We start from the raw sequence: 144,179 nt of genomic DNA, 5'->3' as shown, positions 1-144,179 counted from the left end.
TTCTGTGATACCAAAATCACATGGTATAAGAAATGTTCATTTCTCTCAAAGAAATTTATACTGTCTAGAGAAAAAAAGTCAGATACCCACTGTATATTGCATTCCTAAAAACAATTCAATATAGGGTATAAGAAGGCAATGAATAAATATGATCTTAAAAATGAATAAAGGAATGCATTTCTATTACTATAAATAAATTTCATAATATCGAGCATACATTAAGCTGAAAAGGATGCATATCTTAGAAGAAAGTAAACCATATCGTAAGAATGTTTGAACATTTCAACCCATTTAGATATCTTAGTTTTGTTTCCCATAAATGCCTTATAATAGGATATGGATATTAAACTAATTTTGCTCAACTATGGCTTTCTTAATCCTTTCTAATATTTGGTTGAACTTTTTGAACTTGTACAAATTTGCCTGGAAGCATGATTTGCATTTTAAAATAAATGGGTGCCAGATTTGGTTGGGTTTATGCCTTAATTTAAAAAAATGTTTTAACATATTTATAAAATAAAAAAAAAGTATCAGCACAATCTGACAAACACAATATCGCTCCATTTTAAGTTTACATTAAGTCTACTGCAGTGATATTCTCTACTTCCTCATGTGGTAAATCATTTCAAATGCAACATTTAATATAAATGGTATAACTGATGAACATGGGTGCAAAAGTCCTGAACAAAATACTAGCAAACAGAATCCAGCAGCACATTAAAAGGGTCATACACCATGATCAAGTGGGGTTTATCCCAGGGATGCAAGGATTCTTCAATATATGCAAATCAATCAATGTGATATACCACATTAACAAATTAAGGAATAAAACCATATAATCATCTCAATAGATGCAGAAAAAGCTTTTGTCAAAATTCAATAGCCATTTATAATAAAAACTCTCCAGAAAGTGGGCATAGAGAGAACATATCTCAACATAATAAAGGCCATATATGACAGACCCACAGCAAGCATCATACTCAATGGTGAAAAACTGAAAGCATTTCCTCTAAGATCAGGAACAGGACAACGATGTCTACTCTTGCCACTATTATTCAACATAGTTTTGGAAGTCCTAGCCACAGCAATCAGAGAAGAAAAGGGAACAAAAGGAATACAAATTGGAAAAGAGGGTGTAAAACTGTCACTGTTTGCAGATGACATGATATTACACATAGAGAATCCTAAAGATGCCACCAGAAAACTACTAGAACTAATCAATGAATTGCATAAGGCTGCAGGATACAAAATTAATGCACAGAAATCTCTGGCATTCCTATACACCAACAACGAAAAATTAGAAAGAGAAATTAAGGAAACACTCCCATTTACCATTGCAACAAAAAAAATAAAATACCTAGGAATAAACCTGCCTAAGGAGGCGAAAGACTTGTACTCACAAAACTATAAAACACTGATGAAAGAAATCAAAGATGACATAAACAGATGGAGAAATATACCATGTTCTTGGATTGGAAGAGCCAATATCGTGAAAATGACTATACTACCCAAAGCAATCTACAGATTCAGTGCAAGTCCTATCAAACTACAAATGGCATTCTTCACAGAATTAGAATAAAAAATTTTACAATTCGTATGGAAACACAAAAGACTCCGAATAGCCAAAGCAATCTTGAGAAAGAAAAATGAAGTTGGAGGAATCAGGCTACCCAACTTCAAACTATACCACAAAGCTACAGTAATCAAGACAGGATTGTACTGGCACAAAAGCAGAAATATAGATCAGTTTTACAAGATAGAATGTCCAGAGATAAACCCAAGCACATATCGTCACCTAATTTACGACAAAGGAGGCAAGAACATACAATGGAGATAAGACAGCCTCTTCAATAAGTGGTGCTGGGAAACCATAAACCAGACAAAAAGACAACCCTCAGAATGGGGGAAAATATTTGCAAATGAAACAACAGACAAAGGATTAATCTCCAAAATATACAAGCAGCTCATGCAGCTCAATATTAAAAAAACAAATAATCCAGTTAAAAAATGGGTGGAAGACCTAAATAGACATTTCACCAAGGAAGACATACAGATGGCCAAGAGGCACATGAAAAGATGCTCAACATCACTAATTATTAGAGAAATGCAAATCAAAACTACAATGAGGTATCACCTCACGCAGGTCAGAATGGCCATTATCAAAAAATCTAGGGCTTCCCTGGTGGCGCAGTGGTTGAGAGTCCGCCTGCTGATGCAGGGGACACGGGTTCGTGCCCCAGTCCGGGAAGATCCCGCATGCCACGGAGTGGCTAGGCCCGTGAGCCATGGCTGCTGAGCCTGCGCGTCTGGAGCCTGTGCTCTGCAACGGGAGAGGCCACATCAGTAAGAGGCCTGCGTACCGCAAAAAAAACCACAAAAAACTAGAAACAATAAATCCTGGAAAGGGTGTGGTGAAAAGGGAACCCTCCTGCACTGCTGGTGGGAATGTAAATTGATACAACCACTATGGAACACAGTATGGAGATTCCTTAAAAAACTAAAAATGGAACTACCATATGACCCAGTCATCCCACTACTGGGCATATACCCTGAGAAAACCGTAATTCAAAAAGAGTCATGTACCAAAATGTTCATTGCAGCTCTATTTACAATAGCCAGGACATGGAAGCAACCTAAGTGTCCATCAACAGATGAATGGATAAAGAAGAAGTGGCACATATACATATATATACAATGGAATATTACTCAGCCATAAAAAGAAACGAAATTGAGTTATTTGTAGTGAGGTGGATGGACCTAGAGTCTGTCATACAGAGTGAAGTAAGTCAGAAAGAAGAAAACATATACTGTATGCTAACACATATATATAGAATCTAAAAGAAAATAAAAATGGTACTGATGAACCTAGTTGCAGGGCAGTAATAAAGAGATAAGACATAGAAAATGGACTTGAGGACATGGGGTGAGATGGCGAAGCTGGGGTGAAGTGAGAGGAGCGTAGACATACATACACTACCGAATGTAAAATAGTTGGCTGGTGGGAAGCAGCAGCATAGCACAGGGAAATCGGCTCGGTGCTTTGCAATGACCTAGAGGGGTGGGATAGGGAGGATGGGAGGGAGGCTCAAGAGGGAGGGGATATGGGGACATGTGTGTGCATATGGCTGATTTGCTTTGTTCTGCAACAGAAACTAACACAGTATTGTGAAGTAATTATACTCCAATAAAGAACTATTAAAATATATATATAAATGGTATAAATATGGAAAGTTATTGTATGGATAGATTGCTTTATTTGGTTTTATGTGTGCTCATTTGATCAATTTGCATTTTTTGATTATACAAAGTATTCTATAAACCCTAACATTCTTAGCAATGGATTTTAACTAACATTAATTATTAAAGAGTGGCCTGATTTTCAAAATGAAAATTACAACTGTACTTGTCAATTTTTTGATGTAGTATCAGGAAGGGTATTATACTTTCACCATGTTTCCATGCCTTCTGTACTTCCAGCATCTGTGTGTAGACAGAACACGTTTGGCTGCTTTAGTACAACAATGGGTTAAGATGCCTACAGTAGGTCATTTAAATATGTATGGAGATCTTGGCTACAAATAACCACTGCAAAAGCACTAGGTGGTATTGTTAATAAATCTATCCTTCAGAGGGATACAGGACTTGGCAACAAATTTATAACAATATCCCCCCCCCACTCCTATCCCTGGGTGATTATTAATCACCTAATTTGTTTTCATTAAATATCATTTACAAGGTTTTATTTCTAACGGACAATATGTATTCCTACCAGAGAGACTTCTATGTATTTCCAGCAATGCATATGGAGACTTGTGTTGGGTATATGAGAAGACATGTTTATTTTCTAACTCTGACTTAAAAGCTGGTAACAAAGCTGGATTTTATAATATCAATCTTTTACTACTGTATTGTCCAGATAAATAATATCTCCATGTTGTACTATCTACAAACATCTGTGTATAAAATTTGTGCAGTGTCCAGTTTTAGGCAGTTGCAGTGTTGGGAATGAGATCATTCCCAAGGTATGGGAGGTAAAGAGACTTGAGAATGCCAGGGCTGAGGAGTAGGGTGAAATTTAAGATAGGATGGTCAAGAATACTTGAGCAGAGTTGGAACAGTTGAGAACATTTGACTTGCAGATATTTGGAGAAACAGTGTTCTAGGCAGAGGGAACAGCCACTGCAAAGTCACTACTGAGGGTAAAGCATGTCGAGGGTATTTGAGGCAAGAAGGAAGCCAGCATGGCAGGATCTGAATGAGCAAAGGGGATAGACAAGGGAGAATTGTACATAAGCTTGTGCAGTGTGTTAAGGGGTGGAGAGCAGATCATGGAAGACTTTGTAGGCTATTTTATGGAATCTGACTCTACTGCGAATGAAATGGGGAGCCATCTCAGTTTTTTAAGCATGGGAGTGACAGGATCTGACTTCCATTCTCAAAGTATTATTTTGGCTACTATTAGAAATGAAGTGAAGAGTGACAAGGCCAGAATTAGGTCAACCAGCTAAGAGGCAATGGGAATAATATAGGCAAGGGATAGATGGTGGTTTACATAAGGGAGGTGGAAGGAGAGAAGATAGAAGTAGTCAGTTTCTGGATGTATTTTGAAGGTTTAATGTTTTAATTTGGTTTAATTCATTTAATTTGTTCTTATAAGAATTCAACTAGAGGTGACAGTTAAAATAGTCATGTAATGCTAAAGCACTTACTCAAAACATTGCATTTACTGTTCCTTTCAGGTATATTTGTATTATCTCGCACACGGATGGTGAATTGCTTGAGTATAGGGTGCAAATTTCATGTATCACATGTATCACTCTGCCTTAACTGTACAGAGTACTTAGTAAATATTCTTGGGTTAGTTTTCTTAAATGAAGATTTGAGAAAGTTTTCTGAAAATTTCCAGTTTTGTTTAGTTATCTTGTCTATTAAGTATTCTGTGATCAAAAACTTATGAGATCTAACATGTTTTATGAAAATAAATGCTGATTATTATTTTAATAAAATAGCATGATGACAAATGTTAATTCACTTAATGTTTTCATCAATTATGATGTTATTGCGGCAAGAGAATTTAATATTCTTTACATTCTTGATGCAAATATTCAATCAAAAAAAAAAAAAGAGACTACCAGTGAAAAAAAGAAGGAAAGAGTGAAATTTAGTTTAAGCCTAAATCTGCCCCATGAAAGAGATGAGAATTTAAGTTAATGGGATATTCCTGGGAACAGTGAACACAGTGTGCTTTGATACAGTTTTTTTCATAAAGACATGAAAATTAGTACAATAAATATAATTACCTTTGGTCTCTTAAAGTTTATGTCAATCTTTAGTATAAAATAGAAATATCCAATAACCTCTATAATTTAAGCTATAGTGAAACAAACCAGGTAATATAGCTTCCAAATCTGAAAACAAATTGAAAATATGTACCCTGTTTTTATTTTCTATAGAGGGCAATATGTATTTCAACTGGGGGAATACACATTGTCCTAAAGTAAAAAAAAAAAAATTCAACACGGCTTCCCTGGCGGCGCAGTGGTTGAGAGTCCGCCTGCTAATGTAGGGGACACAGGTTCATGCCCTGGTCCGGGAAGATCCAACATGCCGCGGAGCGGCTAGGCCCGTGAACCATGGCTGCTGAGCCTGCGTGTCCCGAGCCTGTGCTCCTCAATGGGAGGGGAGAGGCCGCAACAGTGAGAGGCCCGCGTACCGCAAAAAAAAAAAAAAAAAAAAAAAAAATTCAACACAAATTATGACTTAAGTTTATAAAGTGAAAATTCATTTAATTATGTTAAGCTTAATTTTTCTCTTTCGTTAATGTTAAGCTTAATTTTTCTCTTTTTTTATTTTGATCTAAAGTCCATAATATTAGTGAAGATACATAATCCAAGAAATTGAAATGGGTAAGGAATCATGCAGAAAGTACTTTGACATAACATATCTAATTGATAGAGAAGCAAAGAATCTTGCTTGCATTATTGAGATAACCACACTTTGCCTGTATAAAGCTCAGACTACAGACACCTTTACATTAATATTTAAATTTCAATGTAATGGAAACCAGAGTTTTTCTGCTAAAAAAATAAGCACATTAGCAACTATACATGATAGATTGAAGATATTTAGGACATAGGGCAAAATGATTAGTGATAAATTTTTGCAGAACTTCATGCAACATTAGTCCAGTTTAAATATACTTTTGAAGCATTTGCTCTTCCAAAATCTGAGTTTGTTAGATAATTTTATAATATTTTTCTTCTAAAAGGATCACCTTTAGTAGCCTCTATAAAATTGACAATAAGGTGCATCTACAAAACTATTTCCTTGTGGCTTTTCTTATTTGTTTGTTTTTGGCCTGCCAAAATTTGAAAGCAAAAAATTAAAAAATTAAAAAAATTAAAAATAAAAATTAAAAAACAGAAGTTTTGTAGATAAAGATATTTTAATCTTTGACTATTTCACTGTCTTGTGGAAAATAATTCTAGTGGAACTATGTGGAGATTTTTCAAAATTCTTGACTCTCTCAGAAATAAATAATATAAAGATTTAGAAATAAATTCTGAAACACCCATTGATTCCAGTTTATTATGAAAAGTGTTTAATGCAAATCTACATCTGGGAGCAAGCCAATTCATTACGCTTATATGATCCTTTAACTATAATAATACCTTTATTATATAACTATAATAATACCTTTAATAATAACCATATAATACCTTTAACTATAATAATACTTTTATTTGAGAATAGGTCAGTTTAGTTGCAGGATGACCACTTTTGCCAGGCAACCTTTCCTTGTAACTTCCCATCTTCACTGAGAATGAAAATCATCCACAAGAGAAATCCTCAGAAATCTGGGTCTGTACTTCTTCTCTAATTGCATAGAACATCTTTCATGCCTGCAGATATTTTTACATCTAAGACAGCCTGTAGTTCTGCTTGCCAACATGAAACTTGTTTCACAAATTTTTCAGCAGCTGGTATGATAATGAGCCAGTTTTAATGCAAATTAGTGATCGTCCTAATCAATTTTTAACTACAAAATTAAAATTTAAAATTTTTTGAGTAAATTATTTTTAAATGGTGAAATGCCTTATCAAATTTATTTATTTAGCTCACTTCCCATTATATTAAAGAACTATATTTAAGAACTATTTTTATGAAGCAGAAAAAGCTTTCTGCTAGAATGATAGTTTTTAATTATGTGCTATATTGAAAGGTACATTTTACTTTTTAAACTAATATTATTACAAAATAATACATTTTTACTAATTAAATATAGTGAGGTTGGCATATTTTTGCACTACCACTTTAAATGCAATATATTTAATCATTTCTTTGGAAAGACAAAGTACCACAAAATAAAAATGCCACTTTTGATGCTGCAGCTAATTATTCCTTCTAATTGCCTAAGCCAAGCTTTTGCAAACCACAAATTAAGCAACTATTAAATGTATCCAGTTATTTACAGAGCGCCAGTTACTTTATTTTTATTCCATGAATGACTGTTCTTTTGAAAGCAAAGGGTAATTCTTATTACTGATGGGTTTATTGGTCTATATATTTATGTGTATATGTACCTACTTTCCCAATTTTATACCCTGGAGTATAGTAATCATCCTTAAGAATGAAGAGAAAAATGTACTCAACCTTTAGCATAAGGTTTAAAACAGGGAATAAAGTATATTATATTTACTTTTTATCTGAACAGTATACATTTTCCTGTAAAACACAATTGGTTGTACCTTTCAATTCAGTTATTTCTAAAGCAATCAGAGATAACTTTTGACTTTAAAAATGGAAAGATAAAGCAAGATTTACTTATGATTTAATACATAGACATTTCAAATATGCATTGAGCATATTATAAAACACCAATATTCTAAGTTAAAGTATATAGGAACATTTTATTACCATCAATTAAAATAATTTAAAAAATCCTTAATATGCAAAGATGAGCATGAATTTGATATTTTAGATAGATATTACTTTTTTCTAATCTGCACTTAGATGTTGTGGACTTGGATATGGAGTAATATATAGCTTGCTGCAGAGCAGATGTGTTACAGTTGAAAAATCAAAACAAATAATTATTTTACTAATGACACTGTCATTTTTTTTCCTTTTATTCCCAGAAGGTCCACTTCTTGTCTAAATGCCTCTTTCTCAGCTCTCTGAAGTCCAGAATTTAGAAAAGTGCCTAGCACAAGCTAGATTCTCAATATATATTTACTGCTTAAATGAATGAGAATGAGAATGGTTTCTTTCCTTGTCATTGTACTAACAATGTATTCTTTATTTTTCATTGACCTTTAATTTCATTTATGTTGTTCGGTTGTATAGAAATGTATATATATATACATTTATACATATGTATATATATATATTTTTATATATTTCCAGCTTTCTTGAGACCCTGATGAACATAGATGCAAAAATTCTCAACAAAATACTAGCAAACTGAATCCAATGGTACCTTTAAAAAATCATACATCATAATTAAGACTGATTTATCCCTGAGATGCAAGGATGTTTCAAAATACCAAATCAATAAATGTGATACACTACATTAACAGAATTAAGAATAAAAAACATACAATTATCTCAATAGATGCAGAAAAAGCATATGACAAAATTTGACATCATTCATAATAAAAACTCTCAATAAATTAGGTACAGAAGAAATATACCTCAACATAATAAAGACCATATATGACAAACCAACAGCTCACATCATATTTAATGGTAAAAAGAGGAATCTTTTTATCTAAGGTAAGAAACAAGGTAAAGATGCCTTCTTTTACCACTCCTATTCAATATGGTACTGGAAGTTCAGGTCAAAGCAATCAGGCAAGAAAAATAAATATAAAGCATCCAAATGAGAAAGGAAGAAGTTCAACTGTCTCTGTTTTCAGATGAAATAATCTTATGTAGAAAACCCTAAAGATTCCACCAAAAATATATTAGAACTAATAAATGAGTTTAGTAACATTGCAGGAAACAAAATTAATATACAAAAATCAGTTGCATTCATACATACTATCAACAAACTATCCAAAAAAGAAATTTAAAAAAATCCCATTTACAACAGCATCAAAAATAATAAAATACTTAAGAATAAACGTAATCAAAGAAGTGAAAGGTCTGTACACTGAAAACTATGAGACATTGATGAAAGAAATTGAAGAAGGCATAAATAAATGAAAAGGTATTCTGTGTTCATGGATTGAAATTAATCTTGTTAAAATGTCCATTCTACACAATGCATCCTTTATAACTTATTGCTACCTCTTTTCTGGAACTTAGGAAAATTGATACAGAATCCTAGTTTAAAAGCTACCCACCTCCCTGCAAACATTTTTTGGAGAAAAAAAGGTCAATGCTCAGCAAGCCTATAGTCCCAGCCCAGGCACAATGATATTCACTTTCTACAGCAAGACTTAATACAAATGGAATGACTAATAAATTGCCTTCTTCATTATTGATGACTCAGGGACTGGGTGAGGCTGTGCCTGCACATAAAAGGTACTTAAAACATGCCATTGGGCAAGACTGGAATTGTCAAAGACTGAGAAGATGAGGTACCTGGGGGACAGCTAGGTATGGAAATGTATAGGTGTGAAACTCAAAAAAGAGAAGTCTAGTTACAGAAAATATTTTAGATTGCTTAAGTGCTTGGGTTTTATAGATTATTGTTCATGATATTTAGTCCTTTCCCCAACATTATGGGAGAAATAAACATCCCTGCCTCATTATATGGGGCTTGGCCAAGTGACTTGCTTTGACTGATAGAATGTGGGCAGTTGTGATAATGTGCCAGTTCTAATTCTGTCCTTAAGAGGCATCAAGTTTCTGTTGGCCCTTTTGCCATGAAAAGAACATGCCTTGGAAGTTAATGGTCCAAGGCAGGTGAGAGACATGTGGAGCAGCCCTGAATGAAGCTTAGAACCAATAGAGCCAGGCCAGTTTAGATAAGGTGATTCCTGACCACTCTATAGATATGTGATGAGGATAGTAATCATAGTTTTAAGCCATTGAGCTTGGGAATGATTTGGTTTTACATCATTTTTGTGACAGTAACTTACTTATTCAGCGCCCCTCACTTTATTCTTGAATTAGTACTATCTTCCAATCGAATCTCCCTAGGACCTCCAATTTATTCCTGTCATGCTATTATTTCACATTGTGACTTTTATCATACCTTTCATAATCAGAGATTGACAGAGCTGTGCAGGGAGGTGGAGAGGGACCATTAAATGGTGGTCCCCAGTGTTATCAAATATAAAGAGAATCTAAATGATGAAAAAAAAAGCAGAACTTAATTTAATATAAAAATCCACTTAGCTGTGCTGGAAATATAATGCTCAGATATTACTCACAAGAGAAGCATGTGCAAATAACTAAGAGATTACAATGTGACAATTAGACTCAGGGTAAGGTTGTATGGAAGTAATGGAAGAGAAAGATTGCTGGTAGGGCTTTTCTAAGACTGTAGATTCTCTTCTGATTCACTCTGAATTCTCGTGTTTTACACACATCTCTAAATGCTTTATTGGCATAACATTATAATAACATATTATTAAATATGATTGTACACTGCTTTCCCTTGAAAGATATGCTATTATATCTCCCTCCAACTTTAAGTTCTGCAAATTAGTTTGGCTTAAATACAAAAAAGCACCAATATGTATGCATTATTAAATTTCAAAAGCCCTGAAATCAATGTTTAAATCCCTAAATATTGTTACTTTCAAAGGAAATCTGAACTTCTTGGCTATATTTCCTACAACAAACAAAACTATTCTAAGAAATTATTTGACAGAACTTATAAATATAATTAAGACGTGGCATACCAACTTAGAATTAAAATAGCCCTATGTTTGTTTAAGTAGTCTAAGGTCTTTTCTATATAAAAGCCAAGAACACAAATTCTGTTACATTTAGAACTTTGTACTTGATATTATAACAGAAGTACTGGGTTCCCTAGAAAGTGTGCCTTCAAAAACGTTCTGCTTCCAGCTTCGTAACCCTAACTTGATTGTCTTTTAACTTCCCTATTGTGGTTAAAAGCAATAGAAATCCCCCAATTATTCAGGCTTTGACTACTGTTAAGTTCTTACTCTCTTTCAGGAAGATAAATTCAATTAACTAAAAAATCCTTTGGAATTGTCTTTTCAGTGTTTCTCGAAGATGTCCTTTCCTTTCCTGACATCGTGCTGTCTCAAAACTTTAGCACATCTTCTTAAAACACCACAAAGATCACTGAGGTGTTTGAACATGCTTAGTATTCAGCAAATGTTTACTGTAGAGAATGAATCAATGAATGAACGAATGATTTCTTCCTCCCTCCCCAAACTCCTATGAGTTACCATCTTTTATGGCATTAAGCCATAAATCTTTATCATTGTGATCAAGCAGATCTCCAGGACATAACTTAATTACCTTCGAAATCTCATCAAACACATGCTTCAATTCCCTCTCATAAATAAACTTCACGAGTGTACGCTTTGCTTTCTTTATCGGAAATATTTTTCCCTCCATTTTCTATGTGGAAAATCCTATTTTTCCTGCAAGTCCCATTTCAACTGTACAGCACAGTAGTTAAGAGCACAGACTTTGACACCAGATCCCTTTGAAAAATGTTATTCAGTTTCCTATAAAACTAAGTATATGCCTACTATGTGGTGCAGAAATACTATTCCTAAAAATTTACCCAAGAGAAATGAAAAGATACGTCAATAAAAATAAATGTGAAAGAATGTTTATAGCAAATGTATTCGTAATAGTCAAAACTAGAAATAGCCTAAGTATCTATCAGTAGGAGTATAGATAATGATTGTATACTTATATTCATACAAAAGAATACTCTTCAGTAATAAAAAGAAATGAACTACTCCTCTAACATGGATGAATTTTAAAAGTATTATTCTGAGTGAAAGAAGTCTTAATAAAAGAGTACTACTGTATGATTTAATTCGTATAAAGTTTTAGAGAAGTAAAAACTGATGTATGCTGGAGAAAATAGAACAATGGTTGCCTTGGAGGGGTGATATAGGTATTACCTGGGAAGAGGCAATTTTCTGGAGTGATGTTTTCTGGTAACGTTTTTTTTTTTTGCGGTACACGGGCCTCTCACTGTTGTGGCCTCTCCCGTTGCGGAGCACAGGCTCCGGACGCGCAGGCTCAGCGGCCATGGCTCACGGGCCCAGCCGCTCCGTGGCATGTGGGATCTTCCCGGACCGGGGCACGAACCCGTGTCCCCTGCATCGACAGGCAGACTCTCAACCACTGCGCCACCAGGGAAGCCCTCTGGTAACGTTTTGTACCTTGGCAGGTGGTTGGGTTACACAGTTGTTTCAAAACTCATCAAATGATATATCTAAGACTTGTTAATTTTATTTTATGTAAATTTTACCTCAAAAGAAAAAAAAAGAACTATAAATATACATTGAATTCTAATGAATTATATGTATGCTGAAGTGTTTAGGGGGAAAATGCACGGATGTATAAAATTTGTTTTGAAATGCTTCAATAAAATAAGATGGATTTATGACAAGTAGAATGGTGGAAAGGTGTTGATCTGTGATAAAACAAGGGTAGTAAAATGTTAATGGTTGAATCTAAATGGTGAGTATATAAGCATTCACTAGAAAATTCCTGAAACTTTTCTGTATGTTTGAAATTTTTCATAACAAGTACTGGAAAAAATTTTAACTACTAGTTTTAGAAACCATAGATTATCTTACTCAAATTAATTACTACTCTGCTATTTGCAAGATGGTAATTTTATAAATCCCCATTCCATGTACATTCAATATTTGGCCTTTTACTATAAGAAAGATCTTTTTCTTCTTTCATATTTATTGCTTTATTTATTATGAGTATGGACATATGTATCCTTATTCTATTTACTGTTATACTATATTACTACATTACTGTCATTCTTAATTTTCAAGTTTGAAATTCCCCATATTTAGCAAATTGGAAAACTTTCAAGCTAGCTGTTTCCTTTTGCTATGTCCCTATCTCTTTTTGATCACTTCTGGCACAAGATATTTCCAAGCTCATCTTGTATTTTCTTTGTCTCAGACCTAGGTTTAGCCATTTCAGAAACACTGATTCTTTTCAGTGCAGAATGATATTTAGAAACTGAGACCTTACTTCTAGATGTGCTCATTGCTATGTGTGTCTTTGCTTCTAGGCCCTTTCAGTGGAATTTCATATGTATATATATTTAAATTATACATTTTTAAAATGAGCTAATTCTGATACTTCCAATTTCACTGCAACATTAGGGCGTTCTCTTTACATTTTTTAACTTCTTTCACTTCCAACACTGCATATTTGTATCACCCAACCCAACCAGTGAAGACTCTGCCTCCCAAAAACATCAATATATTACACATAGCTCAAATCCTGCCATATGCTATCCATGTATAGAGTATTCTCAAGGGAAGATTCCTGGGTAGATAATGATGTGAACACAGGCAATTAACTCCTCCTTTTTGAATCCCACTGCAATTATCAAAGGGAATCTCAAAGAGGGAGTTTCTGGATATGAATTGAAACTAAAGAAAGATGCTTTTAAAAAAAACTCAAGAATTTTAACTAGATATAATGAAGGGAGACACAAAGAATATTCTCTCTTTGAAAATGTTGTATCACTTCAAAATAATAAAGGTATACCTTTTTAGAACATCTTAAATACACTCTAATTTGTAGAGCAAGGAGTAAAGTCCTCAATGAACAGGGATAGAGCTTATCACTCTCTTTTTTTTTTAACACTGTGAAACAGTACAAATTTGAAAGCAGCTGGACTGGAAGTCATACAGAAAACAGACAGCAACTTTCAGAAAGCTGAGGAGCCACTGGGGAAAATCTCTAACACTGAGGAGCAACAATAGGACAGAGGCTGAATACAGCATCACTTTGTAACTAGTGAGGTCCTTTTCTTATTCAAAAAAGGGGGAAATATTAATTGAGCATTAATCTAAAAAGCTAGAAATAGAAAAACAAAGCAAATTGATACATGCAGAAGACTATAAGAGTTGAAACCAAATTTAGCAAATTAAGAAATAGAAAAAAATCAGCAGAATATATAAATAAGTTTAAGGGCTGGGTCTTTCACAAAGTAAACCATTCTCCATGTCTGAAAAACAGTTTTAAATATGATTGTTTGGTTTGATTCATATTCTTGCCCTTTCACTTTGCTTTGAAAATGTTCTGCATAGGATCTGCTCCTTCAGTCTGGCTTCTGGAATGAGAAGCTACATGAAACATGCTTGTTATGATACAAGTCTAACTAATAGGGAAATTGACACAAGTGGGTTCTGTCATTTAAAAAAAACCGCCATCAACAACAGCAACACAAAACTAACACATACGGCATTAGCTTGGGATCAGATAGTGGATGAAGAGTAAAATGTTAGTAGAGACTGGAAAATGGCAACCGACATTATACAGTGGTGAAATATTTGATAAAACTGTCACCTGAAATCATTTAAAAAACAGATACTGAATCTAATGAACCTGTGGTTCTGGGAGAGGTTTTTTTTAAATAGAATGTTATTAGTATGTGTTTGTTGGTATTAGCTGCATTTTATAAGGGGTGTGCCAAGGAGGAGATGAGTTAGGAGAAGGCTGGCTCATTTTCAAGAAGAGACAAAAAGAAAAGAAAAAAAGCTCAGAAATTCCAGAACTTGCAGGATTTAGAGATATATTATTTTCCCTTCTCTAATTGGTAAATGGGAGCAACAAAACAAAAAAATGTTTTGAGCAACTTCAGTGAACAAAGTGAGGGCATGGCCACCACATCTTTTGTTTTAAACTCAGATTTAATTAATTTGCCAGTCCCCCATCAGATCCTTTAAGTTGGACAACATATCTCTGGGGAAAGAGACCAAAAGCATAATCTCACAGGTATCTGATAAGCTCAAAGTACCTATGATTAAATCTAAAGAAAAGGCATGTCTTGAAAAGAATTGTGCATGTGCCTATTAATACACAGAATGGATTGATAGCAAATAATTTTTTAAGTACCACCAGTCTGATTAAACTGACAAACTGTTTTAGGCACCAAAATTTCCATTTCATATGTGGCCAAGGGTGATACTGAAAAAGGAAACATTAATTAAAGAGTGGGGGGACTCAGAAGCCATGGAGAACAAATGACAAGGGCATTACTTTTAAGGAGAACTATGGCCTCTAACTAACATTTCCTCACTGAGCACATGAACACATTACAAGTTAGCTCAGTGAGATTTCAGAAGTGCTTTGGACGACTGACTGCTCTGAATGGCATTGTTTATTATAGTTGTCTTCTTCCTATTCCACCATTATACATTGGATTTGTGTTGTGGGCATGTGTGGAAGGTTGGGTTCCCACCTCTCCTCCTCCAGATCTTCAGATCAAGAAGAACCACACCTGGGTCTGATTTGTTTTGGACAATGAAAAGTAAATGATGTGACACACACCACATCTAAACAGAAGTTTTATTTTCAATTGCGTTGGCCTCCTGTCTTCCCTTTTTCTACCAGAATAGGTGTGTTCCATATAAGGTTTGCTCCTTCAGGCAAGGTCCCAGAATGAGAAGACACATGGAACAAAGTCAAACAGAGTCAAGTAGACTGGAGCAAACTGCAATTGCTGAAGTGTATTATGAGTGAGAAATAAAGGCTGTTGTGAGCAACTGAGATTATTGGATGGTTAGTTGTGCAGCAAGGCTGTTTATTACAAGCATAGCTAGAAAACAGATTTTTAAAGTATTCTATAAATACAGCTTTAGTATGCACAACCCTGGTTTAAAATTTTGTTAAAATAAAAAATAGTCTCTGAAAAAAATTTTTTTCCAAAGCAAATAAAGATGAAGAAGAAAGCCTAGACAGGAAGAATTTTTAAAAGCTCTTGGAAATAATGTGAAAGAACTACCTCTGAAAGATTATTGGGCCCGGATAGCTTTACAAGCTAATTCATTTCAATCTTTCAAAGAAGAGATATGTCCAAGGAGATATATTCATACTAGCCAAAAATTTAGTAAAATATGAAATCTTCCCAATTCATTTTGTATAATCAGTGTAACCATAATAATAAATGTAATGAAAATATCACACATACACAAAGGAACTCATAAAAAATTCAGTTATGGATAGGAATGCTATGCGCTGGATTGGCTGTTTTCAATATGCTATCATGACTGCTTCCTTGTAAGGGTGAGCACTGCATTTCCAAGAATCTCTTTCCTTGTAGATTCTTAGAGTTTGCCAATAAGAGGGACATGTATGTAATTTGGAAGACAGAGTAAAATGGAAGTCACAACTCTCAGAAGGTCACACAGCTAATGCAGTGGTTTCTTGGAATTCCCTGTGAGCTTGGGACTCTCTACCTGTTATATTGCTTGAGACTGAGGTTGTTAGTAGTTTGCTACTACAGCTGTACTTACAGAGTAAATTATAATCTTGAAGCAATTTACAAACTAAAATATAATCGTAGTTGTTCAAACCCAAAAGCTAGAAAAAAAAACAAGTAGAAGAAATATATAAATAATGTGGGAAAAGAAACTTCACAAAAAAGCAAAAAGTACATCGCCAACAATATCAAAAGTTGATTCTTTGAAAGGACTAGTAGACAAATGTTTAGCAAAACTGATTAGAAAAGAGAGAGAAAAGGTTGAAACACACAATATTATGGAGAAGTACTTATATCTACAAGTATAATCTAAATTTTTAAATTAAAAATAATACTAACAAACTTATTGCAACACACTAAAAAATTAGAAAAATTTAAAAGAAATGAATTACCAAAATTTACTCAATAAGAAACAGTTAACTTAGGAGAATGATGACACTGAGATGGCAACGTAAGTCATTCCTGACTTCACTTACCCTTACAAGAAGAACAACTAACATCTATTCAAGAACAAGACACCACTGAAAGAATCCTAGGGTAAGAGAGTGAGGCTGAAGTAACCCCCCACCCCCAGAGACGAAGACAGACTGCATTACAAGGGTAACAGAAGCAGTTACATGTTGACTGCACTTCCCCTCCCCCAGGACAGCACAGCATCACACAGAGAGGTCTTCCCTGAGCCACTGGTTCATCCAGTGGAAGAAGAGAATCCAGGAGGTACAAGCAGCTCCCCCCCTCCCCATTGTGGGTCACTTTGCAGAAGCCCCTACTCTGACCTCACACTAAGAATTTGCAGGGCTCAGTCGCTGGGAATCTGACAGTGACAAAGAAGGCTTACAAAAACCATCACGGGGATCTTGGCAGACTGAGTTCATACCTGCAGTGCCCAAGTAGTAATTCCAACCAGTGGCTTTGCTCATCTGCAGAACTAATCAGGGGTATGCTCTGGAGGAACTCAGTGGGGTGCAGATCTACCTGATTTGGATCCTCAAACAAGGAGTTTTGTCAGACCCAGAACCTGGTTCGCTCACCCCCAGGCAAGGTGCTGAGTCACAATCCCATCCCCTCTGGAGAGCGCTTCCCAGTCCCATCTGACCAGAAGGACTGGTGACAACTCCTGGAAGCTGTGTGGCCCAGCGGCACTCAAGCCAAGAGGTGGGTGGACAAAGCTAATCACCCGAAAAGGAAAGGCAGTGCTAGACGTGTAGGCTTTCAGTGTACGCTTAGGCGGGGGATTCATTTGTAGCCAAAGCTGAGGGTACCTTCTGGCCCCTCTAAACTGGAGAAACTGTTTAGGGAATTGTGTAGCCTGCAGTGGCCCTCCCACTCCTACCCAGGCAAGGGGGCCAAGAAACAGCCTCACCCACTGTGGAGAGTATCTTCTGGCCCCATCTGAGAGAAAGGCTGGTGAAAACACCTGAAAGCTGTGCAGCCCAGCAGTGCTCAAGATAAGAGAAGAGCAGACAGAGCTGACAGTTTGCGGAACAATGCTAGTGGCCCTGTTTGGCCAGGGAGCTTGAGGGGTGGGTTGGCTTGACTAAAGACAACAGAGAGCATTACCAGTTTTAGAGACGCTTCTCCAACTGTGCCTCAGCAGGGCACCTAATTCATAGCCCCACTCATCTCTGAATGTAGCCTTCAGCCTGTCCAACCAGGGAAGCCATATAGCCCATTCGATAGCCCTACATACAGTGGCGCTTGAAAGAGAACACAGCCAGTGGCTTCCCCCATCTGCAGAGCAAAACCGGTGGCCTCACTGGACCAGGGAATTCAATGCAACCTCAGGCCTGATTCAGGTCCTGAAACAGTAAGCTGTACAGACCCTGTGATGCATAACTCACAACTCTCATTTAAAAAAAAAATGAGTGTGGCTAAAATAACCATAAATACAATAACTTTTTATTAGTTACACAATTAAAAAACAATAAAAAATGTAAATTGTAACAGCAATAACCTAAAATGTGAAGAGGAAACCAACTAAAAGTGTAAAGTGTACAAATTCTATTGAAGTTAAATTGTTATCATTTTAAAACAGGGCATTAAAAGTTTAAGATATTTTATGTAAACCTCACGGTAACCCCATGGGAAAATCCTGTAGTAAGCACATAAAAGAAGTCAAAGCATATTAATTATGGTTGAGTAATATATGATGCTATATTACTCAACCATAAAAAACTGAAATTTTGCCATTTGCAACAACATGGATAGACCTTGAAGGCATTATGCTAAGTGCAATAAATCAGACAGAGAAAGACTGTATGACCTCACTTGTATGTGGGATCTAAAAACAAAAACCAAAACCCAACACATGGAAAAAGAGATCAGACTTGTGCTTATCAGAGGCAAGTGTGCTGCAGGGAGTTGGAGGAAGGTGGTCACATGGTACAAACTTGGAGTTAGAAGACAAATAAGCACTAGGGAATGTAAGGTACAACATGATGACTACACCTAACACTGCTGTATGAGATATAGAAAAGTTGTTAGGAGAGTAAATCCTAAGAGTGCTCACCACAAGGAGAATTCTTTTCTTTTACTCTTTTCTTTTTATTGTTATCTATATGAGAAGATGGATGTTAGCTGAACCTATTGTGGTAATCATTTCACAATATATGTAAATGAAACCATCATGCTGTATGCCTTAAACTTATACAGAGATATATGCCAATAATTTCTCAATACAATTGGAAAAACTTTAAAAATGCATATAGTGTCAACAAAAGAGTTAACTTAAATAGACAAACAGAAAAATTGAATTAATAATAAAGTATCTCTATCTACCATCCCCTTCCTAATTTTCTCAATGTCCCAGGCAAGTAGTAAACTGTTTTTATCTTATAAAAGAGTATTTGAGAGACTAGAATAGGAGTGTAAACTATGGATCATTTTATGATGCTAGAATAACCTTGAGAAACAATTTTGTGAGGGGAATATAAACAAATCACAGATAAATTATTTTATGTATTTAGATTAAAAAAACTCTAAATAAAATATGAAAAAGTTGGATCCATCAATTTATACAGAGAATAATATTATATCATAGTCAAGAAAAAATTTATACCAGGAATGCAAGCATGGATAAACAACAGAAAATCTATGAGTATAAATTTTATATAACAATTTAAAGTTTAAAAAACATAAGCTTGACTTTATAAAGTAATACGGGCATTTGATATATCTGGGTCTCCTCTCTTTTCCTCAAACATGCCAGGTGAACTTCTCTTAGTGTCTTTTCACTGACTGACTCCTCTGCCTGGAACACACCCACCTCCCAACATTCACAATGCGAACACCTGCAAGTCCTTCAAGTGCTTGCTCCAGAAAACTCCAGTGAGGCCTATCCTGACCACTCTACTTAAAACTGAAATCGACTCTCCTTCCCCTGACCCTCTGAACTCCCTTAGCCTGGTTTAGGTTCTCTTTTTTATTATATAGCACTTACTTTCTAACATACCATATGATTTAATTATTTATTATGTTTATTGTGAATTGTTTGCCTTCCTTCTTCCCATCCCACTAAAGTTTAAATTCTATGACAGCAGAGATCTTTGTCTGTTTTGGTTACTGATGTATTTCAAGCACCTAGAACTGTGCCTGCTATTTAGTATGTGCTCAATAAATATTTGTTGAATGAAATAATTCATGATTCAAAAACTTAGTAATGAAAAGGAATTGCTTTAACATAACAAATAGTATTTGTCCAAAAAACCACTTCAATGTACAGAATAATTTTAACTTATCCCACATTATTCAGCTGTATCAGTTGAAGGAAAATTGAAATACTTGTGCCCTGAGTCCCCCAAGTGCCTCCTTTCTGCTACTTCAGTCACCCTTGCTCCCTTCATGGAACCCTGGCTTTCTCTATGATCAATTTCCTTTGGTCAGTGCCAATTATAGATTACTATTTACATAAAATTAAATATTTTAATATCACCATTATTTGAATCAAACATGAAAGAAAATGTAGGTGAATGAAATCACCCAGGGAGAATATGGAAAGAAAAAAGATATAAGGACCAAGGACAGAACCCTAAAGCCATTAACATTTATAAAGAAGATGGATAAGGGGTTGCTAAGACTTCAGAAGAAAACTGTAGGCATTTACTTTTATAAAAGACAACCACTGATTGCATCCTAGAAGGCCTATAGGTGCCCTAAGTACTTAACTATCATCTTAATTTAATAGAATCCCAGTATCAACCTAGTTTTCTTGAGTCGTTCTGGTTATGCTTCAATGAGAAAAGCAGTCATTTGTAACATTTTATAAAACAACAACACTAATAAAAACAAACAAAACTATATATTTGTATATTGTATGTATATATAGACATATATAGAGAGAGAGGAAGAGAGAGCGAGACAAGGAAAGGAAACTTTGTAAGAATACATATAAAATAGTTAACAATATTTAACTATTAAATATTAGCTTGTAGAATTGACAGAAAGGCAAAGAAACTTAAACACAGGGACTTTAACTTTTTAACTTCTTACCATGTACAAGTTCATACTTTGACATTTATTCAATGAGTAGGTATCACTGTTGTATTAAAATAATAATTTAGAATTTAGATTAGATTATGGAGTCTATGGAACTTGAATAAATCGGTAATGAGATTTTGAAATGAATCAAAGAAAAAGCAGAAAAGGCATGACATGCAAAACAAATACTATAAAACATTTTGTCTTTACGTCTCTACATAGCTGTAGACCCAGATTAATGCTTGGGCACAGTACCTGACATATATGTCAACTGAAGAAAAATGCACAACCTAAAAATTGTGAGTTATGTTTTATTCAGGGACCATACAGAGCACTATAGCCTGGGAGACACCTCTCAGATAGAAGAACTGTTTCAAAGGGGTAAGGAAGGAGCCATAAAATGGAGGAGTTTTTGCTGAAAAAAAACCATGTAGTCAAACATCAAAAGATTACTGCTAATCACAAAATACAGACATCTCAAGTGAATGATTTTAGTGCTTTTCTAAGTATGGGAGGATGCAGGAGTCTGGGATCATTGAAATTATTCCTCAGATATGCATCTTAACTACTAGAGCCAGTATCTAGCACAGAATGTTTCCAGTTTTTCTCCATCCTGAATTCCCCTCAGGGTGCACCACTTGGGGAGCTGCTGCAGTGGCTGATGGCTTGATGGTGGGTAACATGTTGTTTATTGTATTAGCAGGCAATATTCTTTGTTTACTAAAATGGCAGGTGATGTTCTTTGTCCACATATATAAAGTATTTTAGAAGCATAATCTATTATTATATAAAAGAAATTTATAATTAAAAAGTAACTTAAGGGACTTCCCTGGCGGTCCAGTGGTTAAGACTGGGCACTTCCACTGCAGGGGACGTGGGAACTAAGATACCACATGCTGCGTGGCTCAGCCAAAAAATTTTAAAAAGTTATCACTTTTGTTCGTATTTTCACATATCAGAGCCATTATGGCTTTATCTACAAAATGCAGAAACACTGGCAGATTTGATCCTTGTCTACTGTTTTGAATGCTTCGCTATCTTAGTCAATTGTTTAAAAATTTGATTTGATTGCTTTGACATCTATCTATTCAGTTAACCCATTGTCTGCTTATACAGAGATCAGACAACATGGTTAATTGCCTTGCTTTTACCTCTCAGTCCTTCATCAGTCATGAATATACAGGATCAACAGAATATTCACTAGGTATTTTGGGATTGCGCAGACTTTATTTTAGAAACATTTTGAGACTATGTATCAAATAACATTTGTTTATATAACATAACATTTGGTATGGAGGGTGATATAATAAAAATTTTTACTGGAATGAAAAATAGAATCTCCACAATATGCTGAATATTATGGTGTCGGGAAGCAGAATTTGCCACCCTAAAACAGGTCTCTTTGTCATATTAGTGAATTTAAGCTGTCTAAAAATAATTTTTTTCCCCCTGAGAAACAGCAGACATGGAAAGGGCTCTAAAAACCACTAGGAGTTGCCCTTTTGTAGGAAACATTTACATTTATGAGGGACATCTCCATTTGTATGTGTGTCTCCGGCTCTGTCTATGGAAGAGGAAGATGACCAAATCTCTAGAAACTCTTATCAGTGGAGAAGGCAAAGACTTAAATATGCATCACAATCACCCTTGTTTACGTGCTTTTCCTGGTCACCTCCCATAATGACTCTCAGCATCATCAACATCCTCTTTTGCCTTTAACTGAGGATGGTACTTAAGGTGAGGGCTTGGGCCATTTTGGTAAGTTACTCAGTTTTCCTGGGTCTCGCTCATGTATACATGTTATTAAAATTTGTTCGATTTTCTCTTGTTAATCGATCTCATGTCAATTTAATTATTAGACCAGCCAGAAGAACCTAGAAGGGTAGAGAAAAATTTCTTCCTCCCCAACAATAGGAAAATGAATTAATATAATCTCATGATGTGAATTGATTTCAATATTTTCCTTTGAATTATTTCCACTTGTATAATGAAGAACTTTACTTTCTCAGACTATCCTTGGGAGTGAAATTTCTGGATCTTATGAGAGCTGCATCCTTTGCACTGTCTTGTGGGACACCTCTTACATACTTAGTTAAGCCATAAAAAGGCTTATTGGTTTGAGTTGCTATTAAGATCCTACTCATCAATGGCCAGACAATGCATGGGATCCTTTGAACTGGAAAGACTTCTAAATTATTAAAATTTTAATTAAATGATTAATTAAACAACTGTTCCTGTGTTAATTGGCATGCAGAAGTGCCAAAAGGCAGAATTTTGAACATGAATTAATATTATCTCATGATGTGAAATGATTTCAATATTTTCCTTTAGCATCATGCATTTAAACCTTTTTAAAAGAATCTTTGAATTGTTTTTCTGAACTCTGGGCGTTTTTGCATAATACTGTCATTTTGAGGGATTTGGTTTTAAAAAATACTATGGTAGAAAGTCTTGGCAAGTCAAGATTCCTCCCACCACACACACCCCACACACACTTAAGGGAACACTCACTTACTTTCTCTTTCAGCCCTTCTATTACTTTTTTTTTTTAAATGAGAAGTATAATGTTGATTGCTTAAAAGTAGGTGTCAAATTCAGAAGGTGATTTAGATACAGGCAGGTATTTATTTACTGTATCTAACAGATGCCTCCTGACTGTGTGAATTTAGACAACCAAAGCCTCAGGTTTTTCTTCTGCAGTGTACCTACCTCATAGGGTTGGTGTAAGCGTTAAGAAAAATCAAGCATATGGATTATTCCACACATTGCAAAGGCACATACTCAGCATCACATCAATACTTGTTGATATGTAAGTACACATCAGTACAGTGTGGGCATAAGGATGGGTCTACCTTTACCTGTAGGGAGAAATCTTCTTCCAAGTTCTGCTCTTCCCTTCTGTGTGCTGCCTCCTCCCGCTGCACCAACACCACCACATGGTGGCCATTTTCCTACCGTGTGACAGAGAAAACACTCAATAATTGCTAGCTAAAAGATGTTAGCAGTTGAACAGTCAATCTTTGAAAGATTTGGTTGTTAAAAATTTTAAACGGTACTGTTCACCTCCATGACTGGAATTACCCAGGATCTCCTTTTAGGACCTTTGCAACCCTCCTCCACTTCTTATCTTCTAAGGTGCCTAGTCCTGGTGGTAATTCTACACTTTCCATCTGTTAAAATCTATACATCCATTAAAGGCTTACAAAAATGCATAGAGAAAAAAAAAAAAAGCCAGCCAGATCTGGGTTTAAATCTCCATTCTGCCATTGAATGTCACTGTGTGACTGTTTGCAATTTTTTTCCTTTTCTGTTCTTTTTTTAAAAATTTTTAACTTAATTTAATTTTTACTTATTTATTTTTGGTTGCACTGCATCTTTGTTGCTGCGCATGGACTTTCTCTAGTTGCATGTAGTGGAGGCTACTCTTCGTTGCAGTGCCATGGCTTCTCATTGCAGTGGCTTCTCTTGTTGCAGAGCACCGGTACTAGGCGTGGGGGTTCAGTAGTTGTGGTAGGCGGGCTCGGTAGTTGTGGCGTATGGACTTAGTTGCTCTGCATCATATGGGATCTTCCCGGACCAGGGCTTGAACCCATGTCCCCTGCATCAGCAGGCGGATTCTTAACCACTGCACCACCAGGGAAGTCCTGCATTTTTTTTTTCTGGGTATCACCTCTATCTAATCTCTAACTTAGGAAAATCACATCATTGATTAGTTGATAAGATTAAATAAACGATTTTAAAGCCCCAGGTGCTTAGGGGGAAACTCAGTAGCTACTTTATCTTATTTTTCCTCATTGGCATCAAGACATAAATTGTATCGATCATTTTTGAGGGCATTACTCCACAAATATTTGTCACTTGTACATTTGTACATGCATTTGAGACAGGTGTTAAACATCAGTGAAAAAGTGTGAGGGGGGAATACTGGTAGGCCAGAAGGCCTTCCTGGTACTACTATAAACAATTCCTGCAAGCATACAGAAAACTTGGTTTCCTACAGATAAGCCTAATCCTGATTATGGAGGACAGAGCTCTACTTATTTTCTTAAATTCTCCTCAGTTGTTATTGCTATTATTTGTACTATGTTTCAATTTCAATATATATAAAATGATATATATTAACATAAATATTTGCCTGTCACAAATATGTGAAGTAAAAGTAAATTAGACAAGATGTTCTGTAAGACTTTTATTGTAACTGTTTTTAGCTTTTCCTGTGGGGCATCTATCAGACTATTTATTTACCCATGCCAGGAGAAGGGCATCCAGAGGATTAAATCTAATTTAATTTTTTCTTAAAAACATTTTTTTTTAAGGTGGGTTTGGAAGAGACTGAGAAAAAGCTCTCTTGGCTGCATTAAAAGCTGGGGATTAGTAGCAATGTTCTGACCTGAAATTTAGGTCTTGTGATTTCTTTCCAGGAGATTTTTCACTGCATGAAAAACCTGTCTGCAATGGCCTTATTATTTAATTCAGTCTTAATTGGATACAAACCGTCAAAATCTGAGGGATTGTTGAAAGGCCTAAAAGTGCACAAAGGTATTTTTTTAATGGTAATATCAATCATCTAGAAGTGAAAATGTCCTTCACCAAGTCACTAAACCTTTCTGCTATAATATATTTTACGTTCATTTTGCATTTCTTTTAAAGTTTCAGGGACATAAAATTTAATCTCTAGAGCATATGCCCTGTTTGGGGGAAGATTCAGCCATTTTCAAAAGTAGGCTAAGCTTTTGTGCTCCGTGATGTATATTTTAAGGAATTCTCCACGTGGCTTAATGAGTATGTCTTCATTGCTACAAGAGGTGAGTCAGGCTTCATTTTGTAATAAGACCCCTTGGAGACGAGTGGGATGCTAAGGGACCAACATAGGGTGAGGACTGGCTCCTTAAAAGAGCCTTTCATCATTTGGCCAGAATCACTGAGCGCTATCAGGCCACCGTTTGATGGAGAAGCAAATGCCCAGAGTGCTTTCCTTTTGCGAGAGATGTAAATGGCAGGCTGAGAAAGAAAGCTAGGGAAGAGTGTTCTTTGGGTCATTCACTGCTTCCAGTTCGGTCCCCCGACGTTCGGAAAATATTCAAAGGGTGTAAGGTAGGACCATTTCTATTGTTATCCCTTCTGGGACAAAGGCGGGGTGGCAGTGGTGGGGGCGGGCAAGTGATGCCCATCCTTTCGGTTGCGTAGGTTGGGGGAGTACGGGATGGCGCGGGGGGATTTGTTTTGTTTTGCTCTGAAGCCGGCTTCCCGGAGTCCCTCCCGTCCCCCGCCGGGAGAGCAGGGAGGACGCAGCGAGGCAACCGCAGCGGCCTCTGCGTCAAGTGGCGGCGGGGCGGGGAGGTGCGGCGCCGGGCCTGGAGACCTGGCTCACGTCCCCCAGGCGCCCGCAGCCTCCCCTCCCCCGCAGCCTGTTGGCGGCCGCAGCTCTGGCGGGCCGGGCACGTGGGCGCCTCCGTCACACCCTCACTCACACACTGACACACACCCGCGCGCGCACGCACCCGCGCGCCTGCATCTCGTGCTCTTCGCCTGGCGGACACACAGGCGCTCAGGAGTAGTCCCCTGCCAGCCCGCAGGGCAGAGACCCCCTGCACCCTGCCCCAGGGCCCGCCCGCCCTCAGCAGCTGCGTCTCTGCAGACAGCTCCCCGCGGCCTCGGTCAGTCACCTGGACCCGACCCCTTGGCCACTGCTGCTACTGTCGGGACGTGGACACAGCAAGAGGCGCCGGCCAAGACACCCTGACGGTGAGGACACGCTTCTACCGCTAAGGACACGGTGTAGGTAGGGTGGGGCTCACCGTGAGGCACCCTGGAGCTCGGGGCCGGGGAAGGGAGCGGAATTGATGGATGGATCCCGGGAAGGGCTCAGGCTGTGTCCGGGGGTGAGGGGAGGTAGGGCGGCTCCAGAGCCCCAGGAGGGCGAAGCTGGGCTCAGCGGGCGACCCTTCGGGCTCTGCGTCCTGCACCTGTGCACAATCGGGGGGCCTAGAAGCGGTGTGTAACGGGTAGCACATGGGTCGAAACGTGCCGCCATCCTTCTTCCTTCCTGCCGAGACCACAGCATCCCCGAAAGACTAGTCGTTTCCAAGTCCAGTCAGGGTTGGCCGAAGGGCGGGGTCCGCCTGAGGCAAGTCGGAAAGTTGCCAGGGTCGGGACGGAGCGAGACGCTTCCGGGGCTCTCGGTGAGTTGGAAGCTGATCCTCGTACAGGTTAGGGTGGGGCGGGGAGAGGAGCCAACCTCATTCCTCGTTCGCTTCTGGTTGCTTTTGCAACTGCCGAAGGCGACTGCCCAAGGCGGTGTGTTTTCACGTGACCCCAGTTCCCTTTTGCCTGAGGTATCCTGCGTTAAATTGTCCTGAAGTGGGCCTTTCTCCCGCACAAAGCACGCGGCTCTCGGAGAAAGCACAGCCTGTGTGTTTCTGCGCATCCAGGGATTTGAGGATATGGTGGTGAGGGTGTTGGCGCCGGGATTTTAAGGAGATGATGGGAGACCGTTTCTACGTTTCATGAACTCGGCTCGTTTGTGCGTGGCCTGGGTAGAGGACCGTTTTGAGTATAGGGGTAGAGTTTCAGTCAGTAACAAGCCTTATAAATACGAATGGATTAAAAACGCTCGAGCTGTCCTGGGGACAGTTATGACCTACCCGGTCTCAGAGGCCGCAGTGGCTGGAATGCATTTCCGTTAAGCGGAAAAGCGGCGTTTGCCGCTCGTTCGCGGAGAGGGAAGCCCACAGGTTCGCGCTCTCCCGTGCTGAGCTCTTCTTTCCGCTTTCCGTTCTCTTCCCTAGCGGGGAAACAGTGGAGTAAGAAGGGGCGGGGTCCGCACTCGGGCGCCGTGACGTCAGCAGTGTTTGGGTGCTTATGCAAATGAACTGCGACCGTTTCCCCTAGGCCGGCCGTTTCCCCTCCAGGTCTTAAAGGTAGACCCAGTCTCAGTCTGCACTGTATGTTTGGTCCACTGCCCAGAAACACAAGAGGACCGAAGCGTTTGCGTTCTGTGCTACATTTGGGCTTCTCGTCTCCCCGTTTTTAAAGCTGTTTTATACCTGTCATTGCCTGGTTGCTTTCCCGAAACACAGGGAACAATGTGTTTGCTTTAAGAAATATCATTCTCTGACGAACAACCCCGTGAAGAGCTCCTTACCCCACCCAGCCTCAGTTCTGCAAGAATGCTGCTGAGATACACTGCTGCTTCTGTCTTCAACGCATAGTATTGGATTTGACTTGTAGTAGGTATTTAATAAATACTTGATGATGGACCGAAGAGTGTGTGTATTTCTCTCATTAAATTCGGAGTATTCAACCATCAAAATTGTCTATTTTATTTTTGCGAAAATGAGTGGGCTTTGTGTCTTACATGACCAGCGATCCATGTATATTTGTTAGCTTAAAATATATTATCAATATATTACTGAATTCATTGACCATTTTCCTCCAAATGAAAAGAAAATTCAGTATATTCTTTTTTTGCAGAAAGATAGGAATTAATGTTGTTGTGAAAGGAAGAGAATGTCATTTGTTGACAAGTTTTCTTTTTCTGATTGCACGTTATATATTTGATTCAAGAATTACTTTATATTCCAATATATGTAACTCAAGATATTGTATTTTAATGGCGTTAAGAAAGATGTTCACATATGTTTTTAGGAAATAAGTGCTCTGTTATCCAATTAATAAAGTAAATAAGAAATACTATCTCAAATTACATAAACTGGGTGGCTTATAATGAACAGAAATGTATTTCTCACACTTCTGGAGGCTGGTCCAAGATCAAGGTGCCAGCAGATTCCGTGTCTGGTGGGAGCCTGCTTCCTGGTTCATAGAGGGTGCTTTCTAACTGTGTTCTCACGTGGTCAAAGGGGCTAGTTAGTTCTCTAGCATCTCATATTAACCCCCCAAAGCCTCAACTTCTAATACAATCACTTTGGGGTTAGAATTTCAACATATATGGGATGGGGGGAGGACACAAACATTCAAACCATAGCAAATAGTAAAGAATTTTTAAATTGGATCATAGCTGTTTGAGATACCAATAATCAGGTGAGATGCTTAGTTGTCAGTAGTTGAAATTTTAAAATAAGTTAGAATAATTACTAAGGCCTAAACTTGATAAGCGTTAGTTTACCCAGTGATCACAGTTCAAATTTTATTTTGTACATGTTAGAAAATATGCTTGTCCTGTCATGACAAAACTTTTGTTTTAATTGGTAAAAATTTTGCATTCCTTTGAACTCTGGGGTTATTATCCAGGTAATTAAAAAATCACTGACTTAGAATGATAGACCTGAAAGAGACTGTTGGTGATCAAAAGCACGGAAAGCTTTTACTTCTCAATTTACTTCTCAACTTCCTTTGGAGAGTGTGTTAACCCCTTTATTACTGCATACATATGCATGATTGGCTGTAATAATATATTCCTATGCAGAGTCGATTTTACAATAGATTCTGAGCAGATTGCATTATTAACAAAAATCCATGGGTGTAGTCTGATGCGTGAAAACATTCAAGGTTACATAGCAGGCATCTTTAGATTTATTTCCAGTTTGCCCTATAACTTAAAACAAGTCCTAACTACTCTTCTGGATATATTGAGTAAATAATTTTTTTAATAAACAAATTTATCTGCTTATACATTAACTTTGACCAGTAATGATTGTCTCATATTTCTTGGTGAACAGCAAGCCCTAGAGACTGGGCTACAGGGTGGTATTAAATGCACGGTACCACTTGATATAGGAGAGAGCTGTTTCCAGTCTCGAAGTTCAGTTTATTTCCTTGAGATTGACGCGCTAAGGTATCCTTTCACATAAGATTAATTGATTGTTATCTTTGAACAGAATGCTTAACCTGGGAGCTTTTTCACCTATCAGATTGGCAAAGACCAAAAATATTACTCACTGATAAAGACGCAGACGACGTAGAGAATGGACTTGAGGACGGGGAGAGGGAAGGGTAAGCTGGGAGGAAGTGAGAGAGTGGCATGGACATATATACATTACCAAATGTAAAATAGATAGCTAGTGGGAAGCAGCTGCATAGCACAGGGAGATCAGTTCAGTGCTTTGTGTCCATCTAGAGGGGTGGAATAGGGAGGGTGGGAGGGAGATGCAAGAGAGAAGGGATATGGGGATATATGTATACATATAGCTGGTTCACTTTGTTATGTAGCAGCAATTAACACGACATTGTAAAGCAATTATACTCCAATAAAGATGTTAAAAAAATATATTGCTCACTGTATTGAAGAAGGCAGAGGGAACCAGGCACTTTCATACTTTGCTTGTGGTAGTACAAATTGAGACAGCTTTGATAAAGGGTCATTTGTCAATATTTACCAAAATTATAAAAGCACATAACTTTTGATCAAGCAGTTCCGCTTCTAGGAATTTATTCTACAGATATGTAAATGTCAGATATACAAAATGAGTTGCTTGAACACTGAAGCAAAGTGTCAGAAATGACTGATATATGACATACTCATACAATCATTTTAAAAAACACAGTAATGTATGACATACCCATACGATCATTTAAAAAAACACAATAAACTATTGTATTGAGAGCAAAAGGTTTTAAAGATTTTTAAAGTGAAAAACCAAGATGCAGAATTATGTATCATATAGTATATAGTAACAGTGGTGTAAAAAGAAAAAGGCTGGGAAGGTGGAAAGAAAACACATATTAGCCTGAACATACATATTAGCTTGAATATATACTAAATATCTGTGGAGGACTTTGGTGACTTATAGAGAGATAGGGGTGGGATTAGATGTGCTGGGGAAAAAGAGTGGGAAGATATTTTTCACTCTATACCCACCATATTACTGTATTATTTATTCTAAATATAAATTTAAACATATTCTAAAGTGAAAACAGTAGTATATAAAAAGTACTCTTGGGAGAACAGTAGCCAGGCATCAGATGCCATCAAATGAGTAAGGTATAAAAGTCAATGGAGGGGCTTCCCTGGTGGAGCAGTGGTTGAGAGTCCGCCTGCCAATGTAGGGGACACGGGTTCGTGCCCCGGTCTGGGAAGATCCCACATGCCGCGGAGCGGCTGGGCCCGTGAGCCATGGCCACTGAGCCTATGCGTACAGAGCCTGTGCTCCGCAACGGGAGAGGCCACAACAGTGAGAGGCCCACGTACCGAAAAAAAAAAAAAAAGTCAATGGATCTTTTGGGTCCATGATTTTTGTAGTTTCTGAATTTATAGGAAAGTTTCCTACATTGAATATTCTTAGTAATAAAATTGTATTAGAGCAGCAGATGAGATTTAGTGGATTCACTAAAATTAACTGGTTATATCAGCATAAAAATGCACATTTTTTTAGTGAGTTGACTAAGGTTTTTTTTAAAAAAAATTTGAGATGGTTATAGATTCATATGAAGTTGTTAAGAAATAATTATATAAGATAATATATAATTATAAGAAATAACACAGAGAGTTCTTGCATGCCCTCTATGCAGTTTTCGGCAAGTGAAACCTTTTGCAAATCTATACTATGACATCATAATCAGAATATTGACAGTGATAAAGCAAAGTTACAGAGTTCCATCACTATAAGGATTCCTGTGTGGCCCTTTCATAAGCACAACCACTTCAGTCCTGTCCCCAACCTCTCCTTAAATCGTGGTGACCACTAACCTATTATTCATGTTTGTTGTTTTGTCTTTTCAAGAATGTTATGTAAGTAGAATCATATAATGTGCAACCTTTTGGAATTGGCTTTTTCCACTCAGCATAATTGTCTATAGATTAATCTAAGCTGTTGTGTGTATTAGTGGTTTGTTTTTATTTCTGAGTAGTACTCCATGGTATGGATTTACCAGAGTCTGTTTAACCATTCACCCATCGAATGACACCTGAGTTCTTTCCAGTTTAGGGTTGTTATGAATAAAGCTGCTATAGAAACTTGTTTACAGGTTTTATGGAAGCTAAATTTTCATTTCTACAGAATAAATGCCCAGGAGGGCAATTGCTGGATTATATGGTAGTTGCATGTTTTGTTTTCTGGAGAGCTGTACCATTTTACATTCTCACCAGCAATGTATGAATGATCCAGTTTTCTCCATATCCTTGCCAGAATTTGGTTGTCTTTCTATTTTAGCCATCCCAATAAGTATGTAGTGACATCGCATTGTAGTTTTAGTTACCATTGCTAATGGCTGATAATGTCAGACCTCATTTCATGTGCTCATTTGCCATCCAGACATCATATTCAGTGAAATGTCCTTTTATGTCCTTTGTCCATTTTCTAAATTATTTTTAATTGATGATGTTTATGAGTTCTTATAGATCCTAAATACTGTTCTTTTTTTCTTGGGGTTGTGGTCTGCAAATGTTTTCTCCCAGTCTTTAGCTTATTTTTTTCATCCACTTAATAGGTTCTTTCACAGAGCAAATTTTTAAATTTTGAAGTCCATTTTACCAATTTTTGCTTTGATGGATTCTGCTTTTGGTTTCATGTCTAAGAATTCTTTGCTTAGCTCTAGATCTCAAAATTTTTTCTGATGATTTCTTTTTAAAAGGTTTATAGTTTGATGTTTTACATTTAAGTCCGTGATTCATTTTGAGTTGTTTTTGTATAAGGTATGAAATTTAGGTCCAGGCTATATTTGCTTGGGAATGCCCAATTGTTCCAGAGCTATTTGTTGAAAGGGCTATCCTTTCTCTACTGAAATTGCTTTTGCACCTTTGTCAAAAATCAGTTGGATGTATTTGTGTGGACCTACTTATGGGTACTCTCTTCTGTTTCATTGATCTATTTGTCTGTCCTTCTGTCAACCTCACACAGTCTTTATCACTGTAGCTATATAAGTCTTCAAATAAGGTAGAAAGATTCCTCCTACTTCATTCTTCCATTTTGAAATTGTTGTAGCTATCTTAGTTTTTTGACATTTTATATAAATTTAGAATAATCTATATCTACAAAAATTTTTGCTGGGATTTTATAGGAATTGCCTTAAACCTGTATACCAATTTAGGGAGAATTGACATATTTACTGTGTTGAGTCTTTCAGTCCGTGAACATGGTATGTCTGTCCATATATTTAGATCTTCTTAGATTTCTTTCATCAGTTGAAGTATTCAATATAAAAGTACTGTTCATATTTTGTAGATTCCTTGGTATTTTCAATATAGACAATCAGGATGTCTGCACATATGGAAAATTTTCTTTCTTCCTTTCCAATCTATATGCCTTATATTTCCTTTTCTTGCCTTACTGCACTGGCTAGAACTTCCAGTACTACACTGAATGTGAATAGATATTCTTGTCTTGTTCCTGAGCTTCAGGGAAAATATTACATTATTCGTTTTTGAATATTGAACAAGCCTGTGTACCTAGAATAAGACCCACTTGGTCATGGGGTACAATTCTTATTATATAGCACTGAATTCTGTTTTCTAATATTGTGTTAAGGAAGTTTTTGTCTTTATTCACAAAAGATATAGATATATAGTTTTTTGTTTGTTTTATTCTGGTACTATCTTTGTATGGTTTTGGATTCAGAGTAATACTGACTTAATAAAATGAACTGCGAAGTGTTCTATCATCTTCTATTGTCTGGAAGAGATTGTGCAGAGTTGGTGTTAATTGTTTCTTAAATGTTAGGTGGGATTCTCCAGTGAAACCATCTGGGCCTGGAGATTTCTTTTGTGAGAGTTTTAAAATAATGCATTCATGTTTCTAAATAGTTATATGGATATTAAATGACCTGTTTTATGTTGGGTAAATTGTGGTAGTTTGTGTTTTTCAAGGAATTAGCCTATTTCAACTAAGTTGTCAAGATTTACGTGTGTAGAGTTTTTGCTAGTATTTCTTTATGGTCATTTTGATGTCTGCAGGTTTTCTTATAATCCTTGTTTCATTTCTGATATATAAAATGATATACAAAAGCATAAAATCGACCTTATGGAGCTTTACATTAGGGTAACTAAACATGTCTTTCAAGGCTAATATTTATCTTGTGGTTACAAGAGAATCACTGCATGGATTTAGAAACCTAAACCACACCTTTTTTTACACAGGTCTAGCCCCACTGTGAATGGTTCCTTGGACAATATTTCAAATTTAATTAACTATTTTTACTTTCAGTTAAATTCAGTGACTATTCAATTTCTCTCCCCCATTAGGCAGTTAGTACATATGCTACATAACAAACTATCCATTTTTTGTTTTTTTTTTTTAGTAGGTTTGAAACAATGTTATATTGAAGCATTCACCCTCTGTTACCTTCCTGGGATTGTAGTGACTTTAAACAATAATGATTTATTATTTTTCATTATCCTCTGTGTTGGTTGGGCTCAGCTAGGTGCTTCATCTGTTCTAGTTGATATTCCTAGTTGATATTACCTGGCTATTCAACTGGGGCTAGAATGTCAACATCTTTGTTCTTGTTCCTGTGGGTTTAGCTCAGATGGCTGGTGCAATTGGTGGCTGATAGAGTGTCTCTCTCACTTTCCATGTGGGATTTCTAACAGGGCAGGTGGACATATTTTATATTGTGTCTGGCTTCCAAAAGAGTCAAAGCAGAAACTGCCAGGCTTCCTGAGGCCTAGTGACATTTGCATAGTGTCACTTCTGCATTCTAATGGTCAAAGAAGTTCAAGGCCAGCCCAGAATTAAAAGAAGGGGAAATAGACTCCATCTTATTAATGAGATGAGTAACAGGGATAATACAGCATTGGGAAGAATTGTTAACATTTGTGTTTGCTATCTATTATAGGAAACATCTGAGAGAGATCATACTTGACATTCTATGATGATGACAATGAAGCATGTTGAATGCTTTCAAATTCATTTTTTCCATAAGGCATGATAATACAAATACATAAATAAGTGTAATACAATAGAATGTGCCTGCAGGAGGCTAATAATAGCTCCTGAAGATTTGTCTACTTCTTAATTCCTGGCACTTGTGACTGTTACCTTAGTTGGAAAAAGACTTGTTGCAGAAATTATCTTCAGATGAAGAGGTTATCCTAGAATGTCCAGATGGGCCCTATATGCCATGCCATCTCAGATGCCCTTATATGAAAGAGGCAGAGGAGATTAGACACACATAGAAGAGGAGGAGGCAATGTGACTATGGAGGTATGGACTGGAGTGATGTGGCTATGAGTGAAGGAACACCGGCAGCCCCAGAAGCTAGAAGAGGCGAAGAACAGACTTTCCCCTAGGGCCTCCTGAGGAACTTCAGACCTGACAACACCTTGATTTTGGTTCACTGAAACAGATTTCAAATCTCTGGCTTCCAGAGCTTTGAAAGATTAGATTTCTGTTGCTTCAAGCCACTAAATCTGAATTTGTTACAGAACCCTCAGGAAATGAATACAGTGCCTAAATCTGAGGTGTTCTCAATAAAATTTTAAATGTTTAAAAGACTTTTTGTATATTTTCAAAATGTTTAAAAGGCCTTTTGAAAGACTTAGTTAAATAAAATTTAAGATCTGTCCTTGGTTTATAGAAGTCAACAAAAATACATTTCAATTTCTGGGAATTGCTGTATAATTATAATTAACTTTGAAATAATTGCAAGCTCACAAGAAGGTGCAAAGGGAGGTCCTGTGTAACCTTCACTTAGCCTCCCCCACTTTATAATCTTATATAAAAATACAGTACAATATCAAAACCAGCATATTGATATTGGTACAATTCATAGAGCTTTTCCAGATTATGCAGTCATTTTTTCTGTATGTGTGTGTATGTATGTATTGTTCTTTGCAATTTTATCACATGTATAGCCTCATGCAACCCTTATCACAATGAAGATACTAAATGGTAACCATCTCACAAGATTCTCCTGTGCTACCTTTTTATAGCACACCCACCTGTCCTTCTGTACCATAACTCCTAGCAACCACTGTTCTGTGGTTCATCTATGTCATTATCTAATTTCACAAATGTAATATAAATGGAATCATGAAATATGTATCCTTTTCAAACTGGCTTTCTCTCCCCCATTTAGCATCATTCCCTTAAAGTTTATCCAGGTTGTTGCATGTATCAATGGTTCTTTCCTTTTTATGGCTGATATTGCATGATATGGACATACTCCGGTTTGTTTAACCATTCACCCATTGAAGGACGTTTGGGTAGTTCTCAGTTTGGGGCTATTATGAATAAAGCTTTTATGAACATTTATGTACAAGTTTCTGCTTGAAAATAAGTTTTTATTTCTCTGGGATATATGCCTAAGAGTGCAAAATGATGGTCACAATGGTAACTCTATTATTAGTGTTAAAAGTAACTGCCAACTACTTTTTAGAGTGGCTATACTATTTTACATTTCTATCAGCAATATATGATTGATCTAGTTTCTTCACATCCTCACCAACTTTTGGTGTCATTATTTATTTATTTATTTATTTATCTATTTATTTTAGCCATTCTGATATATGTGTTATAGTCCACATTTTAGGGCAAAACGTATGTTACCAAGTGTAAGTTGTGACTTTGTATTTCACTTGTAAAAATGTTCTCCTCCTTTTGATTGATTCTGTGATTTTTTTTTGTTATCTTTTTGCTTAATGCAGACATTTTATATAAAGAGATATAATTTGCAAAATAAATGCTTAGGTGGTATTCTATATGGTTGAAAATCTTTTGTATTATTTGTTAAAATCATTATTTCATTATGTTACCAAATTTTGTCTTTTTCTATGGCGATTATTTCATATCTACAAACTTCTTAACATGTGCCTTTTTTTTCTTGGGTATTTCAATATGGTTCAACATTTTATTTTCGTTCAAATAGTCTTTACTTTTTACCTTATACATTAGAATATGAAAAAATATATTTCATTTGAATTCACAATGAATTTCAGATTCAATGTTCAGAATTGGTTCATATTTAAAGAAAACTTTATTCAGTAAAATTTGAATTTGTCCAAGTCAGGGAGATAATTTACTGTTGTTCTAGTTCTTTATTATAGAATATTAAGATTGTGGAAAATGCTAGTAATTAGCCAGCACAGGCATGTCTGTTTGAGTCATCTCTCATATCTAAGATGCAAGTGCCTGCCTGCTATTTTACGGTTTTGCATATTTTCACTGGAAACATTTATTAATGTCTAATATAACATAATTTCAAAAGATGTTGTAACAATAGTAGTTTAAAAGTCTGGAAAGATGGAGTAAGAACTCTTAATTCTATAGTGAATTATTTCTATTTTGAGTTAACTCTATAGTGAAATTTTTAGCAAGAATAATCAAGACAAAAGCAGAGAAAACACCTATTACCAATAGCAGGGATAAAAAATGAGATAAGACTAAAATTCCTGCAGGTGTTAAAAAACACTAGGGACTATTATGAATCACTTTGTGCCAATAAATTTGACAATTTAGATGATATAAATTCCTTGAAAAGCACAACTTACCAAAACTAACACAGCAAGAAAAAGAAAACCTAAGTAGCTGTATATCAATAAAATAAATTGAATTTTTAATTGAAGGTATTCCATAAAAGAAAACTCCAGGCCCAGATGGCTTTATTGGTGAATGCTGCCAAACATTTTAGGAAGAAATAAAACCAATCCTACATATAGTCTCTCAGAAAATAAAAGAGAGGCCATTTCAGAACTCTATTAAGGAGTCCACCAAAACCAGAGAAGTAAAATATAAGAAAAAAAATTTTACAGATCCATGTTCCCATGAATATAGTTGAAAAAAATCCTTACCAAAATATTAGCAAATAAATTCAGTGATATATTAAAAGGGTAATACATCTAGAGTAAGTGGGGTTTATCCCATAATAAAAGATACAAAATCAATCAATCAATATAATACTCTATATTAACAGATTAAGAAGTTATGTGATTATCTTAATAAAAGCAGGAAATTATGTGACAAAATTCAACAGGTATTCATGATTCAAAAAAAAAATCACTGAACTAGGAATAAAAGAAACTTCTAAACAGATAAAAGGACCTGATGAAAAAATCCATAACTAACATTGTACCTAACAGTAAAATATTGAGTACTTCCCCACTAACATTGGGGCATAGATGAAGAAATCTGCTCTTAACACTTCTGTTCAAAATTTTGGTGGATGTCCTAGCCAGAAAATAACTCAAGAAAAAGAAATTAAAGGCAAACAATTAGAGAAAGCTAAACTATCTTTATTTACCAATGACATATTGTCTATATAAAAATCCTAAGGAATCTTTAAAAATAACAACTTGATTTAGCATTGTTGCAGGGTATATAGCTTGTATTTAAAAAAATCACTTTTTTCTGGAGAGAAATTAAAGCAGATACAAATAAATGGAAAGATATACCAAGTTCATAGATTGGAAAACTCAATTTTTTAAGATGTGAGTGCTCCACAAATGGGTCTATAGAATCAATGTAATCCCATTCAAAATTCCAGCAGACTGTTTTATTTTGGGTAGAAACTGACAAGCTGATTTCAAAATTTATGTGGAGAGGCAATGAAACAATCTTAAGAAAGGAAAAACACATTAAAAATGGTTAGGCTTGAGAACCACAAGTTAAAATTTTATTATGTTGATTTTAAAAGGTTTTGAATCTAGCTTTAAGTGTTTAAAATAGATTTTTTTTTCTGGAAAGTTACTCATGAAGATATTAAAGCAATACAAAAATGGGAGAATGAGAAAAATATAAAGATAAGTCCAAATTTAAATAATGTAACATTTTCAACATTTTTAATGTATGTAACTCCCTATATAGAATAGATAAATGGGAAGACACCAATTGTTTTATATTTATAATAGGTTTACATTTATAATAGGTGTATAATAAGATTCTTTGCAAGCTGCAGAAACTGATGCTGGCTATGAGGAAAAAAAAAAGAAATATTGGCAGGGTTGCAAGGACTCAAAGAAACAATGGGGTGCTTGGCAATAAGATGGAAAAGGGCAAGAATGAAAACAGTTCTGAAAACTGGATCCAGGATCCATGACTATGGTAGTAGTTACAGCCTGGGCATAATCCCTTTGGAATTAAATGAGATGCCAACTTTTTGATCTCTTTGTTCTTCTCCTCAAGGTTCAAAATCCAGGGAGAGGAAATCTAACTGGACAAATGCAGATTATTCTCAAAAATGGTGGCAGTATTTCTCTCTTCCCTCTACTCATACCTTTAGCAAATTGACTTTGTTGTTCCTTCCATCAAAACATGGAGTTTATTTACTCTTGGGTCATCTGGACTTAGCTGTGTGATTTGCTTTGGTCAGTGAGACATCAGCAAATGTGACACAAACAGGCTTTACTAGCACTTGTGTGTTGGGCTTACCCCTTTGGGCTAGAGTTGGAACTCTAAGCTTATAATGTGAACAAGCTGGAGCTAGCATTTTGGAGAGACTATGTGTAGGAGGACCAAAGTGCTCTGGCTGATAGGCTGTCCCTGCCAGAATGTGATTTGAGACCCTCTTAGGCCATCCTCCTCCACTCGAGTTGACAGGTGACTGCAGAGCAGAAGTGACCCAAGTCAAGAGAAGCAAAACAACTGACCATTTAAGCGTAGCTCAAATTGCTAATCCACAAAATCATGAGCAAATACAGTTTTTGTTTGCTAAGCTATTAAATTTTGAGGTATTTTATTATGCAGAGATAGAAAACTGGTTTTATAAAAAAGTGGTGTTAAGACACCTGAAACATGTAGCATTGGCTCTGGACTCACATTATCCTTAATTGAATGAAGTTGTAATATAATACAAATATAAGAGGGCGATAATCATAGTAAAAAGAAAACATATATTGAGTACTCTCAATGTGTTTGCGTTTATCCAAGCACTTTATTATTAGATAACTAAGTAATTTAGCCACGGTCATAAAACCATAAGTGATAGAGTTTGGATTTGAACTCAGTCTGTCTCTAGAACCTAGATATAAATGTTTGGCACCATGGCCTTCCCTGGTGGCACAGTGATTAAGAATCCACCTGCCAATGCAGGGGACATGGGTTCGAGCTCTAGTCCGGTAAGATCCCACATGCCGCGGAGCAACTAAGTCCGTGGGCCACAACTACTGAGCCTGCGCTCTACAGCCTGCGAACCACAACTACTGAGCCCACGTGCCACAACTATTGAAGCCCACGCACCTAGAGCCCATGCTCCGCAACAAGAGAAGCCACCGCATTGAGAAGCCAGTGCACTGCAACAAAGAGTAGCCCCTGCTCGCCACGACTAGAGAAAGCCCGCGCGCAGCAATGAAGACCCAATGCAGCCAAAAAAATAAATAAATAAGTTAATGTTTGGCACCAACACATATCTTTTCACAGCAATAAATATTAATTCCTACAAGATCTCATTAAAAGTAAATAAGAAGGATTATACAAAAACATGAAGAAGTGGGGTCATTATCCTTTTTTGGACTATGAGTTTCATATTTAGACAATATCCTAAATTGATACTGTCAATTTAATCCTCATTACAGTTTAATCCTCATCTTTCTGCAATGAAAGATAAGAACGTTCTCATACCTTTCTTTCTCCCGTTTAAATTCCTGATTTTGTTAGGTTATTTTTGAATTTTAATTTATATTTTTCTCCTCAACATAATTCTTATAGATTTTGAACCTTATTTCCTTGTTTAAATTAATGTTCACTTCTGTCGTTTAACATGGGTCTCAGTCTCGATTGGCTAAATTTCATGATCATGTAGCCTGTCCCTTTCTCCCCATTAGGGCTCATCAGATCTTTTATGGATGAGAATATTTGCGACATTTATAATTGGAATACAAAGTACTTGAGTATAAAAACTGAAGATCAACTATTTTTTTCTCTTAGTTTTTATAGAGGTGATTGAATATCCTGGGCTTATTTCTCCTTTCTACTTCTGCTTGAAATCCCTAGGAATCTCCATACTAGTAATTTCTCAGTGTTGACCGTTCTACATTATTATTATTATTAAATAATACAAGTCTTAGCAAAAGTCTGCTATTGTATCTTTTAGTATTTTGTGTTTTATTCTATTCTGTTTCCTGATATATATTCTACATTTATCTTTTGCTTTTGTTCCCCTCTCAACTACTACCCCTCCATCTCCCTGTTTCTATGTAAAACTTTTTCATTCTTAGCAATTAATCTCATAATTACTCATAATCTCATAGTTACTTACTAAATAATCTCCTTTTTGAATGGGGAGATGTCTATCTTGTCACACCATGTAATAAAAAAATTAGTGCCGTGCAAATGAAACATAGATGGAGTGATCTGGGGCACTCTGCATCTTCAATTCAGATTTAATCTCTGGAACAGTGGTTGTCAAATTTTTTCAATAGTAAATATTTTAGGCTTTGCAATCCATACAAAGTGATTCAGTTGTTGCAGCACAAAATTAACCATAGGAGATATGTAAATGTGTGGCCATGACTATGTTCCAATAAAATTTTATTTACAAAATCAGACCGTGGGTTGTATTAGATTCATGGGCAGTATTTTCTTGACCCCTGCTCTCACCTGTTACTCCGTTGTAGACAGGAGGCCCTTATCAGTTAGTGATGAGGACAGCTAACGCAACTCCTAGGTACAGGTGAAGAGCAATATGATAGCTTGTTGCCAACTTTACTCTCCCAGGAGTGGATGGTGATAACTTGGCAGGGACTGTGCAGTTAATTGATTCTGATTATCCTACTGCCCATGTGACCAGTAGAATATGAAAAATTTATCACCCACTACTTCACATCCTCCCTGGACATTCCTGCTTCGTGGTAACAGTAATACACTTTTGGCAATAGTCAATTACACATTTAAATCTTTGTTTATGGCATACTTTTACGGGCTAAGCTCTTCAGGCAAGCTTTTGGCATTCCTAAAAAATTTCTCTTTCAGAAAAGTTGGATCTTGAAAATTTTGAAATTAATTTGGCTTTCAAATTGTCTCATATACTAGGTTTTTACAAATCCACTCAGAAACTGAATTTATATCTTTTGGCTATATGCAGCAGCTATATAAGAAAGATATGCCTCTGACTCAGTAAATATAGGGACTTGGGGTAAAAGGCAAAAAACAACCAAACGTGTAATAATGTAAAATACTTGTAGTTATTATACAATATTATTCTGTCATACTTCAGTTCATTTATTTGACAGACAAATTTAAACATTGAGAATGTGAGATTGGTAAGATAATGTCATTCTCCAAGTAGAGCTTATGGCCTATTGAAGAAGAGATATACATTTTCCCCCAAGACTTACGTGTTATTGTGGAAACTTCAATGTTAACTGCAACCCCACCCAATATTTTCCTATAGCCATCCCAGACAGGAGCAGGAGGTGGGAGAAACAAAGTGAGATAAGAGAATGTAAATTATTTTACTTGTGATATTATTAATGTACTATCACTTCTTTTTTTTTTTGCTTATAATAGAAAAGGAACTCTAAATGCATGCAAATACATATTTAGCATCACTTTTTAAGTTTTAAATTTTGTAAAGGTTGCCTAAGATTATTGCATTATAAATCTGTATATGTAGTTAAGTATACTTTAGGCATTTAAAATAGAAAGTTGCATTTAAATTTTGTTTCCATTAGACATTGATTTTTTTTTTCCATAAGAATGTGAACTTTGGGTAGTCTGACAGGAATTTTTAAACTAAACTATGCCAAAAGATATCCTATGTATGATTATTCATTGGATATGTAAAAAATATGCAACAGTGGCCAAAGATGTTATTTTTAATTTTTTTCCTGCAAAGACTAGAAATCTGTAGAAGAAATACAACAATTTTGAGATAATTAATTTAAGGGAGACTCATGAATAACACTGTCTTTTAAATTTTTTCTTCATGAAATGGTGGGTGATTTTACTGTAATAATATCTTTAAACTTCAATACATTCCTTACCTTTCTATTTGCATGGAAAAAAGCAAAAGGAGTAACAGACCAATGTCTATTGAGGAAACTAAGTTAAGAGTCATATAACTATGAGAAGTTACACAACTAAGTAAAAGAGCTATGGCATAACTCCAAGCTTGTCAGATTAAAACAAATGCTCTTATCCATGTATCAGTAAAGTTATTATGCAAACAGTTTATCATTAGATGATCCAAAAAATGTAGACCTTTAGATAATTCATGTCTCACAAATCACAATTTCTTATATGTCAGGTTGTTTTCTCCCAGCAAAAACTATTTGGAAAATTAGCTTATTTCAGTTTTTCAGTGGTTATATTTATTCATCTATTCAACTAATAATTACTGAGCTCTAGGGGGAAATAGTACAAATTAAACATACATAATCCCTAACTGCATGAAACTATTTCTGTATCCAACCCGTGTTGGCCTCTTCAAAATAGTCACCATGAGAAGTTTTTCAGTTATTCCAGAGATATGTCTATTATTCAGAATATTTTGGGAATGCTTCTCTTTCAGAATTTCCTTCACAGTCTTCCTGTTAATCCTCACCAGATCTTAATGAGTGTATTTTCTTAGAGTATATATTTTAATTTTGGAAACAATGAAACACATACAAACCTAAAAATGATGAATAGTTATATGGTTAAGTTAAAGAATTTTTCTTTTCATTGCGTTACCCAGCACCCTGTCTGTTTCATTAAGATTATAAGATAAAGTATGACAGACTCTTTCTCTGACTTTTAATGTAAATCTAACAGCAGTTCCATCAAAGAATTCCATTTTTTTTCTAGCAGTGAATGATAGAATTCTTGGGATATCATTTTTAAAGCTTCCTGATCCAATTTTGAGGAGAAGCTCTCATATGTTTAGTCACTTTTTAAAATAGACAACTTCATACTGGACACAATGGCTATTATCAAAAAGTCTACAAATAATAAATGTTGCAGACGATGTGGAAAAAAAGGGAACCCTTGTACTCTGTTGGTGGGAATGTAAATTAGTGCAGCCACTGTAGAAAACAGTATTGACGTTCCTTAAAAAAACTAAAAATAGAGCTTACATATGATCCAGTAATTCTACTCCTGGGTATATATCCAGAAAAATGGAAAACTCTACTTTGACAAGATACATGAACCCAATGTTCAAAGCAGTACTATTTACAGTAGCCAAGACATGGAAGAAACCCAAGTGCCCATCAACAGACAACTGGCTTAAGAAGACGTGGTATACACACACGCACACACACACACACACACACACACTATATTACTCAGCTATAAAAAGGAATGAAATATTGCCATTTGCAGCAACATGGATGGACCTAGAGAATATTATGCTTAGTGAAGTAAGCCAGACAAAGACAAACACCAAATGATATGACTTATATGTGGAATCTGAAAAATAATACAAATGAATACAGAAGAGAAACAAACTCACAAACACAGAAAACAAACTTATGGTTACCAAAGGGGAGTTGGGGAGGGACAAATTAGGCATATGGGATTAACAAACTACTATACATAAAATAGATAAGCAATCAGGATTTACTGTATAGCACAGGGAATTACACCCAATATCTTATAATAACCCATAATGGAATATAATCTGCAAAAACAAAACAAAGCAAACAACTGTGCTGTACACCTAAAACTAAAGCAATATTGTAAATCAGCTCTACTTCAATTAAAAAAAAGAATAGTCTCATTGGTTCGTAGATATGCCTTGTGTACTTACTTGGTCTGTATCTGAACAGAGAAAGGAGATGAGATATAATGCAAACAGAAATGGAGAAAGGGGAAAATGCCAAGCTGATGGCAGTGTTGTTCTTGAGTTGTTTGAGAGAATGTACACACAAATATCACAAATTTTTACCACTTCCTGAATCTGTTTATGTTTTTCCTTATGTTTGTTGTGGCCCACTCCATTTCTGCTCAACTCTAAGTTCACTTGTATCCAACGTCCCTGGCCTCTCCTATTGTAAGGATGTTGGGTCATTTACATTGTGCAGCGTAGTGCAGTTATTTGGGATGCACCTTTCTCTATAGTAGATACAAGCTCGTTAAAAGCAGATATTGTATGTTTCATTAATGCTTGTGTCTGATGGGATTCAGGGTAGGTTGCCACAAGATGTGCCACTCCAGCATGCAGATTACTTTGAGCTGAAAAAATGAAAGCCCAAAAGACTCAGGAAGAACCTTTGAATTCCTCCCTTACTGCCTAAAAGAATTTAAGATAGGAGGCCTGTCCCAGGAAGGAGCTATCACCACTGATAACTAGAGTCAAGTATTAGGTGTGGTAGACAGGAAGGAACCTAGCCAAGCCCATTTGATCAAAGTCCTCTCTGCGTCCTATTGTCTTTGGATGACCCGCAAACATTTGTTTACCAAACAACTCCTTTTATCTTCCTTTGAATTATTTTACTTCCCCTTAAAACCTCAGATTCCTACCTCCTTCTTAGTCCAGAATAATATATATATATCTCACCTTGCCTTGTTGTCTTTGGAATTCTTCATATTTATGTGGATTTGCTGTACGAAAATAATAAACTTTTTTTCTCCTGTGAATCTGTCTTATGTCATTTTAATCACCAACCAAAAGAACTAAGAGGGGAAAGAGGAGAAATTTCCCCGCCCCCAATATATCCCTTAATGTCTTTTCCCTTAATGTCAAATGAATAAATAGATGAACATGCCAACAGATGAAATTCTGTATAAGACAAATTTACAGGGATGGCATGCAATTGTGTATATAATTCTATAAGCAATAAAATAAGGGATGTACTTTAGTCAGAGAGGGGAAAAAGGAAGAATTAAGAAAAAGGGTCTCAAAATTCTACTTACTTACGAATGAACCGAGTCAACATTATGCAGTGGGGTATATCTGAGATCAAAGTAGATTTTTGCAAGAAGGAAGAAGTTAGCTAAAAGAAAATGTGTGTGAAGCCCTTGTGTACTTTACAATTCTTATACTTCTGGAAATAATAAGCTCTGAAAGGTCAAGGACAGTCATATGTTTTACACTCTGTAGAAAGAGTTTGCATCTTAAAAATTAATAAGAAAGGGTCTTTGGTATTTTAAATATTTTTCCTTATTAAATATTATTGTTTTTCAACTTAAAATTTTGCAGGTACCCACAGAATATTGGACATAGAGATCCAGGATCCATAAGACTTTATCACCTTGAATCAAAGATTCCTTTGATATCCTCCTCCATCTTTTATTCCTATCAACTAACATATTTTTAAAAAGGATTAACAAACTTACCAAAAGGGAATTAAAAAAAATACCACTGCCCGCACTTTCCAATGCCTAAGAATAGCAAGGTGGTAAAAAGAGAATTAGACGATGAGGTTATTGAGTCTGTCAAAGACCTTCTTTCCAATGAAGACTCAGCTGATGATGCCTTTAAGAAAAGTGAACTAATTGTTGACGTCCAAGAAGAGAAAGACACAGATGTTGAAGAAGGATCTGAAGTCGAAGATGAAAGACCAGCTTGGAACAGTAAACTACAATACATCCTGGCCCAGGTTGGATTTTCTGTAGGATTAGGGAACGTGTGGAGATTCCCATACCTCTGTCAGAAGAATGGGGGTGGTAAGTTTCTGTTTTCCGCTTTTTTTTTGAGTGATACATTGCTGAGCAAATTGCAGTTGATTATGTCAAATAGCCCCTGTTGTTGCTGTAGTTTCACTATTTTAGAAACTATGAATTCCACTGTAAAACTAGGGAGACACTTTTGCTGGAAGTAATTTCAGCTCTGAATTTCAGCTCTGTTTTCAGATTAGGTTTCCATAGGAGCAGATGGCTTGCTATGAACACTCAAGGATTGCTTAAGGTCATAAATTCTCAAATTCTTTCTGTGGATGCTATTAACATCTCTAAATTACTGACTTCTCTAACCAGTGTTCCATCCCTTGTGCCTATCAGTTATTCACTTTGGAGAAAAGTCCTCAAGTTTTTGATATGAGACGATATTGGTGAACAAGACAAGAGAGAATTTTCTGTCCACAATTTATTAACTCTGAATGTTAAGGTGTTTCCCTCTTCAAAAAAGCAAAAATTTCATATAATTTAGAATGATTATAGTCTTCAAATGCTGACCAGAACTTTGTATATCCTAGTAGGAGGAATTTAACCAGATAATTAATATAATGCCAGATAGTCTTCATCCTCAGATATTAGCATCCTTACGATGATAATTACCATTCCTAATTTTAAACATATTATCTAGATCAACATGATATTTAGCTTTTTGTATTTGTGCATATAATTACCAGGTGTTATTTAGTGAAAACTGTCTTAAAATCAAGAAAATAAAACCATATACAAGAGAGTACATTGTTCATGTAGGATACAAGCTCAAAAGTACACCGAAGTCAAACTGAACATTAAGTTAACAACATTTGGGTTATTACATTAAAATAACTTTAATATTAAGCTTTACTTTCTTTATCATTACTATCTTTACCATATACATATATGGAAGCTGTTCAAACAAGTGTGATTAAACACTAAATATTCTGTAAGCAGCATTTCAGCACATAAAGGAAAGACTGAATATTTTGGTCTTTGATTCCAGTTTGTGATAGTTCTGCTGACTGGAAAAAAACATGGTTTTATTTTATTTTTGATGTAGTTACAACCTATATATCAGATGAAATAATAAAACCATTCATATATGAAATGGTTTCTTTTCAGTCACTAATAGATAAAAAGCTAAGGTGTCATGGTGACAAAATATGTTTAAGGTCTTGCTGAGTTAATTCAACCAGGGACAAAACTACAGGTTTGGGGAAAAGTAGCCTGTCTGACAAATCTGCCAGAGAGGTAAGAATCAGTACATGAAGCTGGTGATGCACTACCCATCACTCCACTGAAACAGCAAGCTCCACTAGCTAGTCTTTAACAGCACAGATGAATTATTTATTAAATCAGCTACAAGCAGCTATGTACTGCCCTGCTTTCTGTTTCTCACAAATCATCCCCATTTGCAAGACTGGCAAAAGATGAATTCTGATTTTCAGACCTTTCACCTTATGAGCCTAACTGGCAATACTATTAAGGAAGACCGCTATCTTGGCTGAAAACTCAGGTTGCTTTCCATTTAATACAGTATTTGTCTTGGTGGAGAGCTCTAAAGGATTTCATAGTAATCAGTTGTTAGCAAAAATGGCTCCTCCTCTTTACTTTCTTTCATATATAAAGAGAGTCAAGATGCCCTTCCTAGTATTGTTTCCTCTCTTCTAATTACAAATGCTAGAGAGTGACATTATAAAACACCAATGGGCTTTATCGTTTCAAGATGGCTGTTGGAGTTCAAAAGGCAGTACTCAGCGTGCAGTATGGCATTGAGCTGTCTAGGTATTTGACTGTTTAGTCAAACAGTCTCAGGTTACCTAAATCTTATTCATCATTTGAGGCACTTTATGAATAACAGAATAAAAAGTGATAGACCAATATAAGTTGATTTGTCTGAAGATATTACTGAAAGCACAATGGTTAAGCTTAATAAGTGTTATAATGTAGAAGCTACCAGCTCAAATTTTGAAGTCAGTTTGACTATAAAGCCTGGCTCTTTCCCACATTATCCAGGTGACCATTCACAGGTTAACTTATTTCTTCTGGCTGAATTCCCACACCTGTAAAATGAGGAAAATACTGGTACTTGCCCCATTGGATTCTTGTGAGGAATAAATGAGTAACTACATGTAACATGGATAGAAATGTGCCTGGCAAATAGTAAATTCTCAGTTGTAGTTTAGCTATGACTATTTTTGTTATGGAGGCTCGTGTTAGAGAAATTTGAGTTAGAAGAAGAGGCCAGGTATCTAATAGTGTGTCATGAACACATAACGGAGGAAATGCTCCCAATGAGTCCAGTCTTAATTCATTCTCTCTTTTCCTCCTAGTCATTCACACACACATAAACCAATTCACACCCCAGGATTTGAGACGTGTTAAAATTCACTTTCGGTCCTTCAGGAAACATGTTCAGGTCATTAGTGCCTGAATGTTATTAATCATTTTAGAATTTGAATTTTGATAATTCTGTTTTATAATCTCATGCCTCGATGCTTTACATTGCATACCTCTTTGTAGATCAACTCATGTCTCAAAGACTGAAAATCAGCTGTAAGAGAGTAGAGATTTTCTACCAACCACCATGTTAAGGGAAAATTTTTTTTTTAATTCAATTTGTTTTTTAAAAAAACATTTATTTATTTATTTATTTGTCTGCACTGGGTCTTAGTTGCGGCACGCGGGATCTTTAGTTGTGGCATTCGATCTCTTAGTTGCGGCATTCGATCTCTTAGTTGCGGCATATGGGATCTAGTTCCCTGGCCAGGGATCGAACCCGGGCCCCCTGCACTGGGAGCGTGTAGTCTTAGCCACTGGACCACCAGGGAAGTCCTGGGAAATTCTTGTATATCGTAATTATTTCAGAGATATATAGATACTGAGATAAATGATTTGAAAATAAAATCATTAATATTTACTTCTTCAGCAGAATAGGTACCATAACAATTCGAATAGTTTCCAAAATCTATTCAATACCATTAAACACATTTTTTAAATGAGAAAATATAATAAATGGCCTCCACTTTATAAAGGGAATTAGTACCATCGATTACATGACCCACTTGGCAGTATCTGGTTGGACAAAACTCCAGACAGGAAATTTGAATGTAGCAAGTCCATTTTAGAAGTCATTTAATGAATAATTTGCATATGTATTCTCATGTAGAAATGAGTACAGGTTTCACATTTGACTTTATCAATTAACAGAGTCTAATATTAACATTGTCAAGCTGTTCAGTACATTTTAAAGTCACTAATCATGTGTCTTAAATTGAAATTTAGCTGTAAAATAATATATATATTTTTCAAGTATGAAAACTTTACTACAAGGAAAATAGCACATATATTTTACAATAGCTATTAAATAGCTCAGTTTAGTCAGTCCTCCCTACCCCTTAACAGAAGTTTGGAAAGCAAAAAATTACTTGTTTCCTGAAGTGAACTTTTTATATGACATATATATATATGGGAAAAAATGACATTTGTCTGTGGCAGAAGTTCCTTTTCCTTTTTTTTTTTCTCTTTCAGTCTAAGCAGCCATTTCTTCTTCCCTGTTGTTAGTTAGGAAGAGTCAGTTTTAATACCATAACATCTCACTCATTTTGATTTATCAGATTTGAAATGCATGATTTAGATGAGTTTGAATAAAATTTAATAAATGACTTCATTAACGTTGTATGAATAAGATTTCCAGGAGTTTGTGAAACCTATTTGAGAAAATAATTAATTTTAAGGAAGCAATTATTTTTACAAAAAATAAAGCTGGTTTACCATTTCAATAAAATGAAACTAAAACTATTCATTGGTATCCTTACTTTTTTCATAATTATTTTTTATCAGAAACTCTTTGTAGCAGTCAAATTCAAGTTTCAAATATCAGAAAGCTTAAAGTAATGAAATTGCATTTTCTTTAAAGTCCTTTGTAGTTATACTATATGGAAGTTTAAATATCATCTTTCATGAGATAATCAGAATTAGTGTATTCTCTCCTGTGACTGCTGAAAATATAATCTATTTTATTTGTTCTTGTTTCTGTAGGTGCCTATCTTTTGCCATACTTAATACTGCTTCTGGTAATAGGTATTCCCCTTTTTTTCCTGGAACTTTCTGTGGGTCAAAGAATTCGGCGAGGAAGCATTGGTGTGTGGAATTACATAAGCCCTAAACTGGGAGGGATTGGATTTGCAAGTTGTGTAGTAAGTTTCCTGGTATGGTATATGCCTTATAATTTTTACAGAGTTTGTAATTATATAGTTTGAATTTAAATGAAACCTTTGAGTGTGTATTTCTACTCAACTCTTTAATCATGTTTTAAAAAAACACTACTGGAGCTTGCACTAATACACAAAACAAGCTGTAAATTTAAATGTAGTTCAATCTTGTTAACGCATGTTCTTAAGGTCTATGAGAGTCATCGTTTTAGAAAAGATAATGTTTTTCAAATAAAAATAAAATAAGGAGTTTTTTTTTTAAGTATTAAACGGGTTTTATGCATTTCATCTCATTGTTTCAAAGGAAGGGGCATGAGAAGTTTAATATAATCACACTATTTTATTTTGCAGGTATGCTTTTTTGTGGCTCTCTACTACAATGTCATCATTGGCTGGAGTTTGTTTTATTTTTCTCAGTCTTTTCAGCAACCTCTACCTTGGGATCAGTGTCCTTTGGTGAAAAATGCTTCACACACTTGTAAGACATGTACCATGTAGTGTTTTTGTATCTAAAGATCATACAGTTGGTAAAGGCAGGAGCTTTCAAGATTCTTTTTTTTAAATAATGTGGAAAAATCTTTCAAAATTGTTACTATAACAAACTTTCCTTGACATACTCAGAAAGATAGATGTCTGGCATCATTTAATTTATCTAGCTCTTTCCAAGTAATTTTATTGTGCCCCATGATGTTAGGGTAAACAATTATAAGCCTTCAATTGTAAATTTTGACAATATTTTATTCTGTATATCTTTATTGATGCCTTACAGTTTCATTAAAATAAAAACGAGGACAAAAAGAGTTTAGATTGAAGGAATTGTTTTTATGTCTTGGGTTGTTTTTCTATGGTTTTCTTATCATTTATTTTTATATCCTAGAATATAAAGAACAATTCCCTAGTGCTGTCCAGTAAATATAGAATGCAACTCACATATGTAGTCTAAGATGTCCTAGTAGCCATATTTACAGAAAGTAAAAAGGGACAGGTGAAATATTTTATTTAATCCAATATATCCAAAATATTAACATTCTAACATATAATATAAAAATTAGTTATGTAATAATTTACACTGTTTTTCTCATACTGAGTCTCTAAAAGCCCCTTTGTACTTTATATTTACAGCACTAGTCACTCTAAACCAGCTCCATTTCAAAAGTCACACATGGCTAGAAGCTAGCATTTTTGACAGCTCTGCCCCCAGGAAGTCAATCAGATAATTCTGGGGGCAGAAGGGGCTATAAACCTGATACATTTTAATCACCTTGATAAAAATCTCACATATTCCTATTTTAGAAATGTGTAATAACAAATGTCAAAGAGGATTCATGTCTGTTGACTTTTTCACATTTTTGCACAGTTGAGGTTTCATTGTGGATTTAAATGCTTCTGTAGAATAGTAGTACTTTTCTAGGAAAAGTTAAGAATTGATTTACAGGCTTACTGGGGGGGAAAATGGCCTCATTATTCTTTATAGTCTGAAATGACTGTGTTACCTTTCTTTCTACAGTTGTAGAGCCAGAATGCGAAAAAAGTTCTGCCACTACCTATTATTGGTACAGAGAAGCACTGAATATTTCCAGTTCCATTTCTGAAAGTGGGGGCTTAAACTGGAAGATGACCATCTGCTTGCTGGCTGCCTGGGTTGTGGTGTGCTTGGCTATGATCAAAGGCATTCAGTCTTCTGGAAAAGTTAGTATGTTAGAGCCCCTCCTGCTTCTGCTAATCACCTCATCACCATTCCTGGGAACTATCTCCCCCACCCACTATAAACCCGTGTGGGCAAACTGCAAGTAGCACTTTACTCTCTCGGCAGTTAATTAAAGATTGGTAAAAAGTGGTGCTTTGAAAAACGTATTTAAATCAAGGAAAGGACATAAATAAAGATATAAGTGTTTTATAATGAAATCTAAAGTCGTTTATAATCTTTCCCTATTTTATCAAGATCTGTTTTGAGCTTTTTTGTCAATACTTAAAAGTCCTTTCTCGTTGCTGGTATTCAGCTGACCTTAATGTTTTTAGTTCTCTGATTAGTTCCAATCATGGAAACTGGGAAAAGTGGTAGAATAAAGGATTTGTTTATTTGTGTTATATCATTCATTTTTCTCTACTACAGGTGCTCTAGGGAAAAGTTGCATAAAAGATTTTAAAATAGTCTAGTGTGGAGTGTTTCTTAAAGATATGAACATCAGGTAGTTATGATATATCTCAACAAGGAACTCAGAGTAATATAAAAGACTAAAGGGCATGCCTGCCAGGGCAAATGGAAAATTTTATAAGGCTGTGCTTGAGAAAGACAGTAAGTGAATTCTAGATACCCCAGGAAGTCAATCAGATAATTTTTTAAAAGGATGCGTTAGGAAAGTAATTGTTATTCACTATTTTGCTTCCATATTACATTTTTTCCCATTATTATTGCCATTGTTTTAAAGCTCTCTACTTCTTTTGTTTGGACCATAGCAAGAATTAATTTTGGTTCATCTTCTCTCTGCCCTTTAACAACCCATCTCTACTGTTTTTTCTTTCCAAAGCATAGCTCTGATCATATATCTTTCCAGGCTAACATATTGCCACTTACCAACATATACTAGTAAGAGTGGGAATAGTAGTAGTAGTAGCAGCAGCAGTAGTAGTGGTAATAAATGATGATGATGGAGATGATTCTGATAATGATGAGAACAAGAACAATAACAGAAGGCAAAATTTATTACCTCTTTACTCTGTTCTAGGCACTGTGATAAATGCTATATATGCTTTATCTCAATTAAATCTTAAAAAAAAAAAAGAAAACAAAAACCAACTCTAAGAAGTAATTGCTACTCTCAGACCTGCTTTACAGATAAAAGAACAAGTTTGAAAAACAGGTAACTTGCCCAAAGAATCACAGTTAGTAAATGCTAGTACTTGGATCAAACCCAGCTCTGTCTAAATCTAAAGCCCACGTTATTTAATTGCAACACTATAACGTCTCTCACTGTGGTATATTTTTTCCCACAAAAAGTGAACTCTTTTAGGCGAAGTCTGTCAAATTCATCTTTGCTTCCTGTTACTTCATATTTAATTAGAAATGTTTGACAATTCTTTTAAACTTGTTAATCACAGCTGATTTTACATTTACCTTCCTGATGGAACTTCTATACCATTTTTCCTTTGTAGAAATGAATGTGGTAGATAACACCATATTCTGTGAATGTTAGTGTATTCTGTGATTAAGTAAGTTCAATTAATTGGTTCCATTTGGTGTGTCTTCTACTATGTCAGAGCCCCATTACAGTCAAGTTATAAATAAAGGACTAGATTCCTAAGCCAAATCTAACCACATTTATGTGCTTCCTAAGGTGATGTCATTTGATAGAACGAGAACCAACTATGGTCAGCCAGAGAAGTCCAAAAATCCCTCTGCTCAAGTCTTACCACCACATTTTATTTCTTCTTTGTCTGAGTATGTGTCTTATCATTTAAAGAACTATTCATCCTTTTCTTATCACAACATTGGGGATGTTTTTCTTATGTCGTGTAATATAACTTTATCTGGAAAAATTTAATACAATTTATAGACTACATGTAGTTTATTATTTCAACAAGAAGGCTTCAGGGAGAGGGTAGCTTTTCAGCAGACTTTGAAGAAAAAATTTAGTAGGCACAGATGGGGAGAAAGCTGTAAGTAATATGAACAAAGTTATGAAAGTCTAAATTGTGACAATTCCTCATTCTGAGGCAATGAGCTAAATATAATAAGAAATTTATTAGGAATAAATGTAAAGCTGTGTTTGCCTGCCAAACAAAAATGCTTCCAAATAAACAATCACACAAATGCAGTGTAGAGATATATGGTTTAAGGGTAATGAAGTTTAAGGGTAGTATGTGAAAAAAAAAAAACTTAGAGAATTTAGCAGCTGAAAGAAAAGTCAACTTGTGATATCCCTAGCCAACACACACACACACACACACACACACACACACACACACAAACAATGCTAATTTGAAACTGCATGAATTAAGACAGGAGTATGACAGTGTCATTCTCCTTTAGGTCAGGTAGGCACATGCCAGTTGAACCACACCTGTAATACTGGATTTTACTGAAATCTTTACTACTTTGTTATGGAAAAGAGCCATCTCAGCTTTGTGATCACAGTCTTCCAATAGTTGAATAAAAAGAGGAATAAGCCTTATTCTGTGTGATCACAGAGAACAGGACCATGATCAAATATTTGGAATTATGCAGAGTGGCGGGGTGGTGGTAAATCTTCAAGGAAAGGAAGACCTTTAAGGAATCAAGCCTGGTAACAATGAAATCAGTTGCACAGTGGTAGAGAGCTCAGCACTACTGGAGGTGGTCCAACAGAGGTGGACCAAAATCTCCCTTTGTTGGAGCCTCTATGCAAGGGATGCCTGCCCCCAGGGGAAAGATAGAAATGAGAATCTCCAGGCTTTCTTCTAACTCTAATATTTTCTACTAGTACTACTTTGCCATTAGTACTGCTACTGTGCTAAGTAAGTACTCTGCATACATTAGCTTGTTTAATCTTTCTAGCAGCAAGATGATTTGCATGTTCTTCTCCCCAATTTACTGCAAAGTTAAGCTTAGGGAAAATAAATAATTGGCCAGAATTAAACAACTGATAAGTGGCAGAGTTAGAACTAGGCTATGAAATCCTCAAAGAGAATGACTCTTTCTGAAGGTATGTTTAAAATAAACATTTGAATATGTAAGAGAGAAAAACAACTAAATGATTTCATATATTTTCTTTTTTTTAATAGTTGAGTAGAATGAAAATATTTTCATGCAACATTTTGATTGATAAACTTATGTCTCTTACTGAATGTACTTACTGTGAAAGGCATGTCAGTTTTTAAGGCCCAGGGAGTCTTAAAATCAGCCAGAGAAACATATTTCATTGTTTCACTTCCAAGTTCTTAAGAATAATACTTAAGGGTCATTCATCTACTCACTGCACATATTTATTGAGCACCTACTATGTGCCAGGCACTGATGTAGCTCAGGAGGTACAGTGGTGAACAAGGCAGACAAAATACCTGTCTTCATGGAATGTCCATTCTAGTGGCAGAGGCAGACAATAAACAAATCATAAAATAATATCAGGTAGCAATGCAAAATATAAAATAAGGAGAAAGTGTTTGGGGTAGCATTGTACATATAGTCAGGTAGAATTTAAACTATTTTCAATAATATTATTCAACTGACAATTTTATTATTATGAGACCCATATGATTAAATAAAATGAATTTGTGTTTAAAAGCACAACATGGATACCTCTGTAAAATGCTGACCTAAGACACATCTTTAAATCTCAGAATTTAATGATTAAATATTTGTCCTTTACCTGCTCACAGAAGAAAAAAATTCAGGTGTGAACACTACCTATTACTACTTAAGTTTTTAAGTGTTTAAAATCTTGACTGTTACTTTTCTCCATGTTGCATCCAACATGAAATTTTCCTGTTCCTTTTTGGACGAAGCTATCCTTATCTTATCAGAGTCTTATCACTGAAGCCAGATGAGTATTAAGAACTCAAATATGTGTTGAATTAATAAATGAAATTTGAAATGTCTCACCATATAATTAGTACCTAATTTTTAAAATACTGTAAAATAAAGATGAGGGTTTTTTGTTTCTTTTTTTTTTTTTTAGGGAATGTGTACAGAAAGGAAAACTTCCTATGAATTCTCTCTTAATGTACAATATTTTTGAGTATCTAAGAATGTGCAAAGGTTAATAGGCCACCATCTTTATCCTCATGGAACCCATAATTTAATGGGTGAGACAAATAATGACAGCAGAATAAATGCAGTAAGATGTACAAATAAAAAGTGTATGAGAGTATAGAGCATAGAGGCAGCCACTGAAATTAACCTGGAGTTGGGGGAGGGCTTCACAAAGCAGGTAACTTTTGGGCTAGAGTTTGACAGTTGAAGAAGAGTTCACCAGAAACTTCAGAGAGAGGACATTGGAGGCATGGAAAACAGCATGTGCAAAGCCCAAAGTTTGCTGAGTAACCCCGTGTGACTTTTACATGCAATTTGTGCAGCTTGTGGGAAATGAGGCTGGAAATGTAAGTTGACTGCAGGTATTAAAGTATCTGTAGACACTGGTAAAATGACTGGCTGTTACTTAACAAACGGTGTGAAATATTTGAAGATTTTTAGCAGTTCATTACACCATCAGATCCTTAGAAAGATCTTTCTGGTAGCAGTGTGGGTGATGAATTTCAGGGATGTAGAGGAGAGCTGGCAGGGAAAAATCGAGAGGCAAAATGAGAAGGAAGCTAATAGTGAAAAGTGACACGTCACTGAGGATGAAAACGAAGGGACAGATGAAATTTGGAGTCAATTGGACTTGTTGGTCAGTTGTTATGGGATGTGGGGAAGAGAACCATATTCAGGTGTGTTAGAGTTGTTTAGCCTGGGCAAATACACATACAGGAAGAATCATTTCTTCCTTTAGCTTCTAATTTGAAATTATATTAAAAATATACTGAGGGTACACTGTATTTATTGGAAAAAATCATGATCAAACTATCCAGATTATTTTAGTGTGCAGCCTTCATTTTCATTTTTAAAATAAATGCATTAATGGAAGTCCTTTAAGTCATTTATAAGGCAGCAAATTTGAGTTCTGTTAAAAAAAAAACAAAAAAAGCAATTGTGCAAAGGTGAATCCATGCTTCTGGTTAGCCCCAAGATTTGTGAAGAAGAATCATAAAAGGAATAGCTGTAATCAAGTGAGATCAAGGCTACTTGAATAGATATATGGTAGACCCACAAATTTAAAGAATGCTAAAAGTAGGCAGAAAGAATGAAAAAGATGTACTCCATCTAAAAGCATTCTGATAAGAAATCAAGAAATGTGGATGAATGGATGAAATTTAAAAATTATACCATTTTTATAAATAAAAATTTTAAAAATTATACCATTTTGAAATGATCAAAAATTATATTTCTTTACAACTAATTAAAATATAATTATTTTTAGAAAAAATATGGGTTTCTAATTATGCTGAGATTTTATTTGTAATATTAATTTTTTTTCTTAGAATGCTTAATACAATTATAAGGTATACAGAACAGTAGAAGAGGGGCAAATTATTGTGTTGACTTGCCTATTGTTTGTCTACAGTTACTATAGGATTCCATATCTCTAACCTGCCTGAGCCATCCTCTGCTATGGCAGTTTTTTTCTCCATTCTTCCTACCCTTCCTCCATTCCTTCCTCCTCAGATAAGTATTATATACGTACTATGTGTTAGGAACTCTGTTAGGTATTTGAGATTTGGTAGTGAACAGGAGAGAAGAAGTCCTTGCCCTCACAGAGCTTATATTCCAGTAGGGGAGATTGAAAATTAACAAATAAACAAGATAAGTTCAACAGTGTTAAATGCTGTCAAGACAAAACAAAATAATATTGAAGGTTCATGGGGCATAGAGGAGGGCAGATGGAGGTATACTGGATGAGAAAAAGGCATCACCTTATTCTGGGTGTTCCAGGTAGTCTTGAGAAAATGAAGATAAGACGTAAAATAACAGAGAGGAGCGAGTCTCGGACAGATGAGGGAGATGAATACCTCAGACTGAGGGCACAGCCTGCTCTGGCCCTGAAGCTAAAGAGCTTGGTTTTCCTCGGGGCTGAAGCTCAGCTGGGGGAAGAGTGGCGGGGCAGGCAGGTAGGCAGCCTAGTCTAAGGCTTTGCAGGACAGAGGGAGAAATTCGCCTTTTACTCCAACTGCATTAGAGATCCCTGGAGTGGGTTAAGCAGGGAATGAGATAACCTGAGTGGTAGCTTGGAAACTAGAATATTACAAATAGTGCAGAACTACTTCTGGATGTTTGACTTTAGCAAATGGATGGGTGGTGGGAGATGGAGTTGGGTGGGGACAGCTTTGGGGGAAAATCGGGAAAGTTTTGGATACCACATGGAGATGTCAAGGAGGCAGTACGTGTCTGGTTAGGACAACTGCTTTTCTATGATAAACATTTGCTTAACTTTAATGATGAAACTTCTGAAGTAGAACACAAAATCTCTACACTATTATTCAAGTTCTGTAGGAACTTTAACAGGACCACTCTCTACTCCAGAAGCTTTATAGAATTATAATGGAACTTTGCTTAATTAAAAACAAACAAAAAAAGGACTTTTTTTTTTTGCTACCTCAAACAATAAAGTAGAAATTTGTTAACGAGTTAGTGTCCATTCATTTCTCTTAAATATTGCTTGTTTTGTGAACTGTAAGGAATCAACACTATTCAAATTACACCATACCTATGGGCTATTTAAAAGGGGTTTCAATAAGGAAAATTTTCTTATTTTTTGTTATATCTCAAATAGAATCTTAACTAGTCACATTGAATCAAGGCTATGAAGCCACTCTGATATGATGGCTATGCAAGGTATTAAAAGTATTATTTATCATATTATAAAAAGTGCCACTTTCACGGTATAGAACAGAACACATAATCTTAACTATGAAGAAGAAAATAGTCGTTAGGATGTCTCACTTTTTTTTAATCTTTCTTACTTTGCAGATCATGTATTTTAGTTCTCTGTTCCCGTATGTGGTACTTATATGCTTCCTAATCAGAGCACTCCTTTTAAATGGTTCAATTGATGGCATCCGTCACATGTTTACCCCTGAGGTATGTACTGTATTTCTAGTTAAGGCTTATGATCACAAAAGCCTCATGTTTATTGTTAAAATGTTCCCACAGTTAGATTTAAGGGATAATTGTTCTAACCTATGTGCACTAGACTATTAAATTATAGCTGTTATGTTAACCAGCCTAGTAAAACCGGAGCTTTTGGACATCTATAATTATATCCATCTCTCTCCAATTTTAAAGGCCCCATTAGTGAGTTTCACTATTTAAACTTCAAAAATTCCTATTTTATAATAAATTAACTTCCCATTTTTACACTGGTATATTTTAGAACTTTTCAGTCTTTACTCTTCCTCTTCTATTTCAGTGGTTCTTAACCTTTTGACATGGACCCCTTTGAAAAAAACCTGATAATCGAATCTTCTTACCAGAGCAAATAATGAACATATTAATTTGCTTAGTGTCTCAGGAGGTTGACAGATCACCTAAAATCCATGGACCCAGGTTAAGAACCCTATTGCCCTCTAAATCCTGTCTCAGAGAAATTCAAGGTTCCTTACTTTGTTTCGTTTTGCAGTTTTGTATTTTCTAGAATAGTACTTAACATTAGTGCATTTGGGAAGTTCTGTAACTTTTATAAATGCGTATGCATTTTAGGAAAATTCTCATTAGTTTCCTAAAAGGCTCGGAACTTAGACTCCGTTGTTTAACTTACAGCTGACTTGATTAATCCTTGTGGACTTGTTATATTGATTTGACAGGAAAAATCAAGTTTGAGGTGTATATATATTTTGGTTTTACACTGATATTACACTTCACATTAGTTTGCTAACTCTATCATAGGCAGACAACGAGTTATAAAAACACAATTTCAAAATTAGCTCAGAAATTGGAAGTTGTCTGAATGATGACTGTGCAGCCAAGCATGGTGCTGAGAGATGTGGGCAGAAGATTTTAGCCTCCTTGGAATTGTCACTCCTGGCAGCTGCCTTGATACTGTGTCACAGAGGCTGTGTTCTTTGTGTATCTGGTTCCAACGTGGTGTTCATTCTCAAGTAGCAAAAATGTTGACACTGTGATCTGGTTTTCTCGAATAGTTCTAAAGTTCTGTTTATCATTTAGGGTTGTTGGAACTCCTCAGTGAATAATTACTTCAGATTTATGAATTTCAGCTACATTAGAATTTAAATCAGCTTCAGATGGGCCATACTTAGTGACCAAAATATTTATATTTGCAATATCAAAAAAAAAAAGTTCTCTGAGTTAAAAACAACTAGCTTCGTTGTGAATTCCTGGAATATCACCTTTCTCTGTGTTGGCAATTGTTTGTGACATAATTCTAAATATTTAATTTAAATAGATACTTTAGACTCTAAATACTTTGATATGATGCTTTTACATGGTCCCCGTATTTAAAACTGCAGCACTGTTAACATTTTAAACCAGAACTGGAGATAACTATTTTAGAGTTAATTATTTCTTCAGCTCGCTTTTCATGGACTGTTGATAAGATTCTGTATTAGGCCACTGTAGGATGATAGTTAATATAATAACGATAAGACGTTGTCAATAACTTTTTAATTTACATTATTTATGTAAGGGAGAAAGTACCTAAGCACACGAAATATTCCCAGTGAATGGAGATTTAATTCCTGAATTGGAAATAATCAGAATGTCTTTATTACATAGGTGTTGTCTGCCATCTAGTGGACAAAGTAGAGATAGACAGTTGAATGTATTTTACTAGATGGGTATCAACCGTAGAATGGTAATGTAGCAGCAATAGTCAATAAACAGTATGCATATTTTAGTTAATTGCAAATAAATTATAAATATAATCATGATTATGTTTCATGATAACATTGCATAAATTTCAGTAATAATCACTAAAATTAATTGAACAACATATCCTAATGTTTGAGAGCTTATGCATTTTGAAATCTACCTGTGTTCTATGTCAACTCTACCCCAGAAGTGCTGTGTAACCTGAGGCAGGTTACTTAACTCTTCTAAGATGCAGATAATATTAGCCACAATTTCATTGATTGTTGTGAATATTAAATGAGATCATCCATATAAAGTGCTTATCAGTGTGCCTGCCACTATAGTCCATATGTTAGCAATTATTGAGGACTTCGAGGGCGGCAGGCAATGTCATAAGTAGTACATGTCTTGTTACTCTCATCTTTCAGTTGAGAAAGCTTGAACTCAGAGTGGACAGGCCACCTGCCCTAGGTTGCACTATTTTTAGATCGTTAAATGGCAGAATCAGGATCTGAAAGTGTCTATGTAACTCATGTTCTTAACCACATTTGGCATTGTTCCCAATAAAGGCAATTTCACTGCAATGGTGAAAAGAGATAAAATACCAATTTAAACACTACTGCTACTGAAATCAGACTTAACTGTTTATTGAGGTCTGTGCCAGGTATGGCTAATATTAATAGTTCCATTTAAAAGGTTTGGTTATATACAGTGATAATTGTTTAAGAAGTGAAGCACAGTTACTTGAAATATATGTTCAGCACAGATTCCAAACTTTAGAACTTTGGATCTGAAAAGGTCTTAGCGATGATATGGTTGAATTTCTTCTGTTTTCAAAGAAAAGGCCTTCAGGAAACTACTCAATGAATGAATAATACGTATCTGAATACGCAAAGTACAAATAGTTCAGCTCTACCCAGCTTATAATTATTATCTGCTTTGGCTGTTAGACTTCAGAAAACACAAAACTTAGGGTATTTGTTAAATAATTATTTAACTTTTATGGCTAACTGATTTATTTTGCTTTGGAAAGAAAACAAAGACATAAATAAGAATAAGTGAAGATAGTTCATTTCTCTCTCAAATACTCCTCTGATGATTTGTCTTAATATTTAAAAATTCCCATACAAGTATTTTCTCCGTGTATTTAAGTAACATCTCCGTCTAAAGTTTCAATAGTCTGTAGCCTTTCTTATTCATATTCCTTGTATTATTCCTAAGTGAAAAATTTGTTCTTTCTACTTAAGAACAGACTATCCCCCTGTTTTAAATAATCTTTGGGTGCATAAGTGTCATTATGATATATTTAAACAATAGAACCGATTCCTTGTAGATTATTCTGAAATTTTTTTGCAGCTGACTTATATTCTGTTTAATTTTAAACAGCTTGAAATAATGCTGGAGCCCAAGGTCTGGAGAGAAGCTGCAGCTCAGGTGTTCTTTGCCTTAGGTCTGGGATTTGGTGGCGTCATTGCCTTTTCAAGCTACAACAAGAGAGACAACAACTGCCACTTTGATGCCGTCCTGGTGTCCTTCATCAATTTTTTTACTTCTATCCTGGCAACATTGGTGGTGTTTGCAGTTCTGGGCTTCAAAGCAAATGTCATAAATGAGAAATGCATTGCAGAGTATGGTTGTTGATTTCCTTTAGCTTTTGATGGCATAATTATATTAAAATATCTCCTTCCCAAACCCATGTGTTCATTAATGTTGTTTTCCTTTTCAGAAATTTGGAAATGGTCATCAAACTTGTGAAAATGGGCAACATTAGTCAAGATATTATTCCCCATCATATCAACTTTTCAGCTGTTACTGCGGAAGATTATCACTTAGTTTATGACATCATTCAAAAAGTGAAAGAAGAAGAGTTTCCTTCTCTTCATCTCAATTCCTGTCAAATTGAAGATGAGCTAAATAAAGTTAGTAGGCTATGTTTATGCGATAAAATAATTCTTATTAACTTAAAATATGCAGTACCCAGAAGACTTCTTTTAGGAAAATAATCTTTAAAATACCTGCGGAAGATCATGCTGTTTCAAAATTCACATTCTTTATTTCAGAGAACACATTTTCTTAAATCAAAAATGTTTGTTTTACTTTGAAAAGCAGTTTCACTGATTAAGCCACAAAAATTTAAAATATGGATATAAATTAGGTGATTTTCATCCCAGAAAATGAAATTAGTCTGGTACCTTTCCTGGTATAATATTTAATACAAAACTTGAATTGCAATTATCATTTACATATTGTATGGTTGTTTGGACACATGAATGATATTTGCTCATCTTAATAACTGTGTTCAATAAGTCATGATTAAGTCCTTTTTCCAGCCACTGTCATACATTTTAATAAACACAACATAGGTGAACATGAATAAATAGCCTTGCATTAATTGTCACCCTCTCTTTACATTGGCAAAAAGGAAAATATAATGGAGAAATTGGCTGTTAATCACTTGCTTTAAGATAGCTAACTGTACTTGAGACTAAACATAAAGAATCACGTGCAGGAAATTATGGATGAAGCCATCATTAACATAAAATCTTGATTTCTGTAAGGAAAGATTTAATTACTAACTTACTCTTAAAGTTCTTTTAAAATTTTGGTCTACCTGCTGTTTTTATGAGATAACACGGTCACCTTGAATTTTGTTTAGAGGCACAGTTTCTTAGGAGACAACATGGTATCAGCGTGTTTATCTCCAGTAACTCCCATGCATTATTCAGAGTTCTCCTGCCCTTTGCAACTGATGTATATAGCCAGCACTTCATATTGCTCTGTATTAACGTGGCTGTTTTGTATATCTTACAGGCTGTTCAGGGGACTGGCTTAGCTTTTATTGCCTTTACAGAAGCAATGACACATTTCCCTGCATCTCCCTTCTGGTCAGTGATGTTCTTCCTCATGCTGGTAAATCTAGGGCTTGGCAGCATGTTTGGAACCATTGAAGGGATCATCACACCCATTGTGGACACATTCAAAGTGAGGAAAGAAATTCTCACTGGTTAGTTTTTATGTATTTGACTTTCCATTGAACTGATGTGGTGGGCTGTTTTACCCTTGGTGAGAGATCAGAGATGGAAATAGGAAAAGTGTTTATTATTAATGTCTACTTATTAATAATACTAGTATTTGTTATTTAGGGATTTATTTATATAATATGCAAATGACATATTTAATACAGATTCTATTAATTATTAGTGATCATTTACTCCATTACTCTTTATTAGTAATAATGTCATTATCATGAATTACTGGCGCTAGAACAAAGTCACAGAATGTTCATGTATAATTTTGTATTCAACTCAGATAATTATAAAAATAGTAGTTCAGGTCATTGGATTTTCCAAAAGTGCATAGCTGAAATTGATAAACCTAAACTGAGTTCTCATATAAAAGAGCAATTGTAGCCTGATAGAAGTTAATACATCTAGGTAGGAAAGACAATAACACAATTTATCAATATTGATGGTTGTTAAAAGTCCAATCTACAAGTAGTTATTAAAGTACTGGTTGTGTGTTGCATGGTCCTCACATTTGAGGGATATCAAGGATATAAGAGAAATTACAACAGAGATACAGAGATATAGGACAGCCTCTCCTCTAAAAAGAATAGGACTGATAATTAAAATCAAGGTGGGTAGATAAGACTTGTACCATGTAATATACTGATAGCATGATAGGGACTTTACCTGTTCTACGAATGAAGACGCAGCAGAGGGAACTGTCAGAGAAAGGCATGGAAATTGAATTCGAAAGGGGAGGGGTCTTCTCAGGGGTCAGAGGATAGTGTTCATAAACATAGCCAAGTAGAGACAAAGGAAGCAGCGAGGAAGCCAGCCAGACCAGAGTGCAGCAACAGTGTTGGTAAGTGATGCAATAATTAATTGGAAAAAATACATAGATGATCTTAAATGCTGGGCAGTGGTACACAAGCTCCCCAAGGCTCTGTTTTTAGCTCTGAAAGATTTAGTAATAATTTATGTGTAAATAACTCTCAAATACATATATATCTTTATCACTCACCGTCCTGCTAAGTGTGTGTGTATAAAACAATTTCAGCAGTTTGTGAGGTATTTACATCTAAATATCTTTGATTCAGCTGAACATAAATGAGAAATGTCTCTGTCTTTTCCTGAAAGGCAGTCTCTACTTCTGCAGTTTCTATTTATTTGAAGGCTATCAATACCCTGCCTGACATGCAGACTAAGTAACAGTCATCTTTGCTGCTTTCCTCGTCTTTGCCCCATATCCCAACCCTCCTGTGGTAAGAGGGTTTGCAAAATTAAAGGGAAAACAACAGTGTAGAGGGAGAAACACACATGTGAGTATTTGGTAACTCCCAGTGGAAGACCTTTAGGTCAGAGTAAAGAGGAATATACTCTCTACCCCTGTTACCTGTATTCTGGGATCATACTTCTACTTTGAGTCATGTTTTATATACTTAGATGAAATGTTCCCCCATCACCTTTGTCAGATGTTTTCATCTCCTCTGATAGGACAGTAGGACTTAGATAAGTGACTTACTCATTATCTGTTCCTCTCACATCGTCAGCAAAACTCTCAGTGTCTTTAACACCTGGAATACACTTTCTTCCTATCTACCTTATACTATAATGTAATTAGGAGAAAGTGAGAGGGACACAGGCTGTGGTTCAAATCCAAGCTCTGTTAGTTACTTGGATCCTGAGACTTTGAGTACAATTTGCTGTGACAAGCATTCAAATATTTCAATATGCATTAGACTCCAAGTGAATGCTACTTTTCTTTTTCTACATGGTATGTTTATATATAATATTCACTTATGTACGATGTAACTCATACCACTAGCATAGCGCTTACAAGATGGAGGAAATGGCTTAATTTAACCCATACTTATTGAGATTTTTAGGGAAGCCCCATCAGATGGAACCCCCAGGATGTCTTTTCTCCCCTTCTGAACTGCCCTTACCTGCTCCACTTCTTTCACTTTTACTCACCTCTGCTAAAAGCTGTTTGAGAAAGAGAACACAGTCATCTTTTATTTTTGAGGTCTTCTCTACCAACGTGCAAGAGAGAATAAAGAGTCTAACAAAAATATGGGAATATCATATGGATTCCAGAATTCTAACTTTCTATATTAAGGGTAGCTGGTTAGAAGTTTCTGCATCTTTCTTCAGTACTGCTGCAGAAACTCGTTTTAGATGGTTCTTCTTAGTTACCTGGAGAATCAGGTTGCCCAACCCTGTCACAGATGTATTCCCAACTAATCTGTTTGGGCACTATCAGGACAGAGATATGGATTGCTGCTAAGGCAAGGTCTCATCAGATTTTTTTCAGTTATGCTTTAACAATAACCATATTTCAATCAGATAGAAAAATACATGTTATCATAGTCTTATTATAAGCTACATTAATCTCATTATTAATTTCAAAATTCAGTATTGCTTCCAAAACTATAAAACATTCTTAAAAGTAGAAATGACCCACAAACATTTGCTGCCTGGAAAGGTCACTTTGCTGTTAATAATGAGAAGAAGGGTATGGAGATTTATACTTCTAATATATCCTCAGTTTTGCCTTATTTGTTATCTGTGTTTAGTAAACACGTTTCCACAGGCTCGAGATGAGTTGAGTTACTGTCTTACAATGAATTCATATTAAATCTGGGGCTAAATCCAGGTAAGTAATTCCCAATATGTTATATTCCATGGTATCAGGAAAGGTATCCTATTTGTATCATTGACAACTTATAAAAGTGGAAACAAAATCATTGTTTGCATATAATAACTTATAATGAAGTTTAAAAGACTTGACTCTGAGTAGGGCTTAATTTTGTTATTTATTCCTTTGGTCCAGTTATCTGTTGTCTTCTGGCATTTTGTATTGGCCTGATGTTTGTGCAGCGCTCTGGGAATTACTTTGTTACAATGTTTGATGATTATTCTGCTACGCTGCCTCTGCTAATTGTAGTCATTTTGGAGAATATTGCTGTATCCTTTGTTTATGGCATAGATAAGTAAGTATATTCTCTCTTATGCATTCATTTTTCATCTCTCTCTTGGAAAGACCAATTGTTATTATATATCTCATTTAGAAGAGGAGGGAAGTGACTAGAGGGAAAAATTCCTCGCCACAAAAATCAAATCTTTTGCAGGCTCCTCTTCATTCAATAATTTTAATGAAGTATATCCCCTTATTAGGTGATTAGATAGAATGTTGTAGATGGTAATGTAGTTTAGGATTTTGGAGCTTTGATTTAATTCTGGCTATCAGATAGGAACTTCCAAGGTTTAGAGCATGTTGGCAAAGTTCCAAGAACCTTGTTAAGTTGTTTTGAGCTATTGTTACAGATAAGAAAATGCGGGCTTCGTGAGACACCAAGTGACTTGCTCGTCACACACCTGAACAGAGGCAGACCTGGGATTCATAGCCATTTTTGCTTAACTCTAAAGACTATACTTCTAATTACGTTGCTAACCTGTTTTACAAGAGGAATTTTATTTTGTTATGCTATAAAATGCCTTATTTTATCATGTTACACAATGTTTTATGTAGCAGGCCAATTTTGGGAAGTGGCATATATATATGATGCTCCAGGATATATATGCCATTTGCTGTACATAAACTTCTTATTTATGTGGAGTCATGACTTCATGAGATGCTTAAACCTTTGAATTATATACCTGATCGGTTTGAAAAGTATATATACTTGGCATGAAATGAAGCATTAGAGTAGCCTCAGAATAAAAAAAGTTTCTGGAGGCCTTGTCCAATATTTTTTAAAGTTGTGGTCTTTAGTTAACATATATGGATTAACTAAAGGTAATAAGACCATCAAGCTTATTAGAGGTCTCTGTGAAGTAGGAATAAGTTAATTGAGGACCAGAGTCCTCTTAAACAACATAAAGAACTTTATTGGTATTGAGTGAGCTTTGCGACAAAACTTAAAGAATGTTTTTATTACTGGCAAAAGCTCCAGGCAAGGAAAGATAGGGGAACTTACATTTAACGATCATGTACTATATAGCAATAGTAGTAATAGCTGTATGACACGCATTTAATGTTAGTCATTATAACAATCTGTGATAACTAATATTACCCATATCCTAGATGGAAAATTGGCCCTACTTGTACAGGAGGACGCAGTATGTTAGTTGCAGAGCCAGGACTTTAATTTCAAAACCAGATATTTCTACACTCTACCAAGCTACCCCCAACTCCTAACCTGCACTGTGTTGGAATTTGACATTGTTATTGGACTGATCTATGGATCAATAAGATCATAATTTAGATTTCCATTTAGACAGTTCAACATTTACAATAGGCAGAGTAGTAAATATTTCTTTTTAGTAGTTCCTAAATAATAATCATTATAACAACAGGAAGAAGAATACTATTAATAATACTTGCATCTATAAATTTCTGCTGTATGTGAGGTAGTGTGCTCTGCATATGTTGTCTATGAGTCTAACAATAATCCTCCAAGACAGGTATTATCTTTTTCGAAAATGCCAAAAATTAAGCTCAGAAGGACTAAGATATACATTAAAAGATGATGGAGCTATGATTCGCAACCAGGTCTGTTGGTTTCTAAAGCTCATATCTTGTCCTACGAGCAGAATTAGAATTCTCCTGTCTAAAATGCTCTCATTTATTTACTTTCCCCTCCTTTAAATGTCGTAGCAACCTTATATTCTTCCTGTTCACCTTCAACAGTGTCATGAGCTCAGCTCTTCTCTGTCTTCTGCCACATTTACCTACATTTCCAGACACAGAGTTGAGAGAAAGAAGGCTTTCAAAACCTAAACCTTTGAGACAGTAAATTCAAATGCAGAAAAAGAAATATTGGAGCATAGCAAGTTAGGGATTAGGAAGAAATATGAACGAGAGGAAACGAGAAGGAAGATCCTGTAAAGCTGAAAGTGATGGCTGCATAGATTGTATTTTCCTGAGTCTCCTTTTAAAAATGAAAGAGAAAAAGAATGACTAGAAAGCAGAACTAAATACCCATAAACACGGGCAAGAAGATATTCCTGTGAACCCTCAAATACGAAAGGTTGGGGCAAACCACTGGCAGCCACAGGACCTGTGTGATATCACTTCCGTGTGGGAGATGGTAGACGATATGCAGCTGGGCTTCTGACAGCTCTCCAGTCACCCCCAGGTCCTCCCTGCAATGTGTGGCAGGCTGATCGGAAGACAGTGAGCTAAACTGGGAGAAATTCTATAGGATATTTGCCCACATTTTGCGGAGTGCAGAGGGACCAAAATACAGTAAGATCATCAGTGCTGGAGAAATCTGGTCTCTAAAAACTCTTGAAATGAATAACCCAAAGTTCTCTTCCAAGATAAAGCTCTTCACTGAAGAAAAAGTGGTGGGAGCAAAACCTGAGTTGAGTAGGAGAGAGGTAGTAGGGTCCATGGAAAAGAAAGTCCAGGTCAGTATGAGGAGGAGAGCAGAGGTAAACAGAACTGAGAAATTCTGAGGCCACCTTTTTTGATTACTTTGCAAAAACAGAGAGGAAAGGCCCATCCCTCCCTCCTAAAACACACAGGAAAATTCATTTCACTTAACTGTGGCCAAATCTTAAGAAAAGTTTCTTTTTTTAAAAAAAAAGAGTAAAATCTTTTTTTTTAAAAAAGAGTAAAATCTCTGCAGACAACAAAAGCACACATGCAAAATAGATGGAAAACTAACAATACTTCAAAATGAGGTGAAATAAATGTTTAAAAATGATAGAAGCCACCAAAGAAGAGCAGAAATCAGTTATTTTAAAATTGAGAATTATAATAATTAGAGAAAAGGGAGATTTGAAAACAGAGGTGATAGAACTCAGGAAATAATTGTAAATAAAAGAAAAACACTTAAGAAATGAAGATCAAATTAAAAAGAAAACAAAAATGATAAGCACAGTGCCTAATTTCAGAAGAATTAGAAGCTAGAAAGGAGGGATGCTTTTGAAAATCAAGGAGAAATAACAAAGGATTTAAGAGAAATAAATAAACACAGTAGTTAAGCAAAGATGATTCAGCATATGTACAATGAAGGCCTCTAAAAACAGTAGCCAGAACAAATGCTAAAAACTATAATTGAAGAAACTTGCCTGAAATAATTAATTTGAATGTTGAAAGGGCAAACAATATACTTGGAGAAATAGACATAAAGGCCAACACGAGGACATAGCCTAGCTAACATAGCCTTGTTACTACAAGACAAAGAAAAAGGGCATCCAGGCAAAAATAATACAAAACAAAACACAGCAAAGAAGATTATTTATAAGAGAAAAATCTAATAGTTAACAAAATTTTTGTAACAATATTATGTAGTTAGACATATGTATGATTCTCAAGGAAAAAACGTAAGCCACAGATTTTAAAGTCAGCTGAACTGACATTCAGGTATAGTGACCACAGACAAACAATTAGAAACATGCAAGAAATTAGGAAATATAGTTACTACGATCTCTTTTTGAAGAATCTACGAGAGAACTAGGTTTAGACAACCAAGAAGTCTGCAGAAACATTAATACAAGGGCTGGTGGGTGGGCAGTAAATATTTATCTCGGCATAAACATTAAGGGATGTAGACTAGTATGAAATGGCTACATGTTCCTGACAGTGTTAACATCATACAATTAAAAAGGGTGAATTTTACTTCAGGTAAAAAGTACCTCAATAACCTGACTCTTAAAAAAAAAACCATGTTAAGTCTAATCATTACTAGGTCTAAGTGTTAATTCATGGGAAATAGGAGGATCAAATGCTCTTGTGAAGCAAAACTGTGGGAATGCAATCAGCCAAATACAGACTGTGGGACAAAGTGACCAGCTGATTCAACAAAAAAATCAGTGGAAACGATGAAGACATGTATGAGGAACTTAGAGATGAAAAATGGTCTGAGAAACACATACATCAACTGCAATGTATGGACCTTCTTTCAGTTGAAAAAACAGACTACAAAAAGAAATGAGAGGTCAGATACTATAAACACCAATTGGATTGGATGATATTACATATGGCTAATTAAAAAAAAAAGAAACAAGGAAATTTTAATGTATTGCAAATATTGTGTTCATAGAGTGGAAATGATCAGTTGGAGGAGACTTTCCAGTAATTGACTTACGGGGACTTTCTCCAAATGAAAATTACAGTAAACTGGTTCCATTTTACTTTATAAATGTTCTTAATTTTATAAGTCATCTTCCAATATGACTTTTAGACTCAGTGTAAAATGTCATAGGGTATCATGGTTAACCCCCGTCAAACCATTGATATCATGCATATTTTAAAGGACATGTAATTTACCATATTTTAATATAGCTATATTAACTCGAGGAATAATTAAATTCCTTCGTTCTATTTAGGTTTATGGAAGACTTAAAGGATATGCTGGGCTTTGCTCCCAACAGATATTACTACTATATGTGGAAATATATTTCTCCTCTAATGCTATTATCACTGCTAATTGCTAGCATTGTGAATATGGGATTAAGTCCTCCTGGCTATAACGCATGGATTGAAGATAAGGTAAAATGCAAAATAAGGAAGGTAGATAAAAATATACATAAAATGTCATTTTAGAGGTTTTTGTTTTTTGCTTTTTTCACAGTATAGTTTGCGGTTAAATGAATGGTGTTGCTTTTATGTGAGGATCTTGAGATTTTTATGTTCTTTTGGCCCCAAATATGTATGATTTTTTTATATGTTGTGGACTTTCTTAGTACATGAAAAGTACTGACTTGGTCCTCATTAAAGTAATTTTATTCATGTCACCATAGATGAACCAATTGGGCCTTTGACTTTAGAAAACATATTGATCAAACCACCAGAAATATTTTTTCCTGTATAAATTTACTAACTTATATCTGAGATACTCTAACAATGAAACTGTTCATTAGCCATGTATACATAATTTAAGTAAATACTGAAGTAAAGTTTCGCTATAACTGTTTTATATTAGCCACGACTATTTCAATTTCTGTTGTCATGTTGCTGTAGCTACATAGTAATGCAATCTTAAAGTACATATTAGCAGTTAGAAAATCAGAATGCTTATTTTTCAGATACCTCTGACCTTTATCCTATGGTCAGTAATTCTATATAATAACAACTAAATTCAAGACTATTCTAAACAAATAAGTCTGTTATCCCTTACCAAAACCCTTGGGGCCAGATGTAGTTCAAAATTTAATTTCAGATTTTAGAAAGATAATGTGGCACATGTAACAGGTAACTATTGCTTAGTAACATATGACCCCCAAACTTAATGACTGAAAGCAATGATGATTTATTATTTCTTAGGGTTCTGTGGATGAGCTGGATGATTCTTCTTTCGGTCTTGTGTGAGCTAACTCATACAGTTGATTAAACTTGGAGACCTGGGCTCTATGTGAGCTTTCATTCTTGGTTTCTTCCAGGCATTATAGACTCAGGGTAGCATTCTAAGACACAAAGGCAGAAACAGCAAGGCCTTTAAGGCTTTGCCCTGGAAATTGCTTACTGTCACTTCCACAGCAATTCATTAGTCAAAATCATAAGACTAGCCCAGATTCTTTTCTTATAAACCTGAGACAAATATATATTTTTTCATGTCCCTGCAGAGAAAGAGACTATTAATAATTATTTTTTGGCTTTAACAGGCAACAGAGGAATTTCTGAGCTACCCAACGTGGGGAATGGTTGTCTGTATCTCTCTGATGGTCCTGGCAATACTGCCTGTCCCAATTGTCTTCATCATTCGTCGCTGCAACCTTATAGACGATAGTTCTGGTAATTTAGCATCTGTGACCTATAAGAGAGGACGGGTTCTGAAGGAGCCTATAAACTTAGAGGGAGATGATGCAAGCCTCATTCATGGAAAGATATCAAGCGAGATGTCCTCTCCAAATTTTGGTAAAAATATTTATAGAAAACAGAGTGGATCACCAACTCTGGATACTGCTCCCAATGGACGATATGGAATAGGGTACTTGATGGCAGATATGCCAGATATGCCAGAATCTGACTTGTAGCTGGGAGGCAAAAATCAGTGGGATTTTATTTGGTTCATTTTTGTCAATGAACATTGGCTCTACTAAGAGAAGCGTTAGACTTCGCTTATCAGAGGGCGATCTCAGGTGCTCCATGGCTGTGATCTTTAATCCTAGCAGTGTATGTAAATTCAACATGAGCATTCCTTTGGATTCTCTGGTTTACATTTGCACAGAAAGAGCCACAGACACAGTGTACAATAACTGAGGTCCATGTTGGTCAGAATTTTCAAAAATACCTTTGGTGTTTTTTTCAAGGATTCCTATCTCTAAAAACCACAGGTGTTACCTCAGTTTCTAATAATTTCTGGAGGTCATGGTATGGGCAACTCAAAAATGGTATACTTCAAAATTTATAAGTTTGCCTTCAGGGTAACCCCCAGGGTTACAATGACCAGTTCTGTAAGTTGGTGCCACTCAGCACACTTCCATGAACATATTGTGTAGATAGGCTGTACTTATTTTGGTAGCATTGATACCTTCTTAGGCAATTAGTTGAAGAAAACTGCAAAGTATTTTCTTATGTAATAGCTGTATAGAGCAATAGTATCAAAGAATAAGAAGGCACTAATGCTGGGATGAAAGGTGAGGTTCTGAGGTGACTAGGGATCATGTGTGTGATGGCTGTATATTTTGTGTAAAATATATGTGTGAAAATGATCTAAGAATGAGTCACTCAGCACTCTCAAGAATTATGCAGATTTCGCATTTTTTTATGCGTGTGCCTAAAAACCTACTTGATATTTATTGCGGTTTCAAGATTACTCATAGTATATTTGTAAAATATACTTGCAATGTATATAGATGTATATTAGTACTCTAAGTACTGATTTGAAAACTTGAAGCAAGATGGCATTTTATTTCATATCTTTCTGTTTTGCTTCTGTTTTCTGCAAATATAAATCCTTTTTTAAGTGATTGTTAAAACTGTATGGCATTACATTTTAAGCTACAAATAAACAAGTTAAAAAATGATGTTTGTTTTTCTCATTGACTTTTCTTGTGCCACCTGAACTAGATCATCTTGCACTTCTGTCAGCACTTAGGCAGTTCATAATAATTAATCGTCACATTCCAAGAAGGATTAATAAACTGATTCATAGAGTTACCACCACTTTAGAGACAAAGGAAAAAGATAGTATTATGGTTAAAGTGTGTTCTAATGTAGTCCCAGAATTCTTGGAAAAATACTTATCGTCTCCCAGGAAACCGTGTGTACTGCTTGCTGGGTAAGTACTGTCTCTGAAGTGTAAAAAATTATGATTTCTATGAAACTGTTCTATATATGACATTGGATGAAGCAGAACTCCACTGAGTGCCACCTAGTTAAAAAGCTTTCATTTAACTGTCCTACCACTATATCGGCCACACTTTAAAAATAATGGTGGATAAAGCAGCACAATAGGAGAAGTAGTATACACTCTGTATCCATTGATTATTTTTGGCCAAATATTCTTCATCTGCTATGGACGTTTAAACAGACTGCATCACAGCATTTAAAATATAATTCCACTGGTGACTAAAACTTTCAGGTTTATTTTTTGCATCTTCACTAATATTATATTTTGTAGTACTTTAAAGTTTAAGAATATTTTATAGATAGGCAATATATGCACATTATACAAACTCAAAAATTATCCCAATCCAGTGTAAATTAAATTTTCCTTTCAAAATTTCTCCTAGCCACCCATTTCCCATCCTTGAAGGCAACCACGATTACCAGTTTAATATGTCTTTATAAAGATGTTCCATGTATACACATTACATAATGACAGCATTTGGTATTCTCTCCTCAATCTTACTTATTTTGAGAAATAATTGATTTTGGACTATGTTTCACTTGAAGGCACATAAATCTGCCTCTTTATTCCAGAAGTTGAGGTAATATAATTTTTGTTTATTTTCGCATTGAAGCAGTATTTTCTTCCATAAGCTACTCAATGTTAGAAAGTTTGTAGCAAATATTTACTTACTTTACCTGCCAGCTTTTAGCTTAACATGATAATACATTGCCAAATAGCACCATCCCTCTACACTCCCTCTCTTGCCATGAGGGCTGTTAATTTACAGTCTGGATACCTGCCTCGCACTAGGGAATAGGTCTTCTCCCTTCCATTCACGGAGTAATACGAAGAATACAGGAATTGTCTGAGATGGAAGAGAACCTGAACAGCTTCTAATGCGCCCATGTAGCAGATGAGGAAACTAAGGCCACAGAAGTGAAAGGGAATGAACAATCTTTCCTTTCTGCTTTTTTCAGTCAGTTCTTCAGCTGTTCATTCATTTATTCACCCATTCTTTCGGCATCTATTCACCAAGAATCTGCCTTATTCTTAGCACTTACCCCAGACACTACTGTAATTAAGGCGTAAACTATTCATCTTTTCCCAACTTTCTCACATTTGTCTGGGAGTGCCCTTACCTGCTTTTTCCCAGGCAGTGTAGTATTTAATCAATAAACAGTAGTATGAAGTATCCTTCTCCATACTCCAAAATTTGAGGCTATTTGCTTTTGTATTACTTTCCAGTATTTCTGTAAACTCTGCCCTAAACTTGCACCTAGACATAACATAACCAAAGGCTGTCTATCTTCAAGTGGAAAGCAGTCTGGGGAGTGTGACAGGAGGGCTAGTAAAGTGTTCAGAGTGGAATAAAAGGAAGAGGGAGAAAATGTACTCACTTTTAGGTGTTAGAGTCATAATGAGGAAGTCTAATATCTTGGTGAAACGACGTCTTAGGGTATATGTTATGAAAGTATATTTTCATTTCCATATGTTTGTGTTTATGTGCATTATTTTAGGAAGCAGTTATTTTTTTCATTGGCTCTTCAAATGGGTCTGTGATTCCAGAATGTTTAAAATCAAGACATAGTGCTTCTTAACAACAATTATGAATTTGAGTCACTTGTGACCTTATTTCTAACTTAATGAATCTGAATCCTTTTAGCATTGGAAGCAGGACATGAGTATTTCTTTTAAAACTTATTCTAATGTGCATTCTTGGTTAGAAACTATGAGTATGAAGAAGATTAAGAGGAAATCAAGTAAAATATGAATTCTAATTGTCTTTAATCAAACAGAATAAAAACTAAAGTTCAGTATCTGTGATATCTAGCGAGGAAAATAATTTGGTAGATAGAATTTGGAATTCATAATTTAAAAAAAATTCCTTAAAAAGTAAAATATCTTTATCCCTTTGACATTTTTTCTGGTCACTGTGTTTTCTGAACACTTCCAAAAGAGATACATATCTACTATTCATTCAACTGAATATGAATAAAATCAATATCAATTATAGCCATTACATAGATTTTTCCATAAATTTTAGTTGTAGGTTTTTTGAGATAAAAAGTTTTGACAAAAAGGGAAAAAACTCTAGGTAAATATTGGAACTATTAAAAATAACATTTCCTCTAAGCTATCCATTACTGAGTATAGAATATTTTTACCTTCATAAGTTAGGACTGATGTAAAATGTTTCATATGTTATTTTGCCTCAAATGACTGACTGTAAAATGGCTGATCTTCTAGTTGTACTAATATAATTCTCATCTAAAACATTGCCTTAAGAATGTCTATCATGTGGTGTTAAAAAGAGAAAAGGAACTGGGACAGTATCTTGTCCTAAATCCAAAGCCCTTTGCATTCTACTATTACTTTAAAACATCACAGTCATTCCCAGCACCACCATCAACACACACATACACACACACAAACACACACCACCACCACCACCAAAACAACAAAAAAAAAACAAAAACACTTGATCTATATGAATAGCAAAAGAAACATGCCCTGTGGTGCCTATGCAATACTGTATTTGGTGCCATGTAAGTAAAAGAAACCATGCCTTGTAGATTAATGATGATATCTCATCTGCTATTCCTTTTCTATTTATTAACTTTTCAGGGGATAGTCAACTGCATAGTAAGGAAGATAAAGGTTCTTTAGAAGAGATTGATATTTACATTTCTGAGAATATAATTTACTCAGGAAAAAGCCATTAAAAGAGTTGCAACAATAGTCATTTCACTGTTCTTTAAAGGAATGCTTATAAAAAGCAAACAAAGCAGAACACTATATAGCACTGTACTCCAATCTGAAAAGATTGAATAAACCTTGACATTTTCAAGCATGGTAGCAATGTGGCATTCATTTGATCTGGTCATCACTGGCATTTACCCACATTATTGATGAGGTCAGCAGAATTCAAAGATGCAGATGCCTGGCTTATATTCATTCCCCCAGAATACTCTCTGTCTCTTTTGTCAGGAATATGCCTGTTTTCCCCTTCATTTTAAAGCTTTGCTTGAATCTAAGTAAATATTAAAAGTACCAATAGGGGATCATTTGAGATCAGTTATATCAATATCTGGTAGGATTGAACAAACAAGATATTTTCTCTGAGCAAGAGGAGATCTGGATGGCCCAATCTCTCTGCTAAATAAATCAATTAGAAGTTTGTTCACTATATACTTTCTTTTTTTCTTTTATTTTGGTAAAATGTTTATTCTCTTAAATCCAATACATTCACAGAGTGTTAACACTTTAAACATTTATCATTTCCACCAGCTGCAGCATTATCTAAGTAAACCAAAATAAGCACTTTTATCATAGATGTAGTCAGTGATTATTAATACTTTTTTTAAAGGACCTAAACATCCCCCAAATTTCAGCACAGGTAGTTTCATTGTATGTTTCATTTTCACTATATACTTTCTTTTTACTTTTTCTAATTTTTGAATTTTATTTAATTAATTTTTTTATACAGCAGGTCCTTATTAGTCATCAATTTTATACACATCAGTGTATACATGTCAATCCCAATCTCCCAATTTATCCCACCACGACCCCCACCTTCCTGATGCTTTCCCCCCTTGGTGTCCATACCTTTGTTCTCTACATCTGTGTCTCAATTTCTGCCCTGAAAACTGGTTCATCTGTACCATTTTTCTAGGTTCCACATATATGTGTTAATATACGATATTTGTTTTTCTCTTTCTTTCTTCACTCTGTATGACAGTCTCTATGTGCATCCATGTCTCTACAAATGACCCAATTTCATTCCTTTTTATGGCTGAGTAATATTCCATTGTATATATGTACCACTTCTTCTTTATCCATTCATCTGTTGATGGGCATTTAGGTTGCTTCCATGACCTGGCTATTGTAAATAGTGCTGCAATGAACACTGGGGTGCATGTGTCTTTTTGAATTATGGTTTTCTCTGGGTATATGCCCAGTAGTGGGATTGCTGGATCATATGATAATTCTATTTTTAGTTCTTTAAGGAACCTCCCTACTGTTCTCCATAGTGGCTATATCAATTTACATTCCCACCAACAGTGGAAGAGGGTTCCCTTTTCTCCACACCCTCTACAGCATTTGTTCTTTGTAGATTTTCTGATGATGCCCATTCTAACTGGTATGAGGTGATACCTCATTGTAGTTCTGATTTGCATTTCTCTAATAATTAGTGATGTTGAGCAGCTTTTCATGTGCTTCTTGGCCATCTGTATGTCTTCTTTGGAGAAATGTCAGTTTAGGCCTTCTGCCCATTTTTAGATTGGGTTGTTTCCTTTTATAATATTGAGCTGCATGAGCTGTTTATATATTTTGGAGATTAATCCTTTGTCCATTGGTTCATTTGCAAATATTTTCTCCCACTCTGAGGGTTGTCTTTTCATCTTGTTTATGGTTTCCTTTGCTGTGCAAACTTTTAAGTTTCATTAGGTCCCATTTGTTTATTTTTGGTTTTATTTCCATTACTCTAGGAGGTGGATCAAAAAAGATCTTGCTGTGATTTATGTCAAAGAGTGCTCTGCCTATATTTTCCTCTAAGAGTTTTATAGTGTCTGGTTTTACATTTAGGTCTCTAATCCATTTTGAGTTTATTTTTGTGTACGCAGTTAGGGAGTGATCTAATTTCATTCTTTTACATGTAGTTGTCCAGTTTTCTCAGCACCACTTATTAAAGAGACCATCTTTTCTCCATTATATATCCTTGCCTTCTCTGTCATAGTTTATTGACCATAGGTGCATGGGTTTATCTATGGGCTTTCTATCTTGTTCCATTGATCTATGTTTGTTTTTGTGCCAGTACCATACTGCCTTGATTATTGTAGCTTTGTAGTATAGTCTGAAGTCAGGGAGTCTGATCCCTCCAGCTCCATTTTTTTCCCTCGAGACTCCTTTGGCTATTTGGGGTCTTTTGTGTCTCCATACAAATTTTAAGATTTTTTGTTCTAGTTCTGTAAAAAATGCTATTGGTAATTTGATAGGGATTGCATTGATTCTGTAGATTGCTTTGGGTAGTATAGGTATTTTCACAATATTGATTCGTCTAATCCAAGTACATGGTATATCTCTCCATCTGTTGGTATCATCTTTAACTTTTTTCATCAGTGTCTTATACTTTTCTGCATACAGGTCTTTTGTCTCCCCAGGTAGGTTTATTCCTAGGTATTTTATTCTTTTTGTTGCAATGGTAAATGGGAGTGTTTCCTTAATTTCTCTTTCAGATTTTTCATTGTTGGTGTATAGGAATGCGAGAGATTTCTGTGCATTAATTTTGTATCCTGCAACTTTACCACATTCATTGATTAGCTCTAGTAGTTTTCTGCTAGCATCTTTAGGATTCTCTATGTATAGTATCATGTCATCTGCAAACAGTGACAGTTTTACTTCTTCTTTTCCAATTTGTATTCCTTTTATTTCTTTTTCTTCTCTGACTGCCGTGGCTAGGACTTCCAAAACTATGTTGAATAATAGTGGTGAGAGTGGACATCCTTGTCTTGTTCCTGATCTTAGAGGAAATGCTTTCAGTTTTTTACCATTGAGAATGATGTTGCTGTGGGTTTGTCATATATGGCCTTTATTATGTTGAGGTAGGTTCCCTCTCTGCCCACTTTCTGGAGAGTTTTTATCATAAATGGGTGTTGAATTTTGTCAAAAGCTTTTCCTGAATCTATTGAGATGATCATATGGTTTTTATTCTTCAATTTGTTAATATGTTTTATCACATTGATTGATTTACATATATTGAAGAATCCTTGCATCCCTGGGATAAATCCCACTTGATCATGGTGTATGATCATTTTAATGTGTTGTTGGATTCTGTTTGCTAGTATTTTGTTGAGGATTTTTGCATCTATATTCATCAGTGATATTGGTCTGTAGTTTTCTTTTTTTGTAGTATTCTTTGTCTGGTTTTGGTAAAAGGGTGACGGTGGCCTCATAGAATGAGTTTGGGAGTGTTCCTTCCTCTATAATTTTTTGGAAGAGTTTGAGAAGAATGGATGTTAGCTCTTCTCTAAATGTTTGATAGAATTCACCTGTGTAGCTGTTTGGTCCTGGACTTTTGTTTGTTGGAAGATTTTTCATCACAGTTTCAATTTCATTACTTGTGATTTGTCTGTTCATCTTTTCTATTTCTTCCTGGTTCAGTCATGGAAGGTTATACCTTTCTAAGAATTTGTCCATTTCTTCCAGGTTGTCCATTTTATTGGCATGGAGTTGCTTGTTGTAGTCTTTTAGGATGCTTTGTATTTCTGTGGTGTCTGTTTTAACTTCTCCTTTTTCATTTCTAATTTTATTGATTTGAGTCCTCTCCCTGTTTTTCTTGATGAGTCTGGCTAATGGTTTATCAGTTATTGTTTATCTTCTCAAAGAACCAGCTTTTAGTTTTATTGATCTTTGCTATTGTTTCCTTTGTTTCTATTTCATTTATTTCTGCTCTCATCTTTATGATTTCTTTCCTTCTGCTAACTTTGGGTTTTGTTTTTTCTTCTTTCACTAGTTCCTTTAGGTTTAAGGTTAGATTGTTTATTTGAAATTTGTCTTGTTTCTTGAGGTAGGCTTGTATAACTATAAACTTCCCTCTTAGAACTGCTTTTGCTGCATTCCACAGGTTTTGGATCATAGTGTTTTCATTGTCACTTGTCTCCAGGTATTTTTTGAGTTCCTCTTTGATTTCTTCAGTGATCTCTTGGTTATTTAGTAACGTACTGTTTAGCCTCCATGTGTTTGTGTTTTCTACATTTTTTTCCCTGTAATTAATTTCTAATCTCATAGCGTTGTGGTCAGAAAAGATGCTTGATATGATTTCAATTTTATAAAATTTACTAAGGCTTGATTTGTGACCCAAGATGTGATCTCTCCTGGAGAATGTTCCATGTGCACTTGACAATAAAGTGTAATACGCTGTTTTTGGATGGAATGTCCTACAAATATCAATTAAATCTATCTGGTCTTCTGTGTCATTTAAAGCTTCTGTTTCCTTATTTATTTTCATTTTGGATGATCTGTCCATTGGTGTAAGAGAGGTGTTAAAGTCCCCCAGTATTGTTGTGTTACTGACGATTTCCTCTTTTATAGCTGTTAGCAGTTGCCTTATGTATTGAGGTGCTCCTATGTTGGGTGCATATATACTTATAATTTTTATATCTTCTTGGATTGATCCCTTGATCATTATGTAGTGTCCTTCCTTGTCTCTTGTAACATTCTTTATTTTAAAGTCTATTTTATCTGATATGAGTATTGCTACTCCAGCTTTCTTTTGACTTCCATTTGCATGGAATATCTTTTTCCATCCCCTCACTTTCAGTCTGTATGTGTCCCTAGATGTGAAGTGGGTCTCTTGTAGACAACATATATATGGGTCTTGTTTTTGTATCCATTCAGCGAGCTTGTGTCTTTTGGTTGGAGCATTTAATCCATTCACGGTAAGGTAATTATCGATATGTATGTTCCTATGACCATTTTCTTAATTGTTTTGGCTTTGTTTTTGTAGGTCTTTTCTTCTCTTGTGTTTCCCACTTAGAGAAGTTCCTGTAGCATTTGTTGTAGAGATGGTTTGGTGGTGCTGAATTCTCTTAGCTTTTCCTTGTCTGTTAAGCTTTTGATTTCTCTGTCCAATCTGAATGAGATCCTTCCTGGGTAGAGTAATCTTGGTTGTAGGTTCTTCCCTTTCATCACTTTAAGTATATCATGCCACTCCCTTCTGGCTTGTAGGGTTTCTGCTGAGAAATCAGCTGTTAACCTTATGGGAGTTCCGTTGTATGTTATTTGTCATTTTTCCCTTGCTGCTTTCAATAATTTTTCTTTGTCTTTAATTTTTGCCAATTTGATTACCAAGTGTCTCGGTGTGTTTCTCCTTGGATTTGTCCTGTATGGGAATCACTGTGCTTTCTGGACTTGGGTGGCTATTTCCTTTCCCATGTTAGGGAAGTTTCGACTATAATCTTTTCAAATATTTCCTCTGGTCCTTTCTCTCTCTCTTCTCCTTCTGGGACCCCTATAATGTGAACGTTGTTGCATTTAATGTTGTCCCAGAGGTCTCTTAGGCTGTCTTCATTTCTTTTCATTCTTTTTTCTATATTCTGTTCTGCAGCAGTGAATTCCACCATTCTGTCTTCCAGGTCACTTATCTGTTCTTCTGCATCAGTTATTCTGCTATTGATTCCTTCTAGTGTAGTTTTCATTTCAATTATTGTATTGTTCATCTCTGTTTGTTTGTTCTCTATTTCTTCTAGGTCTTTGTTAAACATTTCTTGCATCTTCTCGATCTTTGCCTCTATTCTTTTTCCGAGGTCCTGGATCATCTTCACTACCATTATTCTGAATTCTTTTTCTGGAAGGTTTCCTATCTCCCCTTCATTTAGTTGTTTTTCTTGAGTTTTATCTTGTTCCTTCATCTGGTACATAGCCCTCTGTCTTTTTATCTTGTGTATCTTTCTGTGAATGTGGTTTTTGTTCCACAGGCTCTAGGACTGTAGTTCATCTTGCTTCTGCTGTCTGCCCTCTGGTGGATGAAACTATCTAAGAGGCTTGTGCAAGTTTCCTGATGGGAGTGACTGGTGGTGGGTAGAGCTGGCTGTTGCTCTGGTGGGCAGAGCTCAGTAAAACTTTAATCTTCTTGACTGCTGATGGGTGGGGCTGTGTTCCCTCCCTGTTGGTTGTTTGACCTGAGGCGACCCAACACTGGAGCCTACATGGGCTCTTTTATGGGGCTAATGGCCGACTCTGGGAGGGCTCATGCCAAGGAGTACTTCCCAGAACCTCTGCTGCCAGCGTCCTTGTCCCCAGGGTGAGCCACAGCCACCCCCCGCATATGCAGGAGACCTGTAACACTAGCAGGTAGGTCAGGTTCAGTCTCCCCTGGGGTCACTGCTCCTTCCCCTGGGTCCTGATGATCACACTACTTTTTGTGTGCCCTCCAAGAGTAGAGTCTCTATTTCCCCCAGTCCTGTTGAAGTCCTGCAATCAAATCCCACTAGACTTCAAAGTCTGATTCTCTAGGAATTCCTCCTCACGTTGCCGGACCCCCAGGTTGGGAAGCATGATGTTGGGCTCAGAACCTTCACTCCAGTGGGTGGACTTCTGTGGTGTAAGTGTTCTCCAGTCTGTGAGTCACCCACCCACCAGTTATGGGATTTCATTTTACTGTGATTGCACCCCTCCTACTGTCTCATTGTGACTTCTCCTTTGTCTTTGGATGTGGGGTATGTTTTTCGGTGAGTTCCAGTGTCTTCCTGTTGATGATTGTCAGGCAGCTAGTTGTGATTCTGGTGTTCTCACAAGAGGGAGTGAGAGCACATCCTTCTACTCCGCCGTCTTGGTTCCTAATCCCACTATATACTTTCTTAATACACTTTTAAGTAGAATTATGTTTATTCAGCCCTTTAATAAACAATCCTATGAGATTTAATCATCTCAATCCTTTTTTCTGAGTTACTGTATGAAGTACTGCAATGTTGATGTAGAGACAACTAAATGAACAACCAACCAGCCATTCTAAATAGAAACGGCTATTCCCCATTTCTTTAGCCAAGTGAGGTCACTGATAAACTGGTTCTAGGACTTAGATTCAGTAGAATAAATCTACTTATTTACATAGTATACACTGTAGTATCACCATATGAAATTTACTATTTTATTTTTACTTTTCAACTCATAATCATAGCTCATATCCACTAAACAGAGAGCATTTTCTCATCCAAAAGTTTTTCATTTCTATTTTTTTGCCACTCTTCATAAAATATTTATATTCAAACAAATCCCAACCCCAACAAGTACATTAAGCTACCTTCCTGTTGAATTTTACAGCTGAAATTCAATAGCAAAAACAACACACCCTTTTTGTCATCACTTTGTGGTATTGTTTCAGAACATCTTTCTGTGTTTTGTTTTGTTTTTTTTTTTTTGGCTGTACGCGGGCCTCTCACTGTTGTGGCCTCTCCCGTTGCGGAGCACAGGCTCCGGACGCGCAGGCCCAGCGGCCATGGCTCACAGGCCCAGCCGCTCCGTGGTATGTGGGATCTTCCCGGACCGGGACACGAACACGTGTGCCCTGCATTGGCAGGCAGGCTCTCAACCACTGCGCCACCAGGGAAGCCCTGTGTTCTTTTAAAAATACAGTAGTCCATATCCTACACTTGAAATTTCCAAAGTTTTTAATTTTTCACATTTCCAACTTTTTCAAATAAGGCTTTTAAAACTGGTTCTCTATTTTCAGGCAGATGAGTGAGCATAACACCTCTAGAATGGGGGTGATAGATAGAAACATCATTTTTTGGTGTTCTTATTACAAAACTAAACTTTATAAAGCATATAGTGATGACAAGCACTAGTTCAGAGATTTTGCCTTGATTTTGTCATGATTAAATGAAAAAGTACCTGAAATTTCACAAGTAGTTTGTTTCATAGGAATTCAATAGTTGTGTATGATTAGGCATACGTATTTCTTTACTATGACCAAATAATTTCAGGTAATGTCAAGGCCATTAAGAATGCTTTTGGGGCTTCCCTGGTGGCGCAGTGGTTGAGAGTCCGCCTGCCAATGCAGGGGACACGGGTTCGTGCCCCGGTCCGGGAAGATCCCGCATGCCGCAGAGCGGCTGGGCCCGTGAGCCATGGCCGCTGAGCCTGCGCGTCCGGAGCCTGTGCTCCACAACGGGAGAGGCCACAACAGTGAGAGGCCCGTGTACCGCTAAAAAAAAAAAAAAAAAAAAAGCAATGCTTTTGGGATAGTGAGAAAATATTTTTGTCATTAAATGATCCTATTTCTGAATGAAAATGATGACGATAATTATTTAACAATAGTCTGAATAAAATTCTAAATCTCTGTCTTTACATCATCATCCTAGTCATCAGAGGAAAGTAATTTATATATGAATGAGTTTGTGTCTTTTAACAGAAAAAAAAAAAAGCATTGCCTGTGTAATATCATTAAAGAAAGCAAAACAATTCTGGTCTGTTCAGAAAAAAATAGGGAGATGTTTCTGGCAAAAGAGCTTACTTGTGTGCACTAGATAGAGGAGTGGACTGTGGGACCTTGTGTTCCTTTCCCAGGTTGTGATATCCTTCACTGATCAGCCAGGCATGGCAGCCTCACCTGCTCTTATTGATTACCTCTCAAGGCTGACTTGAAACCTGGTGCTGTCCAGGTTTCAGATTTGTCTCGTTGATTTCACACAAAGGAAATACTAGGAACTTTCACCTTACAATGTAGCCCTAACAGCATCTTAAAAAGCACAAAGGAACTAATCGGGAGAGGGTCATTTCTTAGCATAAACTATGGAAATTTTAGAAAAGTAGCTTCCAGGGACTTCCCTGGTGGTCCAGTGGTTGAGACTCTGTGCTTGCAGTACAGGGGGTGAGGGTTTGATCCCTGGTTGGGGAACTAAGATGCCACATGACTCACAGTGTGGCCAAAAAAATTAATTAATTAAAAAAAAAAGAAAGAAAAGTAGTTTCCGCACATTATTCATGTTTTAAGAAGCACAGTATGTTTTAGGATTTGAAAATCTGGAGACTCGGCTACTGAAAATTAGAGTCCAAACTTTTGAAACAGTGAAATGTAATCATTTCTGTTAAGAGCTCCAATACTGAGGTCTGGGCAGCTAGGTATAGAGAATTTATCTATTGCATCCCTGCTCTTTATTAACACCCTTTAAGCTAGGTGTTTATAAATTTTACCTGGGTAGCCTTAAGCTTCACGTCAACCAGGTTCTCTCAGCTCTTTCCTCCCTCCTTGCCCATTTCTGGCTGCAGTGTTCTGCTCTTTTCTGTGCTTTTCTCCTTTATTCATATCCATTAGTCAAGGAATGAATGACTAGTAGGAGTTTTAGGCTTAAGCTTCACTCTCTGTGGCAGCTACCATTTAATAGAGAATGCAGCCTTAAATCCATTCCACACTTAATCCACCCTTAATGGCAATTTCTAGGTTTTTTTCAGGTTTTTACTTACTCCACCCTCCTTTCTATTCAACTAAAGCAGCATCACCTTTTTCCATATTTAGGTTGGTTAACATTTTATTAAAAAACGAATTCTAAGTTTATAAGAACCTATATGCAAATATTCTCTTTGATATATATAAAAGAAGACTTTGGTCCTGGAATTGGATTTAATTTTTTCTTCATATGAGCTCTACCGCTTAATACTATGTGACTCTAGATAATTTATCAAGCCAATCTGAGATCAGTTTCCTTACCTGTAAAGTGAGATTAATAACAGTATCTACCATACAGAGGTATTACGAGAATTAAAGAGGATAATGAGATAAAATGCTCAGCACAGTTGCTGGCCCATATTAAGTGGACATTATATTCAGGCATTTTCCAGAAGCTGAAGATGATTCTTTACCAGCTTGAGGCTTTCCAGAACCCACAAAAATCAAGCCACATATAAGTACTTCCTATTTTTCCTGTGTGTAAGACTGGCCCTGAGATGCCAAGACAAATTACGCTTCTTGATTTAGAAATGGCCAAGACGTTATATACTTCTGTTCTATTCCACATATATTTACCAAACTTATGCCTCTTGTAAATTACAGCCAAATATAAGATACAACCAATGAATGCAGGGCTGAATATAGACAATGTAGCCCAAAAGTCAAGAGTCAGGGACTGAGGGAAGAAATGGGAACTAAGAAGCAAAGGAAAGAATGAAGCCTGAGGGACCAGAACTTTGACTGTGAACAGGGATACCCAAATCTCCTTCATACGGGGCTAGCAATGGTTTGTTGTATTGCCTTAGAAGAACCAGATCAGTGCAGACCCTTCTTGTCCTATAAGCATAATATAGTTAGATGGCAGGTACACATATGCAAAGCAAGGTGGATAGTGTATAGTGACAAACTCAGATCCTTCAAGTTAAACATATTTGAGAATCTAGAAAGCAGGAGGGAATGTTGGAAACTGGGCTCCTCGTCTAAATTCATTCAAAATGATTGTTTAAAAAATTAAGAAACATATGTTCTAATGAAATAACACATTCTAAGAGCCAGATTCTGCTAACAGGCTGCCAGTCTGCTACCACATCCACATGCAATAACTCATTTGTTCTTACTACCATCATGGCATCCATATAAAATCTTGGGAATCACCTGCCCAGGGAGTATTTCTTCATGCACTATTATCTTGGCGGGTGAATGAGAAGACACTACACTTAACTTAGGAAACTTTTTGGGTGCTTAGACAATTGCATTTACCTAAAGACATACCCGTATAGAAAATTTAGAGAGAGGAAAATATGGAAAAATGTCTTGCCAAATATAATGATGGCCTTTTCTCATGAGCCAACTGCCTATCACTTGGTGGATTCTGTAGTGCTCTGTAGTGACCCCCATATGAAGGCCTAAGGGCAGAAGAACTAAGTAGGACTCCCATAACAAAGTACCACAGACTGGGTGGCTTAAAACCTCAGAAATCTATTCTCTCACAGTTCTGAAAGCTACAAGTCTGAAATCAAGCCATGCTCTCTCTGAAGGTTCTAGAGGAGTGTCTTTTCCATGCCTTTTTGTTAGTTCCAGTGGTGCTGGGCAAAGATGCCTCGCTCCAGTCTCTGCCTTCATTGTCACATGGTGTTCTCTCTTCACCTGTCTGTGTCTCTTCTTTTTTTCTTTTTTTTAAATAAGGACAGCAGCCTTATTGGATTAGGGCCCACCTTGGTCCAATATGATCTCATCTTAACTTAATTTGATCTGCAGAAGTCCTATTTCTAGAAGATGTCACATTCACAGGTGCCAGGCATCAGGACTTCAACATACACTTTTGGAGAACACACTTCAGCCCACAACGAAAGAGGTTGAAGCTGTGTTCATTTATGTTCGGCTTCCCTGGTGAATATAAATCTAATGCTGCTGAGAGTAATAACAAAGTATAGACTTCACTACTTTCCTTCATTTCTAGAGAAAAAGGCAGATAAGTAGAGCACTTAAAAGCATAATTCTGCTCTGATTATTCTCTTAAAAATCTGTCTAAGGCTCTGCATTTCCCTCAGGATAAAGTTCAGAATGCTCACGATGGCAGACAGACCTGGTTTTCTGCAATACGTCTCTGCCTCGCCTCTGGCTCATCTCTTTCCTGGCACGTTCTACACCCCAGCCACATGTAACTGATGTATTTATACTTCAAATGTTCTGAATCCCTCCTAATCCATTTCTTTCCACACACCGTTCTATGTATCTGGATTGCTCTCCATCCCTCCCCATTTTCCTCTTTATCTTTGGCTAGAATCAACATATCTTTCATTTCTCAGTTTAGAAGGTATTTTCCTTTGTGGAGTTGTTTGCCCTGCTTATGTGCTCTGTCATCTTTGGAATAACATCATCACACAATATTCAGATTCTCTGTTTTCCACCTTAGCTTATACACTCCCAAATGTTAGATGTTTAGTTTTATTTAGAATTGTATTTCCAGGGCTTAACAGTGCTTGGCACAGAATGGACATGCAATTTGTTCTTCTTTCTCTCCTTCTTCTCTGTCTCCTCTTCCTTCCCCCCACCTCTTTTTTTAAGGAAGGAGAAATAGGTGAGAAGGAGATAGTGAAGGAGGAAGAAGCATTAGAGGAGAATAAACAGGGTCATATCTAAACATCCGCACTTTTACTAAATAGGATCAAACCAGTCTACCCATTCCATCTGCTAAAAAGATCCAACAAATAATGAGCTGGCAATTTCTAGGTTTTTTTCAGGGATCATGGATAAGTGTATAAAATCTTTTAATGAATTATCTTGATCATTGAGACCAGTAGAGTTTTGGAGTTAAAAACAAGGAATCAGTTTGCCTGGTTCAAATACCAGCTCTGCTATTTAGTATCCAAGTGACTGAGTAATTCACATACTTCTCCACGCCTCCTTTTTCTCATCTGTAAATGAGGGATGATAACAGTACCTAACTCATAAAGTTGATGTGAGGATATAGTGAGTTAATATATGTAGAATGCTCTGTACCTCGACTAATGCATATTAAATAGTACATGTTACAGTGTTAACTATTATTTTCAACATTTTCTTATTCAGTTTTTCCATCTAGATTAACCAGACATGTTAACCAATAATAGTTTAAATATTAAAATGAGTATTTTTATCCACCTTCCAAATTAAATGGTCAATTATTATATTTCAGTTTTCCATTAAATATACTACTACGGTCATTCTGATACAAATTCAAAGGACACTATGTGAGAAGGGAATTTGTAGAAATTCTACATTGGTTAGATTAAGGCAAAAATTATACGAATAAAAAAAATTGTGTTGTTTTGTGAATTGAATCATTTTTAAAATCTTGTTACTATTTCTCTCCACTTCAAAAGAGAAGTGTAAAACCACTGAGTGTCATTAAAGTATTTTCCATAAGGGGGCAGTAGTACATTTCTATATCAATAGAAGGTTTTCAACTATTTTCTTTCACATTATTTGCAGTAAATTGACAGTAATAATCGGTGCTTTGGAAGACATATGTTTATGTTAAAATCTTGTTTTTACGGCTTAAAGCTTTCTGTTTTATACCTCTATTACCCTGTAAATTAAAAAATTTTTATAGAAATAAAACTTTATAAGAATATAAAAAGACCAACATAATTGATTCTTCAAAACAAAATACAGATAAACAATCATTAAAAATCTTGTTTTCAGTTTTTTAAGGAACCTCCATACTGTTCTCCATAGTGGCTGTATCAATTTACATTCCCACCAACAGTGCAAGAGGGTTCCCTTTTCTCCACACCCTCTCCAGCATTTATTGTTTGTAGATTTTTTGATGATGGCCCTTCTGACCAGTGTGAGGTGAAACTACCATAGGACCCAGCAATCCCACTACTGGGAGTATACCCTGAGAAAACCGTAATTCAAAAAGAGTCATGTACCACAATGTTCAATGCAGCTCTATTTGCAGTAGCCAGGACATGGAAACAACCTAAGGGTCCACTGACAGATGAATGGATAAAGAAGATGTGGCACATATATACAATGGAATATTAGCCATAAAAAGAAATGAAATTGAATTATTTGTAGTGAGGTGGATGGACCTAGAGTCTGTCATACAGAGTGAAGTAAGTCAGAAAGAGAAAAACAAATACTGTATGCTAAAACATATATATGGAATCTAAAAAAAAAAAACAAAAAAATGGTTCTGAAGAACCTAGGGGCAGGACAGGAATAAAGACACAGACGTAGAGAATGGACTCGAGGACGAGGACACAGGGAGTGGGAAGGGTAAGCTGGGGTGAAGTGAGAGAGTGGCATGGGCATATATATGCTACCAAATGTAAAATAGATAGCTAGTGGGAAGCAGCCACATAGCACAAGGAGATCAGCTCCGTGCTTTGTGACCACTTAGAGGGGTGGGATAGGGAGGGTGGGAGGGAGATACAAAAGGGAGGAGATATGGGGATATATGTATATGTATAGCTGATTCACTTTGTTATACAGCAGCAACTAACACACCATTGTAAAGCAATTATACTCCAATAAAGATGTTAAAAAAAAAATCTTGTTTTCCTAAATTAAAGCAATTATCAAGAAAATTATATATTGATAGTCCAGTAACAATTTTGGACTTTAGTAAAATATTTTTCTTTTATTAAAATAACAACAGTTAAAATATATTAGCCAACTTTTCCATCATTGTTTAGACATTTTTTACATGTGTGTGTATTAGTGTGTGTAGAACTCCATGAATTATTTAAGAAAATAAATAGTACTTTTTTGAAATAGTCTACTAACATAAATTTACTCACATTTCGTATAATCTGCACACAAGTATGCAATATTTTTCAGTGCTGTAAGTTTATAATTTTTAAAAAATCTTCAGGTAGTTAATGATTTGGGGGATACATAAATTCTTGAAGAACATAAATCTGAAGAGTGCTAATGACAATATTAACATGAAGAGTCAAGGTATATTTCTACAAAATACTTTAAAGTTATTATTAATAAATACATTAAGTAATTAACTGCAGTGAAGAAGATCTTAACCAAATGATGACAGTCAATATCACCAGTAATACAGCAATTATCTATGGTGTATTTTCCAATACAATGTATTGAGGAGAACACGGTTAATGTAAAACATTCTATGAAGTAACTAATCTATTCTTTAAACATATTAAAGACAAGAAGAACCTGAGGACCTGTTCTAGATTAAAAAAGGCTAATGAAACATATCAATTAAGTGCGTCATAAAGCTCTGTATTGGATCTTAGTCTTTTACAGCATATTATTAGGTCAATCAGTGAAATTTGAATGAGGTTTGTGGATTAGATAGTAATATTTAATCAATATTTGATCAACAGTAATTTCCTGATTGTGATCATTTTCCTGGGGTTATGAAAGCAAGTGTCCTAATCTGGAAAAGGGGTACATGGGAGCTCTTAATACTATCCAATGACTTTTATGTATGTTTGAAATTATTTTAAAATCAAAAGTAAAAACAAAAAACAAAAAACAAAAACCCACTAGGGAAGAGTGTACGGGGGAGAGAAAACAGTAAAAGCTAAGGCACTAAAACAGAGAAGGGGGCCAGAGACAGAATGGCTGGGTGGCTTAGCACAGTGAGGGAAGGGGTGTGGTATGCACCAGATGAGGCTTGAAAAGGATGCTGGAGCTGTATATTGCAGGGCTTCACTGTCCAAAGGCATTTAATTTTTACTGTGAAAGAAAGAAAAAGTCCTGAAAGTTGTAAAACAGGTAATTGACATGACCTGATTTATGTTTTAAAAACTACACTGTGTGTTCTGAGTGTAGATTGGATTGGTGGTGGTGAGGAAATGCAGAAGCAGGAGTGAAGAGGCAGTTTCCTGGGAGAAACTGATTGCTTAGCCCATGCGACTTTGATGTAGATGAAAAGTAGATAGATTTGGTATGTATTTTGGAGTCAGAACCTACAGCTACAGGCTGATGGATTGAATGAAGGGATTAAGGATGACTCAGGTTCTCTGTAAAATCAGGGAGATATAAATTATGCTCTTTGGTATGTTCCAAAGTACATGCATAGCATAGGGTCTGGCATACATGATATATTCAATGTATATTGTATATATATTGATTGATAATTTTTATATCATTTGAAAATTATTAGAAAAGTGGACATAATTACAGAATAAAGCTTCCATAATGAATGCTTTAATGAGGAAATTATGCAGGCTTGTACCTTGAAGCATTTTTAAGTGATAATGTGCGCTATCAATGTGATTACTGCTATTATTCTATCACATTATAGATAATTTGATAATAATTCCATAGTGATTCAGAACTCCCATTCCTTGGCTGCTACCTGATGGTTCATAGAATTACAGTATTGTAGCATTAAAAGTAATTTCAGAAGTGACTATTAGACAACACTGTAGCATTAAAAGTAATTTTAGAAGTGACTACTAGACTCCTAAAGAAATACGCTATTTCAGTATTTTCTGACAAACGTTCATCTAATCCTTCTCTAAGGATCCGTGGGCCTAGGAAATCTTTGTATTAGTTTCAAAGACAGATCAACAAATATTGATCTCTGCTTCCTTCTCTTTCGCTTCTTCTTTCTGCTTCATCCTTCTCCATCATGCCATTTATGAAGAAAAAAGTATGGGATAGGATGGTGTATTATTCAGAGGTGATGCTACATTAGTGTGAGACAGGAAAGGCATTTAAATGGGTAACTAGAGGCTTTCCAAACCATTGCAAGGGCAGAGGATGTGACGGTCAGTAAAGACACCCTCAGGAAATGGAGAAGTGAAGGAACAGGGAAATCAACACGAGTGACCTTAGCTGCTTGCAGTATCAGTAGGTTCTTTTCGGGATGGCTCGGGGAAGCCTTGGGAAGCTTCCAGTAATGATCTTAAAGGCATAGAGCACTGAAATGAATATACTCAGGAGAAATTCCAGTGGCTCCCACATATCTGTCTGCAGCTGCTGTGGGATACTCACTTCTCCTCCTGTCCTTCTTCACCTCCCACATGGTGAGGGAGTCTGGGAAAAATGGTTTTTAGTTTTCTTCCCCCACAGTCTTGGAGAGAGGTTTGAAGGACAGGGATGGTACTGAGAACTAGCAAATCATATCTGTCACAGGTAGATGGATGTTTTTCTTTCTTTGAGCTCAGAATCCAAATGAACGGTTTGTTATTTCTCTGCACCTGCTATTAAAGTCAGTTGCTATTTACTTCTCCAGAACTCCTTATATCAGTGTAATGAAAAGCAAAGTGAGGAATTTGGGAATCTCTAATCAGGATTACCCAGAAGATTTCTATCAAGATGGCAAAGTTAACTAGGTCAATTTTGTTATGCTTCAGCATACATTTATGGGGAACAAACAATGGAATTTCAAATCCAAAGTCATTAGTATATCTGATAATTTAGTTCAGAAACAGCACTTGGTTTAAAGACAATTTACATAATTAACCAGGTAGATGAATTTTATTCAGTTGCCAAATATGTATGGAGCACTTAAATGTGTCAGAAACTCTATTAGGTTTGGGGGGGCACAAAAATTAATAGTCAATGATCTTAATCCACTGTGCATTCCACTGCCCTTTGCTTACTGTCAGGATCTGAGCTACTTGAAGTTCTTTACCTGTTAGTGATCTAAAGGTTTGTTCCTAAGGGGTCTAAATCATGTGTGGACCTGCCTCGTTTATCTGTCTGTTTGCCGACTTGTTTGTTCATATGTTTGTTTTGCCCTAATTTTCCATTAACTTTGCTGATTGGGATGGAAGTAATGAGCATCCCAGAGGTTCCCAATGTGTAGCAACAACCACAGTTTATCCTTGTTAATTAGGATTTATCACCCCCACCAGGATACTATCCCATTTGCCTTTTTTTTTTTTTTTAATATTTATTTATTTACTTTTGGCTGCATTGGGTCTTCGCTGCTGTGCGAGGGCTTTTCTCTAGTTGCGGCGAGCGGGGGCCACTCTTCGTTGGCGCTGCGTGGGGCTTCTCATCGCGGCGGCTTCTCTTGTTGCGGAGCACAGGCTCTAGGCACGTGGGCTTCAGCAGTTGTGGCACGTGGGCTCAGCAGCTGTGGCCCACGGGCTCCAGAGCACAGGCTCAGCGGCCATGGCTCACAAGCTTAGTTGCTCCGCGGCATGTGGGATCTTCCCGGACCAGGGATCGAACCCGTGTCCCCTGCATTGGCAGGTGGATTCTTAACCACTGTGCCACCAGGGAAGCCCCTCCCACTTGCCTCTTGTTTGAGTGGCATGAGGAATGCAAAATGGCCCAGTGCAAACTAGAAAGGTACAGTCTCAGCTTCTGGTACTATGAAAGCAGGGGTGTTCTAGAGCAGGCACATGTGGGCTCCTGAGAACTATGTGGTTCATTTCTCAGCTCTGCATCTGTGACATCACCTTGGAAGCTGGAAATCAGCCTTTAGAAGCATGTACAGCACAAAAATCAGCAAATGCTGCAAGTCAGGGCCTGACATCAACTATGACTTCATGGCTTATTACAAAAACAAGCGCTGTAGCAGTTATGCATGTTTTCCTAAGCATGTTGTGTGTGTGTGTGTGTGTGTGCCTACCAATTACTTTCTCCCACTTCTAAAATGGACTGCCACACTGCAACTTCTTTGCTGATTATGGCCTAAAGTTTCAGGACCATTTCCTCCCCAGGATAATGCTACAATATTTTCAACAGAACTGTTGATATGCAAAGGGTCAGACTTTACTGTGCTGCATTTGTCCATTAAAGGCTATGAGTTAATACGGCTTTACTAAGAAATCAGGGTTAACTAGGAAACTTAACCATGAAAGCATAGAAGAAAAAATACAAAAACTGCACACTGAGTATAGTTTCCTCTAGTTCAGTGTGGAAAAATCAGAGATAGCACCATTTTCTGGGCTAAAACACAATTAATTTTTTTATTATATAATTTTAAAACATACACAAAAAAGAGAGAAAGATATAATAAATCCTCATGTATTTCATTCACCCAATTTGAATAATTTTAAAGGACTGGCCAATCTTGTTTAATCTATTTCACAACTATTTTTTTTTCTGGAGTATTTTAAAGCAAATCTCAGACAGCATATAATTTTAATTTGGTCCTTTTAAAATAAACAGAGGTTACACAGAGGCAGAGACGAATCCACAGTGCCTCTTACTATTTACCCTCAAACAGTATTAAACACATTTAGGTTCTATCCCCATAGGTTTCATCCCTTAGTCCTAATTAAAATGACTCCTTTCCTTTTCTAAAACTCTGAGCTGTTCTGAATGTCCCCAGAGGGTTTTGCTTACAATGGGTGACTTGCAAAGGGGAGAGGGATTCTGGCCATTTTTATTACTTCTTCTTGGGCAGAAACAATGAGTAGTGATAAAAGGCAATCGTAATTCTATCACTTCATTGAGATGGATTCAATGAACATGTGGTCCCTCTCTATTCTCTAAGTACAACATTAGAATAGCAAGGAATCATTACATGTTGCTTGTATTATGGTTAATTTATCTCCCCACCCCCCCCACCCCCCCCCACCCCCCGCTGAAGTTCACACAGATATTAAAGTCAATTGTTAATAAACAGACGTTCCTAATCTCATCTCTACCCTGTGAGAATAAGAGAAAAATGTCTTTTTTTTTTTTTGCGGCACGCGGGCCTCTCACCGCCGTGGCCTCTCCCGTTGCGGAGCACAGGCTCCGGACGCACAGGCTCAGCGGCCATGGCTCACGGGCCCAGCCGCTCTGCGGCATGCGGGATCTTCCCGGACCGGGGCACGAACCCGCGTCCCCTGCATCGGCAGGCGGACTCCCAACCACTGCGCCACCAGGGAAGCCCGTCTTTCTTTTTATGATGAGTATTAGGGAAACTTTCATGCTATTATAAACTATTTAACCAAGAGATTTTCAGAAGAATCCCATTTCCCATGGCCAGACTCCCGGAAGCTAGTCGTGCTCCCCTACGTCAAACCCTGTTGCTTTCTCCATCTCCTGAGAGATTCTCCTTTTTAGGGTCCATTCCCTCCAGCCCCCTCTTAGAAAACTCCACTCAAAACTGTAGATTCCAGTCTTATTCTAGAATCAGTTCTTCCCCTCCACTAGTGCAATCTGGGGGACTCAATAAAAGAACCTGAGTAAATATCATGGGTGTGTTTTTCTGTTTAAAACAACCTATGAATAGCAAGTGTAGAAGAAGAGGCTTTAACAGAACTGTTGTGGGTGAGACATGGGAATTTAGGTATAGCTCACAGGTCTGGGTCAGATTTTGGTACTCCAATTTTCAGTATCCTCTGAGGACTCTCTACTAGGATGGACTGGAGATGGGTAGTTGTTAGTGGAAATTTTGTGTAAAATGTTTACATGCACATATACCTTGACAAATAATAATTCAGGGGAAGTGTGGTCCAGATTCATATTAAACACACTGTATTCTCTCTAGGCTACTTTGCCTATCCTGTAGATACCAAAGTGTTATCAGTCACGCCTACTATCCTCTTCCCAATTCAAAAACCATATTCAGAGGGCTATGGGCCAATGAAAAATAGTGCTAATTGCTGTGCATTTTCCAAGCATCTGTCTTTTGTGGGTATCTGCTTCCACAAAAAGTCCTTTTGGAAGAAAAAAATATGTTTACTTACCTTAGATTAGATAGAAGCAAATGGATGTCAGTGAACGGGGTAAAAGAAGGAGTTATTATCCTTCTGTCCATCAGAATCAATTCTCTGGTGGGTCAAGAATGAGGGAAGGGAGAAGCATGGTGTCTCAGTTACATATTCACTGCTTGATCCTCATTTTCCCATCTTGTTGTGGGCCAAAGGAGACTTTCTGTTTGAGGGAAATATGAGAGATTTGTTCCCAGTGTTAAAACTAGATGTGTAATGATATGATAAATGATAATTTCTAAAGATAAAAGTCTTTAATAAATATTAATTTATGCCTTTAAATAATAGTATTCAAGCTTTACTGTGATTAAAATGACTTAGGAAGCTTATTTAAATTACTACTTTCTAGTTCTCAGATATTCTGATTTAGTAAGTCTGGGAAGGACTCAGTGATTGACATTATTTTTAATGGATATTTTTGCAGATCTGGATACAAAAGATCTGCATCATTTACTATGAGAAATATTCTTCCATCAGGTGTAAATATATGAAGCAAACAGTGTAGTGAATAGATGTCATATTCCACTAACTCAGATGCACAAATTATTTCAAACTTTAACAAATGCTCTTAGCTCCAGCACACTGTGAAACACCTGTGTCGAAAGAATCTGGCTTCCTTAGATCCACCACACAGGCTTTCTTTATTCTCTCCCCTTGCAAAGACACTTTCTCTGCTTTCTTTCTCCTCAAGCCCTCAATCTCTATACCCTCCATGAACTAAAATTTCTGTGTGAAAGAAGGGTAGGATAGTGGGGCTGCAAGGAACTTTTGCTTTGCTTTTGAGCCCAAAGTCATGACTTAATAAAAAGAAATTAACAAGAATGAAAATGCACAAATTATCAACACAATATATTATCATGCTACTGAGTAAATCTACTGGCATTGATATCTTTGATCATTATAACAATATTCATTCCACTTATAATTCCCATTTGGTATATTTTTGAAATATTATTTTTTCTAATTTTGAAAGTAATTTATATACAGTATATAAACTTGGAAAATACTGAAAAATTATAAAAGCAAATAAAATCACCCATAGTACCACAAACCAGAAAATAATCTGGAAAAGTTTTTAATAAACTTTTTCTCAACAACCCTAAAATCTCTACAGCAATCACTTTATTCCTTTATTTCCCAAGCAATTGCATAGGAAAGACCAGTAAGAATGAACATGACATAATGGAGTGTGGAATATAATAATAGCCGAGACATTTACTTGAGGTTTTCTTCTTGCCTGAAATGATTCTGTTTACCACAGGACATTGGTATGGATGCCCAGTTGCACTTAGTGGTCAGTATGGTCGATCTCTGAGACAATAAAATGCTTAAAGCAAGTTAGATTTAATAGTTTATAGAAAAAAGTGTGATTTATCTAAATCTCCAACTAGTAACAGCACTTAAATACAATACTGGTGTACTTTTAGCCAATCCTTACCTATTACCTGTTTTTGTTTTTGTTGTTGATTGGTTTGTTTATAGTCTCCTTAACATGGTCCTTTATATTTGTATCTGTTGGCATTGATCTTAAATCCTTGTATCTAGACTAGCCCCATCCAAGTCTGTTGAGGTCTTTAAAATTTTTTTCACTTCTAGAACTCTCTCCACTGAGTCAGAATCTCCAGGAATTAACCTCTGAAGTCTTTATTTTTATTAAATAACACGAGTAACTCTAGTGTGTGGCCAAGTTTGGGAATGATTGAAATAGGACAAAAAGATGAGGGTGTCCCTAAGAAGTTGTTTTCCTTTAAAAATAGTTTTCAAAATATTTGAACTTCTTTCCAGAATTTTGTTCCCCAGATGACAGCCTTTTGATTGTAATTGACTCAAACTGATATATTTTTAATCTTGCAGTGGCTCCATTTTGAAGAAAGATTTGATATTACTGTTTAGATTTGCTAAAAATAAGTCATCTTTAATTAGTCTCTTATCTCTCCAATTTCCAGGCAACTCAAGAAAACAGATATAACCCATATTTTTCTTTTACCAAGATAATTCAGTAAAAGTTTTTTTTTGCCTGAATTATCCAAACTACCTTAATAGCATATTGAAAACTGCATATTTTTTCTAATTTATGCTATCATGACTGTTTCTTAGACATTCTGATGGTTTTAGTTAAAATAAGGGTAATTTAATTTAACTATAATGAACAATTTCTGTAGTATTAAAAATGGAATAGTGGCATTTCCTTTTGAATCCTCAGTACGCCAATAGATCATATTACAGATGTTATGCCTTCTCTCATCCTTCCATGCCTTCTATACCACTGGATCTTTAGAAGATGTGGAAAGAACTAGAGAAGGGAGTTATTTCAGAAATGTGTACATTTAGATGGAAGATTTGTTAATAAATGGTTTTCTGAGAAGCAATCAAACTTCTGTCCTTCTGAATTCACAGAATTATAGCGTAGCTGAAATGAAATATTGTACATGAAATCTATGAATTGTTTTCCAGTAACACTTTTTATATGTGGTACATTTTATCTGACAAAATTTTAAGTCAAGTTTAGATTTAGAAGACACAGGCTAGTTGTTAAAATTTGTGACAGTGTTTTGATGTTCCTTGCAAAGTATTTTACTTACTTTGCTGTCCTGAACAAATGACTTGTTTTGCTGATTTGTGGCTCAATTAGTGACCTTTCATCATTAGAGGTGACCCTACCAAAGGCTGATAATCTTTAGTGTACCATACAGAATTGGACTAAATATCACTTAACAAATCAGCTTTGCCCTTTTCCAAATGAAGTTTTTCCCATGTCATAAAGCATGGACCCTTAATGATGGAAACACATCTAGCTTCAAAATTAGATATTAAATAGACTACCCAGTTTTTCAACTGACTGCCAGTGCAGAAAAAAAATATGAATCATTGGGAATGGCTTCAATTCATTGTCAACCACAGCTGATACTGCAGGTTCCTATTTCTGCAATATATTCACTTTCAGATGTGATGTTTGAATCGAATTATAAATCTTCTTTGCCATGAACCTAAAGAGAAAAATATCCTTTGATGTATTTATTTTGTTCCTTGGTGGTGGTTTTGGAGTTCATGAGATACTACTCTTACAGCTGTGGAAATTATGTGGGCATAATTATATATGGTTTTGAAGTTTATTATTTCTGTTGGATATGTTACTGCATTTAACACATATATGTATACACATATATATGAAGAAGGGACCTTAAATACTTTTTATTTTTTAATTAAAAATATTTTATTTCATCTATAGGCTATTATTTACTCTTAAAAACTTACATAAAGAAATTCTGAGCCCATAGCTTTAATACTCATTTCCACTTATTAAAAGCAAAGAAAGAGAGAAAAAAACAAACTGAAAAAGAAAACATATTGTTTACCAGACCCTGAAAATGTACCCCATAAATTTTTCGTATGAATTTGATCATTTTCTAATTTCACACATTCAGAAGAGCCTACTCATACTTTCAAGCTGAGGGAAAAGAAATTTTCAATTTCAAGAATACTTCTGAAAAACTTTATAAAAAATGTTTAACCAATGAATTAACAAATACTTATATTATTATGATATCAAATTACATATAATTAGCATGATGGATTTCTGGCCACATACACTATTTTACAAATTGTTTCCAGGTTATAAAAATACTGTGAGCAGAACAGATTTACACAGGAAGTCCCATGAAGAGTTTCTCTTGTGGGGAAGATTATTCTATTTCGTTGGGCTATGCTTACTTCCCCCTAAGAAACAGGTCTGAAGTACTTGGGCATATCTACACAGACTAGGTATAAAAGAATAGAGAATTAAGGCAACGATGTGGAGATGTGTGTCTCAAACTTGGATGTGCATACATATCTCTTGAGTTTGTTAAAACACAGATTCTGATTCCACAGTTCTCTGATGAGGTCTGAGATTCTACATTTGCAACAAGCTCCCAGATAACACTCACATTGCTCAGACCACACACCGAGTACATGTAGAGCACTGGATTCTATGCCTGACTGCCCATCAAAGTTACCTCGGGGAGATTCTACACCAAAAGAGAGGCCTGTGCCATAACAGATCTGAATCTGGATCACCCAGTGGGCCCCTGACATGTGTGCAGTTAATAAGCTGCACCGCTGATTCTGAGTCTCAGCTAAGGTGGCAAACCACGGGCTTAGACTAATGTTTCTCTCTGCCGAGAGTGCACACAGGTATAGGTGTGTGTTGGGGAGGCATGTGGATGGGGTTTAGGGGTGGAAGTTTTTTACGGATAAGAAAGAAGAGGAGAGTTTTATTCTGAGCAGGTGAACCTCCTCCTCTCAAAGCTTCTTTCCTCCCAAACAGAGAAGTACCGATTGGTGACGTAAAAATCTGACACATTGTCACAGCCTCATTATTCAGAACTAAACCCAGAGACCTCTGAAATCATTTCTCAATTCTCTTCCCCTCCCCAACTCTGCTCTGGTCACAACTGGCTTCCTTGTTGTTTCTGAAAATCCCTAAGCAAACCACCCCCAAATTTTGCACTAAATGTTTCTTCAGCCTGGAATAATTTTACCCCAAATATCCCTTAGCAGATCTCTTACTTTTTCAAGTATTTGATCAAATATTGTCTCCTCAGTAAGCCTTCTGATCACCCCATTCAAATGACAACTTGCCACTAGCTCTTCTGATCTTCCTTTTTTGCATCACTTTTTCTATAGCACATATCACATTCTATCACATTATTTATTATGTTTACTAATCAATTTCTGTTCTCACTCCTCTTTACCATCACTAGAAGGTAGTGATGTAGGGGATCTTTGTTCACAGATATTGCCAAACTGATAGGAAATTCCTATACCATAGCACGTGTTTGATAAATGAATGAAAACATATAAACTCAGATGTCACTTCAGAGAGGTCTTCTGTAACTGCCCCTGTAAAAGAAGTACCCATCTTCAAACGTCCTATCTTCATCCCTCTTTATTACAGTAGCCTATTACACTAGCTTATTATATATTCCTTAGGCTCTCTCTCTCCCCTTCTCTCTCTCTCTCTCCACATGTATACACATACATTATTTTTATTTGCTTTTGAGTTTATTATTAGAACATAAATTTTTTAAAGACAGTGGTATTATTTCAGAGGTATGTACTTAGCAAACATAACACCTCCTAGCACAGAGTAGATGGGTAATAAATATTTGTTGACTCTTAAAAAAGGGGGAGTATAAAGATATGTTAGCTTCTCTGCATTGCTATAATGTAATGAATAATTGCTGTTTTACATTTCTCCGGATAGAGAAACATTGTCTGGTGTTGATGGCTGATTTAGTGCTCTATTATTCAAGCAAGCAAGGGCAAACAAATCAGTTAGACATTTATTCCCAACATTTATGCTATGACCAAGCAAAGTTTAGATTACGATTGTGTCCAGTTGGTTTGCTTGCCAAAAAGCACCCAGGTACTCAGAGTCTCCCTCCCCCCATCCCATCTCATTTTCTTGGCTCCAAAAGGTGCATGCCTAGAGTTCTACTAATGAGGAATTGGCACTGCCAACAGTCTGGTTCAGTCCAAGGAAAATTCACACAGCTGGCTAAAGTCATCACATGGTGGGATGCTGTTTTTCTACTTAAATACACTTGTGGTCTCTCAAGAACTCACTATTTCATCGTTGTTTACTTTTGGTCCAACAGGGTCTACAGTTTCCATTATACAGCATTTCAGCAACCCCGTAGCTGCAGAGGTTGCCCACACTGACAGGGCATATATGAGGCATTGATCCCTAGACTGGCTAAACAGAATTGAAGCTGGTGCCTGTGTGTTCTTCCCTGACCTAGGCCATCCAGTTGTGATTTATTTACGTAGTTTGTGGCACCGGAGACCACACTCAAAAGATGAAAAGATGGTTGTGCATTTGTTGTTCTTGATGTAATTGCAAACACAAGTAGGTACAGGAAAGAAGAAAAGACTCCACTCTCAGCTTCAAAATCCCACAGTCTTATTTTCTAAAATTACAAGAATGGTTAAAATCAAAGTAATCAATTCAGAATTGACAAGATAGAAGCTAAATGCAGATCATTTTGGGTCTCTGGCTACACCTCTTGCCTAACAATTAGTAGTCGCTTTATTCAGTCATTCATTTATTAATTCACTCAAGAAGTTTTACTTAATCCTATAATGTACACAATATTGTGCAAAGCACTTAGGGACAAACCTCAACAATTCTAATTATGCAAAATATGGGAAAAAAACAGAAAAAAGGATCATGGATGTAGTGAGCGTAACAAGTTTATATCCAATTTGACAAATATTTCTTAAGGTACTCGTTTTGTGTTCCAAATATAACACCTGTACATACGCACAGTTGGTTTGACCAATTATTAGTTCCATACTACACACACATACATTTGAAAGCTATAAACAGTTTGGGTTTAGAAAAATCCTAGAGTATAAGGAAGAGGCAACACTTTAAAAGCACACTCTCTTTGCAAAGGAATAGTAAATAATGAAAAAAGAGATTGGAATCAATTAAAAAATGTGTTGGGAATATATCTTTGGCAGAGTGTGTTAAGATCTCACGGTGGTTGTGGTGGTAGGGGTGGGATTACAAAGATAAATGATCATCTCACCTTCAAGGGGTTTATAATCCTTATGAATTATAAGAACCACCTCCAAGGTCTCAATTCACTCACTCTAGCACTCTCTGTCAAAGGCAGGTATGGGAACTGTACCCCACCAGAAATACACTGCTACACACTCAGAAACTCATTTTAGGCCGATGTGCATTCTCAGACATTGTGGAATATGTACTCAGTGGTAGACAGAGAGCGTCAGAGCAAAATCTTCTGGGCTGCCTGACTTCCCAGGTGTGCAGTTAGCAGGTGAGATATGGTGGTTTGGAAGAATAGTTCCCTCCTGTTGTCCGCCTGGAAGAGGCAGATCAAATGTCTTATGACCTGGATCATTTGGATAGCAGGTCAGAGACAACCTGCCCCTAAATTAAAAATAAACATAAATAAATGCAAGCCCTATTTTCCCTTCTCTTCACCAACAGCAGGACTCCACTTCTCTCCTTTCTTTTCTGGAACATAATTCGGGGAAGCTGTGTTGGAGTTCCGCCCCACATTCTTTGTGTTCCTCCCTAGGTCTTTTTCTGTCAAATTATACCTTCATGGTCCATTAAACAATCATCTAAAAATTAGTTCCCAGAGAACAGGAAGGAGTGAGCTCTTCAAACACTTTCCCATCACTAAGAAATATTTTCACTATATCCTGGATGGTGATGGTGTTGGTAGGGTACTTCTCCCTGAGTAAAATTAATCTTAATACTGGCTACTTTAAAAATCACATTAACTCCTGAGAGTTGGGCAGGAGTTGGAATGTTGTGGAGTGGGTTTTTGGGTGTCACTATCATTTTGCATTGCTATCATTCAGAACTCTTACATCAGAGCGCTAGAAATCCTGGAATGTGGGAGAGAGTCCCACATAAAAAATAATTTTCCTGTGTCCTAATGACTTTTAAATATTTCCATAGCCAATCTTGCAGGTGGAAAAACTCACTTATAATTATTTGAGGCTAGAACCTCCTTTCATTTTATATATAAACACAAAGGATATTTTTGCATAATTTTAATGGACACTGAATTTTGTAGGAATGTAACTATTGAATAGATCTGGTAGAGAATGCATAAAAATGGAACAGGTAACAATAAATTATGACAAAATACAATATGAGGTATCATAAAGAAGGAACAGAGGGCTGCTGAGAGCACAGAAGGAGAATCAGGCCTTGAAGTATAAGTAGGATTAACCTGTAGGGCTGGGGAGAAATGCGGGAAGAGTGAGGAAGGGTCACACATAAGATCAAGCATGGGAAGTATTTAGAAAAAAGTAAATGGTTCCAATTTGGGGACTAAATGATCTAGTAGATAAATGCTCAATTTCTTGATGAACACAGATCACAGACAGGAATGACATTTGGGGCTTCTCATGTAGAATGGGAATGAATGCAGGGAAAGATTGAGAAGCTACTGGAAACAAATTAGACCAATGCCAACAGAGCTATAAAGTAAGTGGAAAGTTAGCAAATTACTAGTTAGGTTCTTTTAAATTAAGAATATCTGTGTATTTTGCAACATAGAAATAATGAAACATTTCCTTCTCTTTCTCTTTACCCTGTTGAGATTCTCATGGCTGTTGCTTCTAAGATCTCCAAGAACCCAGGGGAAAACATTCTCTCACAATGTTGGGCTTCTGCTTCAGTAGACTCTCTTCATCTTAGACCTTAACCTGAAACCCAGTAAACCCTACCTTCAAGAAAGCCTAGCTGGAGAGTTGCCTTCTACTCTTTTTCGAAAATTTACACTTTCTCCCCAGTAAGTTTCAGGCTTTCTTCCCAGTTTATTGTGAAGCCAGGAAGTGTACTTTGTTCTTTTTTTGTTTTGCCAGGTACATGATAGGCTCACAAGTTATTTTGTTAAATGAAGAGATGAAAAGTTTATAAATAACCACACAAAGAGAACCCAAAATAGTCACCAAATTAACACACACACACAAAAATGGAACTAACATTTCAGAAAGTGTTATATACATCTAGAGAAAAGCCTAACACTGTCATTGTTACTGTCATCAGGCAGTCTCTGGGTGAGTCATTCAGGAGTCTAGATCCTGGACAAATGGCTTTCAAAGGTTGAGGATGAGAGGGTGACAGAAAAAATTTGCTTCTCCTCTCAATTTCACCCGTGTCCTGAATTCTAATTTTGTAGCTTTATATAGCTTTAAGGCAGATCTATTTTGAGAAAAAAAAAAAATCCTCTGTGGTTGCAGATATGTCTCCACATGCCTCATCTCTTACTCTTGGCTTCAAAGATCACATACTGATAATGAGACTAGAAAAGGCTGATAAGTAAACACTCAATGGTTCGTAATATTCATAGTTTTTAATTTTGAGTTCCACTTCCTTGTGTATTATGTACAAATAACTATAATAGTAATAACATAGGAAGCACTATTATAAGCACTTTTTATATACTAACTTTACAATAAACCTGAAAGGTAACATCACGATCCCCATAGTACAGATATAAAGCTGCAACATAAGGAAACTAAATACTGTGATACAACATTTGAAGACAGGATTTGAACAAAATATGTGTCCCCAGAGCTCAGCCTCTTTAGCAACATAGGGTACTATATAAGATATGCTACATATGCAATAATATCTGTTACTAATTTAAATGTAAACATTTATTATTTTTATTATTATTTCCTAGAATAGTGATAACTTACTTCAGTTATTATAAAAACAGAAATATTTAGAGTAAATATAACTTTCATTTTTATCTTTGAAAGTTTCTCCCTTACCATCTTTCTTTGCTACATTGCTCTTATCTAAAAATCATACTGAAAAATGAAGCTAAATCATTTATTACATAGTTTATCTACTCTAGATAATGGAATCTAAGGCAGGTCCATGAATCAAATGTAGACAGTAGTAACTAGGAGATATTAGGAGCACATATAAATGCCAATAATTTTTTTTTTTTTGGTGAGAACCAAGACCTCTCTAAGATTCTTTCAAAATGGAACACATTTCATTTTATTGTTTTTATTATTTGACTATTCATTTCTGCAAGTTCAAGATAAAAAATTTCATTCAATTCTCTTAGGACTGGGAATGAAGACTTTAACATCACAGGCTAAAAAAATTATAACTCCATTCCAAATATATATGAATCACAAGTTCTCGTAGAAAATGAAAAAAAAAGTGTGTTTTTTATTTAAGTTTTATACATGAGACTAGGGAAATATGTTATAATAAGGATGAACTTTGGAAAGCAACAAATGTCAAATGGTATTCTTTCATCTGTCTAGTGAGAAATATCTTTACACTGTCAAATACCAATCTGTGCTTTTTGGAAGTGGTATACTTCAAGCCCCATCTATTTCAACTTGTTTTAGACCCTTTACCTTTGATTTTATTTTATGAGTCTATTTACACTTATATTCTAACTAAATTCTATCTTAATTATTTTTTCCAATTTTAACTACAGTCATCTGTCTACTAAGCACTTATGTCAACTGGACTTAACATTTAAGTGCCCTATGATGGATTTCAGTTTGTTATAAACATGTTTCATAATTTTCTTTCCCTCTTGTAACTTGGATTTCATTTCATTCTGGAAAAGCTGGTTCTAATTTGGATTTCATTGTTTTTACCTTTTAAACTTTTTAATCTCATAACTTCCTATTTTCTATTTCTAATTCTTTCCAAATGCCAGTCTCAATCTTTTTTTTTAATAATGCCATTTGTGTTTTTCTTTCTTATGGTTGTGCTCTGTTTCTCTGTCTATCATTCTTTTAACTTTTTTCATTTTTAATAACTCTTCTTTGTACAGGTCTGCACAGGTAAGTACTCAAAAATCTTGACTGCTTGATGGAATTATGGCAAAAACTAATCCAAAACACCTTTTATATAGTATGTTAAAAACATTCAGACACTTATTTAGATAATTTGGATTATTTTTGGTAAATTCATAGAGACATGATTGATAGATTCACATTTATTCCAGTGTTTTCATACAATGTATTAAAATCAATAATGGTGGGGGAATTGGGGAGATGTTAAAGAGTATAATCTTGCCTCTGGAAGATGAATAAGTTCTGAAGATCTAATGCATAGCATAGTGACTATAGTCAACAGTACTGTATTATATACTGCAAAATTGCTAAGAGGCTAGATCTTAAAATCTATAGTGGCAGATTAGCTGGCTTTTGTGCTTTTTATTGATTTCACTGTAACAATATTCTACAATTTTCATATTTTCCTATTACATTTACAGAGAGTTACACATTTATATATAAAGGGCTTGAAGGTATCATTTTGTATTTAGGAGTATTAGAGGAATAAAAAATTATTTTATTCAGAATTTTCTGATAAATTTGGTGTCTTGTTTTAAGGCATTGGCCTTAAAGTGGTTATCTCTCAGTAACATAAAAGCTAACATAAAAGCTATTTATTAGGCATATGAAATGTTTCTATTTCCAAAAAAGAAAAGACAAAGGAATAGTTTTGTTCTGGGATTTTTTATGCATTTGGCAAAAACTTATCAAACAAAAAGAGAAAGCTTAATATTATCTTTGTTTTTTTTCTAAATAACTTTTATCTTTTCACTACTAGTTCAAACTTTATTAACCCAGTATTTTCCATTAGTTTTACAAAGATGGAGTAAAATTATCACCAATACTATTGAAAAATCACAATGTACCACAATGTGTTTGATTGGTGGAAGAAATTAATTACATATAATTGTAAGTAAAGAATGAATGTAGGAGTTCTACTTCAGCTATGGTTGTGTAGCACTTGTTGGACCAACCATACCATAGATAATAACTGCAAACTCTGGAAGCCATGTATAAAACAACTACCTGAAGCCTGGAGAGTAGACAGAAGTAGGTAGATTCTGAAGACGAGGTGACATTTGGAAGGAGAGAATGACACTAGGTGAATATCCTATTTTTACAGCTTTTACCAGAAGGGCAGGTCCCAGACAACACCTGTGTGTCAGCTAAAACTTCAATGGAAAACCTTGTTTCTTGCTGTCATGAAGAACAGGACAGGGTTCAGGGCCAAACTTCCTGGAAAGCTAGAAGTTAAATCCTAAGAGGAGGAAAGTCAGAGAGAGGAACCCATGTTCTATGTATAAACTCTGCCTATATCTTGGTTGACCCCTGAATATGTATGCGTGGACCAAGCAGCCCAGAAAACGCTAAATGAACTGATCTGAGGTTTAAGCTATCTTCCACTAAAGGGGAAACAAGAACTTGCAGTTTGAAGTGTAAATTTAGTCTTGGTTAAAAAAAAAAAAAGGTTTGGAGGAATATAATAGTTAGAACTTCAACAACATTTCATTCATAATGTGCAAGACACAGTCTGAGGGCTTCCCTGGTGGCGCAGTGGTTGTGAGTCCGCCTGCCGATGAAGGGGACACGGGTTCGGGCCCCGGTCGGGGAAGATCCCGCATGCCGCAGAGCGGCTGGGTCCGTGAGCCATGGCCGCTGAGCCTGCGCGTCCAGAGCCTGTGCTCCGCAATGGGAGAGGTCACAACAGTGAGAGGCCCGCGTACCGCAAAAGAAAAAACCAAACACATATTTAACCATAAACCAGAAATTCCAAGCCTAGGTATTTATCCAATAGAATTAAAAACATGTCCACAAAAAATACCTATAAAAATATTCATATCTGTTATATTCATAACAGCCCAAACTTTCTGGAAATATCCCAAGTGTCCATCAGTAACAGAACTGATAAACAAATTGTGATATATTCATAAAATGACATACTACTCAGCAATAAAAATAATGAGCTTTTCATACATGAATGAATCTCAAACAATATGGATGTGAAAGAAAGATTGTACAGAAGAATAAATACTGCATGACTTCATTTAAAAGAGGTTCTAGAATAGGCAAAAAAAAAATCAAAATAGTATTTGTCTCTGGGGAGTTGGTGCAGTGATTTACTATGAAGAGGCATGAGGGAACTTTCTGGGGTGATGGTAATATTCTATATCTTTACTAGGTTGCACAGGTGTATGCATTTGTGAGAACTCATTAAATGGTACACAAATATTTATGCATTTAATTGTTTGTAAGTTTTATCTCAGAAGAAACAAAGCTTAAACTGTAGGTAATTATATATATCCTGAAGTCTTTATAGGGAAGTGTACTGATGTCTGTAAATAATTTTGTAGTACACCAAAAGTAATATAGGTTGATGGATGAATAGAGGGATGAATTAATGAATAGATATATGATAAAGCAAACATAACAAAGTATTAATTGTATCACCTATGAACTAGGTCTTTACTGAAAAAACCTTTCAAGTTTTTTCCACGTTGGAAAGTTTTTATTATAATATCTTAGAAAAAATAAATATAGGGTATAAATTTTCTTTTAGTTATTTATTCATTTTTAACATACTTCAGCCTAAGGCATACACTAACTTGATTTTTCTTATTGGTGATAAAACAAGACAACTGTAAACTACTGACATTTTCATCAGTAAACATTTAATTGCTAAAGTACTTAAGTACATTTAAGTACAATTGAAGTGGCAAGTGAGTCCTTGGTCTATTAATACCAAGGAAGCCCAGTATAAAAACATGTCAGCACTTTGAAAAGAAAATTCTGAATAATTGTTAAGAACCTTTTAATGAAATGCTGCATCACTGATGCTGGTAATAGCACAGAGGCTGACATTGTGTGGAAAAAATAGGTATCAATCTATCAGAGTTGAAAAAGAATTCTGAGAAGTCAGACTCAAGAAGTTTCAGGAATGTACGATAAAGCCTCTCAGGAATTATAAAATAAGAACTCTAATTGCTAAAGTTATTATGTTCTTTCTTAATGGTATATAGTATGACAGTGCATCTTACATCAGATGACGTTTTTAGATTTAATGAAATATGGTATTTATGAGTTCCTTCTGTGTTCTCAACACCATGCTATGGTAGGTGCTAGAAGTAGACTGATGAATAACACACAATCCCTGTCATTGAAAAGTGAAAATTTGGGGAAGGAAATATACCAGTTACACAAATATAATCAGTAATATAATTGTGTCATGTGAGTCCACTTTGTAGAAGCATCTAAACTTATGTGGACTTTTCCGGGAAAATTTCCAAGAAGTGATATATATTTAGTTATGAAGGGTGATTATCAATTCACCTGGTTGAGAAGACAGGTAGACATGAAAGAGCTGTCTAAAAAAAAAATAAGGAGAAAACACCAAAACATAAAGGCATGAAGGTACAGATTGTTCCAAAAGTGATGACATGTTTCATACGTGAGAAGGTGAGAGTTGTGGGATGCAGCAGTGTACCACGAAGGTAAGTTAGATTAACTTTTGTAATATGTTGTATGTCATGGTAAGTATTTCAGTGCTCTAGGCCAGGTGTTCCCAAACTGTGGAGTTGGAGTATCTGCCTCATGGGGAGGAACTGATAAAAATAAGACTATTCCCTTATTTAGTTCTTACAGTCAAATGATATATTATCCCATTGCCTTTTATTTTTAGGTATAAGCAATAATTTCTTATGGGTAATCAGCTGACTTATTAAGAGTTACTCACACTGCATTCATACAATGAAGTTACAATACTGCTAGAGCTTTTGAGAACAAAAATCCAATATTCTATCATATATCAAGCTATTATTCTATTTTTGTGAGTTCTGGACATTTTTCTGGACACAGGCTTATATATAAGGAGAGAGTTGTAATTCCTACAAATTGACGAAGGACTGCTCTCATATTTACCAACTAGTATTTTTTTCACCCTTTAGGTATTAGCAACCCAATTTTTCTGCAGGAAATGAAACATGTCCCAAGATCAGTCTGTGATGATTTGGTTGCTTTAGCTCAGATTCTAGGTCCAGAATAGATACGCATATTAAACCAAGCCAAGCAGAACATCACATTGTGCTGGTCACATTGATTGGTTCATGATGGTTTTATAACAATTCAACAGGGACACAGGCTAGGACATCTGTGGAACTATATCTCTTCCTTCTCCCCCCTCGCTCTTTCCTTTCCTCTTTGGAATTTAACCTGGCAGATGTGGACTTAGAGCTGCTGAGAACCATCTTGATACCAAATGAAACCTAAATATAGAAGCCATGGAAAACATAACTGCAAACGGAGAGAGATGGCATTGTCTATGCCCTTGAATCAAGCTGTTCTTGAAGTTATTTATACTCTTGGGCCTGTCAGATCTGTTAACCCATAAATTCTCCTTTTGCCCAATCCAGTTTGGATTCTATTTTCTGATACTCACTACAGAAAGAGTTATAATACAGATGTTTGGTTTTCAGTGTATTTGTAGTATTTTCTTGAGAAATCTTAGTTTCCAATTTCACCTATGTTAACATAGGTGTCAAACTGCCTGGTTTAAGTCCAGGTTCTGACACTCGTTGTGTAATCTGATCACCAGCTACAAAGTTTCTCTGTGCCTCATTTTCCTTAGTAGTAAATTGGCAATAAAAATGCACCTTACTGATAGTGGTTTTGTGAGGAATAAATGAGATGATAAATGTAAACTGCTTACTAAGGTGTCTTTCACATTTTAAATAAATGTTAGCTATTTTTTACTGCTTAATGATGAAATATTCTTTGCTTTTATTTTCTGTTTTGAATGCTGAGACACATTTGGATCCTTCTGCAGTATATTTTATGTCTTTCATATTTATATATTTTTGTGTAAACCATAAATTATTTTTTAACATCTTTATTGGAGTATAATTGCCTTACATTGTTGTGTTAGTTTCTGCTGTATAACAAAGTGAATCAGCTATATGTATACATATATCCCCATATCCCTTCCCTCTTGCATTTCTCTCCCACCCTCCCTATCCCACCCCTCTAGGTGGTCACAAAGCACCGAGCTGATCTCCCTGTGTTGTGTAGCTGCTTCCCACTAACTATCTCATAAATTATTCTTTCACTTTTAACAGATTCAAAAGGGTGAAAACAACTAAATTCCATTTCCATTATTATGACTGTGAGTTTTAGCCACTGCAGATAACATCTGGTAGGTTCTGGATTGCTCTTTGAAAGAGAATGTTCTTAGAGTCAAGGTCAAATGGATTATATTTTCTTACATCCCTCAGTCATTTAAATTATGTCACATTTTAGCTGTGTCCTATTTGGACTATTGTTTTTGTAGACTCCTTTTCTTTGTGAAGTTTCTATTTGCCTTCTCTCTTCCCATCTGTCCTCTCTCTTCCTTGCTCTCTTCCTTTCCTTTTTTTTCTTTATCTGGAAGATGTAACATGCTCTTCTCATCAAACAACTAATATGCTTCTGCTTCCTATCCATTTTATTGTCAAGAAAAAATGTGGGAGACTTTGAAATGGGTAAAAAAGATTCCTGGAAGACCTGTTTAACTCAGCCTGCTGGGTTATCTGTGACTTTGGTTGTTGGTATTTTACTGTTCCAAGGTGTAGGATATTGATAGAAAAGTAAATAAATCATATCCATAGAAATATAAATGAATTCTGTCAAGTGGAACACAATAATTATTGCCCTGTGGACATTCAGTAGTTTTGCATTTTGAAAAAAATCATTTTAGTATTTCTGATTACCTGTAAAATAATCTGACTGAAGAATCTGTATTGTCATTCACCATTGCCTATAGCTTCCCCTTGACAAGCAAAAGCACAGAGAGAGAGGAGAATTAAGAAGGCTGATTGGTCAGTTTGCCTTAAATATTTCAATTAATCAAACAAAAATTTTTTTTTCACATGTATATTGGTTCAAATGAGTCAAAAAGGAAGCCCTCTCCTTTCCCTAACTACTTGGTTTACCTATACTTGGTTTTTTTAATGCACCCTAGATATTAATGTCAACAACCCAACCTAATAAAAAGCAGGACTCAAAGTAGTTATGCATTCCATAACTGGAATGATCTGGTGGAAAGCAGCTAAAACACTTGTCTGGTAGCAGACTGCTCCCATAGGAAAGTTATAGTGGAAAATCATTCTGTGATATATTCTAAAATGCATGCATACTTGCCCCCCATTGATTCAATTTAAGACCAAAATGAAAAGATCCCTAGCTAACTATAACTTGGAAAAAGAAGAGGAAAATTTGGTATCTTGCATGAAATAAACACATAAATGTTTTGGCAGGTAGTTTATCTCAGTATACTGGGGGGTACCGAAACCTTATGTAAAATCTCAAACTTTAAGTTTCTTTGGATTTTTTCTTACTTATTGACTCAAAATATTATGAATAATAAAAAGAACACCTATTTTTCTAAAATAAATGTTTTGGGTACCAGAGGGAGGAAAGAAAACTATATAACCTAATAATTAATAAAACAAACTTTCTATAGAGAACTGGTTTCTAAATCATAGACATACAGGTAATCAAATGAAGACAATTTCTTAGGCTTTTGAAGGTATTTACTTTTGGCATGAAGATATCTCTTGGGGAAATATTCACTAAATTAACCAAGTAACCAAGAGAAAGAAAACAAATTACTTTTCAAATATTCTTGCGAAATAAAGGAAAAAACTAATTAACTATCAACCCTGCACCATCCTAGCAAACTGAACTACTATATTGTAAAATTGCTTCTGCTTTACTGACTTAGAATAAATGTTTGTATAATTATATGTAGCTCAAGCTATTGCAAATTAATGCTCCAGGTTCATGCTCAATTTATATGACTGAGTCTTACTTTAAATTGTGCAATAAAATTCTCATTTTATTCCTCATCAAGTTTAAAGATGTTCTAGCTTAGGGCAAAATATAAGAATCACATTGTCAAAAACTGAGCCCATCTGTCACCACTGGAGGTCATCTGGTTTCATTTTTTATTCTGCTGGAATGTGTGGGCAAAAATGTAGGTTTTTAGCACTTGAAATATTTCCATATATATTTATGGTTGGATCCATATTATAGTTTTTCATTGTTTTTTCTTAAATTAAAACACAACCCTAACGCTGGTAACAAAAGGGTCTCCTCTTTCTGAAGTACAGACATACATTTTTAATATTTCCAGAAAAAGGAGTTAAATTAGAGAGGTATCAAGAGGAATGTGATACATGGATTTTGTCTTCTTCTTTGATTTAATTTCTTTAAAGAGGCTTTGTCTTTAAGTAAAACATTCCCCTCTGTCTACTCTATTTATTTTTCTTAAATTCATTTGATAACTTTGGAAGAAATGGTATAGTTTTTAAGATAGGCTTCAGTAAATGGATGGTTATAGTTTTACATATTCATTAATTCATGAATATGTCATAATGAAATTATCCCAAGTCATATATAGTTATCATATGTTGGCATTTCTGTGGTGACTTTTCATGATTTCAGTGATATCATTTAATCTTACAAGTTCAGTAACCTGGCTGGGTCAGCATTTAAAAGGAAGTCTAAGACCCTTATGAAAGGATATTAAATTTACTCCACAAGTCCAAGAGTAAAAGAAATATTACTTTGTACATACCATTAAATCAATTCAGATTGGTCTCAAAGTTGCACTTTTCCTGTGCTGGATGAGAATTTCTTCTCAGTCATTATAGGATCCTTCCTCTTCCAGTTTCACTCAGAAATCAGGAGATCTAGACACTACCCCCCAAATGAGATAATGAGTTGTAAGCTCTTGTCTACTATTTAATGCTGGTATCCTTTTTGTCTAAGTCTGCAGTGTTCCCTTGGTGTCCTGCAGTTTTGTGCTTTCATGTTAGATGTGGGCTATAGAAATCTTTGTCTAATTATTCTATTTTTGGAAACCATTTTTGTCCTTGAAAGCTGTCATTTCTTTCAATCTCATCCTATGTGGTTTGGGTAAAGCTGATTTTAACCTCAAGACCCAGCAGTATGTGTACTACCTTAGCCTGGCCAATCAGCACAGCGCATTCCTCTGGCTACAGTGATTGGTTCATAGATGACATGTGGTACATTCAGGGCTAATGAAATGAATGATACCTTACCTCAGGGAGGGGATCCTGGATAAGAGAATCTCATTTTTCCTTTAAAATATGAAGCTCAGATCATGTATAGTTTGGAGCTACTTAAGCTGTCTTAAAACCAAGAGGGGAGAGTTTGCTGGAGAATAGCACTGATGTTAAGGTGAATAGAACTGAAAGGTAGAGGACAGGAAACTGAATCCTGGGGCATCACTTCAACAGCTGATCAAATAACTCCTGAAATTTTCAGCCATGTAAGCCAATAAACTGCCTTTCTTAAAGCTCTTGGATCTGTTTTTCTGTCTTTTTGTAACAGATATAGCATCTCCTTAAGATAGATTATACAGCCGTCTCTTTAAAGACTTAGTCATCTTCTCTGGTGCCGCATGGAGGAGTACTTAGATGCTCCATTACCTGTGGAACTCAGAATACTATCTTCCATTCCATAATCCTTTTCTCTGCCTCCTTGATTCTTAAAGATACTCTTTCTTCCAAACTCTGCCCATACACCTAACATAATCTTTTTTTTATTGGTTTAGGGCTCAGGGATTTCAAGCTGACTTGTCTCCTAGAATCAGACTGACTATAATAAAGAATGGTGAAGCTTGTTGCGAATTTCATATTTTTAACAATATTGACACTCCTGCTGGCCTGTTTCAGCTCCCAGTTAAACATCTTTTTTTCAAAAGACAAAAATAATTTATTACATCACTTACTTCTGAAGTTTTCCACCCCACCGAAAGTCCCTGGACTTCCAAAGCCTGGCTACCTACTTTGGTGGAAGACAGTGAGAGTGGCAGAGAAGCAAAAAAGAAAAAAGAAAGAACAAGCAGACATTAATATTTCAATAAGTTATCTTGATTTATTAATGTTCTTGGATACTAATGAGTTAACTTACAACTGAAAATTTTTACTAACATATAGACTTGAATATTTCGTGTCCAACGGTAATATTATATATCTGAGAAAGTCAATCTATGTGTCAACTCCCATGATTTCTTGTGCCAACACTCAACTGGTCAAAGGTTTCCACCTTTGATTGAGAATTATTACAGAAAAGTTTCCAAGAAACAGGAATAGTTAATGATTAGTTCCAACATAATGTACAAAGAATTTTAAATAAGGACCACCAAGGAGATCAAGGAAAAGGTTTATACCTCAAGTACCCTCTTGCAGATCTAGGCTCTTAGAGACTGAATAAGGGTCACCTCAGCAGGAAGGAGATGATGATGGCATAGTATGATCTTGGAGGACCTGGAACACCTGCCTTCCCCAACCTTGCCCTCTTCTTTATCTCTCTGTATTAGTTTTATAGTGCTGCCATAACAAAGCACTACAGACTAGGTGGCTTAAACATTTACTTTCTCATTGTCCTGGAGGCTGTAAGTCTGAGATCAAGGCATCTGTGGGTGTGCATGTCTGTATTCAAATTTCCTCTTACTACGATACCAAGTCATATTGGATCAGGACCCATGCTAAAGACCTCAATATTTAATTAATCACATCTTTTTTTTGTATGTGTGTGATACGCGGGCCTCTCACTGTTGTGGCCTCTCCCGTTGCGGAGCACAGGCTCTGGACGCGCAGGCTCAGCGGCCATGGCTCACGGGCCCAGCCGCTCCATGGCATGTGGGATCTTCCCAGACCAGGGCACGAACCCGTGTCCCCTGCATCAGCAGGCGGACTCTCAACCACTGCGCCACCAGGGAAGCCCTAATTAATCACATCTTTAAAAACCTTATCTCCAAACATGGTTACATTCTGAGGTGCTGGGGGGTTAGGACTTCAACATACACATTTTGGAGGGACACAATTCAGCCTGTAACACTCTCTTACTCTGTTTTTTGCTTCATCTGTTATAGTACAAACTCCACTTCTCAGTCTCTGAAGGGCTTTCCCATTATATTCTCTATAGTTTGTTTTAGAAATTAAAAAAGCTGAACAATGAATGGTCACTGCTTTATTATGGCCTTCCTTTACTTCTAGCACTTGCTGACTAATCGGACTCCATACATTCCCACTCTCACTCCATTTCTACACATTTAGTATTGACACATTCATCTTGAAGCCTCGTTAACATCTTGCATCTGGATAAACTCAATATTCTTACATGCTTCAAACAGAATTCTCTTTGACTGCTAATATGTAAATGGAAGAAGTTATGTTTAGATATTTTTATTCAATCAAATGTAGGTTCTTGAATCAATAAAGCTACAATTTATAGAGAAAGTGTAAAATCAAATAAGGACTCAAATGGATCTTTCTAGAGTAAATCTATTTGTTGAACATGTGCTCTACTAATCTTTTCACTTAACTGGTGGCTGCTGATGGCTTTGCATTTCTAGTGTCACCAGGGATAAATTATCAACCACCAGGGGTATTGCTGTCAAAATAGCACCCGTTCTTTGATGGCAGATATCACCGTAATATTATGCTGCTGAATCGATTTCTCTTTTTGGAATTCACTAGGTACACATTAAGAAAGTACAGTGAAGGGGATGCTTACTATCTGTGAATTAGGGGAAAATATGTAAGAAAGTAAAAGAGTTTTCCTCATGGTGCAATATGAGCAGACCTTCACAATTAATAACAAAATTATCTGGTCATGAGTCAGTTAATAGTGTTGTGCTATAAATTAGACCATATTGTTTAGGATAAAGGAAATAATTTTATACAGTGATTAAAGTGCCTCTCCACAGTACTTTAATTGTGCTCCTAGCCCGCACCTCTGCCCTGTTATACTCATCTTCCAATGAAAGCTTCAATTATTTATTTAAAAAACAATATGTATTTTAAAGCATTTTATGTACATTACTTTATAAAACCCCCATTTAAGTAGGGTGTAGTAGGTATTGTTATTTTACTAATGTTAAAGGTGAAAAAACTGAGGCTTCAGGAGTTTAACAGCCTGAACAAAGTCACATGCTAGTAAGTGACAGCAACTTAATTTAAAACCAGTCGGCTTGTCTTTAGAGCCTGAGCAATAAACATTATCTCGTTGCCTATTTAGTTTTATTTGATGCCTTAGCACAGATGTATTTAAAAACAAGTTAGCTACTTTGTAAGTCAATTGTTCCTAAATAAAATGACATCGCAATATTTCCCAGAGCTCCTGATAGTGTAACCCATTCCAAAATTGACAGCACCTCACAAAACACTGCACTGTAGTGTCGAGAATAACTGATCGTTTTCTAGTGCATATACTTTGTATTTTACCCCGCTTTTAAAATTTTGACCTGAATGAAGAACAATGGATAGCTTTAAAGAGAGAGAGAGAGAGAGGGAGAGAGAGAGCGCACGAGAGAGCGAGCGAGCACTGTCTATTGACAAGGTGCTGTGATGATTGAGGTTCCAAAATATTCTTACCATTTTTCCAGTTAAAAACTTCAAACAAGTTATATGTAACTCTGTAAAGGCCAATAAACAGTCTTTTGTCTTAAGATGTAATGCTTGAGAATCTTACAGTTCACATACAAGTTCTCAATCTCAAGGTTTTGACTGCTTTTTAATAATGGAAAAAGGAAAATAAACACTTTAATTAGAAGACTGTATAATCAATCTAGACAGCTCAATGTTTGATAATCTTCCTGAGATAGTTGTAAAAATTACAAAAAATTTTTCTTTAAATTTTAGGAAAAATAATCATGTGAAAACACTTCTAAAATGAGTGCAATGATTACTTAACAAACTTAACAAAAGTCAAGTGTGTACTGTATGTTCGATGTCCACCCCACTTACTACATCATATGTCCACTCCTACTACATCTTCAAGTGGGGAAAATAACTTTCATATTGATCACTGGCCACCATTTTCTGGTTCAGATAGCTGGTGCTCCAATGTCAACTGCCCTTAAATTCTCAGTTAATCAAAAATACTATTTTTTGCCTTATCCACTCAAAATCTGCTTATTACCTGCTGTTGATTGCAGGAACCAAACAGATAATCTAATAAATCCTACTTTCAATATCATATTTATTTTCAGCTTGGGCTAATCCAACATGTAACGTTGTTGAGGATGGTTTTTGGCAGTGAAAAGGATAGCATCTGAAGACTAATTTCCTCACTGCACTAGCCATGCCAGTAGGTGTCATGCACCCTAGTCTGTGTAGTACATGACTTATTTTTATATAAAACAAATATCCACAGACCCTGACAAGCACCTCCAGCCATCAGTTTTTTTCTCATTACTGAAGTTCAGAGTGTTTTACTTTTGCTCTGTCACTGACTCATTTGCAACTGATGACCCCCTTTATAATCTACTGTGTGCTCTACCACCCCTATTTCATAATAAAAAAACTTCCAAACTCCTCAACTCTTGCATCCTTCATCTCCTTTTTGAAACTCTTATGGGGTATCTAGGTGATGATTCAAGTTTCAGACAACTTAAGAAGATTGGATTCCACCTGGATAGCCCATAAGGGTTTCAAAATTTACTTTATAAATGATCTTGTAATTCTATTTTTTACTTCAAAAATAGTTGCCCCCTTTTAAATCACTTTCAGTGAATGACTACATTGTCGTTTACTTTCCTAGGCCAGAAGCCATAAACCAAAGCCCAGTGGATTTTCCTCTATATAATTTCTCAAAGTCTGTTGATCACAGAATTCTACAGATTTCATATCGTCTGTCTGGTTTCTTTCCTCTACCATAATGCCACAAATGTAGGTCTTTAGACTTCTCCTGAACCGTTGCAGTAACCAACTACATTCTTCTGGCTAATATCTGTGATTCATATATTCTTGGCTCTATAAGCTTGGTTTTGGTATTTGCTTCTGGCCTAATTATTTCTTCAGATTTTTAAATTAAGTTCCCAAATAACCTCCTGGATTTGTTCAGTCCTCTGATTTTCATGTCCTCTGAACCTTTGCCTTTTTCTCTCATCCTTGGTCCAAAGAAAACCCATTGCTCTGGTGAACCTTAAAATTCATCACTCAGTGAGAGAGAGATTCAAATACTAAAATCACCCCCTATTTATTCATCTAATACTAATGCAAACTTCTTGCCTTTAAGTAACCTAATTATAGCTAAGGACTAGTTTCTATATATTATGCTTACTTCTATGGCCAGGGTTTCATATATGTTGATCACTCTTTGGAGAGCATCAACTCTCAGAAAATTCCTTCTCACTAATGTTTCAAATCAATGTTATCTTATATGAAGACTTTCCTGAATCATCCTAATTAGATCTTGTCCCTTCTTCTATGTTCTCACAGTTATAGGACAACAATGGTGAATAAGAAAAAAAGGATATTTGTCCTCAGAGGCTTGCATTATTGTGGGGATTATGTTAACTAAGGGAAAGCTAATTTTTCTAAGCAACAAATCCCAAGTTTTATAGCTCAATCAAGATAATTGATTTTTCATTTATGCTAAGTCCAAAACAGGTATTACTGTATAGCTTGTGTTGGAATCCATGAGGTGATATAGAGACCCAGTTTTCCTATATCTAAAGAAAATGCATCAGAAAAGTTAAACTGGCAAAGGAGACTATTCAAGACTATGGCAATAGGTGTCAAGACAATTGCAATCGGAGGGAGAAGTTGAACTCAACATAGGATGGGAGATTTTGTTAAGTGCTAGGGTCAGCTAGTGGAGAAGTATTGGATTGCAAATATTCTAGTAAATGCTCTAAGAAAAGGGAGGTCAGGGGTCTACAGTCAATAAGAAACCTGTTTAAAGTTTAGTCAAGCTGAGGGAAACATTAAAGTGATTTTGGTCACTTCTTGAGTTTTGCATCATCTTCACATAGCTTTGAAGTTTTCATTGTTTTTCAATATCAAACAGGTTGTGTGAGGAATGACAGTGAATGATACCCTAGGAAGTTCATGGTCTAGTCCTGAAAGTGGTACTTTTCACTGTCACTATTATTCCACTGGCTAAATCTCAGACACAAGGCCACATTCAATTGCAAATGAGGCTGGGAAAAATGAGGATAATTGTGTATCCAAAAAGAATATGCAACTAGCTTGATAAACAGTATACTAGTCTCTGCCATAGGAAGATAATTGTTGAAAATACAATTATACAATTAAATCACATGATTCCTTTACAGAAAATCATCATGTTGCTTTGTTTGAAGGCCCTTAAGGACCGTGCTTGTGTCTCTTCCATTTCTGTCTTCTTAGATCTAAGAAAAATGCCATGCACATAGAAACTATGGTGCCCAGTAAATATTTCTTAAATGAATCACTGTTGGTGAGGGGTGATATTTTTAGATGACTGTGAAAATTGCTGCCTTTAATCACACTCCACTGTACCACTTACATTCCTTAAAATCTTCAAAGTTAGTATTGCTGGTATTGTATAAATTTTAGTTGAAAAAAGTGACGGAATATGCAGTCAATCTCCCTATTTTAGAATGATTTGTGCTTTACTTATTTAGAGAAAAAATAAATCACTTTATAGCTCAGTCAAAATTATTGTTAAAATTATAATTGTTTGGATTTTAATTTAAAAAATAATTCTTTTCCTTCTATCATTGTTCACTAAAATAATGACGATGAATTACTAAACTATATAGTCTTCAGTTTATTTTCTTAGGCAGGTACACCCATACTGATCCATGATCCTACTCTCTGAGTTTCTTAGTTAAATAGTATTTGTCATGTTTTTCTGCATTTGAATCATTAGAAAACAGCTTTAGTGAAAGCCAGAACAAAAAAATGTTATCATCAGATTTCATAGGCAAAGAAAAATCCAAATATAAGGCCCTTGATATGCTTAAATATATGCCCTTGATATGAGTAGGATATCTGGCAGGGGGGGATAAATTTAGTCATTATCTCATGCTTTCTATGTGGTCTGATCAAACCTAACTCAGAATCAAATTCCAACGATAATTTTTTTTTTGGCGGTACGCAGGCCTCTCATTGTTGCGGCCTCTCCCGTTGCGGAGCACAGGCTCCGGACACGCAGGCTCAGCGGCCATGGCTCACAGGCCCAGCCGCTCCGCGGCATGTGGGATCCTCCCGGACCGGGGCACGAACCCGTGTCCCCTGCATCGGCAGGCGGACTCTCAACCACTGCGCCACCAGGGAAGCCCCCAACGATAATTTTTATACCAGATTATATTTACCACTGATGTTGGTATTATTCTAAACTTTATCTAATTGATCATTTAATATATATTAAAAAGTGCTAGTATTTTAATTTTACTGATGAAGACAACTGAAGCATAGAAAAGTTATATGCAAAAGCAGTGTTTCATTAGAAAAATTAAAGTTCCCAAGATTTTGACAATTGCACAGCATATTGAATCATTATTTTATCATAAATAAAGCATTTTAATTCTTATGACAATTCATTTTTAAGTTTGTACATGTACAGAATTTTTGGAATCAGCTTTATAGGGCTTGATTTTTTTGTTTTAATATTTAGTTAATTCGATTGCATATCTCATATGGGCAATTCATTGCCAAGCTAGAAATAACTCTAGACGAGTAGCTGGAATCTAAGATTTGAATCCTCTCCTCCTTGTCACATAAGTTAGAGAATATGTATATCCTAATAAAAGCTTTCAGCTATTGTGTTTGAAAGTTTATTACATCTTTTCTTATACATCCTAATATCTGACTTTCATAACCCCAGTTTGGAATAAGTCAAGCAGTTACTATTTCTATTTTATAGATGGAAGAATGGAAGCACAGAGGGATTCAGAAACTTGATTAAGATAGCACAGCTAGTATGCAGAGTGTATTTTCCATGATGTCTGTAACAAGCTGTCCAGTTCCAGATGCTCTTCTTACACAGTGGCATAGACATTCTTCCCACTGAGAGATGCAAGTGTCCATGTCCACTCCCCCAAAGCAGGGCAGGCCCTTGGCTAGACTGGAATTGAAGCTATGCGACTTCTGAAGTTAGGTTATAAAAGCTACCATGCTGTGAGGCACCTCAAGCCTTGCGAAAAGGGCTCCTGTAGGCCATATGGCCAACAGCTAGCATCAATCAACAGGCACATGAGGGAAGAAGTATTGGAGATGACTCCATTCTCAGCTACAATCTGACAGTAACTGTGTAAGAAATTCCAGATGAGAGTTCAATCAACCTCCTGCAACTGGGAGTGATAATAGCACAATGACTTTTGTTGTTTTAAGTCACTAAGCATCAGAATGATATGTTCTATTGCAATAGTAAGTGGAAGAACTAGTAAGTGTACCTGAGACTATAATTGAAGTCTTCTCATTACCTGTCTCAACATTTTGTGCTCTTTCCAGTACACTACACTGGATAGTACGCCAAAATGGAGAAAGTCATGTAAAAAGTGAAAATTCAATGCTGTAACTGTGTATGGTGATGGATATTACCTAGACAAGTCGTGGTGATCATTTTGCAATTTATATACAAATATTGAGTTATTATGTTGTACACCTGAAACTAATATAATGTTGTATGTCAATTATATCTCAGTGAATATAATAAAAAATTCACTTACCCAATAGGAAGTTTTGTTATGTTTTCCAGTTTCAGAACAAAATGATGTAAATCATTGATGCAGTAAATGATGTAAAGAGCTGGAATTGTTTCTCAGTTCTTGTAGTGGCAATTGATGACCTTGGGCAAATCAAATAGCTTCTCTTTAGCATTAAAATCAAACATTATGGCACACCTCTAACTACCCCCTCAGGCAAGACCTTTCCAAGAAAATGGACTGAAGGCTACTTTGGTTTATTTCTGAACTATTCAATTTTTGCAGCAGCTTCAGAGGGACCACAATGGCTCAGAGAAGAATCCTTCATTTTGTGTCCCAATTGCATGCTAATTAGCAAGAAAAAAACTCAAGTATACTTAGAGGGCTGTAGAGATTTAATAAAATCCTTAGGAGTTTATGATTTTTATCTTTATTCTAACTGCTTCAATCTGTTATTAATTCAACCTTAAAAGTCAGATCTTAAAAAAAAAAACCCTACTCTGTAATGGTATAAATATTTACTGTTTGCTAATAAAAATGTCTCAAGTATAATTTTCACATTTACTACACTTGTGACATTTTAAAATCATTAAGACTAAATCACATTTGGGTACAGTTTTAAACAAAAAGAAAAAAATAGTTCAGGAAAAGAATAAATTTAAGGTTTATTAACAAGTTTGAATGGCAATTAAAGACCTAACACAATGCAGAAGATGTGTTCTATATTATGTTGGACACATGGATCTGTTTCAATAAGAGGCTTCCTTTCTACACTTAACAAAATAAATAACACGATTCCACATACTGGTTTGCATTTCTGTCACAGAGGGGTATGCATGGTGACCTCCATGAATGAATGACACGAAATATTCTTTTATCAAATGGAGTCAGTCTCCTGCTTAAAGTTATTCAGTGGCTTTCTAGTTTAATTAGAATAAACTCTAAACTCCTTAGCCTGGTACACAAATCTCTCCCTGGGTCTCTGTCTTCTAGAAACTTATCTTCTTCATATCTCCCCCTTGCTCACTATACTCTATCCACATTCGTCTCCTTCTTATTATTGTGCTTTGAACAGACCACCATTCCTTTCACTTCAGGCCACAGCTATTGCTGTTCCCTCTACCTGCAACACACGTTTTTAGTTTCTCAAGTCTTAATACAAATGATGTTTACTTAGAGAGGCTTTGCTTGGTACAGTCTCCAAAACAGCATGCCCTGACCTCTCTATGTCATTACCCTTGTAAGGGAGGAAAAACTTTTCCTCTGCCTTTTTAGGTTAAGTCACTGGGACCTGCGAATTAAACTGACAAAAGGCAAATTAACAGCTTATGCACCAATTTAAACAGAGGGCATTAACTTGTAGGGAAGTGACTAGGCAAAAAAAAGGGTGTTTGGGCTTCTAGGGCCAATAAATTGTGGGAAAGTGACTAAGAAATATATGGAGAAAACTAATGGAAGATAAGGGTTATTTTAGAAACGCTTGCTTATGCAGAATCATCTTGGCATCGATTGTCTCTGGTGATAAAGAGTGCTCTCTTCTCTTGGTACAGGGAGGGCACCTTTTTCACGGGAAATTTATGTCCTGTTTTTAGGCAGATAGAGGAAAGATAGAGAGCCTTTCCTGCATCTGCTGTTTCTCAATTGCCTTCAGCTCAAATTAATCAGTATGCCAAAGTGGCATATTTTGGTGTGGCATATCCTGATTCTCCCTTACCTTTTATCTAGTGCTTATTACTCATTTAACTTGTATTGATTCTTTAATTTTGTCATCATTTCATTACAAGACTTCTCTGGAATCAATGCAAACTCCTCACAGGCAAAGAGCTTCTCAGTGTCAGTTTTTTGTATTCCGGTATCCACAGTTCCTAGAACAGCACAGGTGCTCACTGCAATGGCTTGTGGACCCCTTTGTTCTTTTATCCTCTCTCACCAATCTGAATTTTCTGTTGATTCTTTCATGCACTATTATTTTCTTCTCTGTGTTTTCTGCAAAGATAAAGATGTTGAAAGAAGACTGTTAGGGGCAATAATTTTCATAGGGTCCGATTTTGACAGAAAGAATTGGAAATTATATAATCCAGAGTGGTTCAGAGATCATTTAATAATTAAGATTGCAGGTTCTGGAGCTCTAATACTTTGAGTGCTGACTTCATCATTTACTAGGGGCATATCATGGGCAGCCTCTTTAAACTGTTTGAAGCTCTGTTTTTGCATTTCTAAAGTGAGGATGATGACAGTTTCTGCTTCATAGGGGTGCTTGTAATGATCAAATCAATCAATACATTACTTCTAATAGTAAAGCTGTTAAAAGATTTCTTGGCAGTCAGTAGGTGTTAATTTCTTTTTCCTTTTAAAGAAATTATTAACAATTCGCAAAGAAGTACGAATGACTGGGATGGACAATTTACCTAAATTGAAGAGAAATTTAGCAACTAAACTGCTACGAATAACAATATCTTACACTTAGGTATTGCGTGTGATATTGTTTCTGGTACTGCTTTGATTGCCTTATGTATATTACCTTATTTAATTCTCATACCAATGCTCTGAAAAAGTTACTAATATTGTCTCCATTTTAACATTGTGGAATCAGAGACACAGATCATACAGTTAAGAAGTGACAGAGTGAGGATTTGAACCTTGGCAAATTGAGCTCTGAAGTTGTTGTTCTTAACCAATTGGCCATAGGACTGTTTCAAACAACCAAACATACTCATAAAACCTCCCTTCAATCAGCGTAGATCACAGAAATATGATATAACTTAGGAATTAATTGTTTAATATTTTTATACATGGGGATTTCTAATTTGTATTAAGTGAAAACATGTTAATGCGTTTCCTCCCTTCTATTACAGGTGTATCATTTAACTAGTATATATAACTTCATAGTAAGTTATACAGAGAAAAATATTAAAATTTCACGTTAAATTTTTTTTAAGAAATAGAAAATCATAGAAAACTTTCTCATTGGCATTTTTAGTAATTCTCAAATTATTAGATATATAATATTTCATATTAAAATGTTCTCAGATCGAGATAGGGTTAGATGCAACTTAGAATATCCAAATATAAAACACTGTGCCTTATAACAGATATTCTTAATAAAGAATTCTTTAGGAAAATTTTCTTTCTTGTGTAGTCTCTCTTTACATCTACTTCTTTGGAATAAGACCATCTCCCTTTATTTGCCAGTTTTCATTAAATTGCTTTATGATCATAAACCTAATTAAAATGAAAGTAGGCATATGTAACTTGCTTATAATATGACTGTCTAGATTTTATAAAGCCTATGCTAATCAAGTAAGAATGTGAAATTTTACAATATAATGTGAAAGGACCTGGTGGGTTATGTGCGCTTGAACAGTTTAATCTCTAAGTCATAGAGCTAGGTTTCAATTATCCAATTATCTCAATAAAAGAAAGAGACCAGTGGCTGGCTATCTATCTATATCTATCTTTCTACCTATCTATCGTCTCTGTGAGGCAGCCACACTTTTCATTATATAATATTTCTGTTACACCTGCGCTGATACTTGTTGATCCATCTGATTCCTCAATGATGTTCACTCTTCTACCAACCTGCAGCATACTCTGTTGTTTCAGTTATCTATTTCTCCATAACAATTCCAAAACTTAGTGACTCACAGTAACATCTTGGACCATGATTCTACAGTCAGAAATTGAGCAGGGAACAATGGAAGTAACTCATCTTGCTTCGTGATGTTGGGATCTCACGTGGGCTGCCTTGAACAGGTGGGAGCTGACTACAACAGCTCAGTTGAGGCCAGATGTCTGGAGATTCAGTTTTAGTGACTAACTGGGTTCCTCAGTTCTCCTGCATGTGATCTCTCCATGTAGCTAGCTTGTACTTTCTCATAAAAAGGTGGTCTCAGAGTCCAAAGAGGGTGCATTACATGAGGACTAAACCAATGTGTTGGTGCCTATCAAGTGTATTCCTAATGTCCCATTGGCCAAAGCAAGATACACAGCTGATTCCAGAGTCAGCTGGAATTAGAGGAGACTATATAAGGGTGTGAATGTTGAAAGGTATGGGTTTGTGGCAGCAACTGTTTACCTCAGTCCATACTTTGATGTCTAATAATTCACAGCCCTTCCACATGCAAAGTACACTTCCCTCCTCCCAAGATCCTCAACATCATATTTCCTTATGGTATCAGGCTTAGTTAGGCTCTTGTCATTTGAATCAGGTTCAGGTACAAATGAGGATCTTTAGACATAGTTCCTTGGATGCAGCTGCTCAGGTATGACTCTTCTTAATCCAAAAATCTGTGAACTAAAAAGGGAAGTTTTCTGCCTTTACATACCCACTATTTAATGATGAGATAATAATAGGAAAACTGAAGCACACATTCCTATTAAAAAAGTATAACACATAGCAGTCACTGGTCCATAACAAGTCTAAAATCCAACCAGCTCCATATAGCCAGGTATCCTTTTTTGGGAGACAGGACATGGTCCTTGATTATAGGCTAGTTCTTTTCCATAGAGTTGTTGTCTCTGGGTCTTCTCCTTCCATTTGAGTCTATCTTTGTTTTCCATAAGAAATGCCATGTACATGTAAACCTTTGCCTGCTTTCAAGTCCCAAGGCCCATATTGCACTTAGGTTTTTGTTACAGCAGCACTACTCTTCTGGTATCAATTTCTCTCACAGTTATCTATTGGTACATAGCATACCACCCCAAACTTAGTATATTAAAATAAGAAACACTTTATTTGTTCATAATTCTGTGGGTCAGAATTTCAGGCAAGGAAAACAGAGACAGCTGGTATCAGTTCCATAATGACTGTAGTCTAAAATGTTGTGGCTTGAATGGCTGGAGCTGATTAAAGTACATTGACTGGGACCATATATCTGGGGTCTTGGATCTGGATATCCATTCAATTTCTTGGTTCTTCTGCATTAGCTTTTCCATGTGACTAGCTTGAGTTTTCTCATAGATAGCGGTCTCTGAGGCTCAAGAGGTAATATTTCAAGAGGACAAACCTCTTTGCTAGCACTTATCAAGCCTCTACTTTCATCACGCTCACTAATGTCCCATTGATATGTAATTTACATGGTCAAGCTTCAGCGTTGAAGAGGAATACAGGTATGTAAATAACACTAAGTGTAGTTTACTGGAAAACACCAATGCAACAGTTTGCTTCACTTACATGGGCAACCACTGAAAGCTGCGCTGAATTATTATATATATATATATATATATATATATATATATGTATATTTGGCTGTTCTGGGTCTTAGTTTTGGCATGTGGGATATTTAGTTGCAGCACGTGGGACCTAGTTCCCTGAGCAGGGATCAAACCCAGGCCCCCTGCCCTGGGAGCACAGAGTCTTAGCTACTGGACCACCAGGGAAGTCCCTGAATTATCTTGAAGATAGAGAACATGCTCTCAACTCACGCTGTGTACCAAAAATTTAGTTGCTGACTGGACTCAGTGCTCAATTAATATTTATTGAATAAGGTGGATTATAAAATCCTTATATGTTAGCATTTATGAGATATGAGCTACAAATTCAATCTTAAAAGGCATTATGTGAAAAAAAGGGGTTCCCCAGTCAAAGTGTACAGTACATTGGTTACAGTATTATCCCCCATATTCCATTTCTCTCTTTGTACATATCTTTTGCAGTATAACTCTTACCAAGAGGTGTTTTTATCAAAAGGTGGAATCTATTTCTCTACCCCTTAAATTTGTGCTGCACCTGTGACTTGCTTCGGCCCATAGAATACAGGGAAAGTGATGTTTACCATTTTTAAGTGTAGGTTCAGGAGATCTGGCATGCTTCCATTCTCTCTTTTGTATTCTGCCTCTGCTAAGAAAGCAAGCTCAGGCTAGCCTATTGGAGGATGAAAGACCATGTGAAGCAGAGTAAAGTTGCCCCAGCTGAGGACAGTAGACCATCCCTACCTGACCTGCTTGCTGATTAGAGAAGTATGAGAGAACAAAGAGGTCAGTGGAGCCTGGTCCAGGTCAGCAGAGCTGCTCAAAAATTCATAGATTCAAAGCTTTGGGGTGGTTTGTTATATATCAGTAAATAAATGATACAAATATCCTAAGAATTTACAGTACCCATAAACATATTAACTATAAGAAAAGAAACTACAGAACCAAAACAACAATTAAAAGTATACAGTTCTGTTTAACCAAGTTTCCTCAAATTATTTGTCTACAGAACTTTGGCTGTCTCTCCTTGGTTTTTGTTTTAAAATATCAACAGCTACATATCTGCTTTAATAGTCTGTAGAGCACACTTTGGACACTTCTGTAGAATTCAGAAATAATAGTAACATTGAATGGATAGTTTACCAGGAATACAAAGTAGTGATGTCTTTATTGTTTCTATTTTCTTTGAAATAATTATTTAATTTGACTAATCTTTTGATTCAGGTTTATTATGTATTTTTTCTTAAAGTACTCATTTTCCCCCTTTTCTGTCCTTGCTACAAACATCCTCAGTTCTCATAGTTTCAACACAAAAAGTTTTAAAAGGCCATCTTATGCTGACATGTGTGAGGGTTAATTGTTTACACTGAGTCATGGACATATCTGATAAAAGTGGTCAATGGTAAATGACTTAGGGGTCAGTATTAAATTACTTATATAAGCAGTTCTCAAAATGCTCCACACACCTAAGAGATAAGAAACCAGGCAAATGGAATAGAAAATAATACGTTAGATATCAGTTGAGTGTTACAGACAGACTTTAATTTTCCTACCATGCAAAAAAATTTCTGCTCTCTGCTCCTAATATAAAAGCATGTGTGCCTACACTGAGTACAATATTTCCTGAGATGAAATCTTGTCTGATTTTATCATGATTTCTAGGGTAAAAATGGGAATAAAAGTGTTGCTTTTAAATTTAAGGAATGTGAAGATGTTAATATTCAGTTGAATTTTACATGAGAATTTATAAGTGGGTTTATTCTTGTAGGTTCGCTTTAAAATTTTCATCTCCGCCATCTATTCGGGAAGCTATCAGGCTTTTCATAGATTTGTGATTTAAGATCTCTTGATTTTGCAAGCTTGTCTAGTTGCAAAATTTGATTTTGGATCAAAAATCATGTCTAAATTAATTTAACACTATAAAATTAAAATAAATGTAAACAAACAGTTATGAAAGAGAATTTAAACCTCTAGGCAGAGGTTTATTACTCCTAGCAGAATAATATTTGATCATAATCATTAACTTCTGTTTACTTAACTTTTATTGTGTTAATGCCTATTACTCTAAGTTGTGCCAATAAAGCCTGTAATTGTTTTACTGATTAAAGGAAAACATATTAAATTAGAGAACATTTGAGGGAAACAGGCAATTCTATATGACGCTCAAATCTACATTTAATGATTAGTGAGTTGATAGTCATTTCAACTGAAAAATAATGATAGATTCCAAATCTAGAAATTTATTCTTTTTTAAAAATGATCCAATTTTATTTCAAACACTTCCATAAATCAATAGTTCGTCAATTTTAAGCATGCATAGATGAAGACAATAAATACATGAAAACCTATCACCATAATTGCCATTTAATTTTATATCTTATGACCAGCAATTTGCTTGATCCGTAGTAGACTTCTCTATAAATACTGAATAATGAAAGAAATAAAGAAGGCTTAGAGTTATACCTGATGATATTTATATAAAATAATGCAAGCCATTTTTTACTTAATAGATAAACATTATACACAAATGTATCATTTTCTATTATAACTTAGCATTCTTAAAGCTCTAACAATTATTAAATCAACTCTGACCTCTTAAATTTAAGCTTTCCTAATTTATTCTTAAATATAATTAGAGATGTGCTCAAGTATTTACATGTAAGAACGTCTACACAGTGTTATTTACAGAAATCAGTAAAATGAAATACAGTAAGTCCCCTACATAGGAATGAGTTCCGTTCCGAGAGTGCGGTCGTTAAGTCGTTTGTTCATAAGTCCAACAAAATTAGCCTAGGTACCCAACTAACACAGTCAGCTATATAGTACTATACTGTAATAGGTTTATAATACTTTTCACACAAATAATACATAAAAACAAACAAAAAATAAAGAAAACATTTTTAATCTTACAGCACAGTATCTTGAAAAGTACAGTAGTGCAGTACAACAGCTGGCATACAGGGGCTGGCATCGAGTGAACAGGCAAGAAGAGTTACTGACTGGAAAAAGGAGAGGAGGTGGGAGATGGTAGAGCTGAAGGATTGTCAGCAATAGGAGACAGAGGGCAAGCTGCAATTTCACTCACACCTGACGTTGATGGCACAGGTTCTGGTTCCTTGCTGGATTCAATTCTATCTACCCTCTTGAAAAAATGATCCAGTGATGTCGGGGTAGTAGCTCTCTTTCTCTAGTCATAGATGACACAATAACACTGGATTGCATTCTGAATGGCTGCTGCAACCTTCGTGTACCTTTCTATGTTTGGGTCCTGTGCCTCAAAAACTAACAGTGTCTCCTCAAATAAAGAAAATCCCCTTTCCCTTTCCTGCGTCATAAATCTCTTCAGTTCTTCAGTTAGTTCTTCCTCTTGTCTTTCTTTGTCCTTTCTCTGGGCCTCCAATTCCTGGCGCTTCTTAGCAGTACCAGCTACATCACCACTGCTTTTACTCTTGCTTCTGGACATCCTGGGCTTGAAATAAAGATACTGTACTACTGTACTCTATACAGTACTGTACAATAAAGTACACAAAAGCACAACCACTTGTAGAAGAAGCACGCATGTGACAACGTACACCAGACACGTGAACTAACTTACGTGGTTGGACATGCGAACACATGTTTGCATCTTTGAAAGTTTGCAACTTGAAGGTTCATATGTAGGAGACTTACTGTACTAGGAATCACAAAAGTCAGATTTATTGTGATATATTCATAAAATGGAATGCTATGTATCCCTAAAACTCAGTTTTCAAATAATATTTAATGGCATGTGGAAATTCTGACGGTACACTCTTAAGAGAAGAAAGAAGATAATAAAACAATATACATAGTTTAAGTCTAATTTTTTAATTAAAATTTAATCACATTCATAGAGTGGATATTAGATATTCAAACCCTGAATGTTTAACAGTGGTTATCCCTGGATGATGCATTATAAGTTCTTTTCAATTTTGTATTTATATCTTCTTTTACTGTACATATTTTCTTCAAAAATATGTATAGTCATACCAATCACAAAGTGTTATTTTTAAAGAGGAGTTGGAAATCAAACCCCTATATTAAAATTATGTCAGTGCCTTTCATTAGTATTTGGGCATATTGCAAATAAATTGTATTATTTTTTCTCTAACCACTTGTTAATATTAAACAAATTTTCTATGCAGTAATCTCTTAAAGGAAAAGCCTTGTGTTTGCCAATATATATTCTTCAATTAAAATAGACTATTCTCCCATATTTTAGACCACTATGGCTTAATTAATTTGTTTATTCATTTGTTAATTTAAAGATATATTTTAAGTGCTCACTAAGTACTTTAGTTCTAGGTGCTGTGGATACGACAGGGTTATAAGCAAAAATCTCTACCTATATTTATTGAGCTTACATTCACATGACAGAATAAAAAATACATACTTCTTGACCACCTCTGTGTAGGTTTACCAATTTGGATTCATGAATGGATTAAGCTTTTTCATTTGTGATAAAGTTATTATTATAAATATGTACGATACTACTTCATGGAACATAGCAGTATATCAAAAGGCTAGGAACGACCACAAATCTAGTGTAGAAGATTACAGCATGTATTTGAACCCAGACTTCCAGTCTTTAAAAGGTGTTTACTATAGTATAAATTCTGGCCTAAATTTGATTTGTTTTTTACTCCAGTTTTCTATCCATAAAATGGAAGCAATAATAGTATTTATCTCATAGGACTGTAGTGAGGATCAAATGAGTCAACACATGTAAAGTGCTTAGAATGGTGACTAGCAGGTGTTAAATAAAAATTGTTGGCTACTATTGTATTCAGTTAACTTCTAACTTCTTTCTTAAACACAGAAGTGCTTTTAGTCTGAGCTCATTTTTCTATATCCATGTCACTGCATTACTGCAAGACCATAATGTTATTTGTTAGGAACATTATAATAGCTCCCTAACAACTGATGTGCAGGTCAAAAACATCTCTTTGTGGTTTACAGAAGCAGTCAGATTTTGTTGACTGTAATTAGATATTTATGTTCTATATGAATTACTGTAAGTCTGCAAAGTGCTTAAATGATTTGTTAAATATTTCTGACTTCATATGTGTTGAGAAATGGACAGTATATGAGACATCATGGGTTAGATGCATGATAAATGAATAGAGGTTGTATTGTAAAATTGATTTTGGTGTTGATATATGTTTTATTTTCACATTTGTTATACATTTTGTAATACATAAAGTTAATAACCTTGTGATATATATGAATACTTATTGATGAGTCAAATTATTAGTGAATTTAACCCTGTGGCATTAATTGCTACATATACACCAACAACTTTATTTGCAGTCAATATCTCTTTCCTCTCCTAAGAGCCAACATTACTTTTTGTCTAAGCCTCTTCTGGAAATTTCGTCAGGTCCATCAGTTACCTCAAAACTAAATACACTGACTTTCTTTGAATCTATTGTATTCTATGTAACAAAATAGCATACAATTCACCTAGTATCACAAGTTAGAAACTTGAAAATCATGCAGACTTGTTCATCCTTGTAAATCTTCTCATGCAGTTGCTTAAATAATAAATGAAAGCTTTATTTCTTTAACCTTCCTCTGTTACCTTGTTTTATCTGCTTTGTGCTCCTCTTCCTTGGACTTCTGTCAGCCTAGGATTGGTTTCTACTTCCAGTTCCACCCTTTTCAAAATTCCTTAATGACTCCCCATTACCTACAAAATTAAATTTAAATTGCTTGGCATAGATTCAGGACCACTTAAGTTTAAGGACTGCTTTTCTTATCCTGCTTTCTATCTTGACTCTACAAATGTTCTGTTTATACTTCAGGAACACTAAATAGTTTTCACCTCTCAAATATGCCACACATACCCTGGTCTTTTTATCATTGCTCTTACAGTTCTTCCTGCTAGGGAACTCTTTTTCCTTATTTTCTTAGCAAATTACTATTCCTTTATTAAAAGTGAGCTCAGATATTTTCTATTCCACTAAGCTGACATTGTTGCCAGTGCACCTTGTCTGTCCCCCCACCCTCAGGATTTATCACTAAGTGTTGTAAATGGCAACTCATATAAGTACATTTCCACTCTGGACTTGGGAACGGGGATCACATGTTTATATCCATGTATCAGCTGAGTGCATATTCCAGCCCCTGACAAAGGTATTCAATTCCACAACTAAACGATTGTCAGCCTTTCTAAAGTGGGTAAGGAAAGATGTTAAAATCCCTAAATAATGTCTTATATATACTCTGCCAGAACACCAATAAGATTTACCTTGAGAAGCTCTTTAGGCATTGTAGTTTCTTTCTGGTAAACTGCACACCGTTTTCACAACTATTATGAATATTACAATGGCAGACTGTACAAGAATAATAAAAGGAGAGAGGGCAGACAGCAGAAGCAAGAACTATAATCCTGCAGCCTGTGGAACAAACACCACAGTCACAGAAAGATACACAAGATGAAAAGACAGAGGGCTATGTACCAGATGAAGGAACAAGATAAAACCCCAGAAAAACAACTAAATGGAGAGGGGAAACCTTCCAGAAAAAGAATTCAGAATAATGATTGTGAAGTTGACCCAGGACCTCAGAAAAAGAATGGAGGCAAATATCAAGAAGATGCAAGAAATGTTTAAGAAAGACCTAGAAGAATTAAAGAACAAACACAAGGAGAATTAAAGAACAAACAGAGATGAACAATACAATAACTGAAATGAAAACTACACTAGAAGGAAACAATAGCAGAATAACTGAGGCAGAAGAACAGATAAATGACCTGGAAGACAGAATGGTGGAATTCACTGCCCCGGAGCAGAGTAAAAAAGAAAGAAGGAAAAGAAATGAAGGCAGCCTAAGAGACCTCTGGGACAACATTAAACGCAACAACATTTGCATTACAGGGGTCCCAGAAGGAGAAGAGAGACGGAAAGGACCCGAGAAAATATTTGAAGAGACTATAGGTGAAAACTTCCCTAACACGGGAAAGGGAATAGACACCCAAGTCCAGAAAGTGCAGAGAATCCCAGGCAGGATAAACCAAGGAGAAACATGCTGAGACACACAGTAATCAAACTGACAAAAATTAAAAACAAAGAAAAATTACTGAAAGCAACAAGGGAAAAATGACAAATAACATACAAGGGAACTCCCATAAGGTTAACAGCCAATTTCTCAGCAGAAACTCTACAAGCCAGAAGGGAGTGGCATGACTTATTTAAAGTGATGAAAGGGAAGAACCTACAACCAATATTACTCTACCTGGGAAGGATCTCATTCAGATTGGACAGAGAAATCAAAAGCTTTAGAGACAAGAGAAAGTTAAGAGAGTTCAGCACCACCAAACCAGCTCCACAACAAATGCTAAAGGAACTTCTCTAAGTGGGAAACACAAGAGGAGAAAAAGACCTAAAAAAACAAACCCAAAACAATTAAGAAAATGGTCATAGGAACATACATATCGATAATTACCTTAACGTGAATGGATTAAATGCTCCAATCAAAAGACACAGGCTCACGGAATGGATACAAAAACAAGATCCATATATGTGGTCTACAAGAGACCCACTTCAAACCTAGAGACACACACAGACTGAAAGTGAGGGGATGAAAAAAGATATTCCATGCAAATGGAAATGAAAAGAAAGCTGGAGTAGCAATACTCATATCAGATAAAATAGACTTTAAAATAAAGAATGTTACAAGAGACAAGGAAGGACACTACCTAATGATCAAGGGATCATTCTGAGAAGATATAACAATTATAAATATATATGCATCCAAGATAGGAGTACCTCAATACATAAGGCAACTGCTAACAGCTATAAAAGAGGAAATCGACAGTAACACAATAATAGTGGGGGACTTTAACACCTCACTTACACCAATGGACAGATCATCCAAACAGAATATTAATGAGGAAATACAAGCTTTAAATGATACAATAGACCAGATAGGTTTAATTGATATTTATAGGACATTCTATCCAAAAACAGCAGATTACACTTTTTTCTCAAGTGCACGTGGAACATTCTCCAGGATAGATTACATCTTGGGTCACAAATCAAGCCTCAGTAAATTTAAGAAAATTAGAATCATATCAAGCATCTTTTCTGACCACACGCTATGAGACTAGAAATCAATTACAGGGAAAAAAATGTAAAAAATACAAACACGTGGAGGCTAAACAATACGTTACTAAATAACAAAGTGATCACTGAAGAAATCAGAGAGGAAATCAGAAAATACTTAGAGACAAATGACAACAAAAACATGATGATCCAAAACCTATGGGATGCAGCAAAAGCAGTTCTAAGAGGGAAGTTTATAGCAATACAAGCATACCTCAAGAAACAAGACAAATCTCAAATAAACAATCTAAGCTTACACCTAAAATATCTAGAGAAAGAAAAACAAACAAAACCCAAAGTTAGTAGAAGGAAAGAAATCATAAGGATCAGAGCAGAAATAAATGAAATAGAAACAAAGGAAACAAGAGCAAAGATCAATAAAACTAAAAGCTGGTTCTCTGAGAAGATAAACAAAATTGATAAACCTTTAGCCATATTCATCAAGAAAAAGAGGGAGAGGACTCAAATCAATAAAATTAGAAATGAAAAAGGAGAGGTTAAAACAGACACCACAGAAATACAAAGCATCCTAAAAGACTACAACAAGCAACTCTATGCCAATAAAATGGACAACCTGGAAGAAATGGACAAATTCTTAGAAATGTATAACCTTCCATGACTGAACCAGGAAGAAATAGAAAATATCAACAGACCAATCATAAGTAATGAAATGTAAACTGTGATAAAACATCTTCCAACAAACAAAAGTCCACGACCAGATGGCTTCACAGGTGAATTCTATCAAACATTCAGAGAAGAGGTAACACCTATCCTTCTTAAACTCTTCCAAAGTATTGCAGAGGAAGGAACACTCCCAAACTCATTCTATGAGGCCACCATCACCCTCATACGAAAACTAGACAAAGATACTACAAAAAAAGAAAATTACAGAACAATATCACTGATGAATATAGATTCAAAAATCCTCAACAAGATACTAGCAAACAGAATCCAACAACACATTAAAAGGATCATACACCATGATCAAGTGGGATTTATCACAGGGGTGCAAGGATTCTTCAATAAATGCAAATCAATCAATGTGATACACTATATTAACAAATTGAAAAATAGAAACCATATGATCATCTCAGTAGATGCAGAAAAAGCTTCTGGCAAAATTCAACACCCATTTATGATAAAAACTCTCCAGATAGTGGGCAAAGAGGGAACCTACCTCAACATAATAAAGGCCATATATGACAAACCCACAGCAAACATCATTCTCAATGGTGAAAAACTGAAACCATTTCCTCTAAGATCAGGAACAAGACGAGGATGTCCACTCTCGCCAGTATTCAACATAGTTTTGGAAGTCCTAGCCACAGCAATCAGAGAAGAAAAAGAAATAAAAGGAATACAAATTGGAAAAGAAGTAAAACTGTCACTGTTTGCAGATGACATGATACTATACATAGAGAATCTTAAAGATGCCACTAGAAAACTACTAGAGCTAATCAATGAATTTGGTAAAGTAGCAGGATACAAAATTAATGCACAGAAATCTCTTGCATTCCTATACACTAATGATGAAAAATTTGAAAGAGAAATTAAGGAAACACTCCCATTTACCATTGTATTCTGCCACTAATCTGCATGATGCAGAATGGTGGATTGTCAAAGCAGCCTCATAATAGATCTCTCATATCAAAATTTGCTATTACTTACATTGTGTTTGTTTCCTAGGGCTATCTTAACAAAGTATCACAAACTGGATTGCTTAAACAACAGAAATTTATTCTCTCACAGTTCTCTGAATTTAGCCTGATTCACTTTCTGTTTTATATGTAATAATGTGCTGATGAATTCAAGTTTTTTTGGGGGGGGGTGGGGAAATATAGAAGAAATTCCCAATTCAGGCTGGATACAGGGGTGATTTCCTTCATTTGGAAGAAATAAGAATATCATGTCACTTCTTGTATTTATGTTATTAAACATGTCTTAGCTTACAGTTGTTCTGAGATAGTGTTCTTTAACAAGTTTATAGTCAATATTCTTGTCATTTCCATGTATATATAGTCTAACTAAAACTCTGACAAATACACTCGCTCCTTTCTCATCTCCCTTCAGGGATCTGTTCATGTAAATAATACCTAAATGATACTTCCTCAAGGGTGCACTTTCCAGGATTGCTTGCCTGTTCAACATACCAGGCCCTTTTAATTTCTGTGTCCTAGCTCTACATTCATTAGGGATGTTAACTTCACTAAAGATTAAAATATCTTCCTTGGTGAAATGCCTATTTAGGTCTTCTGCCCATTTTTAAATTGGATTGTTTGTTTTTTTGATATTGAGCTCCATGAGCTGTTTGTATACTTTGGAGATTAATACTTTGTTGTTTCATTTGCAAATATTGTCTCCCATTCTGAGGGTTGTCGTTTTGTCTTGTTTATGGTTTCTTTTCCTGTGCAAAAGATGGCCAAGAGGTACATGAAAAGATGCTCAACATCACTAATTATTAGAGAAATGCAAATCAAAACTACAATGAGGAATCACATCCCACCAGTCAGAGTGGCCATTATCAAAAAATCTAGAAACAATAAATTCTGGAAAGGGTGTGGTGAAAAGGGAACCCTCCTGCACTGTTGGTGGAAATGTAAATTGATACAGCCACTATGGAAAACAGTATGGAGGTTCCTTAAAAAACTAAAAATAGAACTACCATATGACCCAGCAATCCCACTAATGGGCATATACACTGAGAAAACCATAATTCAAAAAGAGTCATGCACCACAATGTTCACTGCAGCACTATTTACAATAGCTAGGACATAGAACCAACCTAAATGTCCATCGACAGATGAATGGATAAAGAAGATGTGGCACACATATGCAATGGAATATTACTCAGTCATAAAAGGAAATGAAATTGAATTATTTGTAGTGAGGTAGATGGACCTAGAGTCTGTCATACAGAGTGAAGTAAGTCAGAAACAGCAAAACAAATACCATATGCTAATGCATATATATGGAATAATAAAAAAAAAAAAGGTATGGATGAACCTAGTTGCAGGGCAGGAATAAAGGTGTAGACATAGAGAATGGACTTGAGGACAGGAGTGGGAGGGGGAAGCTGGGGTGAAGTGAGAGTAGCATCGACATATATACACTACCGAATGTAAAACAGCTAGTGGGAAGCAGCCGCACAGCACGGGGAGATTAGCTCGGTGCTTTGTGATGACTTAGAGGGGTGGGATAGGGAGGATGGGAGGGAGGCTCAAGAGGGAGGGGATACGGGGACATATGTATGCCAATGGCTGATTCACTTTGGTGGACAATAGAAACACAGAATTGTGAAGCAATTATACTTCAATAAAGATCTATTAAAAAGAAAGATGAAAATAAATCTTTTGATATAGAGAAAGAAGATTCTAATCTCAGAGTTTTTAAAAATCATTTTTAATCCGGTGGTATTCCATATGAAGAAATTATTATTTTGCAAAGATGACAACTTATTACTTATTCCATAGCTCACATTTCAATTTTAAAATTCTGCACCAGTTTAACCTGCTCTCATCGGGATTGTTCTTTTCATTATGCAGTTTTCATTATATTTTCCACTAGTGAAGAAAAGAAATGACCCAAGCAATCCACGTGTCTAAGACACATAATTTCAGAAAGCATCTACTACATCATTGATTTTTCCCTCCCAAATGATGTTATATAAAAGAGAGAGGAGAGGGGCTTCCCTGGTGGCGCAGTGGTTGAGAGTCTGCCTGCCGATGCAGGGGACACGGATTTGTGCCCCGGTCCAGAGAGATCCCACATGCCGCGGAGCGGCTAGGCCCGTGAGCCATGGCCGCTGAGCCTACGCGTCCGGAGCCTGTGCTCCGCAACGGGAGAAGCCACAACAGTGAGAGGCTCGCGTACCGCAAAAAAAAAAAAAAAAGATAGAGGAGAATATGGAGATTCAGTATAAAATAAGAACATGTTTCAGCAGTATGGAACAATCTGATCTCAGATTCCTACTGAACATAGTTTATTCATTTTAAAACAAAAAGATGCATGGCATAAGGCTAGGGCTATTCCACATGGGGACTTGGCATCTACGTCTAATATTTCCAGTAACCCTTTGGAACAAACCTGCTTTCCAGGTCATCACTAAATGTGAGAGAGCTGATGTAACCATGGGATAGAGCTTTGGGGTGACTGAAAGCAAAAACTTACATTTTAGCGCAACTAACTACATTGGAGTGTGACATTACCTGGTTTTCTTGAAGATTGTCCTATACATGAAATTGTCTTAATTTTATTTATTTATTTATTCATTTGTTTGTTTATATTGAAGTACAGTTGATGTGCAATGTTGATTTTATTTTAAGAAAAATTTAATCAAAGAAACTCATTAGTCCATTGAAATTCACTCACCTTCACTTTCTTTCCTGAATTCTACACACATAAAATTTGAATGATCTGTCATGGAATGAAAAGATTGGAGAATGATGTTCTATCAAAGCTGTGTAAGTGGATGATATATGAACTTCAGTCAGGAGTGGAGTTAAAATATGCAATTCTAATATAGAGAAAATTTTCATTAATGACTTAAAGCGACATTTTTTATGGATGATACACCTACTTCTTCCTCCAAATTAAGATAAAAATATGTAATTAAAATGCAAAATTGCCTCACTAGAAAAGTTGCTGAAATATTCAAAGCATTCACTTTACATATTGTAGTAATTGATTTCAATCTAAATTCTGAGAGAATTTTCTTGTCTCCAATTTTATTCCAAAATGTTAATTCCTTCAAGCAATGCACATATCTTTATAAAAAGTAAAAGTTAGTCATGGAGAGGGACATAAAAAAAGTAATGTAAAACTGAACTTCATCTTAGTCATTTCTGCCTTTTAAAGAGATGAAAGAGGTAGTGGTTGCATAATTCAGGTCAGTGGAGGAAATAAAAATACTTTTACTGCTCTATTCTTCTGGTAGAACCTGTTTGTCTGAAGGGATTATAGGTCTGACATTTTAATGTCTTTGCCAGTGTGGGATGCTAACTCTTAACTCTTGATATAAACTTTTATATTTTTAGACTTTTGTATTTACAGTTAAAATCCTCAAGGCACATACTAAAGAAATATGAAGCTATATCAATTAGGTAATTAATTCATGCAACAAATATGCTAAGTACTTAACATAAAAAACAGGTATAGCTTTATCTCTACTATGTTTTAAAATGTATCAACTTTAAAATTTTTACAAGTGCTTATTTTTAAAAGTTATTTTTTGTCTTTTGAGAAATTCAATCCTACCTTGACCATTGATATTTTCAGCTATGATACCAAAGCAGAAAATGAAGATAGAATAAGTTTTTTCCCCAATTTAGTTGGTTCAATTGAAAGGCCATACTAAAAGATTCTGAGAAGTGGGATTTTATTTCAGTACATTTATTTTAATCTTATTTTTTATGATTTCCTTTTAGAAGAGGCTGTTTCATACACACACACACACACACACACACACACACATATCTGTTTTCATGTAAGTAGTGAATTTCTTATCCCAAATTCTGTCACTAGATACCATTTTCCACACCACGCTATCATTAGTTCAATCCCTTCTCCCAACCTTTGATCACATTATACCTTGCAATGTGTCTGCCAAACAGTAAAGTAAAATCAATTTGTAAACCATCAGTTTATTCACCCTGTCAAATATTTGAGTATCTACTATGTGACAAGTCCATACTAAGATTGATTCTTTCCTCAAGGAGTTTACACAAGTGCAATCCATTGTGCTAAATATCAGGAAAGTTATGTGTACAGATGTAAAAAAATAAAAATAAATATATAAGAAGAGCAGTTATCCATGGTGAAGAGGTAACCAGATGAGGAAAGGGGCAGGAAGTGGGAAGCCATTCTAGGAAAAGAGAGTAGCATGTACAAAGTCACAAAGGCACGAGTAGGAGGACCCCAGACATTCTCACTTGGGTACCCAAGACCTTGGGTCATTTGTAATGTGACAGTGCTTCCTCCTTGCAGGAATACATGGGCTTAACAAACTGCACCAGAGAGGATGGGACCACATGGATTGGGCTATTCCATTCCCAATGGACAACATATAGAATTTCCAAGTGGAAGAATTGTAAAGCATGGTATGTGATACAGTACATACATCTTGTGCTATATCATGAAAACACTACATGCTGGTTAATTTTCATATCCCGATGAAAGAAACCAGTATAATTGAGTCTTCTTATATTGTCGATCATCTTGGTGTAAGAGAGGGAGGGAAGTTACTTTGCCAAGGAGAAATACAATGACAAGTAATGAATATATGATTTGTCTGGATGTCTTCTCCTGCCTACCCTCATAAAATAGCGTGACCTCATTTCTCAGAAATATGAAAGGTCTACCATCACTTGAGAAAACAATGTCCACAGTAATAGCTGATAATCTGATATTCCATAACTTGAGTACAGAATAAAGGAGCATTAAAAAAAACAAAAACAAAAAAACCCCCAGGGGCTTCCCTGGTGGCGCAGCGGTTAAGAATCTGCCTGCCAATGCAGGGGGCAGGCGTTCGAGCCCTGATCCGGGAAGATTCCACATGCTGCAGAGCAACTAAGCCCGTGCGCCACAACTACTGAGCCCACATGCCACAACTACTGAAGCCTGCGCACCTAGAGCCCATGCTCTGTGACAAGAGAAGCCACCGCAATGAGAAGCCCCTTATCGCCGCAACTGGAGAAAGCCGCGTACAGCAACGAAGACCCAACGCAGCCAAAAATAAACAAAATAAATAAATTTAAAAACAAAAACAAAAAACCCCCACAGCAACAACAAAAGATTTCTGAATGATGCCTATCTCATGCTGTTCTGAACTTTGACTCACTGCCTTAAAACAAAAAAGAAAACAAATGACAACCTTTTAGTTAATCAGTGGCCTGGAAAGTTAAGGGTGTCTGCCTGATCTTTGGTCAGAAATTCCCCTAAATTACTGTCATGGAATTGCATTTGTTCAGTATTGTTGAAGACGTAGGGTGTTTAGAGGAAGAAAATGACGAATAGCTACGGGACACCCAAAGGGAGAGTTCTGGTGAGCAGTTTTAACTTTATGAAAGAGGGAAGTCAAGTTTGGGGGTCAGGAAGATTAATCACACAGCTTGTAAGAGTTGGATCTGGGACTCCAATAAACTCCTTCTGCCTCCAGAATCTACCCTCTTAGTCATTTTGCTGTACTCTCACCATATAGAAGGTAGTCAGATGGAAAGGTCTGCTGGTGCAGTTAAGAAAAAACATATATGGATGGTTTTAGGCTATGAAAGATTTGGAAATGTAGAATATTGTATCACTG

The 144,179-nt window shown here is 35.9% G+C and overlaps 1 protein-coding gene across 1 annotated transcript; it reads left to right on the top strand.

Annotated features, from left to right (window-relative positions):
* The first annotated feature begins 26,372 nt into the window (after window positions 1–26,372).
* SLC6A15 (solute carrier family 6 member 15) lies at window positions 26,373–74,654 on the top strand. The gene is made up of 12 exons (XM_022552419.3): window positions 26,373–26,629; window positions 45,830–46,296; window positions 50,320–50,477; window positions 50,844–50,970; window positions 52,000–52,181; window positions 59,035–59,145; window positions 62,257–62,498; window positions 62,597–62,789; window positions 63,682–63,874; window positions 66,709–66,868; window positions 71,217–71,379; window positions 72,492–74,654. The coding sequence occupies exons 2-12, from the start codon at window positions 46,008–46,010 to the stop codon at window positions 72,861–72,863; spliced, it is 2,190 nt and encodes a 729-aa protein (XP_022408127.1). The 5' UTR covers window positions 26,373–26,629; window positions 45,830–46,007; the 3' UTR covers window positions 72,864–74,654.
* Window positions 74,655–144,179: the final 69,525 nt, after the last annotated feature.

Source organism: Delphinapterus leucas, chromosome 11, assembly GCF_059928025.1.
Source record: "Delphinapterus leucas isolate spDelLeu-1000000601 "Yukka" chromosome 11, BTC_Dleu_Yukka2, whole genome shotgun sequence".
Classification (NCBI taxonomy): Eukaryota; Metazoa; Chordata; class Mammalia; order Artiodactyla; family Monodontidae; genus Delphinapterus; species Delphinapterus leucas.
This window is presented reverse-complemented; position numbering and strand designations above follow the sequence as displayed.

Coding starts and splice junctions, on each gene's coding strand:
- SLC6A15 (XM_022552419.3), top strand. CDS start 46,008: ATGCCTAAGAATAGCAAGGTGGTAAAAAGAGAATTAGACGATGAGGTT. Junction 46,297..50,319: donor CTGTCAGAAGAATGGGGGTG/GTAAGTTTCTGT, acceptor TTGTTTCTGTAG/GTGCCTATCTTTTGCCATAC. Junction 52,182..59,034: donor GCATTCAGTCTTCTGGAAAA/GTTAGTATGTTA, acceptor CTTACTTTGCAG/ATCATGTATTTTAGTTCTCT.